The sequence below is a fragment of the Lactuca sativa genome, chromosome 1 (assembly GCF_002870075.4).
Source record: "Lactuca sativa cultivar Salinas chromosome 1, Lsat_Salinas_v11, whole genome shotgun sequence".
In the NCBI taxonomy this organism is placed as follows: domain Eukaryota; kingdom Viridiplantae; phylum Streptophyta; class Magnoliopsida; order Asterales; family Asteraceae; genus Lactuca; species Lactuca sativa.
The window spans coordinates 33268133-33412311 of NC_056623.2; the positions used below are offsets into that span (position 1 = coordinate 33268133).

The 144179-nt window shown below is 35.1% G+C and overlaps 6 protein-coding genes, 2 long non-coding RNA genes, 2 other non-coding genes and 2 pseudogenes across 24 annotated transcripts; 7 read left to right on the forward strand and 5 right to left on the reverse strand.

Moving 5' to 3' along the window:
• The first annotated feature begins 21209 nt into the window (after positions 1-21209).
• Positions 21210-24774, forward strand: LOC111913558 (uncharacterized). The gene is made up of 5 exons (XM_023909282.3): positions 21210-21531; positions 22147-22195; positions 22948-23358; positions 23934-24274; positions 24382-24774. The coding sequence occupies exons 1-5, from the start codon at positions 21451-21453 to the stop codon at positions 24595-24597; spliced, it is 1098 nt and encodes a 365-aa protein (XP_023765050.1). The 5' UTR covers positions 21210-21450; the 3' UTR covers positions 24598-24774.
• A 1082-nt stretch (positions 24775-25856) lies between these two features.
• On the forward strand, positions 25857-28109 carry LOC111913561 (uncharacterized). Its single transcript, XR_002857549.3, has 3 exons — positions 25857-26151; positions 26695-26749; positions 27769-28109. It is a non-coding gene; the product is annotated as an uncharacterized LOC111913561 (long non-coding RNA).
• On the forward strand, positions 25949-26051 carry LOC111913619 (U6 spliceosomal RNA). The gene has a single exon (XR_002857570.1). It is a non-coding gene; the product is annotated as a U6 spliceosomal RNA (small nuclear RNA).
• A 1269-nt stretch (positions 28110-29378) lies between the features above and the next one.
• On the forward strand, positions 29379-29481 carry LOC111913618 (U6 spliceosomal RNA). Its single transcript, XR_002857569.1, has one exon. It is a non-coding gene; the product is annotated as a U6 spliceosomal RNA (small nuclear RNA).
• A 1382-nt stretch (positions 29482-30863) lies between these two features.
• Positions 30864-32954, reverse strand: LOC111913562 (uncharacterized). The gene is made up of 4 exons (XM_023909283.3): positions 32591-32954; positions 32430-32508; positions 31705-32129; positions 30864-31459 (listed from the first exon to the last, which is right to left on the reverse strand). Exons 2-4 carry the CDS (start codon positions 32454-32456, stop codon positions 31099-31101), a joined length of 813 nt encoding a protein of 270 aa, XP_023765051.1. The 5' UTR covers positions 32457-32508; positions 32591-32954; the 3' UTR covers positions 30864-31098.
• A 5804-nt stretch (positions 32955-38758) lies between these two features.
• On the reverse strand, positions 38759-40761 carry LOC111913563 (plant UBX domain-containing protein 10). Its single transcript, XM_023909284.3, has 4 exons — positions 39975-40761; positions 39590-39763; positions 39229-39300; positions 38759-39156 (listed from the first exon to the last, which is right to left on the reverse strand). Exons 1-4 carry the CDS (start codon positions 40506-40508, stop codon positions 38926-38928), a joined length of 1011 nt encoding a protein of 336 aa, XP_023765052.1. The 5' UTR covers positions 40509-40761; the 3' UTR covers positions 38759-38925.
• Positions 40762-64439: 23678 nt separating this feature from the next.
• Positions 64440-70667, reverse strand: LOC111913564 (uncharacterized). 13 transcript variants are annotated; one of them, XR_002857558.3, is made up of 9 exons: positions 70348-70662; positions 69495-69596; positions 69253-69331; positions 68989-69078; positions 68596-68632; positions 68409-68521; positions 68153-68257; positions 68002-68063; positions 67244-67796 (listed from the first exon to the last, which is right to left on the reverse strand). It is a non-coding gene; the product is annotated as an uncharacterized LOC111913564 (long non-coding RNA). The 13 variants fall into 13 exon arrangements; XR_002857550.3 differs by having other exon boundaries at positions 68153-68212; positions 70348-70659; XR_006188879.2 differs by having other exon boundaries at positions 68153-68521.
• Positions 70668-74620: 3953 nt separating this feature from the next.
• LOC111913609 (very-long-chain 3-oxoacyl-CoA reductase 1-like) lies at positions 74621-112217 on the forward strand (annotated as a pseudogene).
• Positions 112218-113502: 1285 nt separating this feature from the next.
• Positions 113503-116292, forward strand: LOC111913446 (uncharacterized; annotated as a pseudogene).
• A 5985-nt stretch (positions 116293-122277) lies between these two features.
• On the forward strand, positions 122278-126329 carry LOC111913566 (FKBP12-interacting protein of 37 kDa). Its single transcript, XM_023909287.1, has 14 exons — positions 122278-122465; positions 122568-122619; positions 122722-122783; positions 123878-123945; positions 124072-124108; positions 124217-124304; positions 124435-124499; positions 124585-124662; positions 124767-124814; positions 124905-124958; positions 125351-125512; positions 125648-125717; positions 125805-125860; positions 125975-126329. Exons 1-14 carry the CDS (start codon positions 122439-122441, stop codon positions 126158-126160), a joined length of 1053 nt encoding a protein of 350 aa, XP_023765055.1. The 5' UTR covers positions 122278-122438; the 3' UTR covers positions 126161-126329.
• An 82-nt stretch (positions 126330-126411) lies between these two features.
• Positions 126412-129419, reverse strand: LOC111913565 (uncharacterized). Of its 2 annotated transcripts, none has more exons than XM_023909286.3 (10): positions 129238-129419; positions 128772-128874; positions 128507-128675; positions 128331-128388; positions 128116-128219; positions 127933-128031; positions 127511-127789; positions 127094-127296; positions 126799-127023; positions 126412-126726 (listed from the first exon to the last, which is right to left on the reverse strand). In XM_023909286.3, the coding sequence occupies exons 1-10, from the start codon at positions 129321-129323 to the stop codon at positions 126604-126606; spliced, it is 1449 nt and encodes a 482-aa protein (XP_023765054.1). In that variant the 5' UTR covers positions 129324-129419; the 3' UTR covers positions 126412-126603. The 2 variants fall into 2 exon arrangements, with proteins under 2 accessions (XP_023765054.1, XP_023765053.1); XM_023909285.3 differs by having other exon boundaries at positions 128772-128877; positions 129238-129418.
• A 4834-nt stretch (positions 129420-134253) lies between these two features.
• LOC111913567 (AP-1 complex subunit mu-2) lies at positions 134254-137500 on the reverse strand. 2 transcript variants are annotated; one of them, XM_023909288.2, is made up of 12 exons: positions 137333-137500; positions 137105-137237; positions 136634-136780; positions 136461-136523; positions 136190-136366; positions 135993-136096; positions 135801-135908; positions 135614-135710; positions 135446-135543; positions 135233-135374; positions 134780-134902; positions 134254-134663 (listed from the first exon to the last, which is right to left on the reverse strand). In XM_023909288.2, the coding sequence occupies exons 2-12, from the start codon at positions 137231-137233 to the stop codon at positions 134565-134567; spliced, it is 1287 nt and encodes a 428-aa protein (XP_023765056.1). In that variant the 5' UTR covers positions 137234-137237; positions 137333-137500; the 3' UTR covers positions 134254-134564. The 2 variants fall into 2 exon arrangements, with proteins under 2 accessions (XP_023765056.1, XP_023765057.1); XM_023909289.2 differs by having other exon boundaries at positions 137105-137493.
• Positions 137501-144179: the final 6679 nt, after the last annotated feature.

Sequence of the window (144179 nt, forward strand, 5' to 3'; positions counted from 1 at the left end):
GGGCGTAATTTCAATTTACGTTGGGCGTACTCAGTACGCTGGGCGTACTTTGACGTCACTACGTGCGTCGACCGGTGGCACTCGAGTATTGGTCAAACAAGTTGCATCCGACTGAGTACGCTGGGCGTACTCAAATTACGCTCGGCGTAATTTGACTCGTCAACTTCTAAATTGCGTAACTTTCGCATACGAACTCCGTTTTCAACGTTCTTTATATCCACGCGTAGGTGAGACCATACTCTACAACTTTCATTTAGACTCCATTGGCTAATTTTGACTTTATTTTTATTATTTATTTTTAGAAGGCCGAGACAGAAAAACTTCGTTATAAATTCATAACTTCTTCGTCCGACGTCCGTTCTCGCCTAACTTTTCATCGTTTCGCTACTAACAACGAGATCTTCGATTCTCGTTTAGATTGTTTCGGCTAAAAACCGCTCGATCTCAAATTGAGTATTCGGGTTGCATACTGCCAAGTCGAAACTTCAGAAAATCATAATTTCTTCATACGAAGTCAGATTTGGGTGTTCTATATATATTTGGAAACCTCGTTTCAACTACTACAACATTATCCAATGATATCAAGTTTATTTTACACTTAAATTTTGACGCTTATTTTATTCTTAATTCATTAAATTATAATAATTAAGAAAACACACATAAATCACATAATTCACATAATTCACAAATAATACATTTTATTATTTCAAATTGGGGTTACAAAGGTTAACCTAGACTATTACATTGCTAAAAATGGCAAGCCCAGAAACACGGGCGTTACACTTAGCTTAGGAAATGCTTTTGATTGATATTATCTGCTATTGCTATGTGTATGTGTTGACGCAAAGGGGGAGATTGTCGGGTCATTTGTATTGCGTCATTGAGTATTAATCGTTTAGTCCGTTTTTGTATAATGGGTTGGGACAACCCACCCGATAATTTATTATTAGGGTTTTACTATTTAAGGTGCATGCATGGACCGTATCTTGTAATCGTCATTCTTGTAAACCCTGGACAACCTTTACAGTAGTAGTTCTTCATCGAGCTCTTCTAAGGTTGTTCATATTAATCATTCAACATACTTTGATCATCTTTGTGTGTTTTTGATTCGTTTACCTGTTTGAATCTATTCGATCATTCAAGATTTATTCTTAACACCTTCCACACTAGCAGTTATCTTGATGGGGAAAAGGTCAGACTTGCTTCCTGTCTTATGAAAGACAAAGTTTGAGATTGGTGGGAGGAGATTGGGCGCTCCGTGGGTGATGCAACAATTAATTTGATGACATGGGATGATTTTGTGACAAGATTTCGAGCTGAGTTTGTACCGATGATTGAGGTACAGCAGTTGGTGAGGGAGTTCCAAGACCCTCGCCAGAGCACTGAGATGGTGGCTGAGGTCACCGCTATATTTCGCGAGAGGGCGTTCTTGGTTCTGTAGTATGTGGCGGATGAGGAAATGCAGAAGGCGAGATACCATGAGATGTTGAGGGGTGATATTCGGAAGTTTATGAGTCGATCTAGTTGCAACACGTTGTAGGATATGATTGCGAGAGCTAGAGAAAGGGAGATTGATCTAGAGATGGAGAAGAAGAGGAAGTCGGGTCAGGCTCAGGTTTCAGGGGGTTCAGGAAAGAGGCACACTGTATTCGATTCGAGATCAAGAGGTGTCACATCCCAAAACCAAGAACGGTGGAAACGTTATGGGGAGGAGGACGTCATGTACAATATTATAACAATGCGAAGTAGTAAATAAGCAACAACATCATCCATTGCATTAATAGTATAATTTCATACAAGTGTGTTCTTTAATAGTAATAAGACACCAAAAAGAATAATCAAAATAAAAAACAAGTCTTGAAGATGCTCCGTCTTCTCAAAACCTGATCATCGGTACCTGTCTACCGGTGACCTGAAAATACAAGTTATTTTGAAAGCGTAGATCAACATTAAAGTTGGTGAGTTGATAAGTATTTAGTGTCAATGTTTGTATAATTTTGATGAAAATGTTTGTAATTGAACAATGTAAATGTTTGTATATGTTTGAAAACTCCTAGAAAATCCTATATTTTCTACTAGTATAAAAAGTAGTCTTCTGCCAAGACCCGACTGTTTTGTATGTTTGTCTCTTTGTAAAAGTGAAAGCTTTTCCCAAGTATGACTATCATTACCAAAATATAGTTTTATATTACCCTTTATGTGAGAAGATCACAATTTGAATATAATGGGAAAATGTATATTTGTACTGCAATATTATTTGTATTAATCACCGAAGTAATAACTACCTTAAAACCAATGGTTTAATTAAGGCAAAATGTGATATGATTGTTACCATACTAATCTGACTATAACACGACGATGAAAGAGGACATAAGAAATGACATTTGGCACCCGTAGACTTGCAAGTCCCACTGTAGCGAACAACAAAGGTGTAGGATAGTCAATCCAGTATAGATCTATACGCAAACTGACGCTCTCCCTCCAGGAGATTCTGGTTACAAAACGTGACATAACGAAATGGTCGATGTGTCATGAAGTAGTATCTCACATTATGTTATCTCTGAATCTTGTTATAGTATGCTTGTTATAGTAATAATATCCTATGTATAGTATTCTCTATATAGTATCCTTTGTATAGTGTTCTCTGTTATAGTATTCTCTATTATAGTATTCTCTGTTATAGTATTCTCCATTATAGTATTCTCTGTTATAGTATTCTCTGTTATAGTACTTGTATATGATAGTATTCTCCTAAACTATACATATTATAGTTTACTAGTAAGTTATGTATATGAATAGATGAATGTATACCCTTGCTACCCAAAGGTACTGAACGGACTGAATACAACTTTTATGTTTACATAATATATATCTAATATTTAGACGACCTTCGGACAACTGGCTGGTACCCTAAGTCCACATCCAAACAAGGAAAAGGAAATGAAGCGAGCTAGCAGTCCTAAGTCTTTTAAACATTATGTATATAACTATACATATATATACATATATATATATATACACACATGCTTTTGACAGTATATATAAGTTAAAAAGAGGTTTTGTAACACATTTAAAGATTTTTGAGAAATAAATAAATAATGACTTGATGTCAGTTTATAAAACGATTTAAAAGTAGTTTGTTTTGAAACACAGTTTGAAGTATATGAAATCCTTGATTGAAACATAGTTATAAATCACATGTGATTGATCTTATAACTAGCATGTTTTCTACTTGTATCCCCCCCTATAAAAACATTTAAAATCTTTTAAAAGATAAGTTTAAGGTGTATGAACTCACCTGAGGTGAGTGATGCGAATGTAAGATCGGTAAAGGATGCTAAGTGTCAAGTGAGGACTTGAGCACACACGGATCCTATTTAACATATAATGACACATATATGCTTACAATTAATGTTTATAACAACTAATTAGGTAATGGAACAACCTTAGGGACTAGGAAACACTTGTACTGAAGTGTTAAACCACTTATGTTGCATATATAAGGGATGTAGGGCCTCACTTGGGAGTTTATGGTCCATATGGTATGAACCACATGAGTTTACAGCCATAAACTCATGGTACTATGTATCAAGTTGTGGTTTAAGGTCTTATAAGTCCATATGAAGTGTTCTATGATCAAGTCTAAGCCCTAGGAAGGAATGGTGGCACCATTGCACCATTAACTAGTGTTCACGGCCTAAGGACCATTTCCCCATGAGTTTATGGTCGTAAACTCATGGTATCTTGTACCAAATCAAAGTTTAAGGTCCCTAGCTTATGATAGAAGTGTTCTAGACTTGATCCTAAGGCTTGAGAAGAGATTAGGGCTCATTTGGACCCTTAAATAGAGTTTACGGCCCAAGAAGGTTCCTTGGCCGTAAACTCCCTTTTGATCATGATTTCCTGATGAATTGTAAGTGTAATCTAGTTGATTTAAGCATAGAACAATCTAGGATAAGAGTACTTACAGTGTAGAAGCTTGAAAGTGTGCTTAAGGCTCAAGAACACTAGTGTGTGTTCTTAGTGAAATGAAGAACACTTGATTATCTATCAAATGAAGAGATTTCACGGATGAAATCATACACATACACTAGATAATGAAGTTTATTAACTAATCAAGGAAGAACAACACTTACTAAGTTGAAGATCTAGTGATGATACTTGAGAGAGAATGAGTTTTGGGTCTTGAAAATGATTAAAATGACAAAAATGGCTAAGTGTCACCTTTATACCCTAGAGTTTACGGCCGTAAACTCCATGTTAGGGCCGTAAACTCCAAACTCTTGGATTTTTGGAACTTAAATGATGCATACTTTACCCTAAAGTATCCTCTCTCCAGTTATCTCTTGCAGTACTAGGATTTAGAACACTCAAACTGACTCCAAAACTGCTAAAATTTAGCAATTGAAAGTTTGACTTTGATTGAATGCAGGGATTGATATAAGATAGAAATTTCGAGTTGTCACAAGAGGCCAGCAAGGTCGGAGACGTTGTGGCAAGCGCAACAAGACGCACAATGGGGCGATGATTGATTACGAGCATCAGTTGGAATGTATTCGGTCCCCAAGTGGGGGAGAGTTAGTAGTTTAGGAGAGAGAGATTAGCGTAGGCGGATTCTATGTTCAACAAATAGGGCCAAACGCTATATTCATCAGGGTTATTCTGGATATATCACCTACGTTATGGATACCCGAGATAAGGGTAAGGCGATTGAGGATGATGTGTCGGTTATAAGGAAGTACCGTATGTGTTTCTGGAGGGTTTTCATGGGGTGCCTTCAGAGAGGCAGGTGGAGTTTAGGATTGAATTGGTTCCGAGTGCGGCTCCGATAGCCAAAGCACTATATCGGTTAGCTCCTCCAGAGATGCAAGAGTTTTCTACACAACTACAAGAGTTGTTAGACAAGGGATTCATTCGACCAAGCAGCTCACCATGGGGAGCATCGATCCTGTTTGTATAGAATATGGATGGGTCTCATTGGATGTGTATTGACTACCGGGAGCTGAATAAGCTAACATTGAAGAACCATTATCCACTCCCGAGGATTGATGATTTGTTTGACCAACTTGAGGGTGCATCTTTGTTTTCCAAGATTGATCTTCGTTCAGGTTATCATCAGATGAGGGTCAGAGTTAGGGATATGTAGAAGACGGCCTTTCAAACTCGTTATGGTCATTACGAGTTTGTGCTAATTCCCTTCGGGCTCACCAATTCTTCAGCCGTGTTCATAGACGTAATGAACCGCATATGCAGCCCGATGTTGGATCGTTATGTGATTGTGTTTATTGATGACATCCTGATCTATTCTAAGACTCTAGAATTGCATGAGGAGCATTTAAGAGAGGTGTTGGAGACCTTGACGAAGGAGAGACTTTATGAAAAGTTCTCCAAGTGTGATTTTTGGTTGTGCAAGGTGCAGTTTCTAGGGCACCTTATCAACTAGAACAGTATTCTGGTCGATCTGGCCAAGGTAGGCCGTAATGGGATGGGAGGTTCTGAAGTCTCCATCTGAGATTCAGAGTTTCCTTAAGTTGGCAAGATACTATCGAAGGTTCATTCAGGATTTCTCCAAGATAACGGTTCCTCTGACTTGGTTGACGGAGAAGACAATTACTTTTTGCTGGGGGCCTGAGCAGCAGGCAACTTTTGAGTCCCTGAGAAAGAGATTGTGTGAGGCGCCGATTTTGACCCTGCCAGAGGGTGTCGAGGATTTCTTGGTTTATTATGACGCATCGATCAAGGGTTTGGGTGTAATTCGGATGCAGATGGGTCGTGTGATTGCTTACGCTTCGAGGCAGCTGAAGCCTCAAGAGGGGAGTCATCCGACACATGATTTAGAGCTGGGGGCAGTGGTTTTCGCCCTCAATATTTGGTGGCATTACCTCTATGGGGTCCATTGTACTATATACACGGATCACAAGAGACTGAGGTATTTGATGGATCAGTCAAATATGAACATGAGGCAGTGTCGGTGGTTGGATGTGGTGAAGGATTATGATTATGAGATCCTTTACCATCCGAAGAAGGCCAATGTGGTGGCCGATGCTCTTAGCCACAACGCGGTCGCGACTCCGATCAAGGATATTTGTATGAGGATGACAGTGATTACTCCACTCTTGGATCAGATTCGAGAGGCTCAGATGGATGCTATGAAGGAAGTGTTGGAATAGTGTCTAAGGCTGTAACTATATTAGACAAGTATTTGATCCGGTTATGCATGGTCCTTTTGGGTTGCCTTCACCATAGCAACTTGATAGGATGGTTTATTAAGAGAGAGTAAATATTATTAATATATTATGTGAATAATATAATGAATAATATATTTGTTATTTGATTAATATAAGTCATAGAATTGATTAGAATTAATTTGGTGACTTAAGGAGATTAATTAAATAAAGGGGTATAAACTGTCAATTGTTTGATAGTTAAGCTTTAGACTGTAAATCCATTGTGATATGGTTTGGACGGATTCTAAGAGCTTTAGGAAAGCTAAAATCGTCCATATGCTTATCTATGGAATGGATTTGGATAGCCTTAAGAGAAGATTATCCAATTAGGGTTTAGGGTGTAACCCTTAAGGAGTCTACAAGTATAAATAGACCCCATGACATAGGGAATTCGATACTTCTGAAAAAGCAAGAGAACTCTGGTCGAATTCCTCCCCTCTCCTCTCTCCTAAATCATTCTTATTGCTATTGGTGTTTGTAAGCCATTAGAGGAGTGACACTTGTGACTCTAGAAGCTCCAAGACCTCAAGATCAACAAGGAACTCAAAGGTATGATTCTAGATCTGTTTCAATGTTGTTATTTAACCTAATTAGTAATTAGAAGTCTTGGATTCAAATCATGTTTAGTAGAAAGCCTAGATCCAAGCATTAGGGTTTTGCATGCGCACATAGGAAAGTTCTTATGGCTAAAACCCATCAGTGGTATCAGAGCCTAGCTTGGTTTTTCTGTAAATTGTTGCTTGATTAATTGAAACAAACCTGCAAAATTCGATTTTTTGGTTTCTGTGTCACTGACTCGGAGAGTCCCAAGGTGGACTCGGCAAGTAGGCCTGACTCGGTGAGTCCCCTTGTGCACTCGGCGAGTCCAGGCGTCAAGAATGGCCAGATTCGGGATTTCTTTGTGTTTATCTTATGGAAACTTACCTTAATGATAATAGATCAACCTAAATCCGATTTTATGATATATATGACTATTATCTTGATCTAGAAAAAGATATTTATCAACTAATTAAATATTTAATTTCCTTATATGATAATTAATTAATTATTTAACTATTTTGGTAATTATCTTTCAAAGAAATCTTGAATAAATCAAATATAGATAATTAGGATATTAATTGTTAATTGGAATTATTTGTTATTTGATCCTCCATGTTTTAAATGTTTAAAACCTACCCTCATGTTTTGAAATTTACTTTTGTGACTAAAAGTTTTAATTTAGACAACTTAAATTTCAAACCCTAGATTTTAAAAGTTTTAAAATACAACCCTATACTAATATGATATTACTAGAATAATATATATATGTATAACTAAATGCTAGTCTTACCGTTAGTAGGCCTCATTCACGAAGCCGATCTATAAGGTGGGTATAAGGTGGCGGCCTATAAAATGGCGCTTAATGGGTGTACACTCACACCCACCGCTTGCTTGATTGGTGGAGGGTCGTTAGCCGAACGGGTAGGATAGGGCAACCTCATTCTCTCATTAAAAGTATAATAAGAAATACAAAGTAACTACACATATTTTTCAAAAATTTCCCAATCCTAGTTACTTTAGGAAAAGTGAATTGATGCAATCCCATGAAATTACACTTTGCACCTTGCTAAGATGTTAGTGGAGCGTGTGTGGTTTACCGGCACACTAATTGGTTCTAAGCGAAGGTGGCAAAGGGTGATTCATTGTTTATCATAGTTCGATGGAGCGTGTGTGGTTTACCGGCACATCGAATAGGTGATTGTTACAATGAAGGCACCATGTAAATTTGCATGGTAATTCACACCCGCTTTGTGATCCTCGGCATCCCAGTCACAAACGAGAGGGGCATATCGAGATTTAAACATGCCATTGAATAGTTTCAATGTATCTCATCCGAACCTAGGAATTCTCAAAAACACTTAGGGCTAATAGTTTAGGTTTTTGTGATGGAGAATTAGTGAATCGTCATTCACTTACCTTCAATTTATTTGCATATTAGATTACGGCATCCCTTTTCTAGTATGTAAATGTTATTGTTGGATCCTAGCCCTAATTTTCCTATTGGGTGATAATTAGGGATTCTTATTCTAATCTATCTTTGTCCTTTTTCTAATTGTAGATGTCGAACGCAAACAACGCTGCTGCTAGTTCTTTCACGTTGATGAGCCTTTGCCAAAAGGTCACCTTCGATGGAACGAACTTTAGCGAATGGATAAGATACATTCGCACCATTGCTCGCTATGAGGATAAGGAGTATGTCCTCGATGAGAAGCTCGAGAAAATCAACCCCGAAATTGCTACTCCCGCCGAAATCACCGCCTTTGAAACTCATGAGCGAGATGCAACGAAGGTACATTGCATCATGATCGCCACCATGAACTCCGAATTCCAAAAGTCCTACGAGGACATGTACCCGTACGAGATGCATCAAGACTTATTGGAGAGGTACCACCAAAACGCTAGACAAGAGAGGTACGAGATTTTCACTAACATGATTTCCGCTAAGATGGGTCATGGAGAAACTCTTACCGTGCACTTGCAAAAGATGCAAAGGTATGTCGACCGCCTTCGCAAGTTAAATGTTGACTTCGGTGAGGATTTAGCGATCGACATGGTGCTTCACTCTTTGCCTCCGATGTACAACCAATTTAGGATGACCTACCACATGAACAAAGAAGAGGTCACCCTAAGCAAGCTCCAAGGTCTCTTGAGGGTTGCTGAGAGCAATTTCAAAGACAAGTCTATTACACCCACTCCCAATCCGCCCGCTGCTCCTGTCTTGGCTATTGGACAAGGGAAGGGAAAGAAGAGGAAAGCTTCATCGAAGAACCATCGCAAGGTGAAAGCCCGAGATGGTGCCTCTTCTAGTGGGACCAAAGTTGATCCCGCTAAGCCCTGCTCTAACCCGAAGGAGGCAGAGTGCCACCACTGCCACAAGATAGGACATTGGAAGAGAAGCTGCCCGGATTACCTGCAAGCAATCAAAAAAGGAAAGATCAAGCCATCTTTTGCAGGTATATATACAATCAAATCTAACGATTCTAATCATGCTATTTCTTGGGTTCTTGATACCGGTTGTGGTTATCACATTTGTTCTAATGTGCAGGGACTAAGAAGAAGTAGGGATGTGGAGCAAGGAAGGATCAATCTAATCATGGGGAACAGAAGATCGTCGCCTGTGACCAAGATTGGAGTGTATTCCTTAGTGCTTAGGAATAGTTTAGTTTTAGATTTGAACAATTGTTGCTATTCGCCAGAAATGGCAAGAAACATCATTTTATTTCATGGTTTGTATAGACAAGGATTTAGATTTTCTTTTAATAATGAGAATGGTTCTATTTTGGCTTATCTAAATGGTGTCTTTTACTTTGAAGCTATACCATGTAATGGAATATATGAAACCGTTGTGATTGTTGATAACTTAGGAAATGATGTTTTGAATATTGATTCTTCCACTAGTATGGATAAAGCATCCTTGTGGCATTGTCGTCTTGGACATGTCAACAAGAAACGCATGGCCCAACTCCAAAAGGATGGAGTGTTGGAGTCATTCGACCTTAGGGAAGATGACACATGCGAGTCTTGTTTGCTTGGAAAGATGACTAAGTCGCCCTTCACGAGTACATGTGAAAGGGGCGAGAGTCTATTGGACCTAATACATACCGATGTGTGTGGACCGTTTAGATCAACCACGAAGGATGGGAACCGCTTCTATGTGACTTTTACCGATGACTATAGTAGATATGGGTATATCTACTTAATCAAGCAAAAGTCAGACACCTTTGAAAAGTTCAAAGAGTTCAAGAATGAAGTGGAGAATCAATTGGGCAGGAAAATCAAGATGCTTCGATCCGATCGAGGAGGAGAGTACCTAAGTCTTGAATTCCACGATTATCTCAAGGAGTGTGGAATAGTTTCACAATTGACGCCTCCTAGGACACCGCAGTTGAATGGTGTGGCAGAAAGGCGTAATCGAACCTTATTGGATATGGTTCGCTCTATGATGAGTCGTGCTTCACTACCAATCTCTTTTTGGGGTTATGCCTTAGAGACTGCCGCCCATATCCTTAACCGAGTCCCTACTAAGAAGGTTGCCAAAACACCTCACGAGATGTGGACAGGGAAAGCTCCCTCGTTGGCACATATCAAGGTTTGGGGTTGCGAGGCTTTCGTAAGACGAGATACTCACGACAAGCTTGAACCTCGAAGTGAGCGATGTATTTTCATCGGCTACCCGCAGACATCCTTTGGATATCTCTTCTATAGACCGAAGGACAATGTTGTCTTCGTTGCGAGGAGAGGAGTTTTCCGAGAGCGAGAACTCATAAGCCAAGGGGACAGTGGGAGGCAAATCGAACTTGAAGAGATTCAAGAATCGATAGATGAAGGAACCTCTACCGCTGGTGTTCAACCCGAGGAGGAAACTCCGGTTGAACCGATTGACGAATCCTTACCTCTTAGACATTCCGATAGAGTTAGAGTTCATCCCCAGTTTTATGGCTTTCATATTACTACCGAAGGGGACACGTATATTAGTGATGGTACACTAGTAAACCTTGATGAACCTAATAGCTATAAGGAAGCCATGGCAGGCCCGGAGTCTGTAAAGTGGAAAGAGGCAATGGATAGCGAGATCCAATCCATGTATGATAACCAAGTTTGGAATTTGGTTGATAACGTGCCCGGACGTAAGACCGTTGGGTGCAAATGGATCTTCAAGAAGAAGACCGACGTGGATGGGAACATACACACATATAAAGCGCGATTGGTCGCGAAGGGCTTTACTCAAACTCCCGGAGTTGACTATGATGAGACCTTCTCACCAGTTGCGAAGATTAAATCTATAAGAGTGATGCTAGCAATTGCCGCGTTTCATGATTATGAGATTTGGCAAATGGATGTCAAGACCGCTTTCCTTAATGGAAAGTTGGCTGAGGATGTTTACATGGCTCAGCCAGAGGGTTTTGTGGATCCGAAGCATCCGGATAGAGTGTGTAAGCTTGAGAAGTCCATTTATGGACTTAAGCAAGCGTCTCGCAGATGGAATCTTTGCTTCGATGAGAAAGTCAAAGAGTTTGGATTTGTACGAAGCGAAGACGAATCTTGTGTATATGTCAAAGCCAGTGGGAGTATAGTAAGCTTCCTCGTTCTATATGTCGATGACATTTTACTCATAGGAAACGACATCCCGACTCTGCAGGAAGTTAAGTCCTGGCTCGGGAAGTGCTTCGCTATGAAGGACCTCGGAGAGGCTTCTTACATTTTGGGAATAAGGATAGTAAGAGAAAGAAGTAAGAGACTAATTAGACTTAGTTAGAATACTTACTTAGAGAAAGTACTAAAACGCTTTAGTATGGAAAACTCAAAGAAGGGAGAACTATCAATACAAAGTAATGCCAAATTGAGTAAGACTCAAAGTCCGAGTACTGAAGCTGAAATAGCATAAATGAGCCGAGTACCATACGCTTCCGCAGTTGGATCAATCATGTACGCTATGACTTGTACTCGCCCTGATGTAGCCTTCGCTTTGAGCATGGTTAGCAGATATCAAGGGAATCCTGGCAAAGCACATTGGATTGCGGTGAAAAACATCCTTAAGTACCTTCGGAGGACGAAGGAATGGTTCTTAGTCCTCGGAGGGAGTGATGACTTGAAGGTGCGAGGGTATAGTGACGCCAGTTTTCAGACCGACAGGGACAACTACCGTTCGCAGTCGGGCTGGGTCTTTACCCTAAATGGAGGAGCAGTGACATGGAAGAGTTCCAAGCAGGAAACCGTAGCTGATTCAACGTGCGAATCAGAGTACATTGCAGCGAGCGAAGCGTCGAAGGAGGCAATATGGCTAAAGAACTTCATCGGTGATCTTGGAGTTGTACCCGTCATAAAGGAGCCAATGGAGATTTTCTGTGATAACGAAGGCGCGGTTGCCTTAACCAAGGAACCGAGGGATCATGGTAGATCAAGACATATCGACAGAAAGTATCACTTCATTAGACATCGTGTAGAAGAAGGACAACTCGTAGTGAAGAGGATATCATCAGAAGATAACCCAGCAGATCCGCTTACGAAGGGACTGAGTAGGGTTAAGCACTTGCAGCATGCTAGGAGTATTGGGATGAAGGATGATATTAGCGTAGATTAGATAGTATTAGAAACGTGTAATAGATAAATGTAATTGACATTTGATGAATAAATAAAGGAGTTTTATTTATGAGTAAAGTCACTATCTTATGTTAATTGTTTAGCTATTGTTTCACTTTGCATGTTTTGACTTCCAGAATAATTGAGTTTATTAGGAATAATCGAATTATTCAAATGGTCCACAATCGTTCGTCATGAATTGGTGTGTAGAATGTCTAAATGGTGTTAGACATAGCAAAGGATTGCTACAACGTTCATGAGTGCTTATGAACTAGTTTTGAGCATTGGAATAAACCCGCGCTTGCTGGAATCATCTTATGGAATACGATATAAAAGGTGATCGCAAGACGATAATATCATATAGTCTTAAAACCTAGATATATGGTTTATTATTTGTTAATTGATTGTACATTGATAATACGAAAACGCATCAGTAACTTGGTGTTATAAAACGTATTGTTGTGTATAGTTGGTTAATGAATAAGTAAATGCATATAAGTCGAAGTTTATCTGTAACTTTTATCTAAGAAGGTAAAAGCGATATCTCGGCCGCTCGATGATTTGATTTGACTTATGTGCCGGGCCCGGTCAGAACTGAATTGATGTGTTCGATTAAGTTCTATGTCAAATAAATCAGAGATCGAGAAACCTAAATGCGTGACTAACCATTCCATAGGATTGTCAGCATGATATCTAACAGAGGACTGTACGTTCCCTTATCTAAAGGACAAGATTGATTAGATCAGAGTTGACAGCGTCTTTGAGAGCTATGATTGCAAACCAAATTGTACTTGTATAGTTACTAGACTTATCCAAGTGGGAGACTGTTGGAATAGTGTCTAAGGCTGTAACTATATTAGACAAGTATTTGATCCGGTTATGCATGGTCCTTTTGGGTTGCCTTCACCATAGCAACTTGATAGGATGGTTTATTAAGAGAGAGTAAATATTATTAATATATTATGTGAATAATATAATGAATAATATATTTGTTATTTGATTAATATAAGTCATAGAATTGATTAGAATTAATTTGGTGACTTAAGGAGATTAATTAAATAAAGGGGTATAAACTGTCAATTGTTTGATAGTTAAGCTTTAGATTGTAAATCCATTGTGATATGGTTTGGACGGATTCTAAGAGCTTTAGGAAAGCTAAAATCGTCCATATGCTTATCTATGGAATGGATTTGGATAGCCTTAAGAGAAGATTATCCAATTAGGGTTTAGGGTGTAACCCTTAAGGAGTCTACAAGTATAAATAGACCCCATGACATAGGGAATTCGATACTTATGAAAAAGCAAGAGAACTCTGGTCGAATTCCTCGCCTCTCCTCTCTCCTAAATCATTCTTATTGCTATTGGTGTTTGTAAGCCATTAGAGGAGTGACACTTGTGACTCTAGAAGCTCCAAGACCTCAAGATCAACAAGGAACTCAAAGGTATGATTCTAGATCTGTTTCAATGTTGTTATTTAACCTAATTAGTAATTAGAAGTCTTGGATTCAAAGCATGTTTAGTAGAAAGCCTAGATCCAAGCATTAGGGTTTTGCATGCGCACATAGGAAAGTTCTTATGGCTAAAACCCATCAGGAAGAGCATCGAAAGAGTGAGCACATAGTAGATCAGGTGGCGTCCTTTGATTATGATAGCCGGAGGTTATTGATTCTCCATCGGAGAGTGTGGGTTCCTTATTGGGATGGTGTGTGTCAGGTTCTGATGGAGGAGGTGCACAAATCTAGATTCCTCATTCATCCTGGGGCGACGAAGATGTACAAAGATCTCTGTCCTGATTATCGATGGACCTGCATGAAGCGAGATTATCGTCCAAAGCAGAGATACCGTTCACAAGGAACAGTCCAAATGCACCTCAGGTTGCTATTCAGTCGTTGCCTGCAATAATGTAATCATGGAGGCATGCTGACATGTGAATGATTTTTACTAAATTACAAATGGAAGAAAAATAAATTTATGGGAAATTAACAACATAAAGATTTGATATGATGCAAAATAAATAACGAAGCTATTTAATCAACACATGACAATATTAAGAAAGTAGATGGGAACAAATAAAATCTCATACTTTTCTAACGAAAAGCAACATCATTAACCTTTACCTCAAAAAAATATGAATAGGGAAATATGTGAACGCAACAAAACAAGCACAAGTCGTGCTTCACAAGTACGGGCCATGCTTCACAAGCACAGACCGTGCTTACTCCCTGATGACTATTTTCCTAATTTTTCAAGATTTCAAAGATTATTACTTTGCGTTTGAAAAGCACGACTTGGTCACTTAAACACTGGAAGATTCATGCCCGTGCTTCTAAAAAAAGTCTTAATTTGGCACTGTACTTCATTTAAATGTGTATGGAATCCACCCACCGCTAAACATGGGTCGTGCTTCTTGCCGAAGCCCTTGTTTAAGGCCAAACCGAATGTCTTCTCAGTCGAACCCTAAACTGTTGCAGACGATTATTTGGCGATTTTCTGAAGTTTTCTGGAGAATTTCTAGATTAGAAGATTGTTGTTTGACTCGTTCATCTAGTTTAGTAATATTTATCTTCTGGACCTTATTTTTACTATTTTTTAATTCGCTTTTAGCCATGTAATGCTAAAAACCCTAGATTTCAGTTTCGTACTGTCATACCCCCAAACCAGACGGTGGAAACGTCCGGGGGTGGAGGACTTCATTTGTAGTATCACAACACATGCATCATAGTAATCAAAGTACAAACAACCATTGTATTTAAAAGTATAATATTTACATGTGTTCAATCATTGTATATTGAAACCAAAATAGTTATACAAAAGAAGAAGATATGACTCATAATGGCTCCATCTTCTCAAAAAGTTCGGGGAGTACCTGTTATTATTTCCCTAAGAATACAAGTAATTTGAAAAGTGAGTATCAACAATAAGTTGAGTGAGTACATAAGTCTTTATGTTTGAATGGGTGTCTTTGTATTTTGAATATGAAAACTGGTCTAGAAAATCCCATATTTTCTGTGGTATGTGAAAAGTAGTTTTATTCCCATAAAACCGTCCTATTTGTAAACCAATGTATTTGTAAAACTTGTAACTGAGAGTGTGTCTGGCTTCACCAGCTGTTATTGAAAACTGTAGTATACCGTTGTACTTTGTATTTTGTAAACTGGTACTTTGAAGATGTACTTACGTTTAGTTGTTTATACACTAACGTGTAGTTAATATCTTTTTAATGAGTTATTATAACCATACTAAGACATGAACGCCTGAAACAAATGCCTTGTGAGCGTTTAAACTGTTGATAACAATTGCCACTCATTGGCGTGTATGTCTGACTGTAGCTAGCAACCTGAGTGCAGGGTTGTCAATCCCGATATAGATCTACACACAACTTGTTTCGATCCCGGGACTGGAGATTCTGGTTATAATGTCAGGGATTTACCTTAGTTGTCTAAAATGAATTAAACAACCTGAATTGAATGTCTCATAAAAAGCATATAAACGTTACATGTATATCAGTTATGAAAACCCAATCATTTTGAAATAAATGATTGACAATATGTTCTTGAATTAGTATTCCGAACATGTATTTGACAAGTGTAAACCCTTGATTTGTCTTGAATTAAAACCCTTGTTTCATGTAAAACAGTGTATTCTTGTATACTTAAATCATGAATTATTGTTCTATGTATCATAAATTATACCTATTATAATTTATATGTACTTTATGAATTTGTAAATAACTATTTTTGCATGTAATCCTTTGCTCAACATGTTACAAAGGATAATTAAACTTAATGAAATAACTTTTATATCTATATACATATACAATTTTATATATAAGTAAAAGTTAAACGACCTTCAGACAAATAACCAGTACTATAAGTCCACATCCAAACAAGGAAAAGGACCTAGAATGAGTTATTAGTCCTAAGCCTTTTAAATCTTATTTATATTAATATATATATATATATATATATATATATATATATATATATATATATATATATATACACAAATATGAATATTTGGGAAAAATATAAGTTTATAAAAGAGTTCAATATTTGAAGTATTTTTGATGCTTTAAAATCGTTTTATCGTGAATTGAAATCATTTATTTATAACACAAAGTTATTGTGTTATACTTGTATTTCCCCCTGAAAACAGTAGAAATTATGAAAATACGGGGGTATGAACTCACTTGATAGATGATGAATCGGACAGAGTTTCGTTTCATGAAAAGGAGTTTATTTGTCGAGAAACCGGCTCAAATCGGGCAGAGTTTTGACAGGAGAGAGGTTAATTCTCGGGAATCTTGGGGCTTCGAGGCTTGCTTCGGGCTCGATTCTTGATACCGGGGCTTTAGGGGTTGCATATGAGCTTATGGAAGTGGAAAATATGAAAGAGGGTGAAATTTAGGGTGAAAAGTGTAAAAAATTCGGAAGCCCTCGCATGCCTTATATAGGTCGAAGCCTCGGATCCGAGGCTTATGTGAGGCTATGCGAGGCTGACAGCTTGCGAAGGGAGGCAACTTCGGTTCAGAGGTGGTAGGCTCGGATTGGACCAAACCTTGGTCCAATGGGAAGAAGACCCGTGCGAAGGGGGTGTCCGAGGAGTGTGCGAGGGGTGTCTCCGGTGTGTCTCATGCGAGGCTGTCCGAGTGGGATTGGACCACGGAGTTGGTAGAATCAGGAGGTGACACGCGAGGCTGCGGTCCAATCAGAAGACGCCACGTGGAGGTTCGCATGCGAGGATGACGTGACGGTTACTATTCATGCGAAATTTCCCGGTTTTTCTATTTTTCTTTATTTTTGTGCCAAAAACTTGTAAAATTCATAACTTTTGCATACGAACTCCATTTTTGACGTTCTTTATATGCACGTGTAGGTAAAATTATACTCTACGAATTTCGTTTAGACTTCGTCGGCTAATTTTGAATTTATTTTTAATATTATTATTTTAAACAGACCGGGACGGAAAATTCCGTTAAAATTTCATAACTTCTTCATCCGACGTCCGTTTTTGTCTGTCTTTTTACCGTTGTACTACTAATGACGAGACCTTCAATTCTCGTTTAGGTTGTGTCGGCTAAAAACCACTCGATCTTTATTTCGAGTTTTTAGTTGTACACTACTATACTGAAACTTAAAAAAATCATAACTTCCTCATACGAAGTCAGATTTTGGCGTTCTTTTTAAGAAAGTTCTTAGTTTAACATAAACTACAACTTTCATTTAGATTGTTAAGGCTAAAAAACCTTTTATTAAAAGTTCAGTATTTACACTGAACAGTGTTTTGCGGTTTTGTCGCGGATTTTCAATTGGTCATAACTTCTTCGTTATAACTCGGATTTTAGTGTTCTTTATATTTTTGGAAACCTTGTTACAATCTCTATCACTTGGTTCATCCCAATTGAGATTATTTAATAATTTATTTTTGAGGGTCAATTATGTAAATATACACAGTATGCCAAAATTTCTCTTGATTAATTTAAAAAGAAGTACAAATTGACCTACACTATTACATAGGTTTGAAATAATGGTTTGTTACACGTACCGACTCGAATTTTCCTGCAAGTAATCGTTAGGCTTGATATTTGGTTGTGATTTTTGTTTAGTTTGAGCAATTTTGTGCTTAGTTGAATGTATGATTTTGAGTCAGTTTTTGTTGGTCACTTGAATTGATATTTGATCATTCTAGTTAACTGGTTATTAGAATCCATAGTCATTTTAATCAAATGATAATAAGTAACGAATATTAGAGTGGTTTTGTGCTACGATTTAATTCTAATATAAATGGATTGAATAAGTTTTTACGCTTCCGAGCTTATGAAAAGTATTAAACTTACTGGGAATTTTACAATATGATTAAAGCTGCCTTTCTAAATTAATTAAGAGCTTGTTTGATTAACTTAGTAACAATAAGGCTTAATTCAAAGAGCTTATTTTGATTAAACAATTTGGCAAAAAAAAAAGATTATTAGAGTTTGTTAATGATTTTTGAGCACCAGTTTAGATAGAACACAATTCAAACAATCAAGTTGACTGTTATTTGCATGATTATGAGAGTCACTACAGGATTGAAATTGCTTTTAATTGTCTAAATTTTCATAAATTACTTAGTTGCATTGTTGCATTTTATTTAATACAAATCAACTTTTAATATTAGTTTTAATCATCCCCCTGGTTTAATTTACTATTAGACTAGTACGCGCCTTATGCAAAAGGGCATAGACAGTTAAGACGTATCCCTGTGGATTCGACCATGCCTTCTTATGTTAACATTTAGCGCAACCAATCAGTAACTTTTATACCCCTTAGTTATTTATTTAGGCGCTTATGACACGCTTAACAGACACAATCAAAGACATGAGCATGTAGCCAAAATCTAGATTTCCAACAACTCTTTTAGCCCCTAAAGTTACATTCTATTTGGTTAAAATAATTTTTTTATTCGTCCAATTATATTATTTCCTTAATCTTCTTGTAGGTTTAAAGGCCTAAGAAAAAAAGGAGGATGGCTATAGATAAGCCTACTAATTAGTCCAAAAATCTATGTTACTTGTTCCAAATGTCATGAAAAAAGACTCTATCCTGAGCATGTAAGGGGCAAAGGGGGTCAAGTCAAAGTGCAGTGGGTGGATCAAGTCATGATGCAGTGGGTGGATGAAGAGAAAATAAGAGGGACAAGGGAAAAAAGCCTAAAGTGCAGAAAGTAGGAGCTAAGTGAAGTTGGATACACATGAAATCATGACTAATCAAATTATTTCACTACTTTTGTTTTAGTTTAACAACTTGTAATGATGGTTTTTAGATGTTTTTGTTTCATACATGTTTTATCTGGATAATTAAATCATTTGCTACTAGCTAAATTACTTATGTAATTAACTTGATGCAATCCCTATGTCATGCTACATTTCCAATCGTAATGACCAATGTTCTTGGTCGTTTATACTTTTATTTGTCATTTCCAGTGTTTTGATTGTGTGCGTTTCTCATTCCATTCCAGTGTTTGATTAATGACCAAAAACCAACCTATATGACCAAAACTCATTCTATTCCATTCCATTCCAACATTTCAAAAATCATGATCTATGACAAAAAAAACCAATGCTTGATAGTTACCTTAATATGCAATACCATTAAACTGATTAACCAAAACCATGCATTACATTAACATTCCAATACAGGACATCCCATCCCAAAATCAAGTGGTAATTCCCATTCCAATTCTTAATACCCATCCTAGAATACAAACCCAAAATACATCCCAAAATACAAAAGACTTGCACTGACCAAAATACTTCCCCAAATCTCAATCCTACTTAGTGCTTACGTATATAAACGAAAAAAGTCCAAGACAAAAGAAGCATCCGCTTCAGCTTCACAACATTTGCACAAACTCGATTCAACATTGTTTAGTTTTCTTATCAAGCCAAGAATCACCTCCATAACCCTGGCACACATCAAATCGTCCACTCACCCAAGAAGTGGACAACTTCGACCTTTTCGAGCACAAGACCAGAATCGCCTTCCTAGATTGAGGTCTGTCCAAGATGTGACTCTCATAGCTACGCTTCCACACATACAAATCACCGTTTTTGAGAGATAAGAGCTTGAATTTTTTGAGAGAGAAAGAGCTTGAACTTTTTTAGCGTTATCTTGGGCATTTTAAAAGGGATGGAGAAGGCAATATATGAAAAAACCAAAATACCTCCTCCTTTATTGAACTTGATATGATCAAACGACTAAAATTAGACTGAATTACAAAAAGAGCTTCATATAAGTTTTGCAAACCACAAGGACCAAGTACATAAAAAAAATTAGTATCTCTGACTTTGACTTTACTGAACTGCATAATACTTTGTATACAATTCTACGGATGAGTGTGAGACCAAACCAATATAGTTCTCAATTTTCCGAATACCAAATTTGATCGAAAGTCAATTCCGAGTACTGTACCAAATTAACGTTATCGGTACCGGTACCGGTACCGAGAATGGTACCGGTTTTCGATACTAATACTGGTACCAAGTCCGGAAATTTATAATTTTGTAGTACGGAGTAATAAGGGTGAGCAAAAACCGCAACGCAACTAAAATTAACCGCAAAAACCGCATAAACCGCAACCGCAATAAAAACCGATGGTGAGGTTTTTTGTTTTTCAAAAACCACAAATTTGCGGTGCGGTTATTAGTTTCCAAAAACCGCAAAAAAACCGCACCGCAACGCATATATTATATATAATTTTTTTTTATCAATTATTAGTTTATTAAATATTAAAAATAAGATAAGTTTCATGAATGAAAGACGGATAAAATACTAAAAAGACAAAAGTGTTGGTTTTTTTTTTATGTTTAACTTTGAAAAAAGGATGAAATTAGATAATTTTAAGATATTTATTGTTTATTACTATTGATTTGATGTTTTTAAGATATTAGTTGTATGTGGTTTAAGTTAAATAGTTAATTGTCTTATACCTAATGGTTTTTATTATTATTACAAGTAATATGTTTGAACTTTTAAAACTATTTGAGCTCTAAACTGTGGTTAAAAACCACACAAAATAACCGCAACAAATCCATGCGGTTAATAATCGCAACACAGAAAAAACAAAACCGCACCGTAAAAATAACCGCCTAACCGCACCGCAAAAATAACCGCACCATGCGGTTTTGAAAATGGATTAACCGCATTTGCGGTTAGTGGTGAGGTTTTGGCTAAGAACCGCACCGAACCGCACCGCGGTCACCCATACGGAGTAATGTCTGGAATTTTTAAATGCGATACGGTGGTTCGATCATAATTTGGTAAAAACCAATCATCCTATACAATTATCCTACACAATTCTTTGGAAAGAACCGTCTCCCAACTGAAATTTACAACTACGACTGTACTTAGTTGTTGTATTTCACCAACCTCACTTCACTTCACTTGGACACAAAAACAACGACAGAGTAGCCGCTTTCTTGGATTGTATCCAACGCCCAATTACCATTTCCTCAAAATCAACGAAGTGTTTCAATTTTTATCAAATGGGTTTCTACGAATTCCGTTTCTTTCAAATGGGGTTCCTGTAGATTTCAAGTCTGAGTTAGAATATATTGCCTTTAAGAATGGCAGTCAAAGTTTCTACTTCATTGTCCTGCGTTTCCACATCTTTCTGTGCTTCATTCCCATCCAGAAGAACTCTCCAGGTACAAATATTAAGTAATTCAATAACACCTTAATTGATTTGTTTATGTACCCTTCAATTTGCTAGCGTACTACGTTTTCCGTTATACGAAAGTCTTGTCTAGGGTTTATGACGAGTACGGTTTCAAACTCAGAGATTCATTTCGATTCTCCAAACAAATAAGTTTATCAACTATTTAGAATTATATGAATACTGGGTTTAAATCGCGATGGGTTTATGCAACTAAAATCAAATAAATCTGTTTCAATTTTGAATTTTAGGTTCGCATCTCTAATTCGTTTGGTTTTTGTCTTTCTTCGTTGCTTTTTTGTTATTCATACCATCCCTATTCTCTTTGGTTTGACGTAAAGGTTAATATTTTCTATTTTCTTTGGGAAAACGATGAGTTTTTACCTTTTCTTAAACATGAATGGCCTCATTTTTTACTTAATAAGATCAGATATCTTTCATGTGTTTTTATGTGTAGTTTGTGGACTTGAGTATTTGCTTAGTGTGTCGTAAGTTAATTAAATAGCTATATCTTTATTTTGTGTCATTATTATCACATCTCCATATTCCTAATTTCCCATAAAAGTTATTTTTGTTCCTGTAGTAATTTAGCAACTTCTGTTATCAGGTCAGCTTGCCTCCAAGATTACATGATTGTAGGCAACTGAAAACCAAAGGTGCGTTTGTAACTTGTTACTTGATTTTCCATTTAGATTTTCTTCATTTTTTCCTGACAAAAAGGATTAGGGGGTGTTTGGTTCACCTGATTCCTTAGGAATTGGTCGGAATTGGAATTCAATTCCATTCCATTCCGGTGTTTGATTGCAGATGGCTACAGAAATGCATTCTGTTGGAATTCACAAAATCTTACCAGTGATGGAATTTAACGTTCCTTCGATAAACACGTGAAATTCAATTCCTCTCTCATTTCTATAAATGACTGAAATACCCTTTCTAAACTCTATCTTTAACATTTTAGTATGTTTTGGTTTCTTCTTTTTACGACGTGTCAATAATTATATGCTACTAATGATATAATTTGTTACCCAAAAGTAGTCTTAGAAAATTTTGCAAACAAGAAATTATTAAAAGGGTAATTTGAATATTACAAGTATCCAAATAAGTTCCGTGAATAAAGGGTAATTCTATCATTTGTCATTATTTCCATTCCAAATCCTTTGACAGATTTACAACCAAACCGAATTATTTAAAGGAATGGAAATGAATCCTATTCCATTTCTAGCCAACCAATCACATGCATTGACAAATTTGAATTACTTCCAAAGCATTCCCCAAAACCAAACACCCCTACATCCATTTCTTCTGAAGGGCATTTGCTATTTTAATTTCTAGTGTTGTTCAAAACCAGTTTCTCATTTGTGTATGCAGATTCTAGTTTTATGCCTTGTTTTAAAATTATGCTTTGCAGTTAATACAAGATGTTCCATAAATGGAAGGTTGAACATGAACCAAAGGTTCCCAAAAAGACGATTTATATTCTTTGCCTCTGTGGAGGATCTGATCTCAGGAAGCAATGATATAGATTCAGATGATGGAACAGATGAAGAAGAAGATGATGATCTTTTGATTGAAGATGAAGCATCTAAAAGATTTGAAACCCTTGAAAGAAGTGGAGGAAAGCCGGGTCTTATCTCCTTTTATAACCACCCATACAAAAATGAACCTGAAATTCTTGTATCTACACCCACAATCTCAACTTTGGGTCAAACGAAACTCTACTGGTTTGTGGGTCCCGCTGTTCTTGTAGCCTCTTTCATTTTCCCATCACTTTATATGCGAAAGATCCTGTCTACTGTTTTTGAGGACTCTCTGTTGACAGGTATAATTTCTGTAAAACCCGTTTAGGAAAGACCCTGTTTCAGTGTTTAATTTTTTATGTTTCTTATTAAGTGTTGTCTGGACCAATAATGTTTAAAGAATATTTTAGAAAATGATGACACACTTGGGGAAATGGAGTAGAAATAAACAAGGGAATTTCTGTAAAAAGTTATGACTTACTTAATGGGAAAAGCCTCATTAGTCAAAAAGAAACACCCATGTGTAACTTTGTTTGTCGGAGTGTTAGAAGGGTAAAATTACTCATATTCAGATAGTTTATCCAGTCCCAAAAAGAGTTAGCCTTAGAAACAACCATATATAACATAACCTATCAAATATATTGATCTGTTGATGAATATGGTGAAAATTGTTTGTTGGAGTGTTTCACGGGTAAAATGGTCATTTACACCACATTCAACCAGTTTACTCATTCCAAAAAAACAGTTTTTGTGTATCATCATTTATGCACTCAACACTTTATCCATACAACACTTAATGAAAAAAACAACCCTTTTAGCATTATGCTTTAAGCTCATTCTTTTAGGTTTTGAGATGAATCTTTATTGTTATTTGCAGATTTCCTTATATTATTCTTCACGGAAGCTCTATTCTATTGTGGGGTAGCCGTATTCCTTTTGATAGTAGACAATTTACGCAGGCCTACCGAGCCAATCAACACCAAAAACCGCATGATTCCACCTCCTCAATTGGCTTACAGAATCACTTCAGTGGCTGCATTGGTACTCAGTCTCATGATTCCAATGGTCACAATGGGTTTAGTTTGGCCGTGGACAGGTCCAGCAGCTTCCGCTACACTTGCGCCCTATCTTGTTGGCATTGTTGTGCAGTTTGCATTCGAACAGTATGCAAGATACATCAAGTCACCTTCATGGCCTCTCATTCCCGTTATCTTTCAAGTAAATTAACCTTAATCAATAACCACGTGTTTATTAGAATTAGATTGTTTCTACAAGGTTTTTATGATTTTGTTTCTCCAAGGTTTTTATGATTTTGTATTTTGCAGGTGTATAGATTGCATCAGTTGAATCGTGCAGCACAACTTGTGACTGCATTGTCCTTAACTGTTATAAGGGCTGAGTCAACACCACATAATTTGGCTATAAATGGTTCATTGGGTATGCTGTTGAATGTTCTTCAGTGCCTTGGGGTGATTTGCATATGGTCTCTTTCCAGCTTTCTTATGCGCTTTTTACCTTCTGCTACTATAACTGAACAATGAGTCTACAAAAAAGAACAGTTTAATTGGTCATGTAGGTTGTTACAGATACTACATATTTTATTTTTTAGAGTGTTTTAGTAACTGGATTTTTTCTGTTGTAAATATGAAAGAAGCAGAATTCTGCTGAATAGTTGGAATTTTTCGAAAGACATTTTATTACTATGGCCCCGTTTGTTATGCATGACTCGACATGAGAAAATATGTTGTTTTTACTGACTAAAAACCTTTGAACACAATAAACCAACTTCACATTTTCAACATAAGGATAAGTTTTCTTAATGAAATATGTCTTTTTCAAAAGTTAAAGTCTGTTCACAATAACTCAAAAGTTGCAGTCTATCCCAACAATTTCTTCATTTTGGATACATGCTTGAGACATATGTTACGAATATAAGGTGAAAGACTTGTGGCTCACAATCCAACTGGGATGCATGTTGTGTTTGCAAGTCCTTGCCATCTTTAAAGTCTTTAAGAAGCTAAATTTTTTCTGTTGCAAAGATGAAAGGGGTAACATTCTCCTAAATAATTGCAATATTACCGGTTTTCCATCCTCAAAGTCTTCTATAAACTATGATCTTTCGGTTGTAATGTTTTTTTTTTTTTTTTTTTTTTTGTAAGAATTGTCTAAAATCAGTATCAAGTTAATTTAACGGATTTAAAATAATAAATTGAGTATACAAAGTTCCTAGAAATAAATAATAAATACAATATGAATGAACAAATTGACTATGAAAGACAAATAACTTGGCTCTAGTAGTAGGGTCATAACCTATAAAAAAATAATTACCAACCAATCAAAATGGATGCATCGTTACTTTTTAAATATTTATAATAAAACAACTATTTTTTTTAAATGTAACATAATTTCTTGCGAAATAATAATGAAAAAAGATTTTTTTTTTTTTTTTTCTATTTTCAACGATTTCTATAGATGATTATTATTAGACAATTCACAATTCTATGTAAAAAAACATTTCACTAAGTCCGTTTTGCAAAATGTAAAGTTATTCTATGACAACTATTCAAATATAATCTTTGTGATGATATCCAATCCATTTTGGTTATTTTAGTGGCTAACCTATAAAAAAACAAACACTTTTCCGTTCTAATAGCAATACAATTTTTGTATAAAATTAAAACTTTAAAGAAGATATAACATTTATTTTGATTGACCAAATTACAATGTAAGTTAAATAATTTCATCGCTTTTCTTTTAAAGAAAAAAAAACTTAAATAATGTATTATGGTAAATTAGTTCATGTAACGATATGTGTGTCGACTGTCTAGTCCCACATTGACCAGATGAAGAGCTGAGTGCATTGATATATGGTCGAGCTCAGCACCTACAATCGTCCCTTCGGGGACATCCGATAAAATTGGAACGATACAGAGAAGATTAGCATGGCCCCTGCGCAAGGATGACACGCACAAATCGAGAAATGGTCCAAATTTTTTTTTCACCTTCATCGTCTTCGCAGAAACCCTAATCTCTATTCTGAAGTGACAATGATTTGTTGAACTACGGCTTCATAACAATCGTCGGATTTTATGGAGGTATGCATCAAAATTTATATCTGCGAAGAGATGTTGAATCCGTGTGTGTGCTCGAACATGAGCAAATGTTTGATTGTGTTTGAACTTCAGTTGTGTAGTTTATTTGTTTCTACACTTATGCACTTCGATTGGGGTATGTCGAACAAGTTTAACCCAAATTAGGGTGTTTGTAACTATATTTTATCAAGTAAATTTGTGAGTTTTAAGTTGTTATAGTGTTCGTGAGGGTGGTCGATGTATTAGCCATAGTAATCTTAGATGATGGTGTTTTGTGATCAAACCAGTCTTACACCATTGATGATTTTCTGCCCTGCTTTTGATCATTATTGGAGTATCAAAACTCAGATTCATTTCAATTTCTTGAAGCAAATAAGTTTATCCAACATTTATAATTATATGAATTTATGGTTTAAATTGCATTAGGTTTATCAAGCTAAAATCAAATAAGTTTGTCAGTTTTGAATTCTAGGTGTGCATCTGCAATTCCTCTAGTTTTTAGTCTCTGTAGATTAGTACCAATGTAGATTGTTTTCATTTATTCAGATCATCCATAGTTATGCAAGATGCTTATTATGATGCAGGCGACTGAATAACCAAGGTGCATTTCTAACTGTTCTCTTCTAGATTTTCTTTATTTTTGTCTGGAAAAAAAAGGACTACGGGGAGTTTGCATTGCCTGATTCCTTTGGAATTGGCCAGAATTGGAATTCAGTTCCATTCCATTCCGGCATTGGTTGCAAATGAGTATGAAATCGAATTCATCTGGAATTCACAAAATACTACCAATTAAGAAATTCAACTTTCCTTCCCTAAACTCAAATAATTCAATTCAATCCTCCTCATTTTTATAAATGACTGAAGTACCCTTTCTAAACTCTAGTATTAACATCGTAGTATGTTAAATCCATAATTTATTGTTTGACTTTTGTTCCTAATTTGTTGCCCCTTGTGGATAAATTTATGTTACCAATATGTATGATTTACTTTTTTTTATTGAAAAATAGTTTAAGAAAAGTCTTGTGTATGAGAAATTAATAAAAAGGATAATTTCAATAAGTTTTGTGAACCATTCCAATTATTTAAAGGAATGGAATTGGATTCCCTTTCATTTTCCTTCCCGCATGACAAATTTCAGTTCATCCATGTTCCAGTTCCTTTGAGAGATTTCAATTTCTTCCAAAACATTATGCGAACCAGAAAAAATTCTAGTTTTATGAATTGATGTTTCTGTTTGTTAGATTGTTAAAATTGATGACTATGGTGATGGTGATAATTGCTTTTTTGAGTGTTAGATTTTGATAAAATGCTCATATACTCATATTCAAACAGTTTATTTAGTCCAAAAAAGAAACAGTCTTTTTTGCATTCAACAAAGACATCATTTATCCATTCAACACAACATCCGCTACACCTGCACACTATCTTGTTGGCATTGCTGTGCAATTTGCATTCAATACGTATGCAAGATACTACATCAAGTCACCTTCATGGCCTCTCATTCTTGTCATCTTTCAAATACACGCATGTTTCTGAAATTGTTGTTTGAGATAATGTTTGTTACACATGACATAACAAATTGGGTGTGAAAGATTTATAATTTAATTTTGATAAATGAAGTGAATGTGAAGCTGATGCAATAAGGAGCATTAATTCAAGATAAAAGTTGGAAGACTTGTGGCTTACGTAGGTTGTATTCCTACTAGTTACTACGGATCCAACATTTTTGAAGTCTTTAGAAACTGCAAAAAAATTTACATTTTTTTTTTGTAAATATGAAAGAAGCAACGTTGGGCTGTATAGTTGGAATATATATGCAAACATTTTATTGCTAGGGGCCAACTGTTTGTTATGCATGATTGGATGGGACATGACATAATATATATGCTGTAATTAATTTGCTAGGCACAATACCAATGTTTTACCCAAAAAAGGTGAGAAAAGAACTCCCTCTATTTCCATGTAGTAATTGCAGCCTATATTTCTGTAAAGCCACAATATAAATAATTTACATGTATGTATGCCAAACTCTATAATAATTGCAGCCTTTTTTTCCATGTAATGATTGCAGCATTTACATGTATGTATGTTTGTTTAAATGGCGGCGTTTGCTTTACAAAATACTTTTGAAATTCTGGCAAATAAAGTATAACATGAAAGAATTGGAATGAAAGTAAATCTACGTTAAGCACATGTGTACTGCCTACTTTTAACAATATTAATTCCACACAAAAACAACATTTATCTGATCTATGAGACTATGAATAACGTGCAAGGACAACTTCACAATCAAAATATGTATAGTCATACTAGGTGTTGGTAAATAAAGCCTTCAAGAGACAATGACCTAACTTCACGTTTCAATATCGAGTAAGAATAAGTCTTCTTATAAAAAATTTAAAACATATATTCCAAAAGGTATTCTTGGAGTGTTCGACTCTTATCTCTTCATAATAACCTAAAAAGTCGCAATCCATTTCCAGCGCTAATCGTTTCTTCACTTCGGACCTGTGACACATGTTACAAATACGGTCGAAAGACTTGCATCTTGCACTTCATTTGCTTTGGTTGTGTAGTACAGTTGTAATTTCTATCTAGTTGTAATGTTTCCACCATCCTTTTGAAGTCTACGGTCTTTTGGTAGAAAATATGAAAGAATCGATCCTTAAAGTCTTTTAAGAACTGCAATTATTTTTGTTGTAAAGTTTTACTTGTAAGAATGATCTTAAATCGGTATCAAGTTACTCAAAGGATTAGAATAGTAATTTGACCACATAAAATACATCAAAATAGATAAGGAAAGTGAATGTAGAAATTGATGTTGGAAAACCTTAATTTAAATTTAGCACTACTAAGATGAGGGTCATTATCTATAAAAAGAGAAATTTTTTTAATAGTTCTTTACTTATTTCGAGTTTTCCACTCTACTTCCAAATTTGTAATATAACTTTCGCATATCTAATGTTTTTGAAGGTTGATTTTTTTAATGGTATATTTTATAACATAGATCAAATATACAAATTATGGTACAAAAAAGATGAAAATTTTTATGTGTGAGAGAGCGTTTAATTTGGTTGACCAAGGCAAGTAAAGAAAAAGGAACGTTTTCAAAAGAAAAGATAAATAGTATATTAGTTCATGTAACGAGATGCTGTCGAGTGTCTAGTCCCACATTGACCGGATAAAGAACTGAGTGTAGCGTTATATAGTCGAGCTCAGCACCTTTGATCGTCCCTTCGGGGACATCCGATAAAATTGGAACGATACAGAGAAGATTAGCATGGCCCCTGCGCAAGGATGACACGCACAAATCGAGAAATGGTCCAAATTTTTTTTTTCTACCTTTTCTCCGCTTCTCGTCTTCGCCGGAACCCTAATCCCTATTCGGACGTGACATCGATTTCAAGCGAGAGGGTGCGGTTTGGAAGTCTTTTTGTTGAATGTTGATTATCTTCTTTTATTAACCACGGCTTCATATTGAAGTGCGGTGCATTGGCGGATTTCGAGGAGGTATCCATCAAACTTGAATCTTGGAAAGTCGGCCATATTGAATCTGTGTGCATTCGAGTATGAGCTAAATTTTAATTGTGCTTCCTTAGTTTATTTGTGCTTACACTTACTTATGCACTTGGATTGGGGTTTCTGGAACAACTTTTATGAATTAACGTTAGGGGAATTTGAAGATGTTTTTATCAACTACACTGCAAATTATGATGATGGATCTTAAGGTGGATAGAGTTTGTATTAGCCAATAGCCATATTATTCTGAGACCATGGTGTTTTGTGACTAAAAGAGTAAAAGAGGAGTTAGTATAAATTTGCAAAGAGGGACTCAGGTCATCATATATGACAGAAGTGTACAAGTTGCTTGGATTTTTGCCCAATGTAACTTTGTAAGCCATTGGGAGAATTTTGCCTTTTCATGTCTATTGTTGCTCCAAGATTCTTTTCTTTTACTGTATGTAACTACATATATATTGTATGTTTTGCCATGGGATGGATATTGTCTGGTTTGGTTATTTGTCTTTTATTACACACAAGTGTGGGTTCAAATGTAGGTTAATATTTTATTTCTTGAAGCAGATAAGTTTATCCATCATTTATAATTATATGAATTTAGATGAGATTTATTTCTCTAATTGTTGGAATGTGATACCAGTCGAACCCCTTGGTAGAATAAGATAAATGTAAGTGTATAGACATTGACATGATGGTCACTTAAGTCTGTTGTCTTATCTAACTTCTTCACAAATCAAGAAACATAAATTGAACTTATATAGGAACGATTTGATCCATGCCTCGTGTTTAATGATATCAAAAAAGAGTAACTTAGACGACGATGCATTCACCATTAAATAGTTATTGGAAGCATTGTAGAGACACCATCATCTCTGTTTTTATAGTTTATTTGATTTCCCTAATTTTCCCATCTTGACCACCTTCAAATTCTAACTCAACATCTCTTTGTTGCATTTTGTACACCAAAACCGCTATTCAAGGGCAGGTATCCCGGACATAGTTGCTTGCAAGGTTGATTTGTGACTCGGTTTCAGTAAGTTCACCAAATTAATAATAATAAACACCAAAAAAAACAAGAATTATGAGTGTTTAAATGGCAATAAGTTTAGGGTATATAAATTTGTGTCAGAGTCAAGAGGTTGGCATAGTTTTTAGTCTTTGTAGATGATGAGTAGGTTGTTTTTTGGTTATTCAGATTAGGCATATTTACTCTTTATGTTGTTTTGACTCAAATGGACAATTCGGTTTAGGTTTATCCGAACAGGGAACAACCTTACATTAACAAACAGGCCCTCAAAGAATCTTTCCGGAAATGGTAAACAAATATTACCAAATCTATTGCTTCCTGTATCTGTATGCCTAGGTTAGCCAAAACAAACCATTACATGAAACAAAAGACTCAAAAAAAAAAAAAAAAAACACGTATTCAACCTATATGATCTTGGTCATCTTCAAAAACCCAACAGTTCTGCGATAAGACCACATTGATTCAACAAACTCCATACACATATCCCCAAGCCATTCCTGAAACTCTTTCCACATTCTTTTTGACTCATCTTTGTAGTCTAAGTTCCTAAAGTACACAAATTGTTGCCATAAATGAATTCTTCCATGACCAAAGTTGTTTACTAATTTGACTGATTGCTTGAAGCTGAAAACATAGAGCGAGTATATCACATGGACCATCTTGATGTAAAGAACAAGGAGTAAAGGTCCACCAATCCACAAAGGGATCAACTCCTTTGCAACATGAACACCATACTTTATGTTCACTGTAAGGAACAGGGGTATGCTGCAAATCAAGCATAATAAATGTGCATTAAAACCAAAATAAGATGCCCTGCTGAGGAATGAAATTTACAAAATGAAAGGAATAGAATGGAATGGAATGAATCATTCCATTCCTTCCTCGATTCCATCACACCAAACACTACCTTAGTAGCGTGTTGGATTATTAAAAAGGTGTGAAAACACTTAACAACCTATAACCTACAATGTTTTTCTGGAATATATTAGATACAGATACAGGTTACTTACAATATAATCATGGGGATCTTTATTTTTGCATCCAAACTCAAAAAGTTGCACCATACCCTCTTTAAAATCCCACATTTCATGAGCTCATGGTCTGTTTCCACTCTTTCATTCCAGGAATGCCCTTCGAATGTAAGATCTTGACTTGGTGAAGATGTGGGCAATGATGTCAAACCTCCATTAGAGGAGATGTATGGACTTTTTGCCCATTTTGACCCTCTCACTCTGTCTATGTATTCATCACCTTGATCACTACCTTCAAAAGATGATACTCTTAGAGATTTCCGCTTTGATCCATGGATAAAAGGCGGGCCCACACTGTTAAGATATACGGTGATATCTATCTTCTGAAATGTGCAAAATGCCTTTGAATTTTGGCTCAATTTGGTCCCTCTCTTCCAAGAAGGCCTTGATGGAGCATAGACACCCTTGAAAGATAATAAAGATCTATCAAAACTCCATACAAATTTTAGGGTAAATGTGATCAAATTATATGGTGTTTGGCAAACTGGGGAGATAATCGAATTGTATAGTGTTTGGCAAAAGTGATTATAATTCTGATTTTTTAGGGTAAATGTATTAGAATCTTTGAGATTATATGCCTACTTTTGGTCAAAATGATTGTGTAATTTTGATTTTAGAAGTCGTGGTAATCAATTTGAACAAGTAGATCCAACCACACCCTTAATATATGAATACAATAACAAAATTTTGGGCATTTTTTCTACCTGAACCTGATGGGTCACCAAGGCCATTATTCCCTTTGACAGCACCCAATCACTTGTGCATCCACATTATAGATAACAGCTGAAGCAAATGTGTTAGTCAATCCTCTATTAGGGCACAAAACTCAACAAAAGAATTTAGACAAAGTACTTCTGAAATTCACCTATTCAGAGGAAGAAAACTGCTCTTGTTTGAATCACCAAAATGTACTTAAAAAATCCACATATTCATCTGTTGCTCATAAATCAAACATGGTAAATTGGAACAAAACGATGAATTCCAAAGGTTAAAATGAATCGACAACTGCGATTAACATGAATGTAAAAGTAAGAACATCAACAAACGATAAAGTATGAGTTTGGGAATTGGGATCGAATGGATCAATGGAGGCACAAAATGTGACAGGTAAATGGAACTCGAAAGAAGTGAAGACGATAGAGAGTGAGAGAAAGAGATATAATTCATGTCGGTGAAGGTTATCAGGATAACGATGGCACAAAGGCGGTTTGATTGGATTTTGAGAGATCACAGATTCATTCAAGACTCAAATTGATTTTTTTTTGGGCTCTCAAAAATGTAGTTAGTTATTCAAAGTAGTTGAATATACCATTTAATTTGGATCACCTTGATTACCTAAAAAATAAAATATCAGTTAAATATTTCAAATAATTTGTGCGACTTGTGGATTTTGGCTATTGTCAAGCTACTTCATAATTGTGTAACTTATATATATAGAACGACATTAAGAGTACATGTTTATATGGGTTTTGCAAGGGCCCTAGTGACTAAAACAAATTATTAAACGTTATTTTTATCTGATCTCATCCAGAAACCAAACTAAACTTAATAACTTAGATATCAAATAAAAGCGTCATATTATCTGTAAAACAGAATCATCAACAATATCGTTATCATTCATTTAAAATAATTTTACAATAATTAAGTTATGTTTGATATGCAATAATAAAAAAATAACATCCCGAATTTTCTGAAAGTCGCAAACGAGACACGCCTTAAATTATTTGTTCGTTACCCGAGAATTCCCAGGGACAAAATACAAAGCCCAAATGGGAAATAAAGCCTTGTTGGCTTGTTCTGCACAAACCCAATAGCATATGGGCTGAACACTACTATTAAAGACGTTATTGAGTATGTTTGCAAATTTTAGTTGTAGCTATGGTGCCAAAAATATCCAACCCAGTTAATCCAATCCAATTGAGTGGAGTGGCTCGACAACATTTGTATGGAAGATGATGTGGCCTCGGCAACACTGTGTTCGATATGGTAAGGTTTTGTGCCATCTCTTCATTTTCTTACGGTTTTTTTTCCTTAGCAAACACTATAACATGGAATTCGCACCACTCCCTTGTATCTTTTCTTTGAACAGTCACATTTTTATAAATAGAAACTAGTAAGAAGCTAGAGAAAAAACTAATTACAAAAAATATAAAAAGAGGTTTTTACAACCACTGGGTCCAAGATATACCACTCCTTTGTATGTAACTAAATTAAACCACAAGCTTTGAACCATTTGAGCATTGTTGTAGGGAGACAAAGAGACTGAATATACTTTTTTCTAGGATCTCACATCTTGTACTTACTTTAGTTATGTTCTCGAACTTTCTTCTATTTACACCCAACTTCTTCCGCTATCCTTACTAATCGGCGTTTAGACTATCACCATTGGTGATCTTTTAGGACTGGCTCACCAAAAAACGCAAAAAAAAAAAAAAAAAAATGAAACATATTTGGTGATCTAGGCTTGCCCTATCGAGTAGTTCATCAAAAGTCTCACTAAAAGGTTTGTGTAGTTTTATTTCTTTATGTAGTCAAGTCTCCTTTTTAGATAGGTGGACTTAAATTAACTTTTATATTTAAATCTAATTTAGTTAATAACTACATTTAATACATTTAATACCTGGTAAAAAATCAAATAAAATATATTGAAATATATAATTTATTTTTCTCTACAAAACAAGACTAATATTAAAATATTTTTTAATATAAAATTGGGTTGGTTTGGATTGCCAACAAGTATGAATATTTGAATTGAGTTGGGTTGTATAGGTAGATGAAAGATAAATTGGTTTTTTTATTAAAAAATTGAATTGAGTTGGGTTGCAAATAAGTTTTAATATTTCGTAGTTCAAAATATACCATGCTTTTTAGCAATTTAACATAAAGCATGATTAATTCTAGGGAAAATGACGGCCATATTATGTATTCCGATTTTACCCTTTCAGTTCTTAAATTTTTTTACGTGCCTTTTAAGGGAACAAACTGTTTTTTGTCGAGTTGATTTGGTTACTTTTGACAAAATGAAGGGGTAGCTCGGTTACCCCTTTGCCACATAGTTGTGTTTCTTGATTTTACAGAGTCAAACCTAAAGTCTCTCTCTCTTTCTCTCTCTCTCTCTCTCTCTCTCTCTCTCTCTCTCTCTCTCTCTCTCTCTATAAAGAAAAACACGAGACCCATCCATTTCTCACTTTCTCTTCCTCCCTCACCCACCATTATGCCATCATCCAACACTTGTTTGAAAGAAGGTTTGAGAGAAAGGGTTAGCTCAACCCAAATGCCGTTTGCGAAAGATAAACGAGGGCCACCACTTCGGCTACCGTCGACGAAGACCAAGGACACAAGCTGCGAAGAAAAAGAGTTGAGGTCGTCGATGGATTTTGTTTTGAAAAAAGATAGCAACTGATCGAGTGTTTGGCCATTAGAACAGGCAACGACTAGGTTGGGAACGCCATGGATGGAAAGGGGAGAAAATACAGTGTAGGAGTTTGGGGATTTCTTGGAGAGGAGGTGGTTTGCGAGTGTTATTGAGACATGAGTTTGGTTGGTGATTGATTTTGTTGGATGTCCATTTCTGTTTTTGGGAGTAAAATTGAAAAAGATGGAATCGATGGATAAAATGGTGGCATCGGAAGTTTTAAAGGTGGATGTTTTGGCCTTTTAGTAACGTTATAGGAATTACCCTGGTGCCGCTTGACAATGGTTTCCACACTAATACCTTCGACTTTTATGGAAATCGACTTGATTAAAAGCAGGTGGTGTTTACACTATTCACAATCGTGTGTATTTAAGTCAACCAATCCTTTACATCAGCTTTAAGTGCATGTAACTTTGTATATTAGGTCGCAGTGACCAAAAAAACAGATTAACATCAACTTTTTTCCCTTAAAAGACAAGAAAAAAACTTTAAATACTGAAAGAGTAAAATCAAAATACATAATAAGACCGTTGCGTAATTTTTCCTTAATTTTACATGAACCATTTCCATCTAACATATTAGTTTACATTTCGCTTATAAATGATAAATTAAAACTTATAAACTTAGATTACATGTTTCAATATGACTATATATAGTAATCATATCCACAAAATATATTAAATTAATTTACTAATAAAATTAAGTATTTAAGAATTGAATTATGTAAAAATAATTATTATAGAGAAATTATAGCATAAAATCAATCGAAGTGGAAAAGTAGAAAATCTATTAGATTATGAAATTTTGAAGATTTGATTATTATTAGACAAAACTACAAAAATGGTCCCTGTGGTATGCATTTTTTTTGGGGTTTTAGTCCAAACCATGACTTTTTTGGCTTCGTGGTCATTTTGAGCTAGTTTCGTTGCATTTTTAATACCTCTGAATAGTGAAATGACTATAATACCCTTGGCCTATTTATTTTTTTTATTTTTCTTTCATTTATTTTTAAATCTAATACCTATATATTTATATTAATAATTAATAAAGCAAGAAGGGGCCAGCCTTCCCTCTATCTCTCTCTCTCTCTCTCTCTCTCTCTCTCTCTCTCTCTCTCTGTATGTGTGTGTGGTTGTGTAGGATTCCAAACACCCTCCTTGTCACTTTGTCGATAAGGGGCACCAAACCCCCTCCCATGTGTATTTCACTAACAGATCAGTCAAGAGGTGGCCGGAAATAACTCATCGCCACCGACTGTCTTCACCCTCCTTTTATCCATTTCGTCGACTGAATCACCTAAACACCCCCTTTTCCTTTCTTGGTTGTTGCTCGTCTATTACAGCAGCCCAAACACCCTTTCTCGCCATCTTCTGAACCACCGACTACAACGATCGTCTTCGTCTTCCTCCCTTTGCAAATCATCGGCGGAGGACTGCTTCCTTCCACCCATTGACCACCACTACTGCTGTTGAGAATCTTCGGTCCACCACCAGCTGCTGCCGTCATTGGTAAGCTCTCGCCGTCTTGGTCTCTTTAACTTCACCAACGCAATTTCAGTTGTGTGCTTCATTTCGTCAATTGAAGACAACTGATAACGAATCGCAAAATTGCCTCTTCCTTTGACCTACAACCCATGATGGGCTGATAGTAGGTGAACTGTTCAAATAGGATATGATTATTGATGATTCATTAAAGAATACAAAAGGAGACGATGAAGAATCAAATAGGATAGGATTAGGTGGAAAATGGTGAAATTTAGATGGAGGTGTGATACTTGATCAAGCCATGATCGATGCAATCAGGGCAAAAAGGGAGACACTACGACAATCACGGACTGCTGCCCCTAATTACATAACATTGGATGGAGGGAGTAATCATCGTGAAGCTGAAGGTCTGAGTGATAAGGAGCCATAATTTCAAGAAAGAATTGCCTTGACTGGGAGAAATTAAGGCTAAGAAGGGTGTTTTTTGACGTTTTTCTTATTAATGTGGGAAAGGAGAATGAAGGCGGCAATGTGAGAGTGAGAGAGAGAGAGAGAGAGAGAGTTTTCTTAATTTTTTAATTATAAAAATAGATAACAAATGAATGAAAAATGTAAAAAGATATACCTCAAGGGTATTTTAGTCTTTTTAGTTTTTCGAGAGACCAAAACTACAAGCAAACCAGCTCATAAGGACCACCGATCCAAAAAAGTCGAGGTTTGGACTAAAACCCCCAAAAAATGCATACCACAGGGACCATTTTTGCAATTTTGTCTTCTTATTATAGAAAAATTATAGCATAAATCAATCTCGTCTTGAGAAATTAAATATCATCCTACCTTTTATTCCTACAAATCCTCATATCCATTAAAATAATGACATGTGTCATATTACTATCCTAAAATATCTTTGAATTTCATTAAAGGAGCATTAAATGTTACACATGTCACAATTTAATTGGGTACGATGATATGTAGGAGCAAAATATAAGAGAATATTTAATTTCTCTTCTTATAAAGATAGATTCTTATAAAGATAAATATATCCAGATTAATGTTTATTTGTGAAAGTCTCTTTTAAATGTAAAAGCTCTATAACATTATTCGGGTGTAAGATACATTTTATTCGAATATATATATATATATATATATATATATATATATATATATATATATAATATATTAATATCTTAATACAATGTGAAAGCCTTGTAAATGAAAATATGGGCTCCACATGTCACCAAAATATGGGCTCCACATGTGTAACATCAGGTGCTCTTTGTTTTTTATAAGAACCATTTTAGACCACTTATTGTTGCGCCGCGCAGCACACACGCAACACTTGACCATTCGCAGCTGTTTGTTTTTCAGAAGACTTCTGACTTAAAAACTGTTGCATGTGTGCTGCATGGCGCAACACTAAACCAACTGCTTCAAACCTCTTCACGCCATAGTTTAATATACTGCAGCAGTTTGCAGACGTTAAAAAACAAATATATTTTTTATTACATTTTGCAACCGTTTATTCCATCTCTTCTGCTACAGAGGATTGCAGAGACAAAAACGAGTTATTGTTATATATGTAATTATAATTATATTATTAAAATGTAGTATATAAGTTATTGTTATGTAATTATAGTCATATTGTTAAAACCTAAAGATAATTAACTAGGTATGTACTCTCTCTGTCCCAATATTATTGTCCACAGACAAAAAACACACAAATTAAGGAAACATTAACTACCACTAACTTTATACAATAAAATGACAATTTTGTCCTTACTTTGCATTTAATGTTCCAATAAATGTTTAGTTGGTTAAGTACTAATGAGGGGTATTTTGGTAAAAATGATATTTATTTTTAGAAGTCTACTATTACTTTGGGACAAACCAAAAAGGAAATATGGACTATAATATTATGACAGGGGGAGTATAACTTTTATTAACTAATAACAATTTAATATGTTAATATTAATGATTAAATGAATATTTTAAATTTCCAAATTTCTAATGATTAAATATTTATAAAATGATAAATGAGGTGGCCGTAGGGACCACTTTTAAAAGATGAGTGTTATTGCATTAATGTAAGTACTCATTGCAAAGTTTATGTGGCACAAATGAAAGATTAATGACATTGCACAGAAATGGATGACCTAAGTCCATTTATTTTAAAATGATAGCTTCGACAGTGGTTTGGTTTTTCCAAGAAATGATAGATGTACATGAATAATACAACTGAATGCTTCACAATAAAAAAATGGTCTAGGAATAATCTTAAATATACTGCAATACGAAACATAATCAAACAAGTTCAATAAATAAAGTTGCTTCTGAATGAAACCCGACATCTTTAAGGGTCATACTTCCCTTATCAACACCGTAAACCTTTCTAGGAAAACTTGATACGAGTCTGTAGTTTTCACCAATTCCCGGTATGCCTAGTGAATCGATGAATTTGAAAATGGCTTCCATTTTGTCTAAACTCGAGAATGTTTTCTCCTTCCTTTCTCCATTTGGAAACCGTATTAAAATCTGAAGAAGATAAACCGTACATCAAGTACAGGTCTATAAGCCAATTGTACAACCATGACTTACAAAACAAACCTGAGAATGTTGACCAATGGCAGTTGCATTTTCTTCGTGTTGAGCTTTATTTTCTAGTTTTGACATCTTTTCCTAAAGCCAAAAAAATAAAAATAAAAGGTTATATAAAATTCCGGAACCTAAACATAACCGCTTTAACTGCTTGTATATTACAATTTTTTGTAAAATACGATAGTGGATCTAAATTTATTTTTGACTTGGGCATTGGGGAATGATGGATGATAATGACATTATACATACCAATCAGACTATATAAAAATACTAGTGGAATTTGACAATGAGACATGCATGACTAGTCCGAGTGATATGAATGGTGTGGGACCCATGAAATATATATTAAAAAATGCATAATTAAACGAACCTGATCCGCTTGGAGAGAGGCAGCAAAAGCGGCATCTTGTTCTTGTATCAATCGAATATCGGCTTTTCTTTTTTCTTCAGCTTGTGCCCTTCTATTACTGAACGCTGATTGTTGCTCCTCGAGTATCGTTTGTAGTATTTCTACTAGTTCTTCTGGGGTCACCGGCCCTTCCATCTACTTAATAATATGTTCAGAACTACCGATTGCATTAAAGATAAATGAAATTTAAAAATATACGAGAAAACGTGCGGCATATATACTTCTAGAAATGGAAGTGAAAAGTAAATGATGACAAATTTATTGTTCTTTCATCATTATTCAAAAAGAAACTTTTATAAAGCAAGACTACAAGAAATCAAAATCTTGGTTTGTGGTTCAAACATACCTGTTGAACCACGTCTAAGTTGTGGTTTGAACCAGGGGCGACAATCGCACAAAACGGATAGCTAGCTGGCTGAAGTGTTGTAGCCATATGCAAACCCTCACCTTGATCAGCAATACCACCCCATGACACGAAATTTGCATCAAGAAACTGCACCACTACTTCAGAACACAAAGTTTCCTTACAAAAATGTGGTGTAAATGGGTGATTAGGCAAATGCAAGTACAAGAACACAAACTTGTGTTCATCTTGAGCCATCTTTAACGCCTCCACGAACCTACATGCATAGAAGAACGGATGGATGATGCCAAAGTGTTGCTCAAAACATGATAGAAAACTCAGATCTGGTTGAAGATGATTAGAAATGGAGTGATCTAGTGGAGGTTGGTGGTTGTAGACAGGAACATTTGGTGGTGGGAATTGGTGGTGGTTTCTCATGAGGTCTAGTCCTTGATCCATTATGGCTCGTGGGAGGCTAACCATTCGACGTACTAATCTAGTGCATGAGGCTTCCAACATTTCTAGTGGATTAGCCATTTTGGGTCGAGCCACAACACTTGCATCACTGCCTATGTAGCATTTCCTCTGACAAAATGGAAACTTGGAAGAGATTAAAGTAAATGGGAACCCAATGTGGTAAAGGTCGTTGCTTTTTGACTATTTGATCAATTAGCAATAGTTTCTATGGTTGTCATCATGTAGTTTTGTTTTTTAGTAGGCATTTTAAAAAAATGACTGTTTTCTAGGACATTTACATAATATTTGTTCACGAATTTGCAATATATTTTTCTTGTAATCAAGATTTCAAGTCGATTTATCAAAGTTTGCATATATAGTAGTCAAGATTCAATACTGATGTTGTTTTTTGCGAATTTAAGGATTAAAAAAAGTGATATGAAATGGAGTATATATTACTTATTAGAAAACTTTTGTAGGTTATCCTTTTTGTAGGGTCATTTATTTACAGGGAGTATATTGCTTTTTGACTATATAGATGGTGCACATAATAGTATGAGTACTATTTTGTGATTTGTCGGTCGTTACGTATTTGAGGGAAGAAACAGAAAAAGGAGTATATGTCATTGTATATCGATAACAAAAGAAACCGGACAAGAAGGTAATTGAATGAACTGTTATAATCATCAGTAACTTTTTTTTTTTAATATTATAAATATTTTCTTTATTTAATGTGGGTATGTGATACCAAAACTTTATTAATTAGTAATATTAATATGTATGAGTTCGCGAAAATAAATATGCATACATACCAATACCCGGCATTCATTTTCCAGCCTGGTTCCTTCCGATTGAAGGCAAATCTCAACTTGTAGAAGCACTAGAGTTGTTTTGTTCCATAAAGATACGACACAGACCACCATTTTCAAAGCCTCATAATCGCCTATTGACTCGTTCTTTTCTTTTCTTTTTAATTGAAAACCAGTTGGTATGAAACTATCTATAACTACTTTTACTGTATGAAATACAACTTTGATCGTAAGAATTGTTGCTTGTGGGGAAGAAAAAAAACTTTAAGGTGGGGATACCAAAATGAGCTTGACGCTATGATGGAGATTGGTCTTTACTCATTAGTTGGATAATCTTATGATGGTCTTTGGGTGGACAATCTTATGATGGTCAATTGGTCCTATTGTGGAATCTATTCTATCCAAAGTCGCACCACAACCTTATGATGTTGTAAAATCGTAATAATTAGTTTTTAGTGACTATTAAATTTGGTTAAAAAAATCTAAAAGTTGCAAAGAACTTATTTTCGAAAGAAATATAAAATCAAATATCTCCCACTTTATTCACTTTATGACAACTAATTATTTGGGATTTGATTCTTAACAATCATTAAAAGAACCATGTTTCTTGATTTGATTAAATAGTTGAATTCGATATAAATTTTTAAATGCACTACTTTTACTGCATAAAACATATAACAATTTTAAAGTAAACATACAACGTATCTTTTTCAACCGTAATTCTTCTGTTACAGGAAATTCTCAAATCTAAAATAATGAACAACTTTTATTCATAATGTGCATGTTATCATAACATCACTATTCTCTAGATATGAAGATCCAATAAGACATACCACTTTCATTTCATGCAAGTTTACATGTCACTGAAACATCATCAAATATATATCTATTGGTGATATTAGTGTTATCAACATATTTTGGTGTAATTATTATTAATTATAAGATAGACTCAGCTTAATTTATTAACTGAGATAGGAGCTATGGGGTGCATAGTCGGAGTGATAAATATGAACTCGGGAATATGCGGTTTTGGGGGCAGCGCCTCTTGATGCAAGGTTCCAAGGGGTTGTAGCCTCTTGGCGGGGTCTAGGGGCAACGCCCCGAAACCATGCATTTTTCGGCTAAAACTCACTTGATGACATCTTGATGATGCAAACGTTAGTTATGTCTAATACCTACCAGTTTTGACGCTAAATTTGGTGACAACCGCCATAAACATTTCCCCTCTGATATAAGAACATTCTTCATATTCCAGAAAATGGGTTAAAAAACCATATACTCTCAAAATCTTATTTTAAGACTTGTTCTATCTCTCAAGAACACAAACAACAATGTATTTTTTGTGTTTCTGATTTAGAAGTAGTCTGACTTCTAAACTGAAATTCTTTGGATTATCTGAAATCTGATTTCGTGATACCCCGACTATAGGGTTGAAATCACAAATTTTGGAAAGTGATTGCAATCATTAGGGTTGTAAACGAACTGAACGTTCCGTGAACAGTTCTTCAGGAAGTTCGTTTATGTTCATTTATATAATAAATAAACGAATATGAACACAAATTTCCGTTCATTTAGTTAAACGAACGAACATTAACAAAGTTAAACGAACATGAACATGAACACTCTCTTAAGTCTTATAAGCATATGGAGCACTATATAAAGTGTGTTATACTATATAATACAAAATCCAAATAAAAAACATGTAGCTCGAAAAAGCAATTAACTTTGGTAAGTTGATATGTGTGGCATCTAGATTTTTCATAAAGATAGCAACCATAAAAATTCTTAAATATGTGTATCTAATACATAAAACAATTTGTCTATTTTTTTCATCAGATTACTTATGGATAAAGCCAGTGGAATTCGAACACAAGACAAATTTGAAGTGATTAATTTCCAAATGATCGCTGCTAAAACAATGTTATCTAAATACCAACAAATATGTATGTAATGAAAGTGAGAAAGGGAGATAAACAAAGCTTTAAAAACCGAGGCAAACTAAGGCGGGTTAATGATCTAGAAAGGTAACCAACTTTAGGGTTTGTTCACATTAAGGTAACAATGTTTTTTTCGTATACATTTGCTAATTGAACTTGTTTGACCTGTTCAAACTTAAGTAATATGACCGGCTATCATAGGTTTAAGTTGATTTGGCACATTACATGGCATTAGTTTATTTTATGTGGCATTAAATGATATTATGTGGCATTATACATACATTATGTGGCACATAACTTGATTTAGATCTGATAAACAACTAATTCCCCCAATTCTTCCATTCTTTCCCCGTTCTATTGATCACCCAGATAGCATAGTCGAAGATCTTCAATCAGTATTCCCCTCCGTTTCTTTCTTCAACTCTATGAATTGTGATTTCATTCATTCTGATAGGTGCATTTTATGCACCGATTTTGCATGTTTATTTCCGTCCTTTCATAGCATTCTACTTCTTAATTCTTGCATTTAGTTGATTATTAGGGCAAATTCATATTTCATTAAGAATGTCTGGTACTTCACTATTTTTTGATTTATTTTGTAGGCATTATGGGGCGTGGAGCTTGGAGCTTAGATGCATGGAGCATGGAGGATGGAGCTTGGAGCTTTGGAGCATGAAGAGAAGATGAACCGGTCATTCCATGGCAGAAAACATGAAGACATAACCCGAGTCATTGTTGCATTAACATCATAGCAAATGACTACGTTTGAAATGAGGTTCTTTTCACACTGACACGGGTCGTGTTTGTCCTTTTATCATCTCATATTTGAGCAACATAACTCGTGGTGAAGCTAGATTGAAGATGGAGCCAACACTGAAGACTTATTTGATTTTTTGCAAAAAGCATGGGCCATGCCAAATACACATGGTCAAGACAAATGGTCATACCAAAAACACATGGGCAAAAGGCATGGCTATGCCAAAAACGCATGGTCTTACGGAATGCACGTGAGAACTTAATAAAACAAAGGAGGTCGACATTTTAGAAGGCATAACGGTTTTTGGAGCAGTTTAGGGCGATCTTGGGCGATTCTAGGAGAATTTTTGGAGCTTATGAGAAGACCTAATCATTGCAAACACTTTTGATTTCATTTTAGTAAGCATTAAACATTTCAATTTCATCTTTATTCTTGTTTGATTTGTTCTTATCCATGTGTGGCTAAGAAACCCTAGTTTCTAGTTCTTGTTCAAAACATGTTGATTGCTTGACTTGAAACATTTGATTTGATGTTTGATTTGTGATTCTATTCTAGTGATTATGTTTTTGTTTAAACTAGAACCCTTAAATTTGATTTGTGTTTGATTGGCCACTTTCATGAATTAAATTTTTGTGTAGTTAATTAACTTTTAGGGCACCTAATCGTTCTATTAAGTTAATAATTGGTAACAAGCAATAAGTTTTCTTATTGTAAAACATATATCACATGTTTTCACACTTCCGAGCGTATGAGAAAAATGAACATTGGTGGGAAGCTTGTACAAAACTTAATGCAGTTTTTCAATACAATCTAAGAGCGTGTTTAGGTTGAATTAGTGAAGCTAGTGTTGGATTAATGTCTAAGTCCATAACTATAATTGGTAAGACTTGACTCGACCCGACATGGTCCATTTGGGTTGCATGGCATCATGCATTTGGATAGACTATAATGAGAGAAATAACACTTAAGATTTGTTAATATATTATAAGTTCTAATATGTTAATAAGATTATTTAATTAGTATTGATCAAGAATTAATCTAGGATTAATTAAGTGATCAAAAGAAGACTAATTAAATATATGGGTTGATTGTGTAAATCATCCATAATGCTTCATGGATTGTCAAGTTGGGCTAAAACCCATAAGATGCTCCATGGATGCTCCATGGTATATTTGAACCCATGGATCCAAGGAAATGGAAAGCCATGACAATTAGGGTTTACCCTAATTGTCACTAACTATATAAGCATCTTATTGTTGACAAAATCAGCACTATGAGTGATAGAAAGGGCTAGCCGATTTCCATGAAGTGTGGATTTCTCTCTAATCTATTCCAAGTGTATTTGGTGTTGTGTGAACCATTTGAGCTGTCACACTTGGGGCACTAGGCACTCAAGCTTCATGAAGACATTCTACATCAAAGAGGTATGTAATTCTAACTTGATATATTCATATAAATCAATGTTATTATGCTAGTTAGGATGAATACCTTGGAAAGTTCATATTTGCATGTGTAATAGAGAAAACATAGATCCAAGGTATTTAGGGTTGCATGTACACTTAGGAGTGTTAGAATGCTCAAAACCCAACAGTGGTATCAAAGCCTAGACTTGCTTTCTCTTATACTTGATGCAAATAGATTTTTCGAAGCCAAGAATCTGTCAGGGCCTAAAACTCGACGAGTTTTGGTAGAAAACTCGACAAGTTCATGTATTAGGAACATTACCATAAGCTGTTTTTCAACTTATAAACTTGTTTTTGATGTGGTAATGTTCAAGCTAATCCAATTTCAAAGATAATTGTCAATAGATTCATGTTTTGTATTAGTTTAAGAGTTATGCTAATTACATGAAAAAGTTTGATGTGAATTATCTTTGTTCATATGAGTTGCTTAGATTAACAGAAAAGTTAATTGATTATGTTTTTTCAATCCATTTTAATCTAAGAGTTGATTCTAAAATGTGTTTTTGTAACTTTCCCTCAAGTTATATGAAAAGTCACATTTAAGATTCATAAAACTCATAAGTATTTCCATAGGTTATGAATAAAGAAAAATCACATTCTTTTAATAGTTTAAATTCTTCCATAACTTGTCCTTAAGTTATGGAACTTGAAGAGTTTTTGGATTAAAACTACTTTAAACACATAAGTTATGGAAATTGAATAGTTTTGAATGGTTTCAAAACTTGCCCTCAAGTTTTGGAATTTTAAAAGTTTTCTCTTATGAATACTTTAATTCCAAGTTAAGCCCTTAGAATTTTATAAGTTAAAATTCAACCCTTATACTTTATAATATTATAAGTTCATAATATATATATATATATATATATATATATATATATATATATATATATATATATATATATATTTATATATATATATATAAGAGTAAAGTCAGTCTTATCGTTAGTAGGCCTCATTCACAAAGTCGGTCTATAAAGGGGTATAAGGTTACTGCCTATAAAATGGCAGTTTAATGGGTGTCCACTCTCACCCACCGCTTCATTGACTGATGGAGGGTCGTTAGCCAAACGGGTAGGAAAAGGACTATAATTCCCCCTTCATTAAAAGTATTAATGATAAATACTAAGTAACTAAACTCTTATTAATACCCAATCTTAGTTACTTAGGAAAATGTGAATAAGGTGCTAACCCATGAAATTACACTTTGCACTTTGTATAAGTCGGTTAGTGGAGCGTGTGTGGTTAACCGGCACACTAACTCGTATTTAACAAGGTATGCAAAGGGTAACTTAATGTTTATCATAATATCGATGGAGCGTATGTGGTTAACCGACACATCGATTGAGGGGTAAACACTTAAGAGTACCAAGTAATTTACATGGTTACTTCACACCTTGTTTTGTGATCCTCGGCATCCCAGTCACAAAACCTAAAGGGCAAACTCGAGACTGAAACATGCCATTGAAAAGTTCAATGAATCTCAAAAGAATCTAGGAGTTTCAAAAACCAATTAAAACCTAATATATATTTCGTTTATCTTGGTGGAAATTGGTGAATCGTCATTCACCTACCTTCAAATATTTTATAGCTTGAATTACGGCATCCCTCTTCCAAGTTATAAAAGTTTTGTATTGGGTCCTAGCCTTAATATTTCATATTGGGTGTTATATTAAAGACTTTAAATCAACTATCTTGAATATCTCCCAAAAGATATCTAGTTCAGGCATCTATGATCTTCCCAAATCTATTGGAACTTCACTTCCTCCACCTCCTCCAATTATTCTCCCTAACCCACAAGTTCAAGGTCACTCAAGCCCTTTTGGAAATGCAAGGTCTAGGTGTGATCACATCTTGGAGATGAAGTCACATATTGACAAGCCGGGAGAGTTGGGTGTCAAAGTCTTGAGAAAGTTGGTGGCTCTACTACTTTCTAAGTCACATAGTGAGTTCCTTTGGGACTCCTATGAAACAGACTATGACAAGACCCTTAATGATCTTATCTATTTTCTAAGATCAACTTCCAAAACTTTATGGACATTGACAATGATGACATTGGATATCCAGTAAAGCTTTCTCTTCCCAATGGAAAGGGATCGGCCATAGTCAACTCGATTGACCAAATGGTAAAGAGAAAAGCTAAGTCTGTGATAGTCCCATTATCAAGGGTCCATATCTTTACATTGCCAAAGAAAGGGGCATTGGTTGCGAAGCAACCAATTTTACCTAAGGATGTTAAAGTCAATAAGTTTGACTCTACTTCAGGTAAAGTCCATTGTCTAACTCTATTAAATTCCTACTTGGAGATTCTTATTACATGATGTGACTGGGTCACATGTTAGTGGTTAAGAATCAAAGGAAAAGTGTAGAAACTTAAAAGAAGTATATACAAATTCTGATCGAGAAGATGGATTTCACTCGCTGGTTCGATGATCAGAATTTTTGGGCTGTTACTTAAGAGTTATGATATATATTGCTTAGGAATATATAACAACAAGTTTTCATATGGATTGTAAGGATAAGTTTTTCCGCAAAGTTTTAAAATAAAAGGTAAAACTTTTGATTTTAGTTATTTTATGTATCCTTACAATGGCGTTTGTGAAAAATTATTGCTTATAAGATTCCACTGATAGCAATATTGGAATGTGAATTTGATTCTTTCATTTGTGGTAATGTCTAAATTTACCAAATAAGGAAAGATTCTCGTCACCCAAGGTTTCAATTGGACCGAGACTTGGAATCATGCAATTTGTATAGCATGATGGATGAGAACTTTCGAGCATTGGAAAATTTAAGACTAACTACTTGTTCACATGGATGTGTGATTCAAGTAAAGGACTAAGGGATCGAGTACACATTCTTGTGCACTGGTTAAGTCCACCACAAAAGATCGATAAGACTATTTGTCTATAGCTCAGTAAATATGGTTATATTTACAAGCTTAAGTGTAATTCTAAGACATTGGAAAAGGTTCCAATGTATGACAGAGCGAATAAGAAGAATCAACTTAGGTAGAAAGATAAAAGTTTCTCAAATCTGAAAAGATGGGAGAGTACTTTAGTATCATGTTTTAAGACCATCTTAATGATTTTGAGACCTTATCACAATTCATCCTCTAAGTGGATTCTGATAGTTAAGAAGAAGAGTTATGAATTGTTGAAGTGGTTAAAACAAGAAGATGATTCATACTTTGTTCCAAAAACAATTCTTAGAGTTATACTCTAAAATTGTAACTTGAGTGACATGTCTTAAAGAAGGTTTAAAACACTTGTCAAATGTAAGAGTAAAAGTTTTCTACTCTTGTACATTTGAAATTGGTAAGTTGTGATGTTTTGGATATAACAAAGACCAACTAAGGCCAATTTTGTGAAGTGTTTATCTTGATTAGAATCCACACAATCTCTTGAATATCTGACAAGAAAGTCTTATATGTCAAGAGGACAGTGGGAGTCTTAAAGGTCTTGAAAGTCTCAAGAACTAATCAAGAATAAATCCTGAAGTTCTTCACTAGCACACGAATTGAGGTTTATAACCTATCGTGTTGACATATTTTGTGCCCATTCCAATTAAAGTTGGCTTTGCATATGAGTTCTTAGAGTTATCAATTGGTTGCACAACAACTTGGAAGCAATGGCAGGCCCTTGAGCTGCCAGATGGCAAGAAATTAAGATTGCGTTCAGTCCATATGAGTTTGGATTTGTCATTATCCTTGTCTTGTGACTATGGTTTTGACAATTCACATGGATAAGAACACATACACCATTAAATCTAAGTGTCATAAGGTTTCTCTCCGATTCATGAAAATGATGGTTAGGAAATACTTTCACTAAGTAGATTTTAGCTAGATAGCAATTGTGATATTTGCATTCTCAAAGTCGTTAGTGGAGCATGTGTGGTTAACCGACATACTAACATGGACTTGCGAGAAGTGGCAAAGGCCTAAACAATCGAGACTATGATTGCGGCATCCCTTTTCATAGGTTTTAAAATTGTTTAGACACACATGTGAGCTATCTAAGATAAGGTTTATGATATTGATAAAGTTTTATCAAAGCAATCTAGTATCAGAAATCTAAACTTTGGTAAGAAAGTCAATAAAGTATTGATTTCTAGAAGTCCAACTGATTTTTGAGTACATGTCAAAGCTAGTGGGAGCATAAGTGTTATGCTAATAAAGGTTGCAAGTTAGCAATGTTAATTATAGAAAACAAAAGGTTTCAATTGTGAAAGAGTTGTTTTGATATAATTAAGGGAGAGGAAATTATACTTCATCTCAAATCTAAAAGCTTAGATTGAGGTTTTAATCGTATTTAGTCAAGTATATATATATATATATATATATATATATATATATATATATATATATATATATATATATATGAATGTTATGTTGGAATGACTCAACATAAGAAAATTCTATATATGGGTCCATTATTTGCGTTCTAAAATTCGATTATGATTACGGCATCCCTTTTCATAATCTGAATTATGAGAACTTGGCAAATTGAAATGGAAATATTATAGCAAAAGACTGGTTTAGTCTTTATGTGAGACATCATGAATCATGTCTCATATGCTTCAGATATAGGATCGATTACATGTGCTATATTCATCCTTTCTAAAAAATTTCAAATGCCTGGGGCATTAAGAATGGAAAAGGTCTAGAACTGGATATGACTAAAAGGATTAAACAATTTTTGAGGACAATCTAAGGTTTAACAAAGATTGGTTAGTCAAAGACAGTTGGAAGTATAGTGTTAATTGTTGGAAGGACCATATTGACATATTCTGAAAAAAGGCAACTCTTATTCAGAAGTGATAGTCAAAAGGGGAATATGGAAATGATCTCATAGGTGGAAGTTGTTCAATAAATCTGTGTAAGATTAGGAAACTTAATGCATGAAGGATGTTTCCAAGGAGTTGATCTCCTTTGGAATGCTCGGTAATGTTTGTTGTCAAGTCTTTGTGACTTGAAGGCGGCTAACCGAGAGGCAACTCGGAGAGTTTTTTCTTTTCATTCTTCTTTTATTTAATTACTTTATTTTTGTTGTGTTGCAATGTTTTTGAGTCTTTTTAGAGTTCCAAAAAAAACTATCTAAAAGATTGAGAGTGAGTCATGTGTTAAAAAAAATAAAAAATAAACGTTTTTGTGAGGTAAAAAAAATGATTTTTTGAGGTTAATAGAAGAAAACTCATGGGCATGTATAAAAAATGCATGGGCTAGGCATAAAACACAAGGCCTGATTTTCTACCCGTGTGTGGCTTTCGAGGTTTCAAAAGAAAAAAAAAATTGCACGGCTAATTGTTAAAAACGCGTGGGCTGAAGCCAAGACTCAAGGGCCATGCTAAAAATGCATGGGTTATACTGAAAAATGCACGGCCTGGGTTCACCCATGCCATTCAATCGCAATTTTGTGAACAAAAGCACAATGTACACGGGGTACTCATAAAAACTCACGGCCCATGCTAAAAAAGCATGGGCTATCATAAAAAAGCACGGTCTGGCTTGGATCATGTGTTTTGTGTCATTCTTCCTCCTCACAACTCGCAACCGTGCACTCTCTCCTCCTAAACACTTATAAACTTTTGACTTTCATCAATCAATCCAACATTAAAGCTCAAAGGTTTTTTGTTTTAAGTTCCTAACTCCATCTTCTTCTTCATCTATGTAGAATTCCCTCCATGAAAGTGTAAAAATCGAATCTTGCATAAAACCCTAGTTTTTTTTCTTTGTAAATTTTGACTTGATTCTTGTATTAGGTTTCAAAATTCTTTTGTAGGGTTTCAAGAGCAAGTTTGGGGTGGTATTTTGGAAAGAATAAGGGAAGCTTTTACCTACGTTTGTGCATTCCACCATTGAAGAGCTCAACTTTTTTTGAGGTTGAAGATGAAGTGAAAAGGTCAAGCACAAATCACAAATTCAAGCATTTGAATGGTACAATCCTTCCATATCTCAAGTTTGATGCACGAATCCTAAGATTGTTTGACTAGAATTGTTGAGAATTCGTTCATATGCTCTATATAGCTATACATTCGTGGTAAGTAGGTTGCCCTACCCTCTCCGAGCATCGAGGACGATGCTTAATCTTAAGCTTGGGGAGGGGTCTTTGTACATTAGGTTCGAGTTGCTAAATGCATTTCATCATTCAAAAAAAATCCAAAAAGATTTTTCTTTTCTTATTTTCAATTTTCGTGCATTCATTTCAAAGCATTAAAAAAAAATCATTTTTTTCTTTTTCTCAATTTCTTTTCATTTTGCATTGTTTATCACAAAAAAAAGAGATGAGGAAAATCTTTACATACATTAGCTCCATGAAGTGGGAAAATGAAAAAATACCGAAGCGACCGGATAGTTACCGGAAGTGTAGAATCAGCTGTCATAACTAGGGGACCTAAACACCGTAATTCGAGACCCCAGTCGTAGATAATAAAAAAAATGGCATACTGAAACGTTTTTGTGGGCGGTAATAACAGCTTTAGGATGATTTGCTTTTGAATATTTAAAAAGAATCTTTATCGACAAATCTGGACCCACAGAACAAGGACCTATTTGTTGACACGCGTTACCCTCGCGGTAATAGAGAGCTTAAGTATCAGATCCACACAGTCAAGAATGAAGGAAGGGTACAACTGTCATATCTATAACCGAAATCAAAATTTCAAGTGCCAAAACGAAGAAATTATCATAAATTCAAAAGTTGGTTGAAGAATTCAAGCTCAAAATGAAGATACAAATCCAAGTTCAATAAAAAATCAAAAGCCGCCTTAAAGTCAAATCTGGCGAATGAAAAACTGTGTGATATGATACTTGTGGCTCTCGAAAAAGTGAAAGCATAGGAGCTGGACCCCTTCGGGTGGGCTCACTGTTTCAGCAAAAGCTGATTCGCCGTGATGGGTTCTTAAGGATGCGTCGATTTTGATTCTTGACTATCTAGTCTTAAGGACATGAGATCCCGAACTATGTTATTTTCGCTCACAAAGCTAATTAAGGTATAAAGTTTAAATAAAACTATGGTTGGGTTATTGGGTTACACCGTTTTGGGTCTTCCTCACTTTGGGAGTCTGTGATATGTGAAAGGTAGCAGGATGGTCGCATAGGTATTAGTGATTGGAGCCCTATTGATGTAAAGTCTGATCGTATAAAAAAAATTAAAAAATTATTTGTGTTTTTGAATTTTTCTTCGGTTCGTTTTTCTTAAGCATCTTTTTGTACATATATCATTTTCATTAGTTTTTATTTTATTACATGCATCCACTCTTAATTCCCTTTAAGTCCTTTTCGTTCCTTCCATTCTTTTCTTCTTAGTTTCTTTTTAGTCGCCTATCGTCTTCTCTAGGGTGATTCTCGATTTTGTTCTTTTTTGAGGACAAGAAAGGTCTAAGCTTGGGGAGGTCTGATAGGTGCATTTTATGCACCGATTTTTCATGTTTATTCTCGTCCTTTCATAGCATTCTACTTCTTAATTCTTGCATTTAGTTGATTATAAGGGCAATTGCACATTTCATTAAGAATGTCTGGTACTTCACTATTTTTTGATTTATTTTGTAGGCATTATGGGGCATGGAGCTTGGAGCTTAGATGCATGGAGTATGGAGGATGGAGCTTGGAGCTATGGAGAATGAAGAGAAGATGAACCGGTCATTCCATGGCAGAAAACATGAAGACATAACCCGAGTAATTGTTGCATTAACATCATAGCAAATGACTACGTTTGAAATACGGTTCTTTTCACACTGATACGGGTCGTGTTTGTCGTTTATCATCTCATATTTGAGCAACATAACTCGTGGTGAAGCTAGATTGAAGATGGAGCCAACACTGAAGACTTATTTGATTTTTAGCAAAAAGCATGGGCCATGCCAAATACACATAGTCAAGACAAATGGTCATACCAAAAACACATGGGCAAAAGGCCTGACCATGCCAAAAACTCATGGTCTTACGGAATGCATGTGAGAACTTAATAAAACAAAGGAGGTCGACATTTTAGAATTATGGAGAGAAAGGATTGATTATGATTTATTAATATATTATGAGAATAATATATTAAAGGAGAAATCATATTGTTTAATTAATATTTGTCAATAATTAATTAAGAATTAATTTTGTGGCTAACAGAGATTAATTGGACTGGAATTGTAATTATAAGATAATTGCAATTGGGCTATGGATTAACTTATAATATAAGGTTGGACGAATTCTATGGGGAAACCCATTAGAAATCGTCCACGGCTTATTAAGGAAGGAGTCCATGGGTTTCTTAGGGCTTAAGCATCCAAATTAGGGTTTCCTTGTTAGATAACCCTAATAGTCTCACTATTTAAGGACCCCTTGGGCACCAAAAACGTGGGCAACTGAATCCTCAGGGTTTCTACACGTTTTTTGGGTGTCTCTTCACTTCTCCTCTTCATCCTCTTGCTCTTGGTGTTTGTGAACCATTAGAGGAGTGACATTTGTGACTCTAAGCCTTCTAAAGTCATTACAAGGAGGATTTGAGATTGTTATTGCTACATAACAATCAAGGTATGATCTAAACCCTAATTCTTATGTTAATATTGATTATCATATGCTAGATCTAGGGTTTAAAGTCTTGGATGAATTGCATGTACAATAGAGAAACCTAGATCCAAGCATTAAGGTTTGCATGAGCACATAGGATGTTCTTATGGCTAAAACCCATCAGTGGTATCAGAGCCTTGATTGGTTTCTATTGTATTGATGCCTTGTATGTTTGTTCAAGCTGTAAAATCGATTTTTGGCCCCCCTGCCTGCTGAACTCGGCGAGTTGGCTCCTGATCGGCGAGTCCATAGAGGAACTCGGCGAGTTCGAGCGTCAAAAGGAGGCAGTTTCGGGATTTCTTTCTGTTTTGGTCATGGATACTAGCCTTAACTGTTTTGGGTCATTAAAATTCGAATTTTAATCATATTTTGAGTGTATCCTTGATTAAACAAAAGACAATTACCAATTGATTAGATAATAACTTCCTTATTTGATTAAAGTTTGATTATTTGTATTAATTGGGTAACTTATCTTGCAAGAAATTGATTTTAAGTCAAATTAGATAATAATTAGATTAATTGTTTAATTTAAGTTATTTGCTATTTGATCCTTGTGTTTTGAAAAGTTTCAAGACTTGCCCTCAAGTTTTGGAATTTAAAAGTTGATTAAAAGATTAATTTAGGAATGTTAAATTCTAAAACCCTAGTATTGTTTTGAAAAGTTCAAATCACACCCTTATGATTTTATTAATTAATTAATGTGTATAATTAAAAGAGTTTTAATAAATCCATAAAAGTTTTGGTTTATAATTTAATTGAATTAAAAGTATAATTATTAAATTTGACCACATAGTATTTTAAAAGTGTAAAATACACCCTATAGTATATATAACATTAAAAGTCTAACATTATATATATATACATATATATATATATATATATATATATATATATATGAGTAAAAGTCAGTCTTACCGTTAGTAGGCCTCATTCACGAAGCCGGTCTATAAGGGGTGTTTAAGGAAATTGCCTATAAAATGGCGATTGAATGGGTATCCACTCTTACCCACCGCACTCTTGACTAGTGGAGGGTCGTTAGCCGAACGGGTAGGATAGGACAGAAACCTTCCATTATAAGTATAATGAAGTACAAAAGTAACTAAATGTTTTACAAATTCTCAATCTTAGTTACTTTAGGCAAAAGTGAATTGATGCAATTCCATGAAATTACACTTTGTACCCTTGCAAAGACGTTAGTGGAGCGTGTGTGGTTAACCGGCACACTAAATGGTTCTAAGCAAAGGTAGCAAAGGGTGACTCAATGTTTGTCATAGTTCGGTGGAGCGTGTGTGGCTTACCGGCACATCGAATAGGTGACTGTAACATGTGGGGGCACCATGTAGATTTGCGTGGTTATTCACACCCGCTTTGTGATCCTCGGCATCCCAGTCACACACTAGAGGTGCATATCAAGATTTAAACATACCATTGAAAAGTTCAATGAATCTCAAAGGATCTAGGAGTTTTCAATACGTTTAAAACTTAATCTGTTTTTTGTTTTTCATGGTGAAAAATTAGTGAATCGTCATTCACTTACCTTCAAATATTCTGCAACTAGATTACGGCATCCCTTTTCTAGGTTGTAGAGTATTGTGTTGGGTCCTAGCCTTAATATCTCATTTGGGTGATTTATTAAGGACTCAATCAATCAACTAACTTGAATTTATTTTCTCCCGTTTTGTAGATGTCAAAGTACGACAATTATGGTCTTCCCAAATCCCGTGGAACAAGCATTCCACATGAAGATGATATTCCACGATTCAATCGAGGAACACAAGAGCATGCTTCACTTCCTCCTCCTCCTCCCGTTGTTCTCCCTAACCCACAAGATCGAAGAATTGAAAGGTTCAATGTCACTAAAGCCCTATTGGAAATGAAACATGAAGATGGTAAACCTGTGTGTGCCCACGTTCTAGGAATAAAATCACACATCGATAGGTTGATAATGTTGGGTGCGTCATTCCCTGATAAGTTGGCTATGAATTGGGTTCTGCAGTCACTCCCTGAATCATATAATGAGTTCAAAAGAAAGTATTATATGATGGATCATGACGAAAACCTCATTGACCTAACTTACATGCTCATTGCTGCTGAATTAGAAATGATTTGGCAATGCAATGGAGCCTATTTGTTGGAAAAGTCAATCAACCATGCTTCCGAGGACGTTCTAGGAGAACCGATCTGCGTTTGCTGCCAAGGGAAATATGAACTTAAAGAAATTCAATAGGCAACGTTTTTCTGAAAATTAAGTTGTTTTTCTGAAAGGGCGTTGGATACAAGTATGCCCTAAGAGCCTGAAGAGTCCAGAGATGGGAGAGTCAAAGAGTATGGTTGTGCTTCAGGTAAAATCCACTATCTAACTCCATTAAGTTCCTATTCGTTGATTCTTAATACATGATGTGATAAGATTGCATTTAAATGTTTTGTAGGATCAGTGAAAAGAGAGGAAGCTTGATGAAAGAGCAAGATGAGTCTAATCACGAAGAAATGGATCTCGATCGCATGGATTTGAAGATTAGATTTTGAGCTTAGAAAGTTATGATAGAGTTGTTAGGAATTTTTTTTCTTTTGACTACATAGTTTTCAGTTGATTTTGCATTGTAAGGACAAATATTTTCCGCTGCTTTTATGAATAAAATAAATTTTGGTTTGACTCATTTATTTATTTATTTATTTCCTTGCAATGAAATCGTTATGAAAAATTGATGTTCGCATATTTCTACAACAAATGGATGTGATTCTTAATTATGTTATTTATGGAAATGTCAATTATTTACCAAATAGGGAGAGTTTCTCATCGCCCAAGTTTCAGTTGGACAGAAACTTGGAATCATGCAACTTGGTTGCACGATGAATGAGAAATTTCATATTTGGAAATTAGACTAATTCGTTGACAAAGTGTCAAGTGAAGGACTAGGAGATCGAGTACACAAAGTTGTGTGTTGATCAAGTCCACCACAAGAGTAACAAAGATATTCGTCATGATTTACTAAAGGTTTAGTAAATATGATTATACTTATAAGATTAAGTGTAATTCTGAAATGATTGAAATAGTTTAAATCAATAGCAAAACGAATAAGAAGAATCAAGTAGGCAGAAAGATAAAAGTTTCTCTATTCTAAGAAGAAGGGAGAGTACCTTTTATTATGTTTTATGATAGGTCTTAATGATTAAGAACCATATCTCAATTGATCCTCTAAATGAGTCTTAGTACAATTGTATGTCTGAGAAGAGAAATCAAGAATTGAAGAAATGGTTAAATCAAGAAATCAATCATACTTCGTTCCAAAACAAGTCTTAAAGTTAAGATTGTGACATTGAGTGACAAGTCTTAAGAAGGTCTATAACATTCATCAAATGTAGAATTTGGAAAAAGGTTTTCTTATTCTTGCACATTTGAAATTGGAAAGTTGTGATGTCTTGGATAAGATAAAGACCAACTAGGACCAATTTATGAAGTGTTTTGTCTTGATAAAAGCTACACTAACTCTTGAATATTTGTTTGTCGAGAAATGTTTATTGAAAAGAGAATCTTATATGTCAAGGAGTCAGTGGGAGTCTTAATGGTCTTGAAAAGTTTAAGAATTAATCAAGAATAAACCTTATCGATCATCACTAGCACACGAGTTGAGGTTTACAACCTATCGTGTTGACATTATCTTGTTTATGTGCCATTCCAATTGAGTTAATTATGCATGTGAGTTCTATGAGTTCTCATTTGAACGCATAAAAGGCAAGCACCTTGATCAATGAAAAGTACATTGATAGGTAAGGGTGAGCTGCTTAACTACTTGGAAGACATGGTGGGCAGCCGTGTTACCATAAGGCAAGAAATCAAGATTGAGAAGGCTCGGTCCATATGAGTTTGAATTTGTCATAAACTTTGGTTTTAAAAAATTCGCATGGATAGGAACACATATACCATTAAAATAGAAGTGTCATAAGATTTCCTCCTTCATTAAAATGACTGTGAGGAAATGCTTTCACTAAGGAAGATTTTAAGAAGATAGTGATTGTGAAATTGTATTCTCGAATTCGATTATGGTTACGGTACCCCTTTCCATGATTCGAATTGTGAGATTTGGCAATTAGTATGAATTGTTTAAGACACACATATGAGCTATCTAAGGCAAAGGTGTATAAGTTTAAGAAGCATTGATAAAATATTATCAAAGCATTGGGTATTAGAAATATAAACTTAAAGAAATTCAATAGGCATTGTTTTTCTAAAAATTAAGTTGTTTCTGAATACGTGTCAAAGCTAGTGGGAGCATAAGTGTTATGCTTATATGATAATAATCATCATGATAGCGGGAGCATAAATGTTGTGCTTGTATGATTATTAAGGCAAGTATTGCAAGTTAGCAATATTAATTATAGAAAACAAGAGTCATACTTTGCAAAGTTGTAAGGGTTGAATAGTTGTTTTTCTATAATTAAGGGAGAGAATATTATGCTTCATTTCAAAACTAAAGGCTTAGGTTAATAAACTTAGTCAAGGATACATAGTGTGTTCTTAAATTTCGATTATGATTACGACATTCCTCCTCATAGTTTGAATTGTGAGAACGTAGCACATAAAATATTATGGCAGAAGATTGATAAAGTATCAAATCTTTATGTAAGACATTATGCATCGTGTCCCATACGCTTCGGGTATAGGATCGATTGCAAATGCTATAATATTTTACCATTCTAAAATTTTCCAAATGTCTAGCGCATTTAGAGGGAAAAAGGACAAGAATCGCCTTTAACTAAGATAATTAAACAACTATCAAAGGACGATCCAAAGCTCGCTGAGGATTGGTTGCTTGTGAGTAGTTGGAAGTATGATATTGGATGGACCATATCGACATTATTATGAATAGATAAGATTCTATTAAGAATGAGTTGTCATAGTATGGAAATGTTTCCATATTGGAAGTTGGATATTGAGAATCTATGTCTAGATTAAAAACTTTTATGCAAAAGGATGTTCAAAGGAATGTACTTTGAGTGAAAGACATCACATCTATGGAATTGTCTTGTAACAATTTCCGATAGAGAGCTTTGTAATTCATTGGCAATGGTCATTGTGACTTTTGTGCTATGACATTACGAAAGGATCATTGCATAAAATGTTAGAATCTAGCATATTCTATAAGTGGCAAGAATTTGATTTTCTTTCACATGTGAAAAAGGATTGGGAGTTGTGAAATGAGTATGATTGGAAATGTGTTCATTTGATCTATTTCATAAAGTAAGAACCGTAGGTAAGCATTGTGTGCATGCTAAGAGCATGGGACAAGTGTAGTAATAATTCAAGTAAGAAGTTGATTACCTGAAACAACAAATAATGAGTAATCGATAGGGTGATAAATAAAAGGTGTTTTATTTATACTCAAAGGTTTGAGGCCATATGGGATTAGTATTATTCTTGGGTTTCACTTTGCATTTTTTGACTTCCTGAATAATTTAATTGGTTCAGAACAGTCAAATTATTTGAACGGGCCACAGTTGTTCATATGTTGGAAGTAGATATGAATGAAGATTGTCGTAAATTGGTGTGTGGATTGTCTAAAGAGTATTAGACATAAGCAAATGTTTGTTGCAACGTTCATGAGTGCTTATGAATATGATTTGAGCATTGGATTAAACCCACGCTCACTTGGATCATTTCATGAATTGTATCACGAGTAATTGGTGAGACGATAACATCTTATATTCTTGAAACCGAGATGTGTGAGTTGTATCTTGCGAATCAGTTGCACATTGATAATATGTAAACGCATCAGTAACTTGGTGTTATAAAACATATTGTTGTGTGTGATTCGCTGAGTGAGTGCAAGCGAGCATTGAATCAAAGTTTATCCGTTCCTTTTATCCAAAGTAGGATAAAAGCGATATCTTTGGGCCCCTCGATGATTTAGTGATGGCACCTAAGAACTTGGCCAAGCCGGGACTAAATTGATGTGTTCAATTGTAGTCTGTTGTCAGTCGTCATAAATCGAGAATCGGGAAACAGTATAGAGAGAATGACTAAGTTCGTGTCTCATATCTATACGATATCTAGAATGGAGGAATATATGATCCCTTATCTAAAGGACATGCGTATCTGATAAGATCAGAGTTGACAGCGGCTTTAGAAAGCTACGATTGCAGATCATGATCTGAAGTCATACACAAAATAGTTATTAGACTTATCCAAGTGGGAGACTGTTGGATTAGTGTCTAAGTCCATAACTATTTTGGTATACACTTGACCCGATGGTGCATGGTCCTTTTGGGTTGCCTTCACCAAAGCAACTTGATAGGATGAATTATGGAGATAAATGATTGATTATGATTTATTAATATATTATGAGAATAATATATTAAAGGAGAAATCAGATTGTTTAATTAATATTAGTCAATAATTAATTAAGAATTAATTTTGTGGCTAAAAGAATTAATTAAACTTAAGGGACTGGAATTGTAATTATAAGATAATTGCAACTGGGCTATGGATTACCTTATAATATAAGGTTGGACGAATTCTATGGGGAAACCTATTAGAAATCGTCCAAGGCTTATTAAGGAAGGAGTCCATGGGTTGCTTAGGGCTTAAGCATCCAAATTAGGGTTTCCTTGTTAGATAACCCTAATAGCCTCACTATTTAAGGACCCCTTGGGCACCAAAAACGTGGGCAACTGAATCCTTAGGGTTTCTACACGTTTTTTGGGTGTCTCTTCTCTTTTCCTATTCATCCTCTTGCTCTTGGTGTTTGTGAACCATTAGAGGAGTGACATTTGTGACTCTAAGCCTTCTAAAGTCATTACAAGGAGGATTTGAGATTGTTATTGCTACATAACAATCAAGGTATGATCTAAACCCTAATTCTTATGTTAATATTGATTATCATATGCTAGATCTAGGGTTTAAAGTCTTGGCTGAATTGCATGTACAATAGAGAAAACTAGATCCAAGCATTAGAGAAATTCCTACTGAAATGCGTTATTTTAAGCAATTTGTTCGATCTCAATCTCAGTAACAATCAGTTAGTGGACAAATACCTACAAGTTTTGGTCACTTAACTAGTCTTCGAGCTCATGATGTATCTGCGAACTATCTGAATGGAAGCATAACAATAACAATTGGAAATGTGTAAGCTAAACAAACATGAGAAACAATGATTTGTTAGTAGAAGTACCTTCTCAAATCGAAAACTTGTTACAACCAATCTCTCGTATAAACAATTGCCAGCACCAATCCCAAACGTCGATGTATTTGAACAAGCACCGATAGGATCCTTCAACGGAATGTTGATATGTGTGGATCTGAAAAATGATTTCCTCCTTGTATTGAGGGTGAATAAGTCACGTAACGTGCCAAATCAACTTAAACCTAAGGTAACGGTCATATTACCTAAATTTGAATAGGTCAAACAAGTTCAATTGACAAATGTATATGAAAAAAAACATCGTTACCTTAATGTGGACAAACCCTAAAGTTTGTTACCTTTCTAGGTCATTAACCTAACTAAGGCCATACTCAATGGGGTTTTGATGGAGAGTTTAAAGAGTCAAAAATGGTGATATGGCATTGAATGGAATAAAGTTAGCATTGTGGATTGAGTTTAATTAATGTGAGGTTTAATCTCCATTCAACTTTGTATGGGAATTGTTTTTTATTTTTTATTATTTATTTATTTATTATTTCTCATTTTAATATAATAATTTATATTGAAAGTAATATTTAATTTTTTTGTAATAAACAAACCATATATATTATTATTATTTAATTTATAATTTATTTTATTTTATATTCAATAATTTAATTTATTAAGTTAATTTATATTTTTTTATTGTAAACAATAAAAAATATATAAAAATATAAAATATCATTTATAAAAAATATAATAAAATGCTGATGTGACAATCTATTGAACTCTTAAGACTTTAATAGATAAAATTATCAAGAAAACTACAAAAATAGTCAATTTCCTTAATTAATTTGTAGAAAATAGCCAAAAAACCCAACATTACAAAAATAACCATCAAAAGCGCAGATGGATTAAGCACATCTGTGATTTTCCCATTTGATCTGCGAATATACAAGTCGGTAAAGTGCTGACGCGCATTATGAGTTGTATGTTTGCAGATGATTTTTTATAGTTTTTTTTTCAGTATAAATACCCTCACACCTGACTAAAATCGCAGATGAACTTAGTCCATCTGCGTTTTCCTCTAAATTTCATCTGTGATTTTGGGGTTTTTCGTTTTTTTTTTATTTATTTTTATTTTTAGTTTGACTACAAAATTGATAGGGTTTGACCACGAAACAACCATATTATATATAAAGTTTTGCAAAATTATCACTTTAGTTGTTATTTCTTTGGAAAATTCGTTTATATAGATATAGTTTATGAGATAATTTTTTGCAAGACTATATATATAATATGGTTGTTTCGTAATCAAAATCATATCAATTTCGTAGTAAAAATTAAAAAAAAAAACAAAAAACCCAAAATCGTAGATGAACTTTAAAGGAAATCGTAGATGGACTAAGTTCATCTGCGATTTTAGTCATGTGTGAGGGTATTTATACTGGAAAAAAAAAACTAAAAAAAACATCTGCAAACGTACAACTCATAATTGGCAGCCTGTGTTTTAACGACTTGTACATTCACATATCAAATGTGGAAATCGTAGATGAGCTTAATCCATTTGAGATTTTGATCGTTATTTTTGTAATGTTGAGTTTTTTTTGCTATTTTCTACAAAATAATTAAAAAAATTCACTATTTTTGTAATTTTTCTCAAAATTATATAGTTAGTGTAATATTGATGTGACAATCTATTAAAACTTTAAAAAGTTTAATGCATTGAAGATGACCTAAATATATCTATTAAATCTATAGATATCCGCTCCAATATCCAAAAACGCCTAGAAAGCCACTTGTGATTCTACTAAATCTATAAATATATGATTCATCATGATGTCCAAGTCATCCGAAATTCCGAATTTATATTGCAAAATCATAAACCTAAAAAAGCAACTATCTTTTTTTGTGTTAAAAGCGACTAAATAGTATCATGTTTGAAACAACTTATACTTTATGCATTAAAATTGTACATTGCACCTATTTCTTCTAAATGAAAGTTCTCAAATAGAAACATACATCTCTCACTACATGATATCCAAGTCATTCCTCAATATTACTCTAGATTACAAAATCCTAAACCTAAAAAGAATGGAATTGTTTATCTTATGCATTTAATCATATGTATTTAATGTGTTTATATTAAATTAAGTCCTTAAATCCAAGGCAATATACATCTCTCCCTATAAAGCAACTAGGTTTCTAGGTTGAAACCACCAAACAAAATAAACCATGTTACAACAACTTATACCATATGCATTAAAAGTTATACATTAGATCAGATTTTGTGAAATTTAACACTAATAGATACTCTATACCCTTATTTCAACGTGGTGAGAGAGAATCAACTGTACCAAGGGCACGACACCTTTACAAAAAGCATTTATGAGTGACACTTTATGGGCCAAATATTCTCAAAAGAACACTATTCGCTTTTTCTAGCATGGGGTCTTTGTGCAAAGAATTAAGGGCCATATAAAGAATTGTAGACTGTAGAACGTGAAGTGGGAAGCACAATTGCCCCTCCTAATAAAAGTTAAATGTTTTTTTTCAGAGATTAAAAAAATATAATCCAGGGAACTATGCATCATCAAGTTGTTAATCATGCATTGTATATTGTACATTGCTCTGGATCCAAGAACTTTGGCTCTATGAAAAATTAATGATTGTATTTTTTTGACCATCCCATTTTGTTTTACAAACAATCGTGTTTGAGATAAGAAAAAAAAAAGTTAGTGTGGTTTACGGAAAAGAGTCATTTTGAAGAAAAAAAAAGCATCAACCATGATATTGATTTTTGTTACTATGGACGTAGTAAAATGGAAAGCTTATATATAATTATATAACTAGAAATTGCTTTTTTTTTCGCTTGGTGGGGACGGATCGGTAATTTCTAATTGCTTTTAACAAACATTAGTTTCAATGTAAGCTCTATGAAGAGAATAATTTGTAAATCTACCCTAATAAATGAAAATGATTTTGCCATATGTCCTCTTCTCATTCATTTGGACACATGATATTTGCTAGAAATTTTAAAATTTTCTATTTTCCACTTGTCATTTTATTGTATTTTTTATTTTATTAAATTAAAACCCACATTTAATATATAAGGTAATATATATGTAAAATATTTATTAGAAAATGGTTTATATATGTAATGTATCTAATGCATTAAAGTCTCATTAATTTTAATAATTCAAAAAATTTCTTATTTTTCTTATAAATTTAAAGTTTTCAAATTGTTAAAATTTTATATTTAATTTTTTTTAAATAAACCCATGTAATACATGGGCCTCACACCTAGTTTTCTATTAAACAATAAACATTTTTCTAAATTTTTAAACAAATATACCATTTACTATAAAAAATTAAAACAAGGACCTTTTATTTAAATTATAAGGACGGTTGTAACAACTTACTTTTACAACACCATACTATATTAATATAAATACGGTTTTACAAAAAGAAAAATCAAAACATTATCATAGTTTATAGCTTTTGATGTTACATCAATATCAACAACTATATCGCAAGTGAAAAGGATTATAAACCTTCTGTTCTCTTGACATCTTTCCCTTCAATATACTTCAGACACTTCGTCTCCTGCTTATATGTATAGCACACACATACGTAAGTTCGAAAACTCGTGAGCTATATGAGTTTGACTCAATAACATACTTTTATATATCTTTGAGAATCTTATAATTGAATGGATGGATGATAGGATGAATTTCTTTATGTTGCAAGAGAAAGATGCTGAAATTGGAAAATGAAAGAAAAACTAATAACTAAAGGGTTTTTGAGCTAACGATAATTAATGGTCTTTTTTATTTGATAGATCATGCGTTCAAGTTTCATTTAAGACATAAATGATGGTTAAAATTTAGATTAGCTTGTCATTAAAAAAAAAGAAAAAAGAAAAAAAAAAAAAAAAAAAAAAAGAAAAAACCCTCATATGATATACCAATTGGGACCTCCTCCACCCCTATTTTGTGTATTAAAAAGTCACAATTACCCTAATCAATGTATCTTCTAAGTTGTATCGTCTATGGGTAATAGATTCTTTTGCGATAAGAAGTTCTAGCTTCTATTGGCAAAAGGAGAAAAGGTTAGATAAGACATTTAACGTTTGTCCCTTTTTTAGATAGTGGCAAACCATATGCCCTGAGAAGTTTGTCATTATCTGCTTAAAATAGCCGTGGGTTTCGACATGTTAGTGTACAAGCATCCATTCACAAGGCACAACAATCATGTTGGTTGAAACTTGAAATAAATAGATAAAGTTATTTTTCAAAAGTAGTTTAAGGGGTGTTTGATAAAAGAATTGAGACATATAAAATTACATATTTCTATTTTGTAGATAATCGATTTAATATTATAACTAATAAAAAATGTATTTGATTTTTTTTTTAATTTGCAAGTTCATAAAAACAATTATCATAATAATTCTTTAAACAGTTAGTTTATATACTTTTGGCTGCTGATGACATTTAAAATTGAAAAAAAAAATCAAAAATTAAGTTAGATGCAATGTGTTAAACACAAAACACCGCAGCATTTAACAAAAACAAATGACTAATCTCATAAAAGTCATTAAGTTTTTAAGAAATATTCGTTTTTATTTTTGGTGTCTTTTGAGTTCACCAAAACCGAAAGTTTACATAAAATTTTTAATTTTGCCATTTTTATCAAATTACCCGGTTACTAACAGGTCATTTACACATGACTTGAAAACTTAAAGATAAAAACGAATATTTTTTGAAAACGTAAAGGTTTTATGACATTAGCCCGCAAATATATATATATATATATATATATATATATATATATATATATATATATATATATATATATATATATATATATATATATATATATAAATGTACTTTAAAAATACTTATCAAATCTCTATATTTATAATATGTATGAAATGTTATTATATAAATTTAAGCATACAAACCATATCCATACATATAAAAAATATATTTTTAAAAGTATAAATATGTTTTAAACATATAAAATACTTATAAATAAATTTAATTGTGCAAAATACTCTTTTTATACCTTTTAAATACATTTATAACTTTAAACATATGTTTTTTATACCTTTAAATATTTTTTATGTATAAATACACATAAGAAGGGTTTTATATGTAATGTGTATATATATAAATATGTTAAATATGTTTAAATTTATAAAAAAATATATTTTCTATATGTTTAAATATATTGTTTTATACATATAAAAATGTTTTTATATTTTTTATATGTATAAATATGTATTAAAATGTTTTATAAATATTTAGATTTATTTATAAATATTCTGTATATTTAAAATGTATTTATATCTTTAAAAATATATTTCTATATTTGAATATATGAGGTTTTATATGAATACATATAAAAACATTTTTATAGATATCGTATACATAAAAATTCGGTAAATATTTTTAAAATACATGTTGATTAAAACCCCGATTAAATCTTTGTATTTTCAGTATAATTGTAATTTATGTTGTTTTTTGTCGCAACAAACGGATAATTGATGAATCGATGCGTAGATAGAGATCCTTAATTGGTCGTGCTCGACTAAGGTCAAACGTCTAATTTGCATCTTGTTGTTTTAGAAAAAAAAATATTAGATATTAGTTAATTAATCACTAATGTAATTCCATTTGAATGTTAAACCTTTATTATAAATACTTATAATTTCTGTTATATTTCTGAATTTATAGAGAAAGATAATTAATGTTTTCGATTCAAATCCTTAAATTTTGTAAATTTTAGTGAAGGTAATTGCCACTGAAATTCATAAATGAAAAAAAAAATGACATAAAATTATACTACTTAATGGAATAATTATGTTACTATTACTTTTAAATCTTTTTATAATTTAAGTTTAATTTACTTAACTTTTCCATTAATTGTAATTTATGTCTAGACAATAATTCAATCAAATTTATCATCAATCTCATTCTTTAGTATTAGCTTGACAAAATTAGTTGACCTCAATGTATAAATATATAATCAACATCAAAAGGCAATTATTGCAATCTATTTATATTTCCAATAAATATAGCTTGACAAAACAAAGTTTTCTTTAATATATGTTTTTAAATGTTCATTAGGGTTTTTATTTTAACCATTTCAACAAAAAGTAACCATTTCAACAAAAAGTAAGAGCTGATTTCAATTTTGATAATTTTAATCAATCACCATGCCAAATATTCATGTATGTGTTCCTTTGAACATTCATTTAATCCTTTTTCCTATAAAAATCATCAAACCTTTTGCCACACAAAAATACATATAAGTTGGCTTTCCTTTACTGTAATAAATTGCTAACATTGTCAATGTATCTTATGACAATCTATCGAGTCTATTATGATGATGTTGTATTTGACACCATTTTATTTTTTAGTAAGATCATAGAATCTGATTTTGATCATCTTTGATGGAATTGCAAGAGCATCATGCCAGCCCACATCCTCCAACATAAAAACTTTTCTTGTTACTTATATTTGAAAAAAAAAATTAATTTGTAGTGTACTACTATTTCATTGCTACTAAATATATAAACAACATAAAATTTACCTTATCACACCCCTGTTACACCCACCAGACGTATCCCCATATTCAAACTATTTTGATTCACTACTTCTCATCCATTCATAAACCAGAAATTTGCAAAATTATCACCATTGTTTCGTCTTTAAAAAGGCTTCCTGATTATAGCAATGCAATTTCAAAGTATAATGCTTTATTATGAAAAAAATAAAAATAAAATGATTTTTGTGTTTATTATCAAAGTTTAGTAGATTTCATTCATTCATTATGTTTTATTACTTTCTTTGTTTTTATTTTATATCCCCTATATCCAATTTTTCTCACAACAACCCAAAAAGAAATTGATAGACATCTTATTATTACCTTATCTATGTAGTCACCATCGTCTTTACCCTTAATTTGAACATTGGAAACATTTGACCAGCCTATTCATCATATAACAACAAATATCATACACATAAGGCAAGGGTAACATCACTAATGATGTATAAAATTAATGATGAAAATCTCTTACCTAGAGTGTTAGAGTGTGAGGTTGGTCTCTCTCTTCAAAGTTGAATCTTAAAACATCCAACTATCAATATAAATAATTATTACACCAAGGAGTGAAATCTCTTTTCTAGGTGCAGGAGATACAAAAAAAATATAGAAACACCATTATATCAAAGCGTAAGAAACGGATATAACATATCTATAGTCTCTTCAAAATATATTTACTTTCTATAGGAAACATAACTAAGAAAAATAAATTTTTACAGTAATATATTTACCATATAGCATGCCTTCCCACCAAATCATCGGATCCTCTTATGATCATTATCGCATAACAGGTAACTTATCCAATTCACAAACGTATGATGAATTTTTTAAAATTGTCTATAACCTACAAATGGGCCATTTCTAATATTAAATATATTGTTATAGTATATATGAATATAATAAAGTAAAAGTACGTACCTCTCCAAATATTATCAAAAAGTTCTCATAAACACCACTACAACAATATGAAAAAACATGCAGAACTGTCAATTTTCCTGCTCAAACTTAATTAGATCCATTCCAAAAGCACACAAAGTAAATAATTTTCAGAGATGTATTCTTGGTTTTCAAGTAATGAGTGGATAAAAAAATACATAAAGATTACAAAACTTATACAATTATACCCAGATTTCAAATCTTTATTTGCAGATTACTTTATAGCAAAATGTGCATATCAGGAGAAAAAACACAAAAAAACTGAAATTAAAAAAAAAAAAACAAAAAACAAATAAACAAAGTAAGAAATTTATAATTAAATTGATCGAATGAGAAAGTGAGAAGGGTTGGAAGAGGAAAGAAATTCAGGTTTACCTCTTCCAATAGAAAGTAGTCGTGCCTATAAAGGAGCAGATTCACACCCATACATAATCAAATTTCTTTCGAACCCCACATCAGAAACCACTGAAACAAAGTAAAAACACAAGCATAAATAATTAGAGTTAAGAGGCTGAGGAACAATTCAATGACGCAACAACAATAAAATCATTGGAAGTTTATGAAAAAAATCCAAAAAAAGGTACAGGCAAGGGTTGAGGATTGACTAATCTATCGTCATGTCTTGAAAAATAAAGTAACCTGATGAGGGACCTTGATACAAACCAACAACTTCAATACCAAAGGCTAGATGATGATGTAAGGCAATACCTGCAACAACCTACCAAAAGATGGTTCAAAAGGGTAGTCTAATAATGAAATAAACATAGGACCATAACAAAAGATTCCTTTTCAACTTGATAAAAAAAAAAACCTAAAAACTGTAATTTAGTCAAAAGAAAATGTAAATAATGTATGTATATGGTATGACATATGTACTATACCTTATAAACAATTATGTGTCAACTGTGCTGCTCTCATTAACACGATTAATCAGTAACTCTATATTGTTCCATTATTGCAAGGATCTTCCAACCTTATTTGTACTGCATGAATAACCAAATAAATAAATCCGTGACCTCAACAAATTAGCAAAAGTTAATGCTACGATAAATCTTATCAATCCTCAAAGCAGTTCTCCATCATTGCTTGATTCTCAGTTGAAAAAAACATGGATTTTGTGTGATGAATTTTCATCTTTTCTATATATCAATTCATTTAAGTCTTTCCACCATTTGATGTATGCAACATGTTAGACATGTCTTGCATCAACATCTTGTTATCTTGTGAACTTAAGTTCTTAGGATTTTGTGGTGGCTCAGAAAGAAACCTGATAATAAAATTGGATAGACATGATAATGAAGTTGCATGTAATATATGTAATGGTCCTGTAATGTTACCAAAAAATATATTTTAGAAGAGCTTAAATATTTGCTAAAACAAACCATAAAAGGAAATAATTTTAGCGACCCACACATTTGCAGCTCAGCAGATACACTTTCCAATATGTTTACTCATTGAGACATTTTGTCAAACACTTTACATTCATAATAGCAAAACCCATATATAAATACCAACACTAAAATGTTAAGCAAGTATTTTGCATGCTAAAGAAGGATTGAATGAGGTTATATAAGTATTAAGAAACTTTGGTGTTAGATGCAGTTAAAAAAAAGGAAGAGAATGGACCAAAATAAAGTAAAAACTGAATAAAGGCAAATCTGATAGAGAAAAGAAACAACGATGAATGTGTGTAGTATGTGGGGGTTGGGTCGTGTTCTACCCTTTTTCACATACCGTTGAGGCCGACCAGCAAGCATCTCTTTCATAATACAAAATTGAGACATTTATACCCCTTTTTTGGAATCAGATATTCAGGATTTTTCTCCTCGGTAATCCGATTGGAATGGGTTTTACTGGTGGTTGCATTGATGAGTGTTGTGGTGGTCAGCATCGATGAGTGGTGGCGGGGATGGACAGCAAGTTAGGGTAAAGAAGGGGATAGTAACGGATGAGAAAGAGATCAATTCAGAAATTACCCTGAAAGTACCAAATTAGTCATCAATTTTTAAACGTAAACCACTTTCAAGGAGAGAGAGAGAGAGAGAGAGAAGAAACAGAAGGCAGTGATGGAAGTAACTCACTGTTCGAGATAGGGAAGAGCAAGAAAATAATAGTCAGGGTGAAGGAAAGCATCAGAAATTACCCAAGTACCAAATTAGTCATCAATTTTTAAACGTAAACCACTTTCAAGTAAATAGAGATGTATAGAGAGAGAGAGAGAGAGAGAGCGAGAGAGAGAGAAGAAACAGAAGGCAGTGATGGAAGTAACTCACTGTTCGAGATAGGGAAGAGCAAGAAAATAATAGTCAGGGTGAAGGAAAGCATCAGAAATCACCCTGAAAGTACCAAATTAGTCATCAATTTTTAAACGTAAACCACTTTCAAGTAAATAGAGATGTAGAGAGAGAGAGAGAGAGAGAGAAGAAACAGAAGGCAGTGATGGAAGTAACTCACTGTTCGAGATAGGGAAGAGCAAGAAAATAATAGTCAGGGTGAAGGAAAGCATCGAGAGTAAGGGAAAGCATCAATGGATATAGTTTGGAACAATAATGTGTAGATACCTATTAAGTGTTCAGGGCATGATTGTGCTTGTAGTTTCTGATCTTCGTCGACGGATGATGACGGTTACAGAGGATAAATGACTTGGGAAAAGAAATCGATGATGTTCATTTGAAGATGTCGATGGTGGTTTTGTACATTTTTGTGAGTGTGGTAACTAATTGGGTGAAATTAGGGTTTCCATTTCATTCTGATGGCGATCGAGAAAGAGAGAAAGAGAGAGAGAGAGAGAAAGAGAGGCGAGAGACATCACTGCATCTTTGGTTGGGGAAGTCGGCAGCCATGGACCTTCGGTGGGAGATGTTGGTGGAGACGATGAGAATTGGGTTGATGGCAGCTGTGTTTAGGAGATTAGTTTCGTGTAGTGTAATAAGTATAGCGTAATACGATATAAGATTGGTTATATATGCTTAATATTATTGTAAATGGGGTAATATACATTGTACCTGTTAATTTTCAAGAAATAGGCAATATCCTTAATAATATATATATATATATATATATATATATATATATATATATATATATATATATATATATATATATATATATAAGGTAAAACCAAAATAGACATGTTGGTGTACTATAGGGGTGTTAGCTTCCTCTAACGATAGTCGTGGGTTCGAGCCTTTGGGTCCATATACTTACCCTCAAAGCTTTGACTTTTAATATATATATATATATATATATATATATATATATATATATATATATATATATATATATATATATATATATATATATATATATATTAGGGAGTGGTTCAAATGAGAACCAAAAAAAGTTAAGAACCGTAAGAACCCTAAATTCATAGTTATTAAACATATGAATGCTTATTAAATATGTAAAAATCCTGATTTTTTTTGTCCTATTTGGTGAGAAAATTGAAAAATCATAATTTTTATAATCTAATATTTGCATTACTATTTTAACACAGAATATGTAGATAATACACAATTTAATATAGTCCATTTTAGTTTAATAAACAAAATTCACAACTTAATACAATACATTTTACACTAATTCAAAAATTCAGAAAAGTCAAACCCAAATTTTACCACCACCACTAACTACCACATGCCGCCAACAACCATTTGTGTCACCGTTGCAACCATGATTCCTTCTAAATCAGATCTGCAGATACAATTATTCATTGACAAGTTAAATACTACGTTCACAGTTTAATATTCACTCATTTTAATTTTAATGCAAAACAATAAAAACCATTACATTCTTACATATTTATACAACACAAATAATAAATATATTCACAAGAAAATTAATACAAACATTGATACATAAAAAATTCATATTTTAACATAAAATTTATAAAAATTCACAGCTCAATACAGTAAATTCACAGTTTAATACGGTCAACTTACAGTTTAATATACAAAATTTTACAGCTTAATACAATAATTTTAAATTTTAATAAACAAAAAAGTTTCATTCACATCCGTATTCTCAACAGAACACTTATATTTATATATATACATATGGAGGCTAATATTTTTTTTCAAATTTTAATTTACAGAATATTCAATATTTAAATATTATGCACTTTATTCAAAAAGTTAGAGAAAAACATATATGTGTATAATGTTTATTTCATCTCATTGTTTAGAAGCCAACATAAAATTCATAAATAATAATAATAATAATAATAATAATAATAATAATAATAATAATAATAATAATAATAATAATAATAATAATTCAAAGCTTAATATAATTAATTCACAACTTAATACAGTCAATTCGCAGTTTAAATACAATCAATTCATATTTAATACAATAAATTCACAATTTAATACACAAAAATTATATATTCACAACCATATTTTTAACTTAAAACTTACATTTATACCTTGATATTTAGAGGTTAGTGTTTTTTTAAGTTTATCTTACATAATATTTATAGTTCAATTTTTATGTATTTTATTCAAAATTGGGGAAGACTAGATTTGTGTATATTTCTTCTTTCATCTCATATTTCAGAATCAAACATAAAATTCATAGCAAATTTACAGCTTAAGATAGTCAATTCACAGCTTAATACAGTAACTTCACATTTAATACACAAAAGTCACAGCTTAATTTAAAAAATTTACAATTTAGTACACTAAAAATATATATTTACAAAAATATTTTCAACTTAAAACTTACATTTCAAGAATTTTATTTACAATTTAATAAAATAGTTTATGAGTCTCATTTTGAGAATGCACCACACAAATTCACAATTTAATAGAGTATTTCTAGACTTTCATTCACGGTTTAATAAATTCACAATTTAAGACAAAAAAATTTATATTTACAACCATATTTTCAAATTAAAACTTATATTTATACGTTAATATAATAAATACACAATTCATAGTTTAATATACAAAATTCATCAGATACAATGTGTGCACCACACAAATTCACAGTTTAATTCAATATTTGAGACACTAGTTCATAGCTTAATTCAATATTTAGACACTAATTCACACTTTAGTGCATCAAAAAATACATATTCATGGCTTTATAACTTACATATTCACAAATTAATACATAAAAAACACATTCACGGCTTAACAACTTTGTGTGCACCATATACATCAAATCCATAATCACCATTAAACATCAGATCTTACTAGATATATAAGGCGACATTAAATTAACAGTTTATATACTCATTTATAGCTTAATTTACCATATTTACTGTTTAAATTCTAAAAAAACTTCACCAGTAGCATTCACATTCACAACTGAATTCACAACTTAATAATTAACCTAATTTCATTTAGGCATTTCATCAAGCACCTTGTGTGCATCATTTTTTGCAAAATTTTTTATGTAAACACCATAATTGGAGACCAGATCTGATGCGGTGGTGGAAGCGCTGCCGACCACCATGAAATAGACCACATACACAAACACCATATCTAACATGAAAATGCACAAACATATTAGATCTGATAACAATCTGGTTGTGTTTGACGATAGATCAGAGAAAAACATATGAAGCTGAGTTAGAGAGAAACAGATCTGGTATAGATCCAACTAATATTTTCGTTGGTGAGGAACTAACAAATAAAAAAACGAGTTCAAATAGTAGATTAACACCTGTAGGTTTCCATGATGATTGTGATTTGTGAGTTGTGATGCTCCGACGACAACATCAACGATATGAGAACAAATCTGATGTGGATCTAACGACAAAATGATGAAATAGTAACAAAAACCTTTATGAAGTAGCACCAAAATACTCAAATCTGCATTAGATTTGACCAGATCAGGTGTGAAAGAAGATAGCAGCAGTCATCAGTGGTGTTGCAGTCGCCGGTGGTGGTGTTAGCCCCCTATTTCTTCAGATCTGGAATCACTATAGAGAATGGAGCTGTAGATAGTAGGCTAGCGACGAAGGAGGGGGGAGATGGACGTTGGGTTGTCCTCAACAACGATGGTGGCGGCAACAAAGTCGTCGGAGCAAGTCGTCGGTGGTAAGGACGGCGGAAATGGTGGATGTTTTCTGATGAAGGAAGAAATAAAGATGAAGATATGTTTGAAGTCAGGTGAAAAAAAGGTCCGATGATGCTTATGTTAGAAAGATGAAGTGATGTTTTTTTAGAGGTTCTTAGGTTCTTAACCTTTAGAGGTTCTCATTTGAACCTTTACCTATATATATATATATATATATATATATATATATATATATATATATATATATATATATATATATATATATATGTGTGTGTGTGTGTGTGTGTGTTTGTGTGTTTTTACGTTTAAATACATATAAAACGTTTTTATATATTTTTTGGCTAATTTCATAAAAGCTCTTAAGTTTTTAAAAATATTCGTTGTTACCCTTAAGTTTTCAAGTCACGTGTAGGTGACCTGTTGGTAACCGGATAACCTGTTAAAATGACAAAAATGAAATAAATTACGCAAATTTCCGCCTTTAGTGAACCCAAAAGGTAAGCCCTACTTACAAGTTGTATGAATGGTGATGGAAAGTTAAAATTATGTAGAGAACGTGATGCGGGCGTCAAAAGAAATAAGGCTTCAAGATGTGATAACATGAAGATGAAGGAGCAGTATTTGGAAGATGTTCTATGATTGATCAAGGAGGAAGACGACTTCCCATGATGGAATATCGTAGAATGCAAATTGAACATCAAGGATCTTATAGTACCAACAAGGTATGGATATGAATAAACCCTTTAAGTTTATTAAAAAGGATTGTCAAAAAGACGATGATGAGTAAAGGAAATTTTTGAAATTCCCATGGACGATTCATAGAGGCAAACTACTATAGTGTAAGAATTATAGGGTGACTTGGACCTTATGTAGTCAATAGCGGCGCTATAGCGGTTAGCGGAGGTAAAGAAACGCTATTTCAAAATAGCGGTTTAGAATAGCATTGACGCTATTAGCGCCGCGATTTACCGCGATTAAGGTCACCGTTATAGCGGCGCTATAACCGCTATTTGAATAAATTCCATTTTTGGGAAATTTTACATAAAAAAATGTTTTTTTTTGCCATTCCATTGAATAAAATTGTTTTTTCTTAGCCCAAACCAAAACTTTTGTGTCATTCCATTGAATAAAATTGTAATTTTGTTACTGCCATGACTTCCATTGAAACCTTGTATGTGTAGTCTTGCTAATTGTGTTAAAAACTTAAAGTACTACACTATGATTAACTATGAGATTACTTAATCATTTTACTTGGTAACTATAATTGTGTTAAAATATGATGAAATAGTAAGTATTTCATATGTTTTCTTGTTGATTGTGTTAATGTATGATTAATCGTGACATTGGTAACTGGTATGTGAAGTATGATTAACTAATTATGATATGTGAAGTATCATTAACTAAATATGATTTGTGAATTGTGATTTACTGATTAACTAATTAACTGGATTGGGTTGAACTTTGAAGTATGATTTAATGATTAATACTCTAGTATATATAAATTCTAAATAATATAAAAAACGCTATATCACCGCTATACCGTCGCGAGAACCGCGATTTCAAATAGCGACATGTGACTGCTATTACATTTTTTACCGCGATAACTGCTTAGCTTGGACCTTAAAATAAATGCCCTTATTTATTTTATGGGTTAGATGGTAAGAAGGATACGAAATTGGGATGATGTGATGTCATAAGAGCTCACAACACTTTAGAGACTGATTAAGAACAAAACGTATTTCCTGGAATTATGAGTGACACGAACAAACCAAGTACACTCAAATACAATTAAGTATTAAGTTTAATTATTGATTCTAACTTGGATTTGACAACCGGAAAAAGAGAGGGTAGACTTATGATAATGAGATCTTCTATTATGAATGAGTATAGAAAATGGAACTTTGTCTCAGAGCATTATGGGTCGGTTGACTGTGACTAAAGGATGGTGAAATCAATTAATATAATAGTTGGTTGTGTATTTACGAGGAAGGAACAAGAAATAAAAATAAGTAAAGTACGACGTTACATGAGAAGCTAAACTAACGAACTGTTGAATGGAAGAGTCGAGTACTCGAGCAGAAATGTTAAAGAACACATGCATGTTGAAGTTATGATAGAAGCTATACATGATTAACGGTGAAAAGCAAATGTAGATTTCAAGTTCAATGAGGAGTAAATGTGAGGCAATGAATTTTTGTGAAGAAACAAATTAAATATATTGCTACATGATGAGGATCATCTTGTGATTTAACCTTAAAAAATGCCCTTGCTTATTTTAAGGGGTAGATAGTTGGGAAGAAAGAAGTTACAAGTGATGAGACCATTCGGACACAAGATTTTGAAAGTTGAGTTGAAACTACACCATGTGTTTTAGATCTTTTGGTCATGGTATTCTTAGGCTTATAAGCCTGAGAAATGTGTTAACTCATGAAATGATATTTTGGTTTGACACATCAGTTAAAGTGGATGAAATGGTATAAGGACAACATTCAAGAAGTATATAAGGACTTCAATAGTATGGTACCCGTTAGTACAAAAAGGTAGTAGAGAACGAAATTTATATATGATTGAGTTATCTTGTTAATAACATTGAAGGAAAATATCATTAGTAAAACAAGACGTATAGACCTTGTTGAGGATAAAGTATCATTTTTGTAACCTAAAGTAAGACTTTCAGGAAGAAAGGTAGATGAAAAGATATATCGGAATCTAAGTATTGCTAATGACTAACTAATGGAATTAGTTGGGAATGGAATGTTGGTGGCGTGCTTGATCACAAAGGGACATGATTAGGTAAATTAGAACCTAAGTAAGAAAATAGAAAAATGATGGCTTAAATGTTTAAAAGGACTCGATAAGGCTTCTTAGTTTCCCTAACATTGTTGGAACATGATGAGACTATATGTCTTAAAATAAATGAGAAATGAGGAAATAAGATGCACACACTCTCTTCATCCTTATTCAAATGTGTTTTGCATCCAAGAAAACCCTCTCATGGTGATTTCCTAATCCCTTACCACCTAGTGTTTGATTCAATTGGTGAATTAAGCAACCAAGCAAATGAGAAAAGGAATCAAGGCTTGCAAGGTTAAAAAATCTCCTCCCCATTGCTAGAGTAGATTTGGGAGGCGCAAGGCCAGCATGGTGACCGATGCCCTAAGCTGCAAGGCAGTGGCGGCCCCGATTCGAGATATATGTTTGAGGATGACAGTGATTACCCCGTTGCTAGAGCAGATTTGGGAGGCGCAGGTCGAGGGCCTAAAGGAGGAGTGCCGAAAGTGCGAGTGGATCATAGGCCAGGTGGTCTCCTTTGATTATGATAGTCGCGGGTTGTTGACCCTGCATAAGAGGTTCTGTGTTCCGTACCGGGGCGAAGTACGACAGGTTCAGATGGATGAGGCCCACAAGTCGAGGTTCTCCATCCATCCTAAGGCGACAAAGATGTATCGGGATATTCACCCTGATTACTGGTGGCCCTGCATGAATCGGGACGTAGCATGGTATCTGGAGCGGTGCTTGACCTACAGGAAGGTCAAGGCCGAGCACCAGCGCCCCTACGACAAGATGCAGCCGCTGGATATTCTCGTGCGGAAATGGGAGGATATCACCATGGATTTCATCACCAAGCTTCCCAACACCGCATGTGGAGTAGATTCAAAATGGGTCATCGTGGAACGGTTGACCAAGAGCGCCCATTTTATCCCGATCCAGGAGAGTATATTGGCTGAGAAGCTAGCCAAGATCTACTTCTCAAAGTGGTGGCACGTCATGGAATGCCCGTTTCAGCGGTGTCAAACCGGGATGTTCGTTTCACTTCCAGATTTTGGAAGCGGTTTCACGACAAGATGGGTACTCGTCTCCACTTCAGCACCGGTTTCCACCCTCAGACGGATGGACAGAGCGAGAGGACGATACAGACCCTCGAGTATATGCTACACGCATGTATCTTGGACTTTGATGGCAGTTGGGATACGTATCTTCCGTTAGCAGAATTTTCGTATAACAACAGTTACCACGCTAGCATGGACCGACCTCCCTTTCGAGATGCTCTAGGGGAGGAAATGTAGGACCCCAATATATTGGGGAGAGGTTGGTCAGAGAGTCATGGGGAGTACTGAGGTAGTACTCAAGACCATTGAGAGGATCCAACAGGTTCAGAGCAGGCTCCAGATTGCTCAGAGTCGGTAGAAAAGCTATGCCGACAAGCGCTGTTCAGAATTGGAGTTTCAGGTGGGAGACATGGTTCTCCTGAAGGTGTCACCTTGGAAAGGTGTCATCCGGTTTAGGAAGCGGGGAAAGCTGAGCCCCACATTGATCAATCCGTTCAGGGTGTTGGCGCGGGTAGGCCGGGTTGCTTACCGTTTGGATCTTCCAGCAGATATCAGCCAGATCCACAACAATTTCCATGTTTCTCAGCTACGGAAGTGCTTAGTGGATGACTCAGTGGTTGTGCCTCTAGAGAATATTCAGTAGACCTGGCAAAACAAGACACGACACGAAAACCCGACATGAACCCGACACGAAATTAGCGGGTTAGGGCCAGAGATTTTGACACATTTATGTAAACGGGTTGTCACGACACGACACGATAATTAAACGTGTAGGGTTGGGGTCACGAAGATGAATCGAATATGACCCGTTTAATTATATATTATTTATTATAAATTTCATATTTTTTTAAAATATATTATATGTTATAGACTTGTAGTGGGCTAAACTCAAAAATTAGAAATAATATTCAAATTTTCAAAGTTACTTAATTTTACTCATCCTCACCACATATCCCATTTGCTCCCCAACTTCAACTCTTTTCATTTTGCCTTCTAAACTTACTAAAAAAAAATTTCATTCGATCTCCTAACTCCAATGTTTCACTTTTTCATTTTTGCATCCATAACTCCTACTTTCCAACCTTTAAAATGTTTCAAGAAGACATAACACAACATATTTATAAGGTCTATACGTTAACCCGAAACCTGACACGAAAATAAACGGGTTGACATGACACGACACAATAATTAAATGGGTCGGGTTAGGGTCAATCCCTTTCAACCCGTTTAATTTCTTGACACGACACAAACCTGACATGACACGACACGTTTGCCAAGTCTAATATTCAGGTTGATGACAGCCTGAATTACATCGAGATACTAGTAGCTATTCTTGACAAGAAGACAAAGGAGCTATGGAACAAGAGGGTTGAGCTGGTGAAGGTGCAGTGGCAGCACCATAAGGATTCAGAGTGGACTTGGGAGCCCGAGGAGGAGACGAGGGAGCACTACCCGGAGTTGTTTCCCGACGCAGGAGACTTCGAGGATGAAGTCTAAGACAAGTGGGGGAGAATTGTAACGCCTGGTTCCTGGTACGCATTTAATCATAATTTATTCACTTTTATGAAGCAACTCAACAAGTTGGTAGCCTAAAATCCTCGAGTAGGAACCAGATTTGTTGCATGATTTTAAGTCACCTACTCGACGAGTTGAGAGCCTCGACTCGACGAATAGGGCTGCCAGGATGAAACCCTAATTTCGGGGTTTTGCACCATATTTAAGCATCCTAATCCCCACTTGTTGGCCTCATACCCAACCTACAAGTCCCAAACCCTAGTTTCAGAAACCCTAACACATTTGTGAGCTTGTGAGACATTTTTGAGTGATCTTTATGTGTTTTTGAAGCTTTTGGAAGAAGAAGAAGCTAGAGGATTCAAGGAGAAGATAGTAGATCCAAAGACTTCCTTCCATCCTCATCATTTTCTGGTAATCAAGTCTCTAACTTTCCTAATAGTTTCTTAGATCTCCTTATTTTCACTTTATTGGGTTTTTGGTCCAAGAAGCTTGATCCTTGGGATATGGACGTCCCAAGTGAGGATACCTTCATATCTGGAATCATTAAGGGTTGTTATGGCATAAAGGTGCAAAATTTATGCCATTAGAGCCCCCATGCAAGCTCTAAGATGTCATCTTGGCCATTTAAACCCCAAAAGGCCATGCATGGAGGAAAAGGCAGAAGCTTTACGAGTTTAAATGATGCATAAGGCCTAGATCTCTGTTTATATGTTTTTAGTTTGGAGTATGGATGACTTATAGACCAAGATCTAAGTTATGATTAGTAGTTAAGTGTGGGCAGGGCGTGTATCTTAGACTCGTTTATGATTAGTAGTTAAGTGTGGGTAGGACCCGTATCTTAGTATTATTTAAGTATGAATATTAAATGGTAGATTATGGTTATACTTGTTGTCTGCGTGATACTTGTACGTATGTCTAGTTAGCGGTGTATGGGCGGGGGGCCCATATCTCCTGGATAGCGGAGCATGGGCGAGGCCCGTACCTCCTAGGCAGCTGAGTGTAGGCGAGGCCCGTATCTCCTAGTTATAAGAGTGTGGGCGATCCCCGTATCTCTGAGATAGCTAAGTGTGGGTGAGGCTCATATATTCAGGTATTGCATGATATAATTGTCTGATTATATGATGCCTGATAGCCTAGGGTTTTCTTTATATGAAATTGACATCATTACTGTAGTTGCTTAGTGTGTGCATCATAGTTGTACATAATTAGGATCTTATAGCATGATAATGTTTGGTTTGGCCTTATTTACTGTTCTTGTTTGATGAAGGGCTTAGGGTAGGATCAAATATTTGAAGGTCTATAGGGTCCAACGTTGTGTATGACTAGCATACGCGAGCGCTGCACGATTGGTGGGAGTTTCATATGTGAGTTGTACGGGGTCAGTCAGCCAGTTATGAAATAATTATCCTTCCTATAGGAGTAAGGATTGAGCGCACGCCATGCTTACGTATGTTGTTAGGGCGTTGTGATGATACTTGAGACAAATATGGGTAGGTGTGGAAGGTAGTATGGGCATGTACTACTGAAAGTACAAGACCCATACACGTAACAAGGAAGTTACAAACCCTAGTGCTTTGTTGGGAGTTGGTTCCCAAATTACTAAATGAAATGTCAGATATCCTCTTGGTATATTTTCAGCATGGTGGTTACTAGACGATTTGTCACTGGATCCGGATCAGGATCAGGAGATGACGGCCAGGAGGGACCAGCAGTGTCCGAGGTCATTAGTCAGATGAGGTCGGATGAGTTGGACGCCAACATTCGAGAGATCCTGCATCATGAGGTTGCTACTCTGTTCCGGGCACAATTGTCGGATATGTTTGGGTCTATCAAGACCACTCTGGTGGAGTACTTTGATGGGCGCTATGCAGCTCTTGCGGAGACGGCTACCACTGTAGTCTCCGAAGCCGCTGGTGGTGGGACCATCCGATCTTTTCAGTACTGGGACTTCGATCACACGAAGCCCCCGAGTTTTGATGGGGTTCATGACCCAATCATAGACATGAGGTGGCTATCTGACGTGGAGGGATGTTTCTTCACGTGCTCATGTCCTGCTGACCAGAAGGTCAGGTGTGCTTTGAACCTGCTGAGGTCCGGAGCCAAGGATTGGTGGAGGTTGATGACAGGGTATTATACTGATGATCAGAGAGTTGCAGTTACTTGGGAGCATTTCAGGGATATGTTCCGCACTCGCTACATTCCACGGGTTGAGCGCGAGCGGATGGCACAAGAGTTTCTGGATTTGAGGCTGGGTGAGGAGACGGTGATGGAGATCACCCATATGTTCACTGAGAGGGCGATGTTTTGCCCGGAGTTTGCTTCTGAGTAGGCTCACATGACACGTTATCTGAGCATGCTCAAGACCAACATCCGTCTGTTTGTTGCTACCCAGCGTTATGATATACTATTGGAGTTACAAGAGGTTGCTAGGCGGAATGAGCTGGAGATTGAGTTCCAATTGCAGGAGCAAAGGCAGGCCCCGGTGTAGTCACACCCTGCGTCGAAGTGGCCCAAGACCGCTGATTCTAGGTATGTGGGCCAGCGCGTCCGCACTTGTAGGAAGTGCAAGAAGGGCCATTCGGGAGTTTGTAGATCGGGTAGCGCTTGTCGCAAATGTGGCAAGGAAGGGCACTTTGTGCAGGATTTTTACCAGCCAGCCCTGGTTCAGGATATGAGGATCTGCTATCACAGCGATCAGGTCCGTAACGTGAAGACCAACTCTCCACAACTCGTTGTCAGGCCGGCGTAGGCTCCAGCACTGGCTACACTGAGGATTATTGATGGGATTCACGGTAGAGCAGAGCCTCCGAAGGCTCGGGGACGCGCCTTCTAGATTACAGCCGAGGAGGCTGGTATGTTTCTATCCCTTATCTTGTTGATTAAATTTTTTTTATGCTTATATGTGTGTTGTATCTATGATTAGGTACGTTTTTAGTGAACTCCTTACCTGCTTTGGTATTATGCGACTCGGGGGCAACTCGGCCGTTTGTATCTCAATCGTTCAGTAGGGAGTTCAGTTTGCCAGTAGGAGAGTTAGATTGTCCGTTACGAGTCTCTATCACCAACGAACACGAGATTTCTGTTTCTTCAGTTTATCAGGGTTGCATTCTGGAGATCTTTGGGGTATCCTTCCCGATAGACTTGATACCGATTCCCATGGGAGATGTATGTGCGATTGTGGGTATGTACTGGCTTATTCACTTCGGTGCCATGATCGACTGCGAGGGTCAGCGAGTGGTAGTTCGAACCCCAAGTGTGGGAGAACTAGTTATCTACGGCTAGGGCACCAGATTGGGATTAGGGTTTTGCTCAGCTACCAGGGATCGACAGTATATTTAGCACGGGTGTGTGGGTAACTTAGCGTATGTGGTGGATACACAAGTCAGGGATCACGTTTAAGTTTCGGATGTTTCGATGGCCAGAGAGTTCATTGATTTGTTTCCGGAGGAGTTACCCGGAGTGCCTCGAAAGAGGCAGGTCGAGTTCAGGATCGACCTAGTGCCAGGTGTGGCCCCTATCGCCAAGGCGTCGTACCGATTGGCACCACCAGAGATGCAGGAGCTGTCATCACAACTGCAGGAACTGTTGGGCAAGCAGTTCATCCGTTCGAGCATTTCTCCATGGGGAGCCCTGATTCTCTTCGTCAAGAAGAAGGATGGTTCACACCGGATGTGCATTGACTACCGGGAGTTGAAAAAGTTGACGGTAAATAACCGTTATCCACTACCACAGATCGAAGACCTCTTTTATCAGCTACAGGGAGCATCTTGGTTCTCCAAGATAGATTTGAGGTATGGGTACCATCAGGTTAGGGTACAGGAGGAGGACATGGAGAAGACCGCGTTTCAAACTCGTTATGGACATTACGAGTTTGTGGTGATGTCGTTTGGGTTTACCAACGCGCCAACTATATTTATGGACCTGATGAATCAGGTTTGCGTACTGATGCTCGATCACTCGATCATTGTGTTCATAGATGATATCTTGGTGTGTTCCAAGACCAGAGAGCAGCACGAGGAGCATCTTCGTGAGTTATTGGGAGTTCTGAGACGATAGCGGATGTATGCCAAGTTCTCGAAGTGCGAGTTTTGGTTACGAGAGGTTCAGTTCCTTGGACATCTCATTAACCAGGAGGGATTTTGGTTGATCTGGCCAGGATCCAGGTAGTTTGTAGTGGGAGGTTGATGGGTTTTATACATACAATCCTATGTGTGCATGCAACCCTAGATTTGGATCTATGTTTTCACTATTATATACACAACATTATGAAAACATGAATAAAACCCTAATGTGGCCTACTATTTTCGAAATTTAATAGAAGGTTAGATCACATACCTCTTGTTGTTATATTGCAATAACAACTTAAATCTTCAAACCCTAAGTCTTGAAAGCAAGTACCACAAGTGTAGTACCTCTAATGGCTCACAAACACCACAAGCAGTTGGAGAAGCTATAGAGAGAGAAGGGTAGAGGTAGAAATCGGCCTTGGGATCTCTTAGAAGCAAGTGGACGAATTCTTAAGGCCTTAGGGGTCTTTATATAGGGTAGAGATTAGGGTTTCAGTCCTTATCCTTATCTAGTTACTTGCCCACCAAGCAATCAAAAGATAAGTCTTGATAACCCTTATCCCTTTGGACCTTTGGACGATTTCAAGGATATCTTATCCCTTGAATTCATCCATCCTACAACTAGGATAACCATTGCCCTATTTTGCAACTATTACATAATTACAATTCAGTCCCTCTAGTTTAAGTAATTACACTTGATCACAAAATTAATTCTTAATTAATTATTGACCAATATTAATTAAACAAATATGATGTATCCTTTAATATATTATTCTTATAATACATTAATAAATCATAATAACCTCTCTCTCTCTATTTATTTCTCCAGTCAAGTTGCTTTGGTGAAGGCAACCCAAAAGGACCATGCACAACTGGGTCAAGTACTTACCAAATATGATTACGGGCTTAGACACTAATCCAACAGAGGTTCCAAAATCTACCTCGGATATCAGGAGCTTTTTGGGATTGGCAGGGTACTACCGGAGATTCATACAGGATTACTCCAAGATTGCGGTACCTCTCACTCATCTGATGAGGAAGGGGGTGGTTTTCCGATGGGGCCCTGAGCAGCAGACTACATTCGAGACGCTGAGACAATGACTTTGTGAGGCGCCAGTGTTGACACTCCCTGAGGGAGTTGAGGATTTTGTGGTGTTTTGTTATGCATCGATCACCGGATTGGGAGTAGTCCTTATGCAGAGAGGACGGGTGGTAGCATATGCATCGCGGCAACTAAAGTTGCACGAGACGAGATATCCCACACACGATCTTAAGTTGGGAGCGGTAGTGTTCGCTCTCAAGATCTAGAGACATTACCTCTATGGGGTCTGCTGTACCATATACATGGGCCACAAGAGTCCGAGACACATCATGGATCACCTGAACTGAACATGAGACAGGGCAGGTGGCTCGACGTAGTTAATGATTATGACTGCGAGATCCTTTACAATCCTGGTAAAGCGAATGTGCTTGCAGACGCCCTAAACCGTAAGTCAGATGGATCTTCTACTCCAGTTGCATGTATGAGGATATATATGGATTCTCCACTCGTGACCTTCATTAGGGAAGCTCAGGCTAAGGGTATGCGGCCGGAGAACTGGAAGCTTGATAGGATCAGGGGCGAGAACATCCGATTTGTGCGGGATAGTTGGGGATTGTAGAACTGTTGCGGTTGGGTCTGGGTTTCGATATCTGATAGGGTCAGACAGATTGTTCTGGAGGAGGCTCATAAGTCTCGCTTCTCTATTCACCCGGGGCCACCAATATGTACCGGGATTTGTGATTGAGTTACTAGTGGCCATGCATGAAAAGGGAGATCGCATGGTACGTTGAGAGGTGCTTGACCTGCCAAATGTTCAAGGCCGAGCATCAGAGGCTGCATGGCCAGCTGCAGCCTCTGGAGATTCCCATGTGGAAATGGGAGCAGATCACGATGGATTTCATCACCAAGCTACCGAGGATGGCAAGGGGCTTCGACACTATTTGGGTCATCATGGATCGATTGACCAAGAGCGCCCACTTTTTAGCGATACGGGAGAGTTCATCGGCCGAGAAGTTGGCCAACTTATATATCTGTGAGATCGTTGCTCGCCATGGGGTACCGATCTCTATTGTCTCAGACCTTGATGTTCGGTCCACCTCCCGTTTTTGGGAGAATTTCCACGAGGAACTAGGCACGCGGCTACACTTCAGTATAGCCTACCATCCGCAGACAGACGACCAGAGTGAGCGGACCATACAAAATCTCGAGGATATGATGAGAGCCTGCGTTATTGACTTCGGTGGGAGCTAGGACTCCTGCTTACCCCTTGCAGAGTTCTCCTATGACAACAACTTTCATTCCAGTATTGATTCTCCACCATATGAGCTGTTGTATGGACGGAGATATCACACCCCAATCTGTTGGGGTGAGAGTGGTCATAGGGTGATGGGACGGACAGAGGTTGTTTTACAGACTACCGAGAGGTTACACAGATCAGAAAGTGGCTGCAGGCCGCTCAGAGTCGGCAGAAGAGTTACACCGATAGACGCCGATCTGAGTTGGAGTTCTAGTTGGGTGACATGGTACTGCTAAAGGTCTCACCTTGGAAGGGTGTGATTCGCTACAAGAAGAGGGGAAAGTTGGGGTCCCCGATACATTGGCCATTCAAGATTATTTCCAGGGTTAGCAAGGTGGTGTATAGACTTAGTCAGATCCACATCACTTTTCACGTCTCGGAATTGCGGAAGTGCATACTATATGAGGAGGCAGTAGTGTCATTAGATGATATTCATGTCGATGAGTGCCTGAATTACGTGGAGAGGCCAGTGGCCATTCTGGAGAGGAAAGTGAAGGTTCTACGGAACAAGGAGGTGCCTTTGGTAATGGTACAATAGGAGCATCGGAGGGGATCCAAGTGGACTTAGGAGCCGAAGAGAGAGATACGGGAGCTTTACCCGGAGTTGTTCACCACAACAGACTCCGAGGACGAAGTCTAGTTCAAGTGGGGGAGAATTGTTACACCTCGACTCCCAGGTATAGATTTTAAAGTTTTATATTAATGTTTTTAGACCTACTCGACGAGTTGGATGCCCCAACTCGTCGTGTAAAGAAGGTTAAAGTCGCGTGGATTCTAGAACCTACTCGACGAGTTGGAGGACCCAACTCGACGAATTGGAGCTGGAATATGAAAACCTAATTTCTAGGGTTTTGCACCCTATTTAAAGGCTCATTAGCCACCCTATGCCTCTCTTATCGTCCCCCTCAACCTCAAAAAACCCTAATCGTGTATTATTCCTCATTTTGTGTGTGAAAAAGCTTGGAAGGCGGTTTTAGTGAAAGAAACTTGAAGACTCAAGAGCTTGGATCGAGGAGAAGCTTGTAGATCCAGTACCTACTTCGTCTTGGCTTCTGTTTGAAGGTAAGAATGTTTTACCTTGATCATTCTAGTGTTAGATCTCCTTATTCAAGGGTTTAAGGCCATTTTGTGGGTCATTCCTGGTATTGAGCATGATCTGAAGTTGTAACTTCAGATCTGGACTCCTCTAAGCCCTCATAGTCATAAATTTATCGAATTTATCATGATTTGGCCCTTCTCTTTGGCTTAAATCTCTTCCTTAGCTTGGTTTTGGCATTTAAGGCCTTGCATGCATGTAAAGTTTGCAACTTTACATAGTAACTTTGCCCAAGGAGGCTAGATCTACAATTTGGAGCCGTGTTTTGCTTAAAAGCTTCTGAATAAGAAAAGGAATGAAGAGACTCGGCGAGTTGCATGGTCAAATCGAAGAGTCGGATGAAGATTTCCCGTTTTTGGTTCTGCAGGGACTCGACGAGTCAGTAAGATGACTCGACGAGTTAGTTAGGGTTTTCCCGACATTTTTGACACTGCATGGACTTGACGAGTTGTCTGGAAACTCGGCGAGTCAACTAGGGTTTTCATGATTCTTTGAGTTCTGAAGGAACTCGACGAGTCAATGGCTGTACTCGACGAGTTGGGTCAACATGGACTGTTGACCTTGACCATTGACTTTGACTTTGACCAATGGTTGGCGAATTGACTTCTTGGGGTATTTGGTAATTTGGGTATTTATGGAAGTTGATCATTGGTGGTTGTAGGTGTTGGTGTTTGGATCCATGTTTCAGGAGTTTGATATTTCAGTTCAAATCGACATTGTGAGGTGAGTTGTCCTCACTATACTAACAGGGTCGAAGGCACTAATGCCGACCCTTTCTGTTTGTATCCGGGTTCATTGCATGATGATATGCTTAGAGACCTGTTAGGTCGGTATCCTGGTATATAGGATGATGCTATGTTAGTGACCTATTAGGTCGGTATCATGGTATATAGGATGTTGCTATGATTAGTGATATGTTAGATCAGTTTGACTGTTGTATATGCTAGCATTGTTATCTATGTGTTGATTGTGTTTGGGGGTGGGTTGAGGCGGACCTGCTTTGTGTTGTAGGTCAACATACCCAGGGCGATCTGGATAGACTGCAGGCCCAGTAGGGCACATTAGTCAGGCCGAATGCACGGAGAACGGTCCAAACAGGCTGAAGGCTCGGGTGGCTGACCAGACATGCTGAAGGTTCTGAGAGTGGGCCAAATAGACTGCAGGCCCAGTGAGGGCAATCCAGTCATTCTGTAGACTCTGTATGCATGTTGTTTATTTGATATGATATGATTATGATTGTATGGCGTTGGTATTTTAGGGTAACTCACTAAGCTTCGAGCTTACAGTTTCGGATTTTGTTTCAGGTACTTTGGATGATCGTGGGAAGGCGAATGCGAAGGCGTGATCGTGCACCTCCTCGCATTTTTATGATTTGATTTCTGGGATACTCTTGTATCAAACTACTTTGAAAACATTTTGTAATAAGTAATAAGGTTTTTTGAATGTTGAAAAACTTTTAAATTGGCTTGAATTTTATGGATGTTACAAGTTAATTAGTTGTATATGATTTGGATTGAATAGCCTTAGAATGATCGACTTGGCCTTACTTCTTGTTCCTTGTTTGGTTGTGGGTTTAGGGCAGATTTGATTATTCGACAGTCTATCTGACCCCGTATTGTGTACAACAAGCATGCACAAAAGCAACCAATGGTGTAGGAGCAAGGGTAATCCTAGGAATAGTGCCAAGGAAGTTAGTTGTAACTTGTGGATGCGCGACTGTACACTTATCAACAACATTGAGGCTTTAACATTTTCTATGATACTCTGATTTTTAATAAATGTAATTTGGAATAAACAGTTTTTCTTACTAATAGACTTATAAATGGGGAATTTTCACCTTAATAAAATGAAAAATTTAGGTTGTGAAAAATGGGACGTTACATATAGAATGTATAAAGCATGGAAAGTTATGAAAATAATATATTGCTCGAGACATGATGTCCCTTTAACGGGATATAAATGAATCTATCAGGGTGGCGGTTCCCCGTTGTGAGATATTGTTCAGCCCTAAGTATAAAAATGGCAACGGTTGAACATCGTTAGTAGCCCTTAATGATAAAAGAGAATGGAATGTGGAAAGATGTCTTTTGAAATGAAATGATATATATGACGTGCATGAAAAGAGTTTCCCTTGAAAATTCTTGAAAAGGTTTTATGGTCTAAACTATGTTATGTTATGTATGAAATGATTTTCTTGTAAATGATTGAAAATACTTTAAAGTATGAATGAAAGTATTATTTATTGAAAATGATTGAAATGTTTTATGGTCTAAAACCCACGTAGCTCACAAGACATTTTTTTCTTGCGTGTCTCTTTTTAATGTCGTATATCCAAGGTTGTATTCAAGGGTAAAGATGATAGATGGAAGTAGAGGTTATGAGATAGGGAATGGAGTGAAACTTTGTTAAGTTCCATATTTATTGTATTGGTGTAATTATTTGTAACGGTCTAAAAATTTCAATCAATTTAAACTTTTCAAAAACAACCCATTTTCATAAAGTTATTACAAAAAGGTTTTCAATACAATTATTATCAGAGTCTTCCCAGAACCACATCATAAAACACAATCATGAGGAGCGGTACGATCACGCCTTTGCCTTGCCACGGTCTCCTGAAGAACCTGAAAAACATTAAACCACAACTGTAAGCCCGAAAGCTTAGTGAGATATCCCCAAAATACCAACCACATATACCATACACGCATAACATGCCATATCATAACAGAACATAGAACAACCATGCACTTCGGGGCTTCTGTGTGACTGGTCCGCGGCACCGGCCTTCAGTCCACCTGGTCCAGCCTCCGAGTCTATCCACATACATCGAGTCTAACCACATACATCGAGTCTACAGTGTGATTGGTCCGCCCGCACCGGGCCTTCAATCCACCTGGTCCACTCTCTGAGTCTATAGTATGACTGGTCCGCCCGCACTGGGCCTTCAGTCGGCCTGGTCTACTCTCCGAGTCTCGGCAAGTCTGGTCCGCCTTCTTGGGGCCTACAGCCTATCCGGACCGCTCGCTAGGCCTTCGGGATAACCGGTCCGCCCTGGGTATGTTAGCCTACAACACAAAGCAGGTCCCGCCTCAACCCAACCTCAGTCTGTAACAGCCCGAAATCTCAGGTATTATTAAATTATGTTTTTGGGTTATTGAAGAGGGGACTCGGCGAGTCGGAGCCTAGACTCGCCGAGTAGGATCGCAGACTTGGTCGCGGGATCGCGACTGGACTCGACGAGTCTAGGTATGGACTCGGCGAGTCGACGCTGTTCAGCAGAAACCCTAACCGTTCAGTTTGAATCGTATATAACGCCTCTTAGGCCGTCATTTTCAGTCTTTTGGTCGATTGAGAAGAACCCTAATCGCTGTGGACGTCTAGAGCAGGAGAGAAAGCTTTTGGAACTTGGAAGAATTGGTTAGGCAAGAAGAAGAGGGATTTTGCTAAAGGAATAGCAAGGAGGATCGAGTCCTGAGATTTGGGGGACACAGAGAGGACACATTACAGGTAATAATTCGGATTCCCTTCTGTTGTTTGATGTGTTTTTAGATTTAGGGTTTATGGAACCCATTTGGAGTCTAGATGGATTGTTGTGCTGTTATTCAACGTTCCTAACCTTGTAGTAGGACCCTTAGAGGTCCAGAAGGTCCCATGTTTGTATATTCAAGTATAAATGTATCCCAGGAAGCAGTTCGATCGACTGCATGGCGTAGACTCGCCGAGTCGGATGATCAGACTCGGCGAGTAGCTTGAAGATTCACTGGGACTCGCCGAGTTTGTTCTTCAGGCTCGGCGAGTAGAGTCGGGGTGGCCCCGCGATTCTTCCACGAGGACCTCGTCGAGTCAAGAGGGATACTCGACGAGTAGAGAGGGATCATGCAGGAATTGGTGAAGACAACTAGACTCGCCGAGTCGCCAGGGTACTCGCCGAGTCCAGTCGAGTTGACCGTTGACCGTTGACCAGAGTTGACCTAAGTCTGACTTCTTAGGGATAGTCACACTTAGAAGATATAAGTATTAATGAGTTATGTAATGTTATAGGGAGGTTGTAGCTCGTCGGTTGTGCACGAGTCATTTCAGGAGTTGCTAGCTTTCAGCATATACGAGGTGAGTCTTCTCACTATACTGTACCCGGAAGGGTTTGACTGTGTGACCAGAAGGTCGGATATGTTATGTGATATGTTTGCTATATGTGGTAAGTTAATTGTTATATGTGCTATGTATGATATGTGGGCCGGAAGGCAATATGTTATGGGCCGAAAGGCGATTATGTTATGGGCCGGAAGGCGTTGTAATGAGGACCGGAAGGTCAGGGCCTGGAAAGGCGTATGTGCGTAAGTGTATATTGGGGAACTCACTAAGCATTTATGCTTACAGTTGTTGTGTATGTATTTCAGGTACTAGCGAGGACCGTGGGAAGGCGCCGACATGATCGATACACACTGGGGATTGTTTTTATGATCTTGGGGATATTGAATAATTGTATTGACTGAATAATTAAACTATTTATGCCTTGTTTTTAATGGAAACAATTATGTTTTAAAATTGAAAAATTTGTTTGAAAAATTTGAGTCGTTACACAGTCTAACAACCATGTGCACATAAACATTCAAACATGTAATAATTCGCATCCAATCAAACCGATCTAGCAGATCACAAAGCATAACATCATCCTAACCAGGATACCGACCTAACCGGTCACTAGCATATCATCATCTTATATACCAGGATTCCGACCTTAACCAGGTCTCTAACATATACCATCCTAACTACCAGGATGCAACATAGCAAAGCAATAACATAACAACGATACCCGGATCACAATCCGATAAAGGGCCGGCCTTGGTGCCGTAGACCCTGTCGATATAGTGAGGATAACTCACCTCGCAACTGCCGCCTGAACAGATAAACCCAAGTTGCTCCGACCATTGATACGATCTCCACCACTGGCCAACCACCAAAACACTGAACTCAAAGTAAATGACAACAATTACCAAAATGTCCCTGGAAGTCAACTGGTCAATCCTTGGTCAAATTCAAAGTCAAAGTCAACCCCTGACTAACTCTACTCGCTGAGTCAACCCGATGACTCGCCGAGTCCCCATGCACAGAACTTTCCCAATCCGCGACTCAACTCGCCGAGTCACCCCGAGACTTGCCGAGTCCAACAACTCTGAGTCATTACATACTCGACTCACCGAGTCATCCCTTGACTCACCGATTCACAGCTCAACCAGAAGAAAGGTTAGGACCTTACGACCAGACTCGTCGAGTCCAAGAATAGAGTCGCCGAGTGCAAGGCTATCTGCAACCAACTCACCGAGTTGTTCTTCCAACTCGCCGAGTTCCTGCCCATCATCATCCAACTTGCCGAGTTGTTCATCCAACTCGTCGAGTTCCAGCCTATCTTCAAGCAACTCGCCGAGTACACCGTTGTGACTCACCGAGTACCCCTAGATCGGAAACCATAAAGAGGCTTTCCAAGCCATGCAGAAGCTCCAAACCATAGATCTACCCTTCTACAAACCATCCATCACGTAAAGTGGCAAACTTTACGTGAATCCAAGGAGATCTAGGCATTTTACACTCTAGGTCTAGGGTTTAGGACAAAAGAACTTCACCAACAACTCTTGAGCATAGACTTTATGGCTTTCTGGATCATTAACAACCTAGATCTGAGGTAGCAACCTCAGATCTTACACCAAACTTGAGATGGACCTCATTTATGCCCCAAAAACCCCCACAAAAGATAGATCTAGATGCACAAAAGCTCAAACAGGAGATTATTACCTCAAATGAAGGCTCCCACTGATGAATGAACCAATTCTTTACAAAGCCCTTGCTCCACTCTTCTTGCTCTTCAATTTCCTTCCAATATTACCTCCTCCAAGGCTCTAATCTCTCACCAAGGAAGGCTCACACGAATTTAGGGTTTCTGGAACTCAAAGGGAAGGTAAAGAGGCTGGGGAAGAAGTGTTATGTTCTTTATATAGGGCCCAACTTCCGAAATTAGGGTTTTCTCCACTCAGCACCAACTCGCCGAGTCCACCCATGCTACTCGCCGAGTTGGTCACTTAACACGCGACCGGAGTCGCGACCCTACTCGCCGAGTCCAATCGTGGACTCGCCGAGTTGCCCTCTCACATTTACACTTTTAGCCCTTCAACTATACTTATGATATTCCAGGATGTTACAATTTCCCCCACTTAAATTAGGCTTCGTCCTCGAAGCCTGCGGCAACACAACTTCAGAACTATTCTCGCAATGCACCACCTGGCATTAACCAGACTAGGTTCCTCAAAGCACAACCATCGGAACTCAAAACTCAATTTTCCTTTCCACGGTGTTCTGACCACCGCTTCAAGCCGGCCACCGGCCTCACCCTCTGATGACCACACTTATCAACTGAGTACCACCCCATGATGCATCACTCGCTCCAAATCACAACAATCAATCGACTTATACGAGTTAGAAATAACCATGAACCACCGGAATTCCCGGCCTGAGCCCAAATTTATCCACTCCATGCTGACAGGATGACACATCCTTCAGCCTCAGAGCAACTCCTATGAGTTCTCCACCGCAGTCTCATACCCATGCTGAACTAGCTCTAACATCTTCGGGTTGGGAAAACCCGATACGCTGGCGATACCTCCAAACATCCCCCAGGATGAATTTCCACCGCATACACAAATCCTTGATCAAAATCTAACTGGAAATCCAAGATTCCATCCCTGCATTCCTTCCGAGCCTTTTGGCTCTACACCCTCGGAAGTTCCTTCCGTGACCTCAGCAAACATCCATCCCGGATGTGATTCCATACCACAGCCGCAGACACACTGCTCGTCAACCATGATTGGAACACCCCAATCATAACTCTGCACTACTCCTTTCACTTCCGTGAACTTACACTCCCTCTCAGATCTACATTCCTTTCCCTTTCCTTACCAAGGAAATCCACTTGGCTGCCTTGTCACTACAACAAGTGCCACGGTGCTCACTCAATACTACACCATTTTCTTATAGCATAACTGCTATCCCATGCACCACACATGCTCTGAATCTGCTCGCAAGGATTCTCGAGCCCATGTACTACCTTTCACTAATCATGATTAATACCCGGGGCCAGACCTTCTGATGCTAAAACATTGCGACATACTCAATCCATTTCCTCGTATCGATCTATCAACACATGCAGAGTCTTCAACATGACTGGACCGCCTTACCAGGCCTTCAGCCAATCTGGACCACTCTCAGAACCTTCAGTAGGTCTGGGCCGCCCTCCAGGGCCTTCAGCCTGTCTGGACCGTCCTCCGAGCCTACCGGCCTTCAGTCTATCCGGACCGCTCAACTAGCATTCATCATTTCGAGTTATCCCTCCGGGAAACTCTCCTATGCATACTGTTCTAGCCCTCTAGGGGTTCCAAACTCAATCTCCATCCTATATACTCAATCCCGGCCCGATCTCAGGCCTTCCACAATCAATCACCCTTGGTCTGTATCCCGCCCCGTCTGACTGACACTTGCTCATACCAGCCTACGCCCGGCTGACAGAACCACTGCTAAATCCCAAGCAGCTAAACAACCTCTCATGCCCATCGATCTTCCGGAGAATTTTCCAATTCTCCCCCACTTAGAGCACTGACTATCAACCACCGGTCGCCATCACCGACCTCCCTTATCAACCTTACACAACACAGTCCCTTACATGCGAATTGGTTCCCACTAGAACGAGCAACCATCACAAAATCACATATCAACATGGATCATCTCGGCTCGAAAGAAACCCGACCTTCAGCTAACCACTCCTTAGACTGCAGATGCTACCCGACATTCAGACCAAAAGCCGGATTCCCACTAATAACCCTCACGAATGATAACCAACGAAATTCCCAACACCAAACCCTTAACCATACCATAACCCTCAAGCAACAACGAATACAATACCAGAAACCACACAACGAGACTAGCAGATATACAATACTCCAAAATAGTAACAAAATAACAAGACATCAAGGAAGAAACATACCCGCAGCTGCATCCAGCACTGCCCTAACCTCCTCTGTTGTAACCTGAAAAACACGACCCTGAGCCCTTGGGGGCTCCGCTCCACCCTGACCTCCACCCGTAATCCTCAAAGTGGCCGGTGCTGGAGCCTGCACCGGTCCTGCAGCAAGCTGTGGAAAGTTGACCCTCAAGTGTCCAACCTGATGGCAATGATAACAAATCCTCAGATCCCGAACCGGGGTTGTCTGCCGACAATCCCTCGCATAGTGCCCCTCCTTTCTGCACTTGCGGCATGCACCACCGGACCTACAAACTCCGGTATGACCCTTCCCACACTTACCACAAGTGTGGCTGCCCTGATCTCCCAATCTATAATCAACAATCTTGGACCATTTCGGCGCTGGCTTCGACTGCACCGGAGCCTGCCTCTGCTCTCGCAATTGCAACTCAATCTCCAACTCACGCCGCCTGGCGGCCTCTTGTAACTCCAATAAGGTCTCGCACCTCTGCGTAGACAAAACAGCCTGATATCCCTCTTGAGCATACTCAGATATCGGGACATCTGAGCAAGCGAACTCCGAGCAAAACATCGCCCTCTCAGTGAACATCCTGGTGATCTTCGTCACCGACTCAGAATCCTGCTTCAGCTCTAGGAACTCCTGAGCCAACCTCTCTCTCCCAACCCGCGGAACATAACGAGTGTTGAACATCTCCCAGAACTGATCCCAAGAAACCGCAGCCCTCTGCGCATCTGAATATGACCCCGTGGTCAATCTCCACCAATCCTTCGCCCCGAGCCTCAACAGGTTCAGAGCACACCTCACCCTATGATCAGCAGGGCATGAACATGTGAAGAAACACCCCTCCACATCCGACAACCATCTCATAGCAACAATCAGGTCCTGAACCCCATCGAAGGTAGGAGGCTTCGTATTATCAAAGTCCCGATACCGAAAACCCCAACCATCTCCTCCCCCTGCCGCTGCTACAACCGTTGTAGCTGCCGCGGCAGCCGTCTCTGTGAGATCCGCATAGCGCTCATCAAAATACTCAACCATGGCGGTCTTGATCGACCCAAACAGTTCCGGCAACTCGGTCCGGAACAATGCAGCAACCTCATCATGCAGGATCTCACGAATCCTAGCATCCAACTCGTCTGTGCTCATTTGACCATTAACCTCGGGCGATACTGACCCACCCTGACCGCTTTCTCCTGCTCCCGATCCTGATCCGGATCCACTCCTAGCATGCCTCGAAACCTCCATACTGAAAAACACCACAAGATCTCAGATACTTCCCACTAATTCGGGAACCAACCCCCAACCCATCCCTAGAGGTTATGGTTTCTTTGATACACGTATGGGTCCTGTGCTTTCAGTAGTACGGGCCCATACTACCTTCCACACCTACCCATATTTGTATCAATTATACCACAACACCCTAGTGAAGAACATACATAATAAGCACTCAACCCTCACTCCTAGAGGAACACTGGAAGTCTCCCACATAGGAAACCCTAGGCTAACAGGCATCATAAATCAGGCAACATTATCATGAAATCCTGAAGATCCCTAGCCTAGTACTAGCATGTTGTTCTATCAAAGCTCAAAAACAAATAACATGTATGGTATTTTGGGGTTACTTACTGGCTCCGGCTGATCGTACCTCCGCGTCCTCCTTTACTCATTTTGAAAACCATTACAAATTCTCTTTTGAAAACCCTCCTCGATTTGAGACTGGATTCACACGAATGTTCCTCCAATTCACTCAAACCAAGGCTCTGATACCAACTTGTAACGGTCTAAAATTTTCAATCAATTTAAACTTTTCAAAAACAACCCATTTTCATAAAGTTATTACAAAAAGGTTTTCAATACAATTATTATCAGAGTCTTCCCAGAACCACATCATAAAACACAATCATGAGGAGCGGTACGATCACGCCTTTGCCTTGCCACGGTCTCCTGAAGAACCTGAGAAACATTAAACCACAACTATAAGCCCGAAAGCTTAGTGAGATATCCCCAAAATACCAACCACATATATCATACACGCATAACATGCCATATCATAACAGAACACAGAACAACCATGCACTTCGGGTCTTCTGTGTGAATGGTCCGTCGCACCGGCCTTCAGTCCACCTGGTCCAGCCTCCGAGTCTATCCACATACATCGAGTCTAACCACATACATCGAGTCTACAGTGTGATTGGTCCGCCCGCACCGGGCCTTCAATCCACCTGGTCCACTCTCTGAGTCTATAGTATGACTGGTTCGCCCGCACTGGGCCTTCAGTCGGCCTGGTCCACTCTCCGAGCCTCGGCACGTCTGGTCCGCCCTCTTGAGGCCTACAGCCAATCCGGACCGCTCGTTGGGCCTTCGGGAAAACCGGTCCGCCCTGGGTATGTTAGCCTACAACACAAAGCAGGTTCCGCCTCAACCCAACCTCAGTCCAACAACCATGTGCACATAAACATTCAAACATATAATAATTCGCATCCAATCAAACCGATCTAGCAGATCACAAAGCATAACATCATCCTAACCAGGATACCGACCTAACCGGTCACTAGCATATCATCATCTTATATACCAGGATTCCGACCTTAACCAGGTCTCTAACATATACCATCCTAACTACCAGGATGCAACATAGCAAAGCAATAACATAACAACGATACCCGGATCACAATCCGATAAAGGGCCGGCCTTGGTGCCGTAGACCCTGTCGATATAGTGAGGATAACTCACCTCGCAACTGCCGCCTGAACAGATAAACCCAAGTTGCTCCGACCATTGATACGATCTCCACCACTGGCCAACCACCAAAACACTGAACTCAAAGTAAATGACAACAATTACCAAAATGTCCCTGGAAGTCAACTGGTCAATCCTTGGTCAAATTCAAAGTCAAAGTCAACCCCTAACTGACTCTACTCACCGAGTCCCCATGCACAGAACTTTCCCAATCCGCGACTCAACTCGCCGAGTCACCCCGAGACTTGCCGAGTCCAACAACTCTGAGTCATTTCATACTCGACTCACCGATTCACAGCTCAACCAGAAGAAAGGTTAGGACCTTACGACCAGACTCGCCGAGTCCAAGAATAGACTCGCCGAGTGCAAGGCTATCTGCAACCAACTCACCGAGTTGTTCTTCCAACTCGCCGAGTTCCTGCCCATCATCATCCAACTCGCCGAGTTGTTCATCCAACTCGTCGAGTTCCAGCCTATCTTCAAGCAACTCGCCGAGTACACCGTTGTGACTCGTCGAGTACCCCTAGATCAGAAACCATAAAGAGGCTTTCCAAGCCATGCAGAAGCTCTAAACCATAGATCTACCCCTTCTACAAGCCATCCATCACGTAAAGTGGCAAACTTTACGTGAATCCAAGGAGATATAGGCATTTTACACTCTAGGGCTAGGGTTTAGGACAAAAGAACTTCACCAACAACTCTTGAGCATAGACTTTATGGCTTTCTGGGTCATTAACAACCTAGATCTGAGGTAGCAACCTCAGATCTTACACCAAACTTGAGATGGACCTCATTTATGCCCCAAAACCCCCCACAAAAGATAGATCTAGATGCACAAAAGCTCAAACAGAAGATTATTACCTCAAATGAAGGCTCCTACTGATGAATGAACCAATTCTCTGCAAATCCCCTTGCTCCACTCTTCTTGCTCTTTAATTTCCTTCCAGGATTACCTCCTCCAAGGCTCTAATCTCTCACCAAGGAAGGCTCACACGAATTTAGGGTTTCTGGAACTCAAAGGGAAGGTAAAGAGGCTGGGGAAGAAGTTTTATGCTCTTTATATAGGGCTCAACTTCCGAAATTAGGGTTTTCTCCACTCATCACCAACTCGCCGAGTTGGTCACTTAACACGCGACCAGAGTCGCGACCCTACTCGCCGAGTCCACTCGTGGACTCGCCGAGTTGCCCTCTCACATTAACACTTTTAGCCCTTCAACTCTACTTCTGATATTCCGGGATGTTACATTATTATTCGTGTGCTATGGTTGTATTGATATTTAATGGTAACACCTGATGTTTTAATCATAAATGTTTTTGCGGGACCGATTTTTGTTAAATGTGGGTTAATACTTGTAATGATTTTGTTAAAACCATAGCATTTTAAAGTCTCAAAAAAGTTTGCAAAAATTTAGGGTGTTACATTGAGTATGGTCGTTTGTCCACCATACATTTCTAGTCCACCATACATAAGCATAGTCTGGGCTACCATACTTAACCATGACCTGATATGTTCGTTGTACCGATATGTTCTATCATCATCCAATTATTTTTCTTAACAACGTATAAATATGTTTAAATGGAAAAAAAACTTTAAAACCGTTTTTAAGATATAAAATATATAAATATGTCTTTCATGTTTATTTATTATATTTAGGGAAAAGTGCAATAAAGTCCCTACATATTGGCCTCATAATCGATTTAGTCAATATATATTTTTTTATTCAAGTAAGTCTCAAATACCGGTAATCGTTTTCAATTTAACCCTTTGACCCGGTCAACAGGTCATCCAACTTTCAAAAATTACATTTCTGGCCCAAATTTCGAAATTTATTACAACTTTGGTCCAAAATTTGCCCTTTTGGCCCATATTTTAAATTTTGTTACAAATTTGGTCTAAAATTTACCCCCTTTGCCCAAATTTTACAATTTTATTATGAAAGTTGGACCAAATTTGTAACAAAATTTAAAATCTGGGCCAAAAGTGTAAAATTTGGACCAAATTTGTAATAAGTTTTGAAAGCTGGGCCCAAAATATAATTTTTGAAAGTTGGATGACCTGTTGACCGGGTCAAAGGGTTAAATTGAATACGATTACCGATATTTGGGACTTAATTGAATAATATATATATATATATATATATATATATATATATATATATATATATATATATATATATATATATATACATATATATATCAGGACTAAATCGATTATGAGGCTAATATGTAGGCTTTATTGTAGTTTTCCCTTATATTTATACGTATTTTTACATATAAATACATTTTTATATGTATAAATATGTATTTAAATTATATTTATATATGGATTTAATTAATAATAGTGATAATAACAAATATATTTACTTGAGTTTTCAATAAAATAATAAAAAAAAAAAACAAAAATATAAATAAAGGTATTTGCAGAAAAGTCATAATATTTTAGGTTAGTTTACAAAATAGGTTCAATATTTTTGACCAATTTACGAAATAAACCTAAATTAATTTGCTACGGGCTGAACCGGAAAAAGAGTCAGAATAAAAAAAAAAATTACCGGGTTTTAGGACTTTTTTGTAAAAAAAATAATAATTTTGGACTATTCCGTAAACCAGCCAAAAATATTGGGACTTTTGTAGAGATTTCTCTATATATGGTAAATTGCACAAAAGTCATTAACATTTCATTTTTTTCGATTTTGACAAAATGTTTTTTCTTTTACAATTAAGTCACTAAGTTTTCAATCTGTTGCAATTCTGACCAGTTGACCGGTTTGTTTTTGGTCATCCAGTTGTCACTAGTGACGTACCATAATGATGTGTAAGAAGCAAAACAAAATGTGGCGTAAAAGACACTGTATTTTTTTACATTAAGTTTTCAATATTTTCCAATTTTATGACTAATGTTTCATTTTTTTTTTCAAATTTTCAACATAAATGAAATAAACTTATGAAAAGATGTAAGTGTTCCATTTATCCTATAGTATAATAAAATATATGTACAATAGATTAAAAATATATATAAATGAAATAAACATATGTAAATACATAATTGCTCCATTTTATGTAATTAGTTTTTTTTTTCAGTTTTCAAACTCATTACCACTCTGCTCAAATGGGTTGTCATCACTTTTTTCTGACCACCTGAGAACTTAAAAAACTATGATTCATGGGCTACCATCACTGAAGAAACTAACAACATTGGCAAAGTCTTTGCCTTCCAACTAACTTAAATGGGTCTTTACCTAATCTTGGTTAGTGTAAACCTTCCCAAGCTTAAAGAAGTTTCTGATGGGATTGTATCGATGCACCCAACCACTAACATCAAGATTTTCACTATGGGTTTTTCCGCCGAGAATATGGTGGTTGGAGTTAGGGATATGTTGAAGGTGATTTATGGTGACGAACTGGACGTGGGTATTTTGGTGAAAATGCCAGGGTGACTTATCCTGCAGCTAGGTTTCTTCATGAGGTTGAATAAGAAGTTTGGATGCATGTGATGAAAGTGATTATGATAGGTATGAGTTTGGTAACAAGACTTGTGATTTAAGGAATGGTTGAAAGGAAAAGAGGTGTCATTGCTAATATTGGTTCGGGTGTTGCCATTGTTGTACCATTGCATCCTCTCTATGCGATTTATTGTAACGTTTGGTCCAGGTATAAGACATTTCTCAAAATATTAGAAATCATTGTTGGAACTCGACGAGTTGGGGAGCTCCAACTCGTCGTGTTGAGAATATTGTGGTCGCGGGTTTTAACGACCCAACTCGACGAGTTGGTGGCTGGGATGAAACCCTAATTTTAGGGTGTTGCATCCTATTTAAAGAACATAAAACCCCTGGCTGGCCTCTTTACCGGCCTCCCGTATCCAGAAACCCTAAGTTCGTATGTCACCTTGCAAGTTTGAGTGTGTGAGTTGTGGTGAGCTTAGAGAATTGATTTTGGTGATTCTTTGGAAGGAGATTGGAAGTTGGAAGCATCTAGCTTGGAAGAAGGATTATATATCCAGAAACTCTTTACCAATAGTAGTCTTCTTGAGGTATAAAGTTGACATCTTGCCTTATATGCATCTAGATCTCTTTGTTTAAAGTTTTACCACGATTTTAGGATTTTGGTTGGGTTGTCCAAGATATTGAGGTTTCCAGGGGTTAATAAGTTAGATCTGATCCCTTCATGACTCCTCTTGACTTAAAGTTGTAAACTTTATTGGCTTCTCAGTTCCATTCATGCAATAAATCCCTCATTAAGTATGTGTTTTGGGACTGTGTTGTGAAAGTTTAAGGGCTTAATGGATTAAGACTTACTCTAATTAAACATTAATTGATCAGAGATGATTAGTATTGGAATATGTAATGGTTTGCTATTTGATTATAGATTTATGTGAAGACCATGGGAGGAGCCCATGGCATTTGGTAAGACCATGGGGGGAGCCCATGGCTCGGGGATACAAGACCATGGGGGTAGCCCATGCCATTCCATATGAAGACCATCGAGGGGGTCCATGGCAAGTTTATGTGTATGTGTGCATGACATTATGTGATTATATGTTATGTGTGTTTTGGGAAACTCACTAAGCGTATGCTTACAGTTTGTTGGTTGTTTCAAGTACTTATGACCGTAAGGGCAAGGGCCCGGCTTGATGGCGTGACATGCATTCTCCAATATTTCCGCACTTAGTCCTTGGTACTCTGATTTTTAAAGAAACACTATGATTATGTAATGGGATTTTAGAAACAAATGTGGTTGGTATTTATGATTAAATAAATGAAAATTTTTCTGTAAAATCTGGGCTGTTACGTTTATGCTGCCAACAAAACGTAAGTTGGTCGTTAATTGTCTCTTTATTTAATTTAATTCGATGCATGGTTCTTTTTTTCATTTTTACGATCAAATTAAAAGCATACATGGTTTAATTTTGAGTCAATAAACATGCACTAGGAATGTTTTTACGACTAAATAGACATGGTTTTGAATTATGGAAACATGTTATTTACATACGCGAGGCAAGGTCGAAGAAACGAGGGAGGAGGGAAAAAAGTCACTATAGTATTGGATTAAGGAATAAGTGAAACCGAAAGGGTATATACTGTGACAAATTAAGGTTCTATAGTTCAAATCTTATTTACAAATATAAGATAAGAAAAAACTATATAAAACGAAGATTTTCATTAATGGGGGTGAAAATTATATATATATATATATATATATATATATATATATATATATATATATATATATATATATATATATATATATATATTTCATTTATGTTGCAAATTGGAGAAAAGCAAAAACAGAGGGTCAAAATTAGAAAAAAGATTGAAAACTTAGTGTCAAATTTTTTTTAAAAAAATAGTGTCTTTTGCACCGTTTTTTTCGCTTCTAACACGTTATCATGTTATGCCAGCAGTGGCAGCCGGATGAACTCAAGGAAACCAGTTAACCGATCATAATTGCAACAAATTGAAAAAATAGTGACTTAATTGCAACAGCAAAAAATACGATGTCAAAATTGAAATAAAATGAAAAGTTAATGACTTTTGTGCCATTTAACAATATATATATATATATATATATATATATATATATATATATATATATATATATATATATATATATATATATATATATATATATATATATAATTTAACCATATATATTATATTAAACGAAATCTCACGCGTTGCGCAAGAATGTCGTTAAATGGGTAAAATAATCGTGGGTAAAAATTTAAAATTTGTTGAAATTAAACATTTTATTCATCTTTTTGGGCATTAACCGAATTAACAAACAATAAAAAAAAAGTTCATTAATTGGTATTTTAACACTATTTAATATAGTCGTATCCTTTTAAAACTTTAGTTTTTATACCATCTAATAAATATTATAAGTTTTTATAACATTAATATAATTAAAATACTATTTAATATTTTATTTCTAGTATCCAGTAATATTTATAGGATAAAAAAAATAAATTGTTTTGAATGAATTGTTAGATAATTTTTTTGACCATATTGACTTTATATTACATTGTTTATATTACATAAAAACATCCAAAATTATAGATATGAACTTTCAAATATTAAACCTTACATAGAATATTTCATTATACATACATCTCATTAAAAGTTTTAATATATGGATTAGTAAATATGATATTGATTTTTAAATATATATTTTGAAAAACCTACATATAACTTTGTTGGTATATAGAAAACCCTTTTCTATATTTTGTACATAAGAAACTAAAGTGAACATGAATATAAAAATAGATTTTATAAAGCATGAATCAAAATAATTAAAAAACTAGTTAGAATTTTTATCACCGGTTAACGACCGTTTACCTCTATAGTGATATCGATTCTAGTATGTAAAGTTGAACCAACCCTCCTACATATGCATTCTTTTCTAATTTCATGCAATTTAGATAATAAATATTAAAAGAGAAGAGAAACAATTTAACATCTTAATCGTTTTAAAATTCATTTAGATAACCTCCTTTATAAGAGATAAATAAATTCGAGTAAAAATTAGGGAAAGCTTCAGAAAAACCCAACGTATTTTCATCAAATGTTTAAAAAAACCATTATATTATTTTTTAGTGCACTAAAACCCCTACATTTTCAGAAATTCTTATTTAAGGTTTTTTGATCTTAGAAAAACCTAATATATTTTCATGAAAGGATTAAAAAAACCATTATATTATTTTTTTTAGTATATTTAAACCCTCATATTTTTAAATTTTTTTTAATATAATGAATTGTAACAATCAAAACGTTGAGAATCGATTACCTAGCATTTTCGGCTATCTAGAATATACCGAGCTCGATGCCTTAAATGATACATTTTAAAAAATATAAGGGTTTTAATGTACAAATAAATAAAATAGTGGTTTTTTTAAAACTTTGATGAAAATGTGTTGGGTTTTTATAAGGTTTTCCCTAAAAATTATTTCAATAAAATAAATATTTTTTCTTTATTTATCTTCATTTTCATGTAGTTTTTTTTCTTCTAATTATAGATAATAAACATATTTGATGGAATAATATAAAAATAAGATATATCATTTGTTTAGTTGTATTACTCATTCGATTACTGTGATGATTTCATCCTGTTCCTGTGCAACAAAGGCCCTAATAAAACATTAAACTAATATATAGTATCTATTTATACTATCTGTCACAACCTTATATGTTGTAAGACTGTTTTTTTAAACAAAATTTCGCTTTTATTTATAATTTTGATTACTAGGAAATAGGAATGTCCCTATCCATCCCACCTTAAGGGTGGAGGGCTTGTTAATTTATGACTTTCATGTTCATAACCAACTTGGACCATCAAATGGAAAGTACCCCAAACACGCAAAAATCAAAGGATCTGATACACCTCTCAAAATGAGGAAATCAGAAATATTACTTTCCTTCTTTTTATGTTTCTTTTATAGAAAAATTTATTGTGTTTACATCAATAGGTTTCGTAGGAAGATAACTTTTTTGTACTTCTTCATATCGAGTTTGAAACGAAGGGTAATAATTGAATGAGTTTTATGTAAATGTACTACAAAAGTCGTTATCATAACTTCATATCATAATAAAGTTTAATTTAGTATATTACAGATATGATTATTTTTATGATATTAGGGTCAAAAAATGAGCTTAAACGTAAATGCAAGATAGCTAAGTATCCATAACTAACAAGCCAAGTACTAGACTAAACTCGGTTAAGGTCAAGACATTTAATCATTAGTTCAGGTTAAAGTAAGGCCCCGTTTGATACGCATTTTTTCAGGTCCAAACAGATCTTTCTGGCTGAATGGACCGGAAAGACTGTTTGATTTGCACAAAAGATGGGTCTTTTCCGGTAAGATATGTCTTTCCCAGAAAGCCCCTAAATCATATCTTTCTGGCTGAATGGGTTGGAAAAACAATTATACACCAAACCCCGCCTCTTTCTTTTTTTATTGGATTATTAATTTTTTTAAATAACTTTTTTTAAATTTATTTTTTATTTTTTATTCCTTTTTTTCATCATTCAGCACAGTCAATAAGATGTACAATCAAACAGCATGGTTTCTTTTCCAGTCAGAAAACTTTCCCAGACAGACTTTATCATACAACACTTTCCCAGACAGAAATTATCAAACAGGACCTAAGTTTAGTTGGATTGGTTTATAATATTGAAACAATTACATAATTTATTTAAGTAAAATCAGTTAGAATCTTACAAGAATTTGCATACATTTGGGCAACTTTTGATCAGTTTGATATGTTCAATTCATTATCTTTTATTTGTTTAACTCTTTATTAATAAAATACAATTCAATTTTGTATGAATAGTTTGAAATCACCGCCTCAAATAACTTTAACCTTATTCAAACCAGTATAATCACTTTAAAAATACCCATCCACAATTGTCCCAACCCCGCATTGCTATAAACAGAGTTACCAGCAACCAAATTTAAAGACAGTTTTAACGACACTTTATTTGTCATATCCATTGATGATTCCTTGAAAAGCTCCGATTCCCACATTTTGTTTTTTCATTGCAAATCCATGATTTCAGATTTGGTATAAATGAAAGGAGCATGCTACATTAATGTCACCTCCAAAAACATAAGAACCGACATGACCTCTAGGTTTAGTGGTGGGATCAAAATTTTTGATATGGGATACAAAGATTAAAAAGATTCAAAAATGTAAATACAAAGAGTTTCTTAATATTTAAAAGTCATAAATCGGAAATATATATATATAATTTAAGCAAAAGTTACAGTTGAATCCGCGTAGGCTTCAAGTATTGAAATCGATCAATGATTTTGTCATCAAGAACTTGTAAGAAACACATCCTCCTAAATAAAAATGACTAAATAATTGTTTAAAACTTGATCATCCATGTTATTTTGCAACTTATTCTCTCTCTACACTTGCTATAAAAACCAGAAAAGATACATTTTATGTAGGTATTTAATCTCATACATTAAAAATATGGTACAATCCCCTTAACTAGGGGTACAATACATAGAGCATGTTAACAAATAATTTGTTTTTTTTATATATAAAACAATTTTTTTTGGATGTTATAGTACCCCCAACGCCCTATATGGTTTCACCACTGCATAGATGCAATAGACCCAAACTAATTCTAATACCATACTGGTATCCTACAACTCGGTTAATTTGGATTTTTCAGACCGGTTGGCCCAACCGAGTCCCGGTATACACCTCTAGTCCAAATCTTCACTTGAGAGTGAAGTCTTAGAGTGAAAGCCTAACATTTGAGATGCATAATTCACCAATAATCATTATTGGTCAACGGTTTACCCCCAACATGATGGATTATGGGACAGGATCGGCATAGACAGTCTAGATGAGATAGGTTTGGCATAGACTGGCTAGATATATAGTGCAATTTACTAATTTTTTTTAATCCAAAGGTTCCTTTAAGCTGCACATTTACTACTAAGTGGAGATTAATGGCTTAAAAATTAATAAGGTGTATTGTTTCACATAAAGAATTTTCTTGTTTATAGAAAACCCATTGTACACCAAAAGAATTTTAAAAATGGTGATAGTTATTTGAAAATTTGACCCAAAAGAAAAATAACCGATAATCCTACCGGTTGTTATGTTTTGAGTACACTTATTTTTTATGCCTTCAGTGTTTTCCACCACCAACAGTGAGCAGACACCAAGTGGAATCTCTCCGACACACATTAAAACACACATATTGTTATTGTGGGTGTCAAATGTCAATTCTTTCTATAAACCGTGTGTTATTCCACCACTTTACCTATTAATTCCATCTTTCTATAACCGTCTATAAAGTCACAACAAAACCTATTAATTATATAATATTTTAGACTATAGTTATATATATATATATATATATATATATATATATATATATATATATATATATATATATATATATATCCCTATTATAATAAAAGAATAGTTTTAATCTCCTTTTGACATGTGTCATCCTATTAAACCTCCTAATTAATGCATATTTTATTCTACTTTTGCCATGTGTCACCCTATTAGGCTTCATCATTAATGCATGCCATTTATCAACCTATTAATTCTCAATTTTAAATTTTAAATTATAAATTATAAATTTTAAATTTTCTCACTCTAATTACATTAATTTAATTACATTAGAATAAAAATTAAATTTAAATTAATACAAATTATAAAGTGATATAATTTCACATATTTATTTAAATTAATGATTATAATTTTATATAACTAAAAAAATATCTCTTAACTAATAATTTATTTGAAATTATTGATTAATAATTTTGAGTTCTCACTATAATAGTTTAATTAATTTTGTAACCGTGGTTCCCACGGGTTATAAACTAGTATATATATATATATATATATATATATATATATATATATATATATATATATATATATATATATATATATATCTTCTTATTCTAATAAAAGAATAGTTTTATTCTCCTTATGACATTGATCATCCTATTAGGTCTCCTTATTAATACATATTTTATTCTTTTTTTGTCATGTGTCACCCCCATTATGTCTCATAATTAATGCATGTCATTTGTCAACCTATTAATTCTCCATTTTAAATTTCAAATTTTAAATTTTCTGCTATAGATTAAATTAATAACATTAGAATAAAAATTAAAATAAAATTAATACAAATTATAAAATGATATAATTTCACATATTTATTTAAATCAATGATTAAAATTTATATAACTAAAAAATATATTAATTAATAAGTTATTTAAAATAACTGATTAATAATTTTAATTTTTTACTATATAAATTTAGTTAAATTTATAACAGTGGTTCCCACGGGCTATAAACTAGTATATATATATATATATATATATATATATATATATATATATATATATATATATATATATATATATATATATATATATATATATATATATAGAGAGAGAGAGAGAGAGAGAGAGCTAGATTCAAATGTTTTCACTATCTATTGTGTGTATGTATGATTGATTCTGGACTAATCATTTTAGTTATTTTAAAAAAGTAATTAATGCATATTAAATGCTGAAGATGTAATTAATATTCATTATATCTTCAACATATAATATGCATTAATTACTTTTTTTAAATAACTAAAATGATTGGTCCAGAATCAATCAGACATGCACATAATATATAGTGAAAACAAAATAACCTAACTCGTAGAGTTAGGTTATTTTGTTTTCACTATATATAGCCATATTTATAAGATAAATTCAAAAATTCGCCAAAATATAAAACTTTTTGCAGGTAGCCACCTACTTAAGTACTTAAGATTTTCGCAAGGTTCTATGATATAAGTCATCACTCCATCGTTATCTATTGAGAAAAAAACAAACATAAACATATTTATTACATATACTTTTTAAAAAATTAACCAAAATTTAAGAAATTTCCTCCCATGATTACATCTTTCGATTTTCAGTGAGGACGCTACGAAATGTGTTTTGATACTGCAAAATGTACCTTCTATATACTAGTATAAGACATTTTTTTCCCATTATTTTAACATTTTTTTTTTAAATCTCTCTTTAACCAAAGGTTTTGTTTTAAAAATATAAAGTTTTTTTTAAGGAAATTAAGTAATCTAGCCATAATTTAATGTGTATTTTTGAAAAATAATCCAAAAAATTTGTTTTTAGCAAAAATAACTATTTAGTCCGAAATGGCTATTCCGGACAAAAAAAAATAATTTTTTTAGAAAAACGTATTTTTCGTCTGACATTCCGGATTCCATACTGAAATTTTGGATTTCGGATTTCGAAAAAAAACACCAAAATTTAAATAACAAATTTGAAATCTAATGAAAAATTCGGGAATTTTGAGAAAAAAAACCGTTTTAGTTAAATTTAATAAAAACTTAAACAAACATAATAAATATAACTATAAACGATATTAGTGCTTAAAATCAAACATTTTATTGAAAAACGGTCACATTAAACACTTCTGAATAGATATTTCGGACATAATGGGTATTTTTTTAAAAATAAATTGGAAAAAAATAGAAAATAACTACGGATCAAATCTGAAACAAGACATTCTTTAAAAAAAAAAGAACTCCAGAATATGAACAGTAATCTGGAATGAGACATTCGGGAGAATGTGACTATTTTTCAAAAATTGAAAAATGATTATTTTCTTTAAAAAGCTCATATTTATAGATTAGATTACTTAATTTCCTGTTTTTTTTAAGTGAAAATGATATCTAAAGATTTCTACCACAGAAACTACAAAAAAGTATTTTCTTCACATTTCACGTCTCTCAGCTGTAGACTTGTTTGGTTGATGATTCTCTAGTGGTTCCATTAGATCATTCAGGTGGATGGTCGTCTGAATTATATCGAGAGATTGGTAGCGATCCTTGACTAGAAGATGAAAACCTTGAGGAACAAATTTGTTGAGTTGGTGAAAATACAGTGGCAGCACCACAAGGGTTCTGAGTGGATGTGGGAGCCTGAGGAAGAAACGAGGAAGCATTACCCTGAGTTATTTGCGACAATAGACTTCGAGGATGAAGTACTTCGGGCGTACTTATGAGTACTTTGCGCGTACTGGGCCAACACCCTGATTTCCAGATTAGCAGCGTACTTCGGGCGTACGTACCAGGTACGCCGCACATACGTTTGTCTGTGGGCCTTTTGCGTTTTGGGCTCGGGATTTGTTAGGCTTCTACCTTGATCGAGTTAGGCCTTAAGCCCATTTGTAGTATTAGGTCATTTGTGAGCCTTAGGTCATCATGTAGTTCTTGGGCCTTAGGGTCTTTTATTAAGTTGGACTCAAAATGCATTTTGGGCTAGTTTGGATTTGGGCCTTGATATGGTATGCCAATAAGGCAGGGTTTAAGCAGCCTTTTTACCCTTAAGTCTGAATTTAGGGTTTTGACTCTCGGGTTAGATTATTGACCTAATTTCCAATTAGGGGTTTATACTTATGATCTAGTGAGAGGATTTCGTGAGTCAGTAGCCCAAGTGTGATTTGATATCTTCAGTCTAAGATGACTTTCCTTCACTGTATTCGTAGGTCAAAGGCACCAATATCGCCCCACTAGTCTATGTTTGTAGTATGATGGCTATCTTCATGACAATTATCTATTATGCATGTATTTGCTTGATGTCTCTGTGACTCTTTTGTTATGATATTATGTGGTAGTGGTAGAGGTGAAATAGACCTGATACCGGTTGAAAGAGACCGAAGGGGTTGAAATATACCCAATATCAGTTGAAAGAGACCGGAGGGGTTGAAATATACCCAGTACCAGTTGAAAGAGATCGAAGGGGTTGAAATATACCTAGTATCGGTTGAAAGAGACAGAAGGGGTTGGAATACAACCCCTCGCTAATTCCCGACCATGGACTCATCTCAAGGTGGTTTTGTCAATTTGCTTCAAACCGGTTCCCCTATCCAACAAACACAACTTTTCCAACAACAATATCAACCTTTTCCGACCTTCCAACAATTCCAACCACAACAATCACAACCACTAATTTCACAATCCCTTTATTCGCCAGATTTTGTTTTAGAAACGTAACCTTCACCACCATCACCTCAACCAAAAAAAGGAAAAAAAACGACGCGACCAACTATCGGCCAAAAAAGGGTGCCATGGACAAAATAGGAAGAAGAAAAGCTAGTGGAGGCATGAGTTTTAGCTTTCCAAGACCCAATTGAAGGAGATTATCAAACATTCAATTGTTTTGGGAGAAAGTTCGAAGCGTGTTTTTTGCATTAACGGGAAGTGAAAGTCGAAATCCCTATCAAATTAGGTTGAAGTGTCGCGATATTCGACTATAACACACCGAATTTGGAGAAATTTACAGTAACCTCCAAAACATACGCAAAAGCGGGACAAACGATTTCAATGTCTTCAAGGCGGATTTGGATCAATTTGAAAAAACAACAGTAACCCGCAAAGCTTTTCCGTATGTGAACTGTGGCTAAAATTGAAAGACGCTCCAAAATGAAAAGAGCAAACGGAAACTTCACAAACCTCTTATGGTTCAAAGCGTTCAAGAAACCCGGATGCAACTTCCCAACGATCGGACGGACGAACACACATCGACATCAACGATGATCCGGTCAATCTTGAAGACGAGCAACCTCTTCGTCTGTCTGTTGGAAGAAATAAAGCAAAAAAAAGCGGGTTCGTCGGCTCCAAGTTCTAGTGTTATTGATTATTTTGGAGAGAAAATTGATCGATATGTCCACATTCAAGAAACAAAGGCGGAGATGTTGAGTCGGGTGGAGCAAAAAATGATAGAAGCACATACATCATTCCAAGAGGTGCAAATGACGATTCAAACAAAAAACGATATGGAGATTTTGAAGTTGAAAGCGGACGATATTGAAGGCGAAAATTTAGATATTTTTCTTGCGATGAAAGAGTTCGTTTAGGTCCGATATAGGAATAGGTGGTAGTTTTTTTAGTTATGTTTGGTATTTTTAGGTGTTTTATTTTTATTGTTATTTTTATTTTTTTTATTTTAATTAATGTAATTTTTTTTTTATTGTAATGTGGTATTTTAATTTAATGAAAAACTAGTATTAAAAAATTATGTTTTTTTAATGTATTTTTAAATTATATTTAATTAAAAAAATGAGGTAGAGTGATGTGTTTAGTGGTAGGTATCTTATAATTCGTGGTAGAGAGTGTGGTGATAATGCAATATCCACCGCTATAATGGTTAGTGACGGATATAACGGATAACCTTAGATTCTCCACTAATGGTTATGGCTGAATTTTTGTAACTTTTAATTAATTTTTGAAAAAAAATATGAGGGGTTATCTTTAATATTTCTTTTTAACATGACCCACATAAGAAATAAACCAAATATCTTATGAAAAAGATTGACAAGAGCAAAACAAGGAATGAACTAGCAAGACTTAATGATAAATCAAAGGTTGAAATTATTTTGATAAAAGGGTTTGAACCCTAATCTTTCGGTGAGGAAAGCTAGACCTCAAGTTGGAAAGAGTGAAGACCACTTTGAGCATTCTTTCTGGTTTTGTGGGTGTCATTTAAAAAGAAAAGGTGTAATTGATTAAAATAAAATTGACTATTGGTGTGTTAATGGGTTTTAAACCCCACACACCTCTAATGTAATGTAGGCTGGTTCTGCGTGTCAGAGCACGAGCCCAAGGAATCTTGATATGAGAGAGAAAAAAGAGTGTATTTATCTGTCAATTCGAGTCATTTAAAAGTAAGACTCAAATTTTTAACACTCACCAACTCTTCTTGTCTTTGAAGGGTTGCACCAAAAAATCAGAATAAACTGATTGTTTCTTTGTTATTGTTCTTGTTCTCTTGTTAATAGTATCTAAGTAGCAAAGAGACAAGTGATTAATCTGCATAACAGATAACACATTTGAGGTCATGTTAGCACAGGATACAACCAAACACAGATATTGTTTCTTAAATACCAATGCAAACATGTCTTCTTCCTCTTCTTCTTCTTCTTCTTCTTCTTATTCTACATCTCCAATCATTTTCTCGTTTGTTTGTATTCTAATCTTGTTTGTCGCAGTTGCTAATTCCGTACCAATAAACGAAACAAGCTTTAGACCAATGGAAACATTGAAGAAGCTTAAGAAAGTCAGAGCTCGTTTAAAGAAGATTAATAAACCTGCGCTTAAGACCATTAAGGTAAGTTTCCTCTTTGACTTATTGTGTTGACATTATCCTTAGTTTCTTGTAGCTCAAGGTTAGCTTTCGATTTTCACAATTTGGGTTTCTTTTGTAGAGTCCTGATGGAGATTTGATCGATTGTGTTCCTTCTCATCTGCAACCTGCATTTGATCATCCGAAACTCAGAGGACAAAGGCCATTAGTATATATATATATATATATATATATATATATATATATATATATACATTCATTATCTTTTTGTTCTGTTTTTTGAATCGAAGATTTCTTAAAGTAACTTTTCATTTTAATCACAGGAACCACCATTTGAGAGGCCGAAGGGGAATGACACCATTGATGAATACTTGGAGACAATTCAACTATGGGCAGAATCTAGCGAATTCTGTCCAAAAGGCACTATTCCGATCAGAAGAACCACCGAAAAAGATGTTCTTCGAGCTAGTTCAATAAAAAGATTTGGAAGAAAGATCAAAGGAGGTGTGAGGCACGACACCATGAGCGGTGGCCATGAGGTTTGTTTAACTTTAATCAATCTGCAATTATGCATGATCAACAACACTCTGAATTCAAACCAAAAATGAAAAAGAAAAGACAAATTTATCTGGAAAGTTGAAGATTTGCTTGCTGAGATACGTTTTCTGAAACTATAGCATGCAGTCGTTTTCGTTAATGGAGATCAGTACTACGGAGCAAAAGCCAGTATGAATGTATGGACACCTGCTGTTACAGATCCATATGAATTTAGCCTGTCACAATTATGGGTTATATCCGGTTCATTTGGCAATGATCTCAACACCATTGAAGCCGGTTGGCAGGTAGATAACTTATTTGTATTTAATTCCCCATTATAGCATTGATCAAGACAACCCTTTTTTATTGAAACTTTAATGAAATAAATATGCTGTCACTTCAAAAATATTCATGATGTGATTTTCCAGGTTAGCCCAGAGTTGTATGGAGATGGTTATCCAAGATTTTTTACTTATTGGACGGTGAGTAATATCTCAATTGTTTCTCTATGTGTGTGTGTGTATATATATATATATATATATATATATATATATATATATATATAATTGGGATAATAAATGTTAATATATACAGACTGATGCATACCAAGCAACAGGGTGCTATAACTTGCTATGCTCAGGATTTGTTCAAACAAACAGCAGGATTGCTATAGGTGCCAAGATCATCTTACAATGGAAAACAATTTGATATTGGTATCATGATATGGAAGGTAATGAGAAAAGCATTTGAATTTATTTAATGATATGCTAAGTTTAAATCAAATTTGGTTGATTCTATTGTGGTATACTTAATGGTTAAGGATTCGAATTCTAATTTCAATATGGATTTCACTCTTATGGGTATTGTACATTTTTGTTTTATATTTCATACCTAGTTGTTAAAAAAATAACTTAAAGTAAATAATAAAATAGGAAATATTTTTTTTCATGATAGAGAAAAGTTGTGAAGTGGATTGATAAAATAATAAATATTAAGATTCTTTCTCCATTTCGAGGAAGTGTCCCCCATGCGTGGACTTCCCTTTAACTTTTACTTAATTAAGTAATTAAGCTATATAGACTATTACTAAGTTGATATCATCTAGGTTTTGGAACAATTATATATATAAGCCTTTATTATTCTTTTCCTCATGTCCTTGATCCATGATCTTTGTTTGTTTTCTAAACAACTATTTCTATAACTCAACTTTTACAATACTGTTAAATTGAAGTAATAAATTAACAAAATAGAAGGTTATATAAAAATGCAACCATTGACATTGTTGTTGTTTTTATATAAAGGATCCTAAACATGGACACTGGTGGCTACGATTTGGATCAGGGGTGCTAATAGGATATTGGCCATCTTTTTTATTCAGTCATCTACAAAAAGAAGCAAGTATGATACAATTTGGAGGGGAGATAGTGAACTCAATATCAAGGGGATATCACACATCAACACAAATGGGAAGTGGTCATTTTGCAGATGAAGGTTTTGGGAAAGCTTCATACTTTAGGAATTTGCAGGTTGTTGATTGGGACAATAGTTTGCTTCCTTTAACAAATCTCCATCTATTAGCTGATCATCCAAATTGTTACAATATAAAAGCAGGAAAAAATAATGTTTGGGGGAATTATATTTATTATGGAGGTCCAGGAAGGAATGGAGGTTGTCAATAGAGAAAATTGCATAGTGGTAACAATATTTTTATTTACATTATTAATTCTTTCCCTCTAGAGGATTTTTGAAATTTTTTGTCTACAAAAAGATCCCTTTTTAAGTTGAATTTGTAGTAGGTTGCCATATATAATTAAGGCCATGTTAACGAGGGCTCTTGTATATTAGCGTTAGGGGTAGTAACCGAGTTTATAATGTATTATGGTTTGTATTTTGTAATGTGGTGAGTTTGTTTTTTCAATTTTTTGTGTACCTTTTTACATCTGTCATGGGGGCCTTTGGTACTAGTTTGACCATACTTAAGGGTTCAATATCTACTTTTGGGTATTGAAAGGAACTTCCAAAAATGAAAACTACCCTAGATATGAGGAGAAACCCTTTATATCATCACTTATATAATTTTATTCAAATTAAATTTCTAAGAAAATAAGGAGCATATATAAAAAAAAATGAAGAAACAGAAAGAAAAAAAAAAAGTGGTTGCGAGTCATAGTTATGCATTCATATGGGAATGGAACTACTAAATATTAATTATTAAGATATATAAAATTAAATCTAAGTCATGAGATTTCCATAGGTAGAGCACATGTAGCAGATTCTTAACTAATAAAACATTTATTAATTTAAAACATATAGTATATTAATAAAACTTTGAAAACACAAGTCTGGAATCAAACAATTAATATAATAGACTAATAGAGTATCTCAGTTATCCCATCATATTATTTTGACTGATAGACAGTCAACCCAGACAGCAAATTGAAAGAAAACAAACATGCTAATTATAAACCATACCAACCCCCTCCATCAAGAACTGGCTCAACAATGGACTTTTAGAGATAATTCCAAGAACTAATTTACTACCAACAAGTACCTATATTATATAATTTTTATTTATTTATAATTTTCTTTTTATGTTCAACAAGTACTTACAGATCAGAAACACATCATAATTAATCACTGTTTCACATTAGCATGTCTTTGGCATTCAGTGTTACAAGGTGTTTAGACTGATCTGATAATAATGTGAAAACAGGATGTCTGTAATCGCTGAAGTAGACTTACATGGCCTATTTTTTAATTTTTGGATAAACAGGCTTATGGAGGCAAAAAGATAATATACCATAGTCTGTAACTATAATACTATTTATGTTTTTCCGCTCTCTTAGTGCATGCACAATATTTACCTTTTTCCCAAAAAAGCCTTTATACTTTTCATATAACTTTATAATTTTTATCATACAATGCATTGATCTTACAAAAGCTCAATAGAACAACATATTTTTTAAAAAAATTATTTGTTAATATTTTACATGAAAAAAGTTTTTTTTTTCCAATTGAACTACATATCCATTAAGCAACAACGTGACATCCTACTATCGTTGAGTTTAATGCATTCAAATTATAAATGCTCTTAGAGCATCTCTAATTATAGGTTATTTAAAAAGTAAAATACTAAGAATTAACCCCAAAAAGTATTTTTTTTACCCTTAAATAAGTTGATTTTTGGATCAATAATATCAACCATTTTTATTCGAAAATGATGTTTTTTAGTTTCATGTTTTATACAATTAACCCTATTTAATAATGTTTCGTTTTTATTCTTCTTATTATATTTAACTTTTAAAGATTTATTAAATTTTTTACTAATTTTTCGTTTTGATCTCAAATATTAAATATCAATTTGTAACTGTCATATTATGTTTTTATTGTTTTTATTTTTATAATTATATACATAATATTGTAGATGAAATGAAACAATACAAGAACTCTGAATTTATAGTAGTATTTATTTTAGTTTTGTGTATTATAATATATTTGTTTTATTTAATGGTGTTGTTAAATACTTTTAAAACAATCAATACATCTTAGTTATCACCGTATAACGAATGAGAAGACAAACGGGTAATAAGTTGCGTCGTTAAGCCTTTTTGTTTGATAGTTAACTGGTGTTAGCAGTGGTTCCTGAAAGCACAAAACAAACAACATTCGAGGTTCAAGTTCTCATCAAAGCATTGCCTAACAGGCCATCCAACATATCATCTGCAATCCAAACTAGCATGTTATTCTAGAGGCTCATACAGTAGGCATACAAAGGCATCTCTCCTATCATGCAACTCTAAGCAGATCATTAGCCCTAATCTAGCATGTTATTCACATACTCACATACTGAAAATAAATAAACATGTATGGTTACTTTGGGAACACATACTTGAGCTCGATCGATTGCATGCATCACATCCCATGTTAAAAATATTTTTAAGAAATCTTTTATTTTCACTTAATTCCTTAGTTTGAGTTCTTACACACGCGAGAGTGTATCTGGATCCCTCACACCAAGGCTCTGATACCAACTTGTGACATCCCAAAATAATAAGTGAAAATTTTTGTTTAAAATGAACCAAACCATCAGTCATATATTTCAAAATCATCAGGTATGTCATAAGAAAAGCAGTTGTTAGAGTACAATCCCAAAATCATGAAATGACAAATACAGGTGGATGCAATGCGATCATGCCAATCATTTCCCTTTTGAACTGGAAGTACCTGAAAAACATTTAAACATAAACTGTAAGCACAAAGCTTAGTGAGTTCCTCAAAATACCACAACATACATACACATCACCTCTATATATCATATTAAAACATGTAACGGGTCTATTTCACCCCTAAGTCCCTTCTAACTCTATGAGTCCCTTCCAAATCGCTGAGTCCCTTTCGAATCATGAGTGCCCTCCGACTCTCTGAGTCCATTCCAAATCCTTCGGTATCTTTCAACCAGTATGGGTCTATTTCACCAGCTAAGCATACAGTCATACCAACAAGAGTCACAAAGACAACAAACACATACATGGATATCAGAAAGTGTCACAAAGACCACTACTATGATGAAACATAATCCAGGGGGCTAGCACTAGTGCCTTCGACCCATAAGTACAGTGAGGAAACTCACCTAACAGACGATGATCAACTGTTATAGCTCCTGCTGCTACAAATAAAAATGTTATAACCCACCCATATATCCATACAAAGTACACTCTTGGCCACGTGTGGCTCTCAAATGACAAAACATACACATTTCCCTCATTCGCCACGTTGTGGGCACTGGGTTCAAAGCGTCTTAATGGGTTAAGCCGAGTTCTCCATTTCCAAAGGTTTCAAAGTTCATATTTGATCATGTGTATTGTCTAAATGGATCGGTTTCTAACTTTATCCCTTGAGCCTCACCAAAAAGGTCTAGAACTCAAGTCTTAGGTTCATAAGGCACAACCATGGCGAGGGCTTAACCCAGAAGCACTTAATCCCTTAAGTCTCAAACCCATCTGCTCCAGAAGAGCTCATAACACCAAAACCAACTTAAAGGTTGGTGCTTTTTAGACATGCATGTCCAATGCATGTCTTGGACTCAAATTATGTCAAAATTGGGTTTATGACCAAAATATTATACATGGCTCGATCAACAAACCAAAATTCAGATCCAAACAATGAATTACTCCAAATGATCCATAGATTCATAAAGTTACAGCCTTTATAAACTCTCACCATCCCAACTAACAAGATTAAGAAGAAAATGGGACAAATTCAAGATCTAGCAACCTATAATAAAAAAAGGTGGAGCCTTGAATACTTACAAGGGTCCATAATCGAGCTAGGAAGGGAGATGGGGACTTTCTTGTTGATCCTTGGCTTACTCCACCTTGCTCTTTCCTTCAAAATCTCTCAAAAGCACTCAAGAAAGCTTCAACAATGGACGAAAAAGAATTAGGGTTTCTTCTGGGTTAAAGAGGGTAGTGGAGGCTGAGGGTGAGCAAACCATAACTTCCCCATTCCTTTAAATAGGATGCAAACCCGGAAAACTAGGGTTTAATACGTCAGCAGCGGCTACGTCGTGGCCTTGCTTGCTATTTTGTGTCAAGTCAAAAGCAACCTGCGACCAAAAGATGCCTTGCCACGTCGTGGCGACCCCAAATCAAATTTTAAATTAAAAATAAAATGTACCTCATAGCTAGATGTTACACAGATACCATTAGATTTGAATATAGTTATTTGTTATGTCCCAAAATGTAAATCATAATTTTCATTTTCAAAATATAGTATAAAGTCAAACTTTGTTTCTAAAAATAATATAAAAACTCATTTGTTTAACATTGTAAAGACGTAGTTTCCAAAACACAGTCATAACGTAAAATTAATGGAAGTGTGTGACAAAATTAGTAGCGATGCGCGTGCAGTACAGCCAATTTAGGCTCTTACTTCTGACAGCAGAACTACCTGAAAATCATTCAATCCATAACTAAAAACATAAAGCTTAGTGAGTTTTTCAAAATATCATATATCACATTACACATATAATGCATACATAAAAGGTTCATAGTCAGCACCTCAGTGGGCCTGTAGACTTGTAGCCATCATCTTAAAGACCTTTTAGACTTCCAGTCGTCATCAACTCATAGTCAACACCTTAATGGGACTATGTGCATGTGATCATCATCCCAAAGGCATGTTAAACTTCCAATTATCATTAACTTATAACCAACACCTCAGTGGACCTATAGACGTAAGGTCGTCATCCCAAAGAATTATTGAACTTCCAGCTATCACTAGCTTATAGTCAACACCTCAGTGTGGTTGTAGGCAATGTCATCACCCCCATAGGCCTATTTTACTTCTAATTGCTATCCTAATGGGCCCGAAGGCTTATAACCAATTTCCTATAACATCCAACTTATGATAAATAAATAGACTAACTAGCCTAAACATAAATTCATAATCTAATAGTACCCATCCAACCTAGCATATTGGACATACAATGTCACAAACATTATAGTGAGAAAACCCACCTGAGCTAAACAACAGAATCTTAACAACAACTACACAACACTCGTAAGAATTGACCTTACGAACCTCATAAATAATAATTGGAGGTCAAACCTCAGACTATAACTTAATCCTTCAAAGTTTAACCCAAAGTTAAACCGATCAAAAAGTCAAAGGTCAACGGTCAAAGTCAATGACCAACTAGGTGCACCACAACAATAGACACATACATCATGCCCTAGTCGCAACAAAATAATTTGGAAAAACCCTTAAGGGAGCCTCGACTATCCAAACACGTGTGTCACGCCCTTCAGATTACCACCCTCAAATATTAAGCACTTAATCCTTATAGCCAAGGCCTAGCCCTCTCAAATTTGAATCTCCTAAGGGTTTTAATGGATAAAATTTCCAAATTTATCTAGATCCATGTCTCAATCATCCACAAATTCAAACCCTAACACCATAAGAGACTTTAAGGGCTAAAAATCAATGCATGGACCATAAAGAATGCATAAACTCTCATTTTTCTTCCATAAAATTATCTAGAAAGCATCTTAATCCAAACATATTGCTCTCGAGTTTCCAAACTCCATAGAAAAGGCCCCAAAGAAACCAAAATCACATGCAAAGTTTAGATCTAAGAAAATGAAACATAAAGATAAGAAATTTATACTCACAAAGGTCCAGAGATGAGATGAAAAGGTTGGATCTACACTTGAATCAAGCTTCCTTGCACCAAAAAGGAATTCCTTCGACTTTAAGCTTCACAAAGAAGATCAAAAACTTCAAGGATACATTAAGGAGGCTAGCAGTTGAGTGAAGGTATGTTCTTTGAGGATGGAGGATACGAAATGACAAAGCCTTAAGGGTCTGTGCCTTTAAATAGGGCCCAAGGCCTAAAAAATTATGGTTTTTTTTTGGCAGAAGGGAAGGGACGCACCGAACCCATACTTAGGGATGTGTGTTATAACATAAATATGATATTGTTACAGATATCATTTGTATAAATCTCTTTTTGTAGTAATAATACAATAAAAACATATAAAATGCTACATAAAACTTATAAAATATATAAATGAAGGAAAAACTTACTGTGTTTGGTAGAATGTTGTCATTGTGGTATTCTCATTAGAGAAAAATCCTCAGTACACACAAAATAAAAGTTAAAAAAATAATAATGATAAACTAAAATTAAAAGAATGTAGTTTAAAAAGAAGACCACATCTAGCCCATTTCGCAGCCCAAACAATAAATCGTTCGCCCTCAGCCCGTTAGATGATTTTGATGATGATATTGCAAAATCACCGGCCTTTTTTTCCTTCAAATTTTTATTATTTTCCTTGAAGATTTTGTAAAATTGGACGAAGCTATTGCAAACTCATAAAAGGTAGTACAATTACAACCTCCCGGTTTGCCAATTTATGTACTAGTTATCACTCTCACACCCTCGCCCCTGAGCTAAAACAACCGAATTTCAATTCCAGACAAGTTTAGGGTTTAATTAGCACCAATGGCATCTCATTCTAATATCGATGACGTAAGTAGTGAATTCTAGGGTTTGGTTGTGCTAATTTTGATGCACTACTATTTGCATCACATTATTCGTAGATTATTTGTTTTCTAATTAACGGAATCGCAGGATGATGATTTCGGTGGTGATTTTCCAGGAGCCAACCCTACGAGGGTCTCAGGTGTGAATTAATCCGTGAATTTAGAGCAAATAGTGTTCAACTATTTCTGATTTTAGTGTAACTGGTTATGTATGATGTTTCGCTTGTCTAATGTGACTTTAGGCACTAAGAGGGGATTTGGGGATCTTGATGATGATGAAGATGATATTTTTGGCTCCAAAAAGGTTTGTTTTGTTTTAGTTAATTCACGACATTTTTTCGTATCAACATACGCACCCTCATCTCGATAATCGAAGTTTGCATTGTAAGAACAGTTCTATCTGTGATACGCATGTCCTAAATAGCGTTCATTCTTAGTTCTTGCTAAATCTAAACCAAGGAGGATTCCTTCCTAGTGTACTCATGTCACTTAGGATTAGTACTTTCTTTTTAAGATGAATTATTTGGAACTGAATCAGTATTTGTTTAAGTTCTTTATTCATAATCACTACTGAGAATCTTGCCATGAAAACATGTTAGAGATCCATTCTGTTTTATTCGGGTTTTATTAGAACAAATACTAGTTATTGTGATAAGGAAGTGTTATAGAGGAACCACCAATAATTCACAGTTCAAGAGAGTTGGAGTAAGTTGGTTTTTGGATTGGAACATGCCAGGGTTTATCAAGTCAACAAGACAATTCATGGTTTAGTTTGGATGCACATTGTCAAATTGGCTATTACAACTTGAAGAATTAGAATCATGATGAGATAAATCAGAGAATTAGGGATGGCTGGGTAATTTTACTTTTCATTTTGTAATTAGTTTCCTTGCTGCAACTCTTTACCTATGCTATGAACTCACTTAATCTAACGAGTAACACACAACAAAAACAACTCAAAATGAAGAGAACAAACTGCAATTCCTTCACTATTACTCAAACGATTTAAGAACAAACAGATAGGTTGACTGATTCAAGATAGCCACTCTCCCTAAAGGAATAGATTCCAGATTTCACAAAAGATAGCTACCCTCTCCCTGATAACCAAATTGTTTAGATATGACAATTGACACAGAACTAACAACGAATATAAACATTCTATATATTAGAGTGGACTCATTTATGTTCTTTCTCTTTTTTTTTTTCTTTTTTTGCTTTAAGCTTTTGGCTACTTTTATTCCAGTTCTGGCCTCTTATCTCTCTAGTTTCTCATTACTTCTTCAAAAACTTAATTCATCGTGGGTATATCAGATTGTCAATGGGATGCTTGTATTCTCCTATATCCCTGGATATTTTATTATAAATGTGATGTTTTATGTTACTTTGTTTGCATTTCAGGCTAACATAAAAGTAGAAGAAACTGCACCAGGTGTGACAACTGGGATGATTTTATCCCTTCGTGAAAGGTATCATCAATTCATTTTAATCAAATATAAATCCCCTTTTTAAGGTTTTGTTTTTTCACAACACTTTCATTTGAATCAAAATATAAATCCCCTTTTGCATCTCTTTTTGTGCTTTGTCTTTTGTAGTCTCCAAAGCTGTAACGATAGTCTTGCAACATGCCAAGTACGTAACTGTTTTTTTTCTTTTTAATAATTCTTTCTTACTTCCGCACCTTCCATTATTATGCAACAAATGATTTTTAATCTAAAATACTATTGTAATGTCTTATAGTCGGAGCTTGAAACTGCAAAGTCAGAAGTTCAGAAGTGGCATTCTGCATTTCAGAAAGAATCCTTCATTCCATCAGGCTCATCTGTTGGTTGGTTTCATAAACTATTATATTTCATTTAACACCTTACAAGAAAATATGTTATTTAAATATATAAATTTTCTTTACGAGAAGCTTGTGTTATGGAATAATGGTTACTGATGATTTGCTGTCAATGCAGAACCTAGAATTGTCATCAATTATCTCCAGAACTTAAAATCTTCTGAGGAATCAGTGCGAGAACAGGTTTGGTTTCAAAAACTTAAAATGCTTTTGTGTTGTGGTGGCAAATTAATGCAAATATATATTGTTGATTTTATATTATATTCAGCTAGAAAAAGCAAAGAAAAAGGAAGCTGCATTTATAGTGACTATTGCAAAACGAGAGCAGGAAATAGCAGATTTGAAGGTGCTTGTTTCTTTTTTCGTTACACAGATGTAAATTGTAAATTTGTAATGCCTTTATATTTATTTATATGTCAACTGATGAAATTGGTTTTTGAAATGCTTCAGTCTGCAGTTCGGGATTTAAGATCACAACTCAAGCCTCTAGCAATGCAGGTAACTTAATGTAGTTATCTAAATCAAATTGTCTCTCGTTAATGTATTTGGCATACTTCAAATTCCCTCTTTTTGTGTAAAAATTTACAGGCAAGAAGACTGTTACTTGATCCTGCAATTCATGAGGAGTTTATGCGTTTGAAGGTTCTTCTTCTTTATTATTATTATTATTATTATTATTATTATTATTATTATTGTTATTATTAGGGCAAGTTGCAGGAAATAGCAATAGAGTTACTCGTTTTACTAATATAGGCAACATACTTTAATTTTTACCTAAGATAGCAAATGTAACTTACAATAGCAACTTATTTACAATAATTTTACTCATAATAGCAACATACTTATATTTCTTAACTGATAATAGCAATATGTAACAAATAAAGTACAATACGCAAATTCGTAGGAAAATTAAGTATGTTGCTATTATAGATAATAGCAATATGTAAACTAGGTTGCTATTAATTATCTGCAATTTTGGTTTGTTATATATATATATATATTTTATTAAGGAGTGACTGCAATTGTGATTTCAGAATTTGGTAGAGGAGAAGGATAAAAAAGTGAAGGAGTTGCAGGATAATGTTGCTGCAGTCAACTTCACTCCACAAAGCAAAATGGGGAAGATGTTAATGGCCAAGTGCAGGACCCTGCAGGAAGAGAATGAGGAGATTGGAAATCAAGCCAAAGAAGGAAAGGTTAGATATAAGATAATGATAAATCATATCTAAAAGTTATCTGAGGAACAGAATAAATTAGTTATATACATTTAATAAATAATTTGAAGTTACTTTAGGACTTAATGGGAAAAAGTGTCATTTCTGGTTTTGCAGATACATGAGTTGTCGACAAAACTTGCTTTGCAGAAATCTCAAAATATTGAACTCAGAAGCCAGTTTGAAGGTTGGTTTTTGTTTATTTATTAATTATTAATTATATGTTGATTTAATTCTATATATCAAGGCTGTATCATTTATTAATATGATGCAGGATTGTGCAAGCACTTGGAGGGACTTACAGACGACGTTGAAAAATCAAATGAAATGGTCAGCTTCATTGTCATTTAATTAGCTTCCTCATGTTGGGTTGGGTGGCATTTTTACCCATTTACCTTTTTATTTTCAGCAACATGTTAAGGGTTTTGTTTTGGGGTGTTTTAGGTGCTAATATTGGAAGAGAAGCTTGAAGATAAAGATGCTGAGATCCAAAGATTAAGGCGGAAACTGCAGCAGCAAAAGGGCATGGACATGGTAGAGGAAAAAACTGTGGTTGCCGTCGCCGATAATAAAGATGTTAATGATGACGAGGTCACAATGTCAATGGAAGCTGAGAATGACAAGGCTTAAAGGTGTTTTTGACATATTGAACATGAAAACATTCATATGTCGTTTTGAAATTTCAATTTGAATTTGCTACTGAGCTGTACTAGTTTTGTATTTGTGGCTGTGGGTGCCCATATGTTTCTTGGAACTCAAGGCTTCATTTGATTACAATTTGAATTTGCTTCTTCACAAATGACATGGATGGTGCATATAGTTTCAGAACTTTCAGTGATCATTATGAAAAAGCCACAGCTTATATAACTTTAGAAATCAAATCATTTAAACTTTTGGATTTAATTATTTAAACAGCAAGTTATTGGTCACTGAGGCATCATCACCCATCTGATCTCAGTCTCATGTAACTAATGCACTCTCAATGAACATAAACTTTATACGAAGCAATATTCTTGACCCATATAACAAGCTATATACATGTACATGGAAAATAGCCCTACTAAAAAATTAGATTAAAATGATGCGTTCCTCCAATTAGTGTTGTTATTCCATCCCAAACCTGAGCTTCCTTTGTTTCCAACTGCCTGTAATGGTTCCGTTAAACCACCCTTCATGCTGCTCCCAAGTGTCTCTCCCTGCATCATGTAAAACAGGGTTGGCTTATCTTTTTTACCTGGACTAAATATAAACAAAATATTTATGTTTACCTCCTTCCAGCCCATGTTTTCTAGCATCCGTCTAGCATAACTACCTACTCCAAATGACATATTCAAAGCTTCAGCTGCAGCATCTTCTGGAGTTTCAAAAACAGGAGATAATGCTGAACAAGAATCAATATCATCCGCTGATTTCTTTTGCCCGGGACCCACACCAAACCCACCATGAAGACTTCTTCTCTCTGCAGCTCTATCTCTATACACCCCTCCCTTATGCTGACATCATTTTACATAAACATTTTAACACAAAATGATATATAACAAATTTCAAAATCAAAACAATCACCTTTTCACTTGAAGACAGTTCCTTTGCTGATCCAATATGGGGTCCCACATTCTTGGATTCAACATGTCGACTAGATTTGGTTTGGGCTTCCTTGTTTGTTGTTAGCTTCGGGAAGCCCCAATCTTTGGTTGGGTTTGAGGAATCATAAGATGACAAAGTAGCTAAATATGCAACTTTTGGACTCCTCAACTTGTATACACGACCTGCACCAAAGATAAAGAAAAGTGAAAAAGACGTGAATGCCCTCCTCAATTTGTACTGTGTTGGACTAATATCAATGGGACATACAATTTACTTTTTTGTCCCATCCAAAAGACCTGCTCTAAGTCTCTTGCCTGTGCAATGACATAAATGCCCTCCTGATACTCATGTTAAAGAAAAAAAAAACCCAAAAGAGCTTTAAGTAGACAGACGAACCTGATCTAACTCTTACTAGATCAAGATGGGCTTCACATATTGGAGCGGTTTTTAGAAGGGGGCGACTTGAAGGCATTGAGGGGTGGAGTTTAGTGGACTTTTTGATTAATCTGCCTACTAATCTGCATACGCGACCTTTTCCATTCTTTTTTGTTGACATTACCATTGACCAATCCCACAAGTCAACAACAGGGCAATCTGGTAAAACTACAACCTCTTTGTCTGATTGGATTGCCTGACCGTATTGTGCACGCCACATTTCTTCATCCCCAAAAGGATCTATAAACCAATGCAAAAAGGACAAGAAAAATTTATTAATCATAATTTCAAGGAGCAAACTAATAACCTATAACTTATTATAATTAATAACCATCATAAAGTTGTATATATCGAGGAGCAAAATTTGGAAAAATCATGTTAACCTTCATCTGAAGCAACTCCACTTCCATCAACTATTTCATGAGTCTCATCTGGGATCCATTCTCCCTCTTCAAGTTCATAAGCATCATCATTGTCTACACCTGGACAAAGCTACACCTGTTTTAAGTCTTGCAAGAACCATATCAATGCCTATCTAAAGGCTAACAAAAAGATCTTTCACAAACCATCAGCTGGAGTATTTACATCTTCACCCCTTGTATCAGAAGCATCATCTATTGTTTTGTTGGAATAACCAGACAAATAAAGTTCAATAAGTGTGTCTTCTAGCCTATAAACAAGAAAAGAGACATCAACCATAACTTGAAGAAAAAATAGAAACCAAGAGAATTCATTTTTCAAATAAAAGAAATAACATAAGTATTTAGCAAAAAAAAAGTACCATTCAGAAGGTGGTGGTAGATTTTCAGGCAGACCTTCGGTTAAACAGTTCATATCAACTGCAAAAAAACCCATATAATTGTTTACTATTTTAGTAATCCTGTTTATTATATTGATTAATTATGAAATTAACAGCAAGATGAACAAAAAAAGTGAAATGTAGATATGTAAAATCACCTGTTGGTTCATTGGGGGTTGCTTCCTCTACTACATAACCTTCAATTTCACCATCTTCAAACTTAACATCATTTGTATTCGTATCGCAAGGTGCATTTTGGTAAGACTGTTCATGAACAGAATCATCACCGACAGTACCTATGCCTTGATTTGCATTTGATTCATCAGCCTGAAAGTTAGAAGTTACTCAAAATTGATACCAAAACTAATAAATTGGGAAAGAACACCTGAAAATGTAGAGGAAGAGGAAGGGATTTGAACTCACTTGGTCTGTTTCCCATGGCACATAACTCCCGTTTTCGAATTTGTAATACAGACCATCGTTGCTGCTATAATACCAGCCCACAGCTGGGTCATGATAGAACCCACTACTGCAAGAAAACGAAAGAGTGTTTCGGTTTCCACTTCATAAGATAGTAAAATGACAGGATGGATGCGATTTTGAAATTGAAATGAAATCCACTGATCGAAAATAGAAAACGTACAAATCATTAAATTGAAAAAACCCTAGCGCTTACGGCTTACTCATAGTCATTAATCACCAAAATCAAGTTTTAAAAAAAAATCAAATTCTGAATATTAAGATATACTTCAACATGAATGTATTTCACAACACAATCGAGTCAGCTGACTCGACTGTAGTAAGACGTTCAGAAACTCTTGAAATCCTTGATGAAAAAGTAGAATTTCACAACAATTGAAAACGAAGATTACATGAACTCATTTATAACCTGGCATGGTAATACAGCTGTGACTGTTCATCCCATTGAAAGGAATCTTCGTTTTCTTGAGAATTGAGTTCGTTGGTTCCCGCCATCTGTGATTCCCCTTTTCCTCTCCGCCATCCGCCGTCGCACTCGGAAAATTTTGAGTGGAGCTCAGCTCAAACCTCTGGGCTGCATATTTTGGTTGGGTACTTGGGTAAAATAAATATGGACCATCTAATATTCAAAAGGCCCAACACCCACTCCAGTTAAAATTCCAATTTTCAATTTCAAGTTTCAATCCAAATATCAGGCTAGTAATATTGACTCGTACGAATTAAATTAGAAGGTAAAACTTTTGAAATGATTTTTGTTGAATAGGATAAACCCAAAAAAATATCTCCCTATCTAATAAACAAAATCAACCCTCCACGTGTCAATTCAAAACAGCAGAATTATTCCAAAGTTAAATACCGATTATACCCCTACTTTGTTTCAACTACAAATCAAAATATATAGAACGCCCTGTTTTCTTTCCATTTACTCAGTGATAACAGCTTTACATATTAACTCAAAAATTCATTACATACCCGATTCAATGCATGTTATTATGGTATCCAATTTCTTATATAAGGTATAATATCAATTGCATTCAATTTGATCGTATTCTGCTCAATATATAATTCAAACATATGATATCAATTGTTTATTTACAGCATCGTATTTCCAAGGTTTACAATCATCACAGTTGAAAATCGTCCACTCAATCACAGACTTCAATCGCTTCAGTAACTTTATAAAAACCTGCTTTCAGATTGTTTGTTTATCTTTTGTTTTTTCTTGTTTTTTTTTTTTTTTTTTTTTTTTTTTTTTTTTAATGTTTGTGTTCTTTTTTTCACATCACTTTTTGCTTCTCAATGTATGAGTGTGTGGAATTGCTTAACTGTTGCTATTTCTCTTTATGAACTAAATTGTTTTTTTAAGCCCCTGTTTCCCAGTCATGGATAGAAAATGGCGACCTTTATTTTCTCCCTTGATGTTGCTATTTCTGTTTAATATTAACCATCATATCTTAATATTAACGAAAGTATTACTTTTAACATGAAACTTTTAGTAAGTTTTTTTGTTTAAACACAAAACTGAGAAATCAAACGTAAAAAATGTTGATTGGAGTAAAGTTATTGAATGATTGGATATATATCGACCTGTTGACGAACACCGAGTGGATAGATATCGTCATATGTGACATCCCATTCGAAGAATCTGTATGGATCTTCATCGTCGTGTCACTCTGTAAAACGACCTGATACACCAAAAATATGATGGTGGACACCTAAGCTGCTCACATGCCATTTGAACAACTAACCTAAAAAACATATGCCACATAAAGCAAAATAAGTATTAACTGGTTCATAAATTTGATACTATTAATTTAAAAACAAAAACCAATACATAGATATTAAATCAAAATTACTTATAGAAGCATATATATTCAAGTTTTTTCATAATACCCGAAAAAGGAAATCTAATCCAAGCATATATATTCAAGTTTTTTCCATAATTGACAAATTTGCCCTTTAATCGCAAATTTTCTGTACAGGGACATAATTGTAATTTTCTGTACATGGATATAATGGTAATTTTCTGTATAGTGATATAATGGTAATTGACAAATTTGCCCTTTAATCGCAAAATTTATGTACAGGGACATAATGGTAGTTTGTGTTTGTATGTGTATTTCTGTTTTATTTTCTTTGTTTGGTAAGTCCATGGAATTTTTCTCTCTTTAATATTTGTTTCTCTTTTTGTGACTTTTAAATCCAATTGGTGCATTTTTGGGAAGTTTTCCACCCGTATAATATGTTAACCTCATTCACGACCACAATAAACTTTGTATTACACAAAGGGTAAAAAATTATGAAGCAAAAAAACTGATTATTTAATTTTATAACAATTTATTTCTGCATTTTTAGCCCTTAATAGCAGCATACTTTCATTTTATGCAGAAAATAGCAACATACTTTCAAGTTATTAGGATATATTTGTTGTTTCTGCATATTTTGTTATAAATTCCTTTTTAACAATAAAACTTCACAAATAATCCACAAAATAAAAAGGCGACCTTCTTTAATTAAACTTTTTTAATTTTTTTTTCTGCATTTTTATCCCTTAATAGTAGCATACTTTCATTCCATGCAGAATATTACATTGTACTTTATAAGATTTGTGTTTTTAACAACTTTTTCATAAGAACATATACTATTTCTATAAGAACATATACTATTTCCATATGTGTTTTTTTTGTGTGTATTTGTTGTAACATAATAGAAAATTAGCATCACAATTTACTTTTTTGCCCCTACTCGATTAACTACTTTGTAATAACTCATATTTCTATGGTATTTTGCATAAATATCTACAATTTATGTAAATAAAAACTTAATTTTTTTCCAGTAACTAGCATGTAATTTACTTAAATCGGTTTTTATGCATATTTTGTTATAAATTCGTTTTTAACAATAAAACTTTACAAATAACCCACAAAATATTACTGAAGTTTCAATAAATAATCATTCAACCATATTCACGGCCATAATAAACTTTGTGTTCCACGAAGGGTAAAAAATTATGAAGCAAAAAAATTTGATTATTTTATTTTATAATAATTTATTTCTGCATTTACGTAAATAAAAAAACATTAATCCTTTAATTAATAATTTATTGAAAATGATTGATTCATAATTATGAGTTTTAACTATAAAAACTTATTTATTTTTAAAATATTATAATTATTATATGTTTAGGAATATATTTATGTAACATTTTTTAAAAATTAATTTGTTGATGTTAAAAATTAAAATTCTGAAGAATTAAAGTCATTTTTAGGATACAGTTATGATCGGATTTAGGTAATAATAAACAAACTGCTTCATGAACATAAACTTGATAATTATCAATAGACTTTCGTTTTATGTGTCATATAGCATCTATTCAAATTTATATACTTTTTTACAAATATATATTAATATTAATTTTAAATAATCAATAGAAAAAGTGTTAAACAAATTTAACTCTTATTAATAATATAATTTTTTTATAAATTCTTTACCCGTGGTTCCCACGGGTTGTAACCTAGTATATATATATGATAAAGCTATTAAACGTATGTAAAAAATTTCAATATTTTTTCCATAAAAGACACTCATATTCCAGGTAGGGCATATATATTATTCGTAATAAATATGACTATATGAGGTAGAATACATTAAAACCTTTATTGCATATTGACGTTGTAGTTTATAGAATATATATTTTCGACAAGATAGATCATTACATAGAGGTGACATTATTAAGACCAATTTACCTATTAATGGATTGATTAGAGTTGTATTTTGTAAGTGTGCTCGTAAATTTTAAAATAAGTATAATCTTTTGATATAATCTTTGAGGGAGGTCGAAAAAAATCAAACAAACATCATTAAAAAGAAGTAAAAAAACAAATAGTGTTATCAAATATCACTGACACTAAAATTTCACCATCCCGATCCTATAAAAATAATGGGACAAATGAGAGGCAAGAAGTACGCTTTTAATAATGATCTCCGGCATAAAAAAAATGTTATCAAATATTCGGTGTGCTAATCATATAACGACGATTGTTAAATGATAAGCTTAATTAAACATGTTAATCGTTAAATAAAAAGTACTTTAACATCAGCATTATTCTCCTAAAAAAAAGCATAATTTGAAATTTCGGTTTTTTATTTAATAGTACGTTGAAAAATAAAATGAACTTTTATTAAACTGAAAAACCGAATATTTTAACGGTTTGGTTAATCTAATAACCGGTACGGTTTTCCGTTTTCATATATATTGAACACCCCTAAGTTTCTTTTCAACGTCTCAAATATATTTAACATACCTAAAAGTAAGCGGTTTAAAATTCGGAGAAAATAATTTTGTACGGAAATGAACTATCACTTTTATACATATTTAGTTGCTTTCTTATTTTTTGTATATGATTTACCATTAAATTCGTCGTTTATGAAATACTATTTTGACAAGCTATTATAGGTCTAGTTGGTTTATCTATCAAAAAACACTACTAAACTCACATTTATTATTCAAGAAACATCATTAAACTTACATTTTTATATACGATGTATCATTTAAACTAACTTTTGTATACATGTACTCACTTTCATCTTTCCAAGCAATCAATAATTTTTTGGTAATATTCTTCGCCCAACACAATTCTAAAGAAAAGAGAACATTATTTCACATATTATTTTTTTCAGTAATATTCTCAGGTGAAAATGTCCACACACCCTCTTTTTACTACCGCTAACATCTCTTCTGCCGCCATCTATACATTTCTCTCCTCATCTCCCTATTTTGTTACATCGTGAAGACAACCCTACATCTACATCACTATAGTTATCACCTTCGTTCAATAGTTTTAGATTAGTTTTGTGGTGGTGGATGAGATGGGTTGTTGTGGTGGCAAATGATAGTGATAGAAGGTAATTTTGTTGCTCAAGGTTGACATTATTGGTGGGAGGTGGATGATGATGACCGGAGAAGATGATTAAGATATAGTTTAATGATAAATCATATAAAAATATTTAATGGTAAATTGTGTATAAAAAAACATTAATCACTGCTTGGTTAAAATTATAGTTTTTAAAGATGTCACTTGAATTTAATGATAAATCATATATAAAAATAATCAAATATATATAAAAAAAATGATAGTTCATTTATTTTACCTTTAAAATTTTGCCAAAGTTAATGTGTACAGAATAAAAGATTATTACTATATTATACAGTTTCTTTAATTATATTCGATACATGATACTTTATAAAATTCGAACATAGACAAAAATTATTAACTCAACCACAACTATATTAAATAAAATATCCTTGATTTTGAACCCGTAACATCATTAACTTTTGGAATTTATGATAGCAAATACTATTTTGAAGGTAAAGGATATGAGAAAATATTAATACGAGTATTATTTCTATGTGGGACAATATCTATAAATTCAACACAAATAAAAAAATTATCATTGACGATTTTCTTTTAAGTTTTAACAACTAAATGTTAAAAATAATAGCTAAACATGTTATCATAATTTGCTCAGAAATCAAAACATAATGTTAGTTCTTCTCAGTATGACTATAAAACTATTAAATTAGATATAGATCGAAGTATAAGAAGAAAATAAGAGTTGTGACTCACTGCAATTGCACATATAAAAAGTGGCCCATTTACGAACCTCGAGTTTGACTGTTTGAGTTTAACACAAGGTTAAAGTTGGATGCAACAACTCTTAGTTTAATTGGGGTTTTCAATGTAGTCTTATTTCATATTCACCGGCCATTGTTATATATCTCACCCATGGTAACGTCTGATATGCACTTTTTTCAATAACTTTTAGGTGACGTACCTACAAACATTATCTATATTAGTATCATATTAGGATTTGTTAGTAAAGTGTGTCACTCAACCAACTGGCTTAGGGTTAAAGCCTCTATTTAAGTGGATATATATACAGTTATATACCTGAATCCCAGATATAGTAAAATATGGTATTTCAAACTTGACACGAATTGGAGCTTTTTTGTCAGGAGTTGCATCTTCGTAAGTTACACTCGGGAGTTTAAATTCAGCGCCCAACATATATTCCTGTCATTGTTCATGTTGATGTTTATGAAAACAAGAAGAAACCCGAGTTGCATCTCTTACAACAAGATTTGATACGACTAAACAAACTTTTTATGGTTACTTTTTATGACGATGATAAGAAGGGTATTTACATCTTTTGCATAAAACACATATCTCTCCCTATCCTCCACCTTTTTTGGTTGGGACAAAAAATTACAATTTTTTGTCCCATGTTCATCTCAGTCTGATGCACGCCAAAAGCAGTACAACCTGATCTGTTATGTCTTGTCTTGTGCAACAGATGTCAAGAAATCAAGGTTCATAGATGGTGATAATTCATTCCTTAATTACCTTGTCACCTGGGAAGGTTCTGATTCTCCATATAAGTGAATCTTGTTCAGGAGCATATGAAGCGGACCCCATTGATGTCCGAACAATAGGTTTTGTAGCATCGGATGGAACAGGTATTTCAATTTGGACATTTGTTGCATTGCTATATTCAAAATTATTATTTGAGTCAGAATTTTCAAAATCATGGATTCATTTTCATGGTATAACAAATACCTTCGTTCCCTAAATTGGCTTCTAGCTTTTACGAGCATCTCAATCCTACTTCTAGCATGTCTTTCAACTTGAGCCTCAACCCAAATCAGTGGTTTCACCTACCAACATATTGAGTGAAATTTAGAAGAAACAAATCTAATTAATCACAAAAATAAAGCTAAAGATAACCTGAGTACTGAGTCTATATGTCATGAGATCAAATGATCCATCAGGAGGAATAAATGATATTGTGCGATCAGTTTCAAAGCGGGCTAAACGTACACACCTATAAATATATACAATAATTATGTAATTATGGTATTCTTTTAATAACATGCATATTGATAAAATGAGCACTAAAATTGCAAAAGCTTACTGATGAAATCTGATGTCTTCCAAATCAATGCTTTTTCCTTTTGTTGCTCTGCTTTGAGCATCCATTATAACTCTATCATTAAGCCCAAGCTTGCATTCAGGCATTCCACTATGAAAAATGACATTTGTTTTTGTCAAAGTTAGGCTAAAATCTCAATTAAAAAGGTACATCACAACCATAATCATTAATCACCTTACACATGCTCTCATCTTTAATGCCCCAACAACTTCTGATCGAAGTATTTGCCTGTTACTGTTGATTAATATGTTGAGACTTTCAATCACATCTAGGAACACCTGATAGAAAAAAAAATGTAGATTGCAGTGTTGAACTTGTGATATCAATGACATAAAGTTATCATCATAGCCAAATGAAAAAGAGGGTCATACTTCATTCTTTTTGTAGTATATTCCTTCATTTCGCCAAGAGACTGCATTAGTGACAGCCATTGGAGGCCTTTGTGTAACTTCTAACTTATAAGCATCAGTTTTGATAAATTCACTTAGAATCATTGCTTCTGTATATTGTGGGTATCCAAAGTCCATCATTTCATCTAGTAACTCATACTGTGATATTTTTCTAAGCAAGATCAGCCTAAATGTGCAATAGATTAACGAAAATATTTAATCAATTAAGTGAAAAAAAGAATTTGGTTCTTACCACTACAACAAAATTATCTCTAAGAGATTCCTCTTCTAACTCTCCAAAATAATACTCAAAAACCTGCATTATGTGATGAACTATTGGTAATAATGGCATGATCATATTAACTATAGGAAAAAGCAGAACTTATAATTACAACTAAGAAGTAAGAAATAGTAAAGTGTACTCACACTAGCTAACCGGTGGAGAAATACAATGAGGCTAGCAACATTACAGTTTTGTCTGGATACAGCCATTAAGTAGACATTGTTGTGTTGAATAAATATATGAGAGACACCGCTGTCGAACACTATTGGACCTTGAGACTCTATGTCCTCCTAATTGAAGATCATATGAGAAAAAAAGTGTTAGATAAATCAATATTAAGTTATATCACACAATATTGCCACAAGTTCTAGTAAGTGATAACTATGATGAAGTTTTCAGTCGTGGACTACTTGATCTTTAATATATGATAGTACAATTGTATCACCAGAAATGTGAAATCCAACCACTCTTTGATACAATTAGAATCGGTATGCACTTCGAAGATGTTTGGTTGCCAAAAAAACTAGAACTTCAAATTCTATTTTACGATATAGAAATATATGCAAAAGTAAAGGAACACATATATTTGGATCGATACTAATTTCATGGAGTACCTCATTCTCGAGGAGTTTAGTGAAGAACCTCTCCGCGTCAACAGATGAAATGTCACCGCGATAGTGACGACTGAGCAAGCAACGTCCCTTTATATCGAGAATGAAAAGCGCGGAAACGGCTCCCGCCATTGGTCTCCATCAATCAAACCACAAGATAAACGAATAATGTGAAAATGATGAAGAAATTGAAGATTTGTGAAAATTAAGTTGAATCAAGAGTATTCTTACCAATGAATAAGTACAATTTACTGGAAGATCAATGCCAATAGTATAGAGCAAATTCGTTACGAAGCCATTTTGAATTACATATCACCCGATCGCACCAACTTTGGGGTTTTTTTATGATGGTAGAAGTTTGGAGACGGAGGTAACGGGTGGAGAACCCATGAATGGTTGTTACTTGTGTTGGTAAATTTCACGTTTCGCCCTTCTATTTTTATTTAATTGTAATATTTGACTAAAGCTATTTTAATATCCATAAAAATATATATATAACTTCTATTATGTAATTAACTATAAAAACATAGCTTATAAACAAAATTGTTTATTGATCAATCTGATGATAATATTAATAAATGTTACCCGTGTGTGTGTATATATATATATATATATATATATATATATATATATATATATATATATATATATATATATATATATATATATATATATATATATATACACCGTTGAAGCGTACCGGCGCAATGGCAAAACGTTAAGAACACAAAAATAACATGGACCACACATTTCTCATATACCGTTGAAGCGTACCGGCGCAACGGGAGAGGTAATATTCATATGTGAATACAAAATTAAGTTTATTTATATATGATTATGTGACATCCCCAAAGCCACAGCCATAATAGACCAGTTTCATTTATGCTTTTAAAATAATTTCAGAGTAAATCCTTTTGATTTAAAAGAGTTGCGGAATTTGTTCCCAAAACAAAATATGATAAAATAAAGTTTATCAAAGCATTTCATCAAGAGATGCATTTTCATTATATAACAATATTCAAGATGTCATGTTCCGATAAACAGACCAAAAGCATAAACAACAAAAGATAGACTATACAACAGTTACATATAACAACTGGTCTAATATCACAAGATCTTGATAAGTCATCCAACTTATGCTCCCGCGCCACTACCTGTAATACAAAAAAACTGCGTGGGTCAGGCTTGGGAGCCTGGTGAGCATATAGGGTTTTCAACCCACAATAAATAATTATATTTAGTATCACCAACCAATAATAACCCGATTACCCATTCCCGTTATCCTCACTTTACGTGCCTAAAACAACATCTATCTCAAGGGACCTAGTCTAGGAATTTATCGGAATGGACTTTACCGCGAGGGGTTTCCTCAACAATAAAAGTCTTAAGGCAACCATGAGGGGGGTAGAGTACACCAGTGAACATATCGTTCACAACACCTACAGGTTATGAACCTGCTAGCGTTCCACAAGACTGTCTAGAAAGAGTCTGTGGTCGTTATCCATACTCCGCTGAATAACTAGATCAACAACAACAAAATCGATGCCTCTCATCTGTTTATCACACATCAACTATCTACCCATGTTCTACCCAACATATTAGTAGATAAAAATATATATTTTTATATATAGTTTAAAACCTGTATATCATTCTCATTCAATACATATTCCAAACAACAGATGAGACACATACACATAACACGTATTTCATAGAGAATAAATCATATCTATGAGATAGAAGAAAGTGAATATACATTCACACATACAACAACAAAATATACTCATAACATGTATTTTGTATAAAATACTTCATAATTATGCGTTAGAAAAAAGTAACTACACACTCACCTGATCGAAAGATGATCGGACAGTACTACGACTTGTAGAAGTAGTATTCTTCGGTAGATCTTGAAGATATTCACAAAAATTGGCTTCTCGCGGGCAGAGCTTCGGCTCGGGAATTTCACTTCTCGGGATCTTCGGGGCTTCGGGACTTGCTTTGGGGCTCGGGATTGATACTGGGGCTTCGGGATATTTCTTGCACGAAAAACGATGCAAAAACGAGAGAGAAAGAAGAGAAAAGGAGCAAAGAACTCGGCAGCCTCGACGTCCTTTTATAGGGGGCTGGAACCTTTGATTACGCTAGGCGTAATCCTAGGTACGTTGGGCGTAACCCGGATAAGCCCAGGGACTCCCCCCTTTGGATAATATCCGAATTTATATTTAAATTTAATATTTTAATTATTTAATAAACTTCAAAAATTCATATCTTTCTCATACAAACTCCGTTTTCGACGTTCTTTATATCCACACGTAGGTGAGACTACGCTCTACAACTTTCATTTAGACTCTGTCGGCTAATTTTGAATTTATTTTTATTATTTATTTTTAGTAGGTCGGGACAGTAAAACTCCGCTATAAATTCATAACCTCTTCATCTGACGTCCGTTTTCGTCTGTCTTTTCACCAATGCACTACTATCAACGTAATCTTCAATTCTCGTTTAGATTGTTTCGACCAACAATCACTCGATCTCGAATTCAAGTTTCGGACTGCATACTGCTAAGCTGAAACTTAGAAAAATCATAACTTCCTCATACGAAGTCAGATTTGGGCATTTTTTTTATGCACGTTCTCGGTTTAACGAACTCTACGAATTTCGTTTAGATCCCTAAGGTTAAATATCGCTCCATCGTAAATTCACCTTTTACGTCATTCAGCGTCGTGTCGGTTCTGTCGCGAAACTTCGACAGATCATAACTTCTTCATTATAATTCAGATTTCGGCATTCTTTATATATTCGGAAACCACGTTTCAACCACTACAACATTATCCATAGATATCAGCTTTATCTAACATTTCATTTTGACGCTTATTTTCATACTTAATTCAATTAAGTCACACAGCTAAGCACATAACACATATTACTCAAATAATACACTTCTATTATTTCAAAACGGGCTACAAAGGTTAACGTAGACTATTATATCAACGTTAATGACAAGCCCAGAAACACAGTCCTTACAATTCTCTCCACCTTAGAATGATTCCATCCCCGGAATCACACACCAACAAACAAATGTGAATAGCGACCCATCATGTCACTCTCCGTGTCCCAGGTAAGATTTAGCCCATTCGTGTGTTTCCATTGGACAAACACTAACTCGACCATCTTGCGTCGGAACTTCTTAGTCTTTCGGTCAACGATTGCCTCTGGTTCTTCAATCAACCTTTTGTTCTCATCGATTCTCAACTACGAAAGTGGAATCATGTCGGGAACTTCTCCCGTGAAGTTTCTCAAATAACACACATGGAAAGTGTTATGAATTCCATTCAGTTCTTCTAGTAGTTTGAGCTTGTAAGCTTGGTTCCCAATCCTCTGAAGAACTTTAAACGGTCCAATAAACCTTGGACTTAATTTTCCCATTTTACCAAATCTTATAAGTCCCTTCCACGCCGAAACTTTAAGCAAAACCGAATCTCCAACTTCAAAAGTCATCAGTCTTCGCTTGTTGTCAGCATAACTCTTTTGACGATCCTGAGCTGCTAACATTCTCTCCCTAATTATTTTCAACTTTTCAGCAGTTTGATGGACTATCTCTGGTCCCATAAACTGTTTTTTCCCAGCCTCAAGCCAACAAGACGGCGTACGACACTTTTTTCCGTACAAAGCTTGATAAGGCGCCATCTTTATGCTCGAGTCGAAACTATTATTGTAGGAAAATTCTACCAAATGTAAATGTTCATCCCAATTACCTAGGAATTCTAGAGTACATGCTCTCAGCATATCTTCAAGTGTTTGTATCGTTCGTTCGTTCTGACCATCAGTCTGTGGATGGTAAGTTGTACTTAAACACAATTTGGTACCCAATTCCTCTTGTATACTTTTCCAAAATCGTGAGGTGAAACAGCTGTCACGATCTGACACAATCGTTAACGGAACACCGTGAAGCCTCACAATTTCCTTCACGTAAGAATTCGCAAGCTTATCCATAGAACATTTCTCCTTGGCTGCTATGAAATGCGCACTCTTAGTGAATCGATCAACGACCACCCAAATCATGTCGTGACCATTCTTTGTTTTGGGTTGTTTAGTGACAAAATCCATAGCAATGTCTTCCCATTTACCCATAGGCACAGGTAAAGGTTCTAAACTCCCGTTTGGTTTCTGATGTTGTGTCTTAACTCTTGCATAAGTCACACACTCCGCCACGTACTTTGCAATATCAAGCTTCATCGTCGGCCACCAGTAATAGGGTTTTAGGTCCCTATACATTTTAGTGCTACCGGGATTAATCGAGTACATGGTTTTGTGAGCTTCTTACATCAGTAAATCTCTGACTCCTCCCGTCTTAGGTATCCAAATCCGATCTTGGAACACCTTCAGTCCATGACTGTTTATATCGAACACCAACGTTTTGCCCAAACGTTCTTCTTTTCGATCATTCTTCACATAAGCTTCCTCTTGAGCTTTCTTTATACTTTCCACTATTGTCGAGACAACTTCTATTCTCAACGCTCTTGGCATTTTTCTTTCAAGATTGACTTTCCAACTGAGAGCATCAACAACAACATTAGCCTTACCGGGGTGGTAAAGTATCTCACAGTCGTAGTCCTTAAGTAACTCTAGCCAGCGTCGTTGCCTCATATTCAATTCACTACTAGAAAACAACCCTTTAATGACGCGCAAACAATGACACTCGCTAATAGAGGACGCGCATTTGTGTGTGCTCTAAAAATAATGTCATCTCTCTTAATTTTAAAGGATTTAGGATACGCATTTTTGCGTGACCTGAAATTAGTGTCTAAACAAAAAAAACACGGAGGGCACCTATAATAAAATGTGCATCGTCTAAGGCTGTCGCTTTATAAATTTTAATAGCACGCGCTTTTCCGTCCCCAAGAAAAATGAAATCCCAAAAACTTAAAAATCCCGCCTTCCTATTTTTAATAGCTAGGGTTTTTTCTCAAGAGCTGCCCCCGCCTCCTTCCTCTACTGCACGTTCTCTCTTCAATTTCCCTTTCTCTCTTTCTCACTTCGACAAAACCCTTTCTCTTCTTCTTCGTTCTCGACGTCGACAGCTTCTCCCACCTCCGACGTTTCTCTTGGCGCCGGCGCCTCCGACCTCTGACCTCCGTCCAGCCCTGCCTCGTCGTCGAGCTCTTTCCAGCGACACCCAGCCGGTGGATCCCCTCCTTTCCGACGCTTTCCAGCGACACCCAGCCGGTGGAGTCTCTATAAGATGTCTTCTCTCACATTTGTATCCATCATTCTCTCATATCTCACGTCCTTTGTCTCTGCCCCTAACCCACCACCACCGCCTCCAACACTCACCGTCTATTTTGCCCTCACACAACGGCGGTGCACCGTCCCTATCAACGAACGCTTCATCCACCACCATTCTTCCAATCATACGAGCCAATATAAAGTAGATAGAAAGTTTTCAAATTCGAGAGTTATCGTATCCAGAACATCAGAAAGGGTTATTGTGTTCTATTGTGTCTCATGATTGATGCTCCCTTCTCCTCCTTTAACGATTGAGTAGCAAGTCTTGGCAATCATCTCGTGGATGTACTCAGAAAACGGTCAAAATTTAAGTGACGTAATAAAAGGTATGCGACAATGGTCTGTGTGTGTGTGTGTGTGTGTCGTAGATTCCTCCTCCATTAGTTGATTTTGGTTTTCTTTTGTTGAAGATGGGTTTTGATAAGTGTTGTGATATATAGAGAGAAGGGGGATTTAGGGTTACGATTTAATCCAACATAATGATTGTGATGCATAGTTTGAAGAGTATCGTCTCTGGTCGTACGTCCTTTCAATTCAGGGTAACACTTCACGATTCTCATTAAACTCAAATCACCTACACAACATAAACTTGTTGGTTTTGTTGTACTTTGACATTCTCCTACTATATCAAATCATAAGAAATACACTTCGTCAAAATCCTCTAGGCAAGTTTTCAACTATAGATTTGCGTTAAGTAGAAAGAAACATATATACTAGAATGTGTTATATACCTTGTCATCTGTAAATAATTGATTCATTTTAAAAGGTAATTATTCTCGTTTCCCAAGGCAATAGAAATTTAAGTATGATGTTAATTTCATAGATTTGATTGCTTGTGTAAAAACGTTGTACATCATTTGCACTGTCTGCCTCTACAGATTCCAACATTTTAAAAGTCAGATAATCCATTGAAATATGTATCTTTATATTTTCTTTTAGTCTGAACCATTTTATACTCTATTTTTTTGACTATATTATTTTTAAGAAATTAAATAACACATGCGATTGATTAATCAGTAGAATTGGTAGGTGTTTATGAGATTTGTTCAAAATTATTGAATGTTTTGAACTTTCTGATTACTTATTTATATGCACATATATCTAATGGAAATTTATTATTATAATGGTTAGGACATTGGATGCCTTCAACAAAACATCAGTACAAGTACAAGAGAAAATGGGAGTTTGTCTCATAATGAAGGGTGTAAGAGTTTCCATTTATTTTTATTTGAGGAAGTCAATTCAACAATATATTCCTTTATGCTCTAGAAATGTAAGTTTCTATTCATCGTTTTCATCTGTGTGTTACTAAAGATTATTATTCAAATTTAACAGTTTTAGTTTCACTTCTCAGCATGAAATCCAATTCCTAGTAAATCTCAACCATAACCTCTTCTAGATTCCAAAGTTACCCCTGAGGAGAAGGAGATCGGTCATAATCCAAGTTGACAGAAGGGCAATTCAGGAATTTCCAGTCATGAACCTTTAAAGGGGTAAAATGGAAAAAAAAACCCCAAATCTCATAAAGTTAACATCACTAATGCAGTGGACGTAGCTGTTTCAACATCATAAGCATTAAAAATCCACGAGGTAGTAGTGAATTGTGTGTCTATGTTTAGTTTCATGGGTCAGCTTCAGAATGTGGCCTTTAAATTTGCACGCTAAGTGTTTGTGAAAAGTCCTTATCAATGATTTGGTATTTAGAGGCACCTTTTCGGATTGAGAAAAATGGGCCTTCTTGAATTGATCTATTATAATGTTAGAAAGGGTTAGAATTTAGAAGAATTAAATC

Excerpts from the sequence above, each read along its gene's own strand:
- LOC111913566 (XM_023909287.1), top strand. The coding sequence starts at position 122,439 with ATGGCATCTCATTCTAATATCGATGAC. Across the intron at positions 122,466-122,567 it reads CTCATTCTAATATCGATGAC|GATGATGATTTCGGTGGTGA; the intron begins GTAAGTAGTGAA and ends ACGGAATCGCAG. Across the intron at positions 124,959-125,350 it reads AGGAGTTTATGCGTTTGAAG|AATTTGGTAGAGGAGAAGGA; the intron begins GTTCTTCTTCTT and ends TTGTGATTTCAG.
- LOC111913558 (XM_023909282.3), top strand. The coding sequence starts at position 21,451 with ATGGCAGTCAAAGTTTCTACTTCATTGTCCTGCGTTTCCACATCTTTC. Across the intron at positions 22,196-22,947 it reads TAGGCAACTGAAAACCAAAG|TTAATACAAGATGTTCCATA; the intron begins GTGCGTTTGTAA and ends TATGCTTTGCAG. Across the intron at positions 23,359-23,933 it reads TGAGGACTCTCTGTTGACAG|ATTTCCTTATATTATTCTTC; the intron begins GTATAATTTCTG and ends TGTTATTTGCAG.
- LOC111913563 (XM_023909284.3), bottom strand. The coding sequence starts at position 40,508 with ATGGCTAATCCACTAGAAATGTTGGAAGCCTCATGCACTAGATTAGTA. Across the intron at positions 39,301-39,589 it reads CCTCTCTCCAAGCGGATCAG|GAAAAGATGTCAAAACTAGA; the intron begins GTTCGTTTAATT and ends TTTTGGCTTTAG. Across the intron at positions 39,157-39,228 it reads CCATTGGTCAACATTCTCAG|ATTTTAATACGGTTTCCAAA; the intron begins GTTTGTTTTGTA and ends TATCTTCTTCAG.
- LOC111913567 (XM_023909288.2), bottom strand. The coding sequence starts at position 137,233 with ATGGCGGGAGCCGTTTCCGCGCTTTTCATTCTCGATATAAAGGGACGT. Across the intron at positions 136,367-136,460 it reads GAGATAATTTTGTTGTAGTG|TATGAGTTACTAGATGAAAT; the intron begins GTAAGAACCAAA and ends AAAATATCACAG. Across the intron at positions 135,375-135,445 it reads AGCCAATTTAGGGAACGAAG|CAATGCAACAAATGTCCAAA; the intron begins GTATTTGTTATA and ends TTTTGAATATAG.
- LOC111913562 (XM_023909283.3), bottom strand. The coding sequence starts at position 32,456 with ATGGCCTTGGTGACCCATCAGGTTCAG. Across the intron at positions 32,130-32,429 it reads TGGTGACCCATCAGGTTCAG|GGTGTCTATGCTCCATCAAG; the intron begins GTAGAAAAAATG and ends TTATCTTTCAAG. Across the intron at positions 31,460-31,704 it reads AAGATCCCCATGATTATATT|CATACCCCTGTTCCTTACAG; the intron begins GTAAGTAACCTG and ends CTTGATTTGCAG.
- LOC111913565 (XM_023909285.3), bottom strand. The coding sequence starts at position 129,323 with ATGGCGGGAACCAACGAACTCAATTCTCAAGAAAACGAAGATTCCTTT. Across the intron at positions 128,389-128,506 it reads AACCCCCAATGAACCAACAG|TTGATATGAACTGTTTAACC; the intron begins GTGATTTTACAT and ends GTTTTTTTGCAG. Across the intron at positions 127,790-127,932 it reads TGGAGTTGCTTCAGATGAAG|ATCCTTTTGGGGATGAAGAA; the intron begins GTTAACATGATT and ends ATTGGTTTATAG.